General features: G+C 32.2%; 20 protein-coding genes and 2 pseudogenes across 38 annotated transcripts; 14 read left to right on the top strand and 8 right to left on the bottom strand.

Annotated features, from left to right (window-relative positions):
• The first annotated feature begins 12,056 nt into the window (after window positions 1-12,056).
• LOC105636931 (non-specific lipid-transfer protein 2) lies at window positions 12,057-12,674 on the top strand. Its single transcript, XM_012220340.4, has one exon. The coding sequence runs from the start codon at window positions 12,154-12,156 to the stop codon at window positions 12,436-12,438; it is 285 nt and encodes a 94-aa protein (XP_012075730.1). The 5' UTR covers window positions 12,057-12,153; the 3' UTR covers window positions 12,439-12,674.
• A 1,474-nt stretch (window positions 12,675-14,148) lies between these two features.
• Window positions 14,149-16,050, bottom strand: LOC105636932 (aerobic coproporphyrinogen-III oxidase (DUF1218)). Its single transcript, XM_012220341.4, has 3 exons — window positions 15,789-16,050; window positions 15,488-15,696; window positions 14,149-14,694 (listed from the first exon to the last, which is right to left on the bottom strand). Exons 1-3 carry the CDS (start codon window positions 15,879-15,881, stop codon window positions 14,391-14,393), a joined length of 606 nt encoding a protein of 201 aa, XP_012075731.1. The 5' UTR covers window positions 15,882-16,050; the 3' UTR covers window positions 14,149-14,390.
• Window positions 16,051-18,044: 1,994 nt separating this feature from the next.
• LOC105636980 (putative glutamine amidotransferase GAT1_2.1) lies at window positions 18,045-20,510 on the top strand. Of its 2 annotated transcripts, none has more exons than XM_012220386.4 (4): window positions 18,045-18,394; window positions 18,838-19,568; window positions 19,681-19,887; window positions 20,074-20,510. In XM_012220386.4, the coding sequence occupies exons 1-4, from the start codon at window positions 18,295-18,297 to the stop codon at window positions 20,326-20,328; spliced, it is 1,293 nt and encodes a 430-aa protein (XP_012075776.1). In that variant the 5' UTR covers window positions 18,045-18,294; the 3' UTR covers window positions 20,329-20,510. The 2 variants fall into 2 exon arrangements, with proteins under 2 accessions (XP_012075776.1, XP_020536040.1); XM_020680381.3 differs by having other exon boundaries at window positions 18,045-18,390; window positions 20,074-20,509.
• A 304-nt stretch (window positions 20,511-20,814) lies between these two features.
• On the bottom strand, window positions 20,815-27,485 carry LOC105636933 (uncharacterized). 2 transcript variants are annotated; one of them, XM_012220342.4, is made up of 6 exons: window positions 26,718-27,485; window positions 26,127-26,338; window positions 22,521-22,836; window positions 22,348-22,433; window positions 22,175-22,266; window positions 20,815-21,626 (listed from the first exon to the last, which is right to left on the bottom strand). In XM_012220342.4, the coding sequence occupies exons 1-6, from the start codon at window positions 27,054-27,056 to the stop codon at window positions 21,394-21,396; spliced, it is 1,278 nt and encodes a 425-aa protein (XP_012075732.1). In that variant the 5' UTR covers window positions 27,057-27,485; the 3' UTR covers window positions 20,815-21,393. The 2 variants fall into 2 exon arrangements, with proteins under 2 accessions (XP_012075732.1, XP_012075733.1); XM_012220343.4 differs by having other exon boundaries at window positions 22,521-22,809; window positions 26,718-27,481.
• Window positions 27,486-39,873: 12,388 nt separating this feature from the next.
• Window positions 39,874-43,261, top strand: LOC105636982 (LEAF RUST 10 DISEASE-RESISTANCE LOCUS RECEPTOR-LIKE PROTEIN KINASE-like 2.1). Its single transcript, XM_020680379.3, has 3 exons — window positions 39,874-40,732; window positions 41,974-42,021; window positions 42,135-43,261. The coding sequence occupies exons 1-3, from the start codon at window positions 39,940-39,942 to the stop codon at window positions 43,259-43,261; spliced, it is 1,968 nt and encodes a 655-aa protein (XP_020536038.1). The 5' UTR covers window positions 39,874-39,939.
• A 296-nt stretch (window positions 43,262-43,557) lies between these two features.
• Window positions 43,558-44,512, top strand: LOC149493036 (LEAF RUST 10 DISEASE-RESISTANCE LOCUS RECEPTOR-LIKE PROTEIN KINASE-like 2.1 pseudogene; annotated as a pseudogene).
• A 2,329-nt stretch (window positions 44,513-46,841) lies between these two features.
• LOC105636934 (LEAF RUST 10 DISEASE-RESISTANCE LOCUS RECEPTOR-LIKE PROTEIN KINASE-like 1.1) lies at window positions 46,842-55,003 on the top strand. Of its 3 annotated transcripts, none has more exons than XM_012220344.4 (4): window positions 46,842-47,851; window positions 53,238-53,276; window positions 53,379-53,624; window positions 53,799-55,003. In XM_012220344.4, the coding sequence occupies exons 1-4, from the start codon at window positions 47,068-47,070 to the stop codon at window positions 54,767-54,769; spliced, it is 2,040 nt and encodes a 679-aa protein (XP_012075734.1). In that variant the 5' UTR covers window positions 46,842-47,067; the 3' UTR covers window positions 54,770-55,003. The 3 variants fall into 3 exon arrangements, with proteins under 3 accessions (XP_012075734.1, XP_089583070.1, XP_012075735.1); XM_089726944.1 differs by lacking the exon at window positions 46,842-47,851 and adding an exon at window positions 50,025-51,641; XM_012220345.4 differs by lacking the exon at window positions 46,842-47,851 and adding an exon at window positions 51,658-53,006.
• Window positions 55,004-55,822: 819 nt separating this feature from the next.
• On the top strand, window positions 55,823-58,477 carry LOC105636985 (LEAF RUST 10 DISEASE-RESISTANCE LOCUS RECEPTOR-LIKE PROTEIN KINASE-like 1.1). Its single transcript, XM_089726945.1, has 4 exons — window positions 55,823-56,780; window positions 56,951-56,974; window positions 57,116-57,370; window positions 57,473-58,477. Exons 1-4 carry the CDS (start codon window positions 56,054-56,056, stop codon window positions 58,288-58,290), a joined length of 1,824 nt encoding a protein of 607 aa, XP_089583071.1. The 5' UTR covers window positions 55,823-56,053; the 3' UTR covers window positions 58,291-58,477.
• Window positions 58,478-59,167: 690 nt separating this feature from the next.
• Window positions 59,168-61,619, top strand: LOC149493035 (LEAF RUST 10 DISEASE-RESISTANCE LOCUS RECEPTOR-LIKE PROTEIN KINASE-like 1.1). 2 transcript variants are annotated; one of them, XM_037641441.2, is made up of 3 exons: window positions 59,170-59,955; window positions 61,291-61,314; window positions 61,444-61,619. In XM_037641441.2, the coding sequence occupies exons 1-3, from the start codon at window positions 59,220-59,222 to the stop codon at window positions 61,617-61,619; spliced, it is 936 nt and encodes a 311-aa protein (XP_037497369.2). In that variant the 5' UTR covers window positions 59,170-59,219. The 2 variants fall into 2 exon arrangements, with proteins under 2 accessions (XP_089583072.1, XP_037497369.2); XM_089726946.1 differs by lacking the exon at window positions 61,444-61,619 and having other exon boundaries at window positions 59,168-59,955; window positions 60,470-61,396.
• A 229-nt stretch (window positions 61,620-61,848) lies between these two features.
• On the top strand, window positions 61,849-62,683 carry LOC149493034 (PR5-like receptor kinase pseudogene; annotated as a pseudogene).
• Window positions 62,684-68,758: 6,075 nt separating this feature from the next.
• LOC149493033 (uncharacterized) lies at window positions 68,759-69,457 on the bottom strand. Its single transcript, XM_089726842.1, has one exon. The coding sequence runs from the start codon at window positions 69,455-69,457 to the stop codon at window positions 68,759-68,761; it is 699 nt and encodes a 232-aa protein (XP_089582968.1).
• Window positions 69,458-72,001: 2,544 nt separating this feature from the next.
• Window positions 72,002-72,715, bottom strand: LOC149493032 (uncharacterized). Its single transcript, XM_089726841.1, has one exon. It carries the CDS (start codon window positions 72,713-72,715, stop codon window positions 72,002-72,004), a length of 714 nt encoding a protein of 237 aa, XP_089582967.1.
• Window positions 72,716-74,920: 2,205 nt separating this feature from the next.
• On the top strand, window positions 74,921-78,461 carry LOC105642089 (LEAF RUST 10 DISEASE-RESISTANCE LOCUS RECEPTOR-LIKE PROTEIN KINASE-like 1.1). Its single transcript, XM_089726943.1, has 4 exons — window positions 74,921-75,605; window positions 76,999-77,008; window positions 77,131-77,399; window positions 77,502-78,461. Exons 1-4 carry the CDS (start codon window positions 74,972-74,974, stop codon window positions 78,317-78,319), a joined length of 1,731 nt encoding a protein of 576 aa, XP_089583069.1. The 5' UTR covers window positions 74,921-74,971; the 3' UTR covers window positions 78,320-78,461.
• Window positions 78,462-79,268: 807 nt separating this feature from the next.
• LOC105642064 (LEAF RUST 10 DISEASE-RESISTANCE LOCUS RECEPTOR-LIKE PROTEIN KINASE-like 1.1) lies at window positions 79,269-81,918 on the top strand. Of its 3 annotated transcripts, XM_012226756.4 has the most exons (4): window positions 79,282-80,130; window positions 80,411-80,434; window positions 80,533-80,787; window positions 80,869-81,918. In XM_012226756.4, the coding sequence occupies exons 1-4, from the start codon at window positions 79,395-79,397 to the stop codon at window positions 81,843-81,845; spliced, it is 1,992 nt and encodes a 663-aa protein (XP_012082146.1). In that variant the 5' UTR covers window positions 79,282-79,394; the 3' UTR covers window positions 81,846-81,918. The 3 variants fall into 3 exon arrangements, with proteins under 3 accessions (XP_089583067.1, XP_089583066.1, XP_012082146.1); XM_089726940.1 differs by having other exon boundaries at window positions 79,272-80,130; window positions 80,533-81,918; XM_089726941.1 differs by lacking the exon at window positions 80,411-80,434 and having other exon boundaries at window positions 79,269-80,130; window positions 80,533-81,918.
• Window positions 81,919-83,697: 1,779 nt separating this feature from the next.
• On the top strand, window positions 83,698-84,718 carry LOC105642063 (uncharacterized). The gene has a single exon (XM_012226755.4). The coding sequence runs from the start codon at window positions 84,097-84,099 to the stop codon at window positions 84,565-84,567; it is 471 nt and encodes a 156-aa protein (XP_012082145.1). The 5' UTR covers window positions 83,698-84,096; the 3' UTR covers window positions 84,568-84,718.
• A 1,023-nt stretch (window positions 84,719-85,741) lies between these two features.
• On the bottom strand, window positions 85,742-91,474 carry NDT2 (NAD+ transporter 2). The gene is made up of 9 exons (XM_012226754.4): window positions 90,920-91,474; window positions 90,627-90,722; window positions 89,962-90,068; window positions 89,242-89,290; window positions 88,940-89,052; window positions 86,908-87,002; window positions 86,690-86,778; window positions 86,489-86,583; window positions 85,742-86,343 (listed from the first exon to the last, which is right to left on the bottom strand). The coding sequence occupies exons 1-9, from the start codon at window positions 90,996-90,998 to the stop codon at window positions 85,954-85,956; spliced, it is 1,113 nt and encodes a 370-aa protein (XP_012082144.1). The 5' UTR covers window positions 90,999-91,474; the 3' UTR covers window positions 85,742-85,953.
• A 6,893-nt stretch (window positions 91,475-98,367) lies between these two features.
• Window positions 98,368-103,648, top strand: LOC105642061 (Protein phosphatase 2C family protein). 5 transcript variants are annotated; one of them, XM_012226751.4, is made up of 10 exons: window positions 98,368-98,573; window positions 99,003-99,018; window positions 99,288-99,720; window positions 100,187-100,358; window positions 100,496-100,649; window positions 100,725-100,788; window positions 100,916-101,023; window positions 101,163-101,300; window positions 101,459-101,691; window positions 103,268-103,648. In XM_012226751.4, exons 3-10 carry the CDS (start codon window positions 99,511-99,513, stop codon window positions 103,485-103,487), a joined length of 1,299 nt encoding a protein of 432 aa, XP_012082141.1. In that variant the 5' UTR covers window positions 98,368-98,573; window positions 99,003-99,018; window positions 99,288-99,510; the 3' UTR covers window positions 103,488-103,648. The 5 variants fall into 5 exon arrangements, with proteins under 5 accessions (XP_012082141.1, XP_012082136.1, XP_012082139.1 ...); XM_012226746.4 differs by having other exon boundaries at window positions 98,960-99,018; XM_012226749.4 differs by having other exon boundaries at window positions 98,905-99,018.
• Window positions 103,649-105,085: 1,437 nt separating this feature from the next.
• LOC105642060 (Aldolase-type TIM barrel family protein) lies at window positions 105,086-112,470 on the top strand. 6 transcript variants are annotated; one of them, XM_020682436.3, is made up of 10 exons: window positions 105,227-105,245; window positions 105,339-105,444; window positions 106,533-106,619; window positions 107,813-107,951; window positions 108,126-108,234; window positions 108,344-108,480; window positions 109,785-109,921; window positions 110,821-110,927; window positions 111,130-111,257; window positions 112,089-112,470. In XM_020682436.3, exons 3-10 carry the CDS (start codon window positions 106,598-106,600, stop codon window positions 112,180-112,182), a joined length of 873 nt encoding a protein of 290 aa, XP_020538095.1. In that variant the 5' UTR covers window positions 105,227-105,245; window positions 105,339-105,444; window positions 106,533-106,597; the 3' UTR covers window positions 112,183-112,470. The 6 variants fall into 6 exon arrangements, 5 of the variants coding, with proteins under 5 accessions (XP_012082133.1, XP_012082135.1, XP_089582958.1 ...); XM_012226743.4 differs by lacking the exon at window positions 106,533-106,619 and having other exon boundaries at window positions 105,086-105,245; XR_016322930.1 differs by lacking the exons at window positions 106,533-106,619; window positions 111,130-111,257; window positions 112,089-112,470 and adding an exon at window positions 110,048-110,263 and having other exon boundaries at window positions 105,086-105,245.
• A 3,287-nt stretch (window positions 112,471-115,757) lies between these two features.
• LOC105642059 (leucine-rich repeat transmembrane protein kinase family protein) lies at window positions 115,758-119,235 on the top strand. Its single transcript, XM_012226742.4, has 2 exons — window positions 115,758-117,238; window positions 118,445-119,235. The coding sequence occupies exons 1-2, from the start codon at window positions 115,882-115,884 to the stop codon at window positions 119,113-119,115; spliced, it is 2,028 nt and encodes a 675-aa protein (XP_012082132.1). The 5' UTR covers window positions 115,758-115,881; the 3' UTR covers window positions 119,116-119,235.
• Window positions 119,236-120,646: 1,411 nt separating this feature from the next.
• On the bottom strand, window positions 120,647-123,656 carry LOC105642058 (Core-2/I-branching beta-1,6-N-acetylglucosaminyltransferase family protein). The gene is made up of 2 exons (XM_012226741.4): window positions 122,901-123,656; window positions 120,647-121,583 (listed from the first exon to the last, which is right to left on the bottom strand). Exons 1-2 carry the CDS (start codon window positions 123,405-123,407, stop codon window positions 120,939-120,941), a joined length of 1,152 nt encoding a protein of 383 aa, XP_012082131.2. The 5' UTR covers window positions 123,408-123,656; the 3' UTR covers window positions 120,647-120,938.
• Window positions 123,657-126,323: 2,667 nt separating this feature from the next.
• LOC105642088 (glycosyltransferase BC10) lies at window positions 126,324-128,617 on the bottom strand. The gene is made up of 2 exons (XM_012226776.4): window positions 127,589-128,617; window positions 126,324-127,053 (listed from the first exon to the last, which is right to left on the bottom strand). Exons 1-2 carry the CDS (start codon window positions 128,144-128,146, stop codon window positions 126,409-126,411), a joined length of 1,203 nt encoding a protein of 400 aa, XP_012082166.2. The 5' UTR covers window positions 128,147-128,617; the 3' UTR covers window positions 126,324-126,408.
• A 126-nt stretch (window positions 128,618-128,743) lies between these two features.
• On the bottom strand, window positions 128,744-137,510 carry LOC105642057 (Metallo-hydrolase/oxidoreductase superfamily protein). 3 transcript variants are annotated; one of them, XM_089715342.1, is made up of 13 exons: window positions 136,999-137,509; window positions 136,766-136,913; window positions 136,287-136,441; window positions 135,507-135,689; window positions 134,778-134,853; window positions 134,150-134,227; window positions 133,021-133,106; window positions 132,602-132,675; window positions 131,562-131,607; window positions 130,676-130,785; window positions 130,130-130,304; window positions 129,248-129,357; window positions 128,930-129,069 (listed from the first exon to the last, which is right to left on the bottom strand). In XM_089715342.1, the coding sequence occupies exons 1-12, from the start codon at window positions 137,257-137,259 to the stop codon at window positions 129,283-129,285; spliced, it is 1,467 nt and encodes a 488-aa protein (XP_089571468.1). In that variant the 5' UTR covers window positions 137,260-137,509; the 3' UTR covers window positions 128,930-129,069; window positions 129,248-129,282. The 3 variants fall into 3 exon arrangements, with proteins under 3 accessions (XP_089571466.1, XP_089571467.1, XP_089571468.1); XM_089715340.1 differs by lacking the exon at window positions 129,248-129,357 and having other exon boundaries at window positions 128,744-129,069; window positions 136,999-137,510; XM_089715341.1 differs by lacking the exons at window positions 129,248-129,357; window positions 134,150-134,227 and having other exon boundaries at window positions 128,744-129,069; window positions 136,999-137,510.
• Between the last annotated feature and the right edge of the window lie 1,094 nt (window positions 137,511-138,604).

The following is a 138,604-nucleotide window of genomic DNA, read 5'->3' as shown; positions in this document are numbered from 1 at the left end:
TAGATACTTGATTTTTATTTTTTTTTAGAGATTTAACATTGAGAGTATGTAATTAGAGAAACATATTAAAATGTAATATTGATTTCATTATCGCATAAAACAGATTTAAATTATCTTTTATTGCACACACTTTAATCCCTGTAGAAGTAAATAAAACAAAACTAAAATTAACAAAATATAAAATGATAATGAAATTGGAAAAAATAAAACTAAGCAAACAAAACAAACAAAGCAATAAAAAGCTACAGTGTTCTTCTTTTAACTAACCAAATAAATGTCACGACCCGATTCCATGGGTCGGACTGGCACTAGGGCCCAGGTAAGCTTAAGGCCCCCGAGATCCGTAGTAAGCCTAAAACACTAAAAATTTACTATCTCAATATCATTTTAAACATTCAGCCCATATTTATAGGAAAATAACCTCACGATTTTATTAAATCTCGGCCCAAATTTATCAGCTACAACATTCCACAGTTCGGGCCCAATTAACAATACATCACATTTTTTTTTTATTATGGGCTCACATAATTATATCGTCCATGTTAATACACGACTAATTGTACACACATTCTACAACTGCGGAATCACTAACTATTTGATATACATAGCTTTTTATACATATAGTTACATAGCAAAATAATTATGGAACTAGGAAAATTTCTCTATTGCCCTGCATTAAAGAAACGTAACCTAAATCGAATTAAAGAGAAACTTACTTCCTGAAAAATTAAACAAGACATGTGAGTTTTCTAAGGAGTAATAATTATTGCACAACACACGCAGTCATACAAATGTGTAAACATATCAATCTAGTCATCCGACTAGTTATATGCTCACGCAGCCAGTCACACAATGGCACATCACCAGCACTCACAATCATTAACATCTTCATATAATCACATCACGTGAAAATTGGTCAGTGGAGTCACCGAAACCCCGATGAGCCGTCCTCCCACATGGCTCATCCACTCACGTGTGCACCAGGGAGCCGATCCCCCATACTGGCCGACCGGTCTAATCCTCACTTGACCAGCCCTCTCATTGTTTTTCCATTCTCTCTCTTTATATATATATATATACCAACAGGAGGCAACCCGGTGGTCTCCATCCAATTAGATCATCAGGCGCTCACAACAAGAGGCCACCCTACGGGCTGCGATCAAATCTAGACTGTCCGGTGCGCAACGACGAGAAGCCAACCTGTGGTTAACGGTAACGATAACGGTAGGTGCACACGTGGGCGCCGATCTCCCATTTACCCGGCTAACGATAATGGATCCATATAACGGTAACAGTATATAACGGTAACGGTAATCAGGATCCATATAAAGGTAACGGTCTCACAAACCCATGGTCACCCACTTCATCCCAACTCCACACAAACAAAGCATAACATTATCACAACACAATTAATCAAACATTGCAATTAAATACAAACATATTGATCAGTTACATATCGGAATGCAATGCACGATTAGACATTCATACTCAAATGCAAACAAATAAATAAATAATATTAACAATAAACAGCAACGATAGAATAAATAATAATAATAATAATAATAATAAACAATAATAATGAAAATAAATAAGTAATTGATTAATTAAATAAATAATGATGATAATAAAATAATTAGAGCACTTTATTTATTATGTATTAAGTTAAAAAATTAATCTAAATAAACTTATTAATTATGTTATCAATTAAAACTAGTCTAAGTTCTTATTGAAATTTCGGCAGCACCTCCCCTAAAAATTGGACTATCTACCTGCTCAAATATCACAATATTATTATATATTTATCAATCAATGCACACAGCTCATCCGTCGGGCAATCAATCAATTTAAAATCCCATCCTCCTTTCAAAACAACCATATCAACATTCACCAATTAATTTACAAATTATAATAACCTCTAGGCATGTTCCAACAATATTATTAGCTGTTCTCTAACTAATTATCAAATAAATGTACAATCTATAAACAAAACTTGTATCAATAAGTTAAATCCAACCATCCTCATTTGATAGTTACCTAGCCTTTAAATATTATAGAGCTCTTTATCAAACCTTCATTTCTTCATCCTTGCTGAAAGGTAACACTCACATATTTATACCTTCATCAAATTTTTAAATTACCCACTAAGAACAAATGCTTCAATTAAACAAAAATTTAATGAATACCTCTACTACGAAATCCAATTTACAACTTAAAATTTACCAACTGACTAATTCTTAAGAAGAATTAGATCTACTACTTCAAGCATTCCATAACAACTTACATAAGCTTAGTTTAAAAATCTATATAACATCATATTTACTTTATGTAAAAACACAATTGTCAAATCCCAAGTAAATTCTTTGAAACTCATACTAAATCAACTACTCTTTGCATGATTAAGAAGTTTTCATAATTCCTATTGACTTATCATAAGCTTGCTGCCATTTCAAGATAAACATAAACCTTCATCAAGCCTTACAATAGGATAACAATCCCTTCAATAACTCTTAAGGTGCAAGTTTAGAATTCTAGATATTTTTAAATCAAAAAAATTACTATCAATATAAGATAATACATGTAAGAATGAAGATGAATGAGTGAATTTCAATCACTTCTCTCCCAATCACAATCACTTTTCGGCCATTTGAAAGAAAGAATCAAATTTCTTGTAACATCCCTTCCCGGTCCACCCGTAAACCCGAATAAACCGAGTCGAGACGTTACAAACTGGTTGACTTTATGTCTTGTCATGCTAATATCATAATGTATATTGAATATAATAGTATGCTGATGTTGTATACAAAAATAATGTAATTTACTTTTACAAAACATGATACTAGTGTCAAAATGAAATGGGCCCAACTGAGTGCCCTGTACATGCCATAAAAAGGGTAGACAAAAGATACACATCTAAATGAGTAGCTACCCTGAAGACTGAGTCTTCTACAGATGAACTGCAGCAGTTGTAAGCCGACTCTCTATGGTCAAATCTCAAAACCTGCGAGTTCAACAGGTAACTCGCTGAGCAAATAAAGCTCAGTGGATATCTCAACATATAAAGAGACAATTAAGCACATACATAGATAGAAATAAGCATGTAAAGGCATATAGATACGTAAACATATAAGCACATATAGCATGATCCTTTCATTATACCTTGATTATCTTTCGTACTGTTTGTAATAATGTATGATTCATGAAATGTTATGTCAAGATATCTGTATGGCTCCATAAGGTTATAGTGAAACCGAAGTGATAAGAAAAACTGTATGAAACTGGATGAATACTGTATGCTTGGCTGCTATGGCCCATATATAATCACATCCACTCAACGGCCTGTAGCCGGAGTATCAAACTGTATGGGGTGCAGATCTGCTATCCTATGTCGCGACATAGCCTTATCTACATGGTTTCTACCTAACCTCAATGGAGCATAATGTTGGTATGTCAATAATATAACACAACATCATATTAATAGTTCATAACTTCATAATTCATAATGTTTATTTGATTTCACATCATTTGCATGCTTGCATGTTGTTTTGATACATGTTCTCATGTTGTATTTGATGTTAAAATGATTGGAGACATATAAGTGAAGCAAAGGAATAAAATTCCATTGAAAATGAAGTCCAAAAATGCATGAAAACACAAGTCGCGAGCGCGCCTTGCAAAGTCGCGAGCGCGTAAAGTGCAAAACGAGAGACAGTGAGTTATCGGGCACAAGTCGCGAGCGCGTACTTGAAAGTCGCGAGCGCGTAGAGTGCAAGATGAGAGACAATGAGTTCCCAGGCCAAATTCGCGAGCGCGCGATGAAGGTCGCGAGCGCTTACAGGCCAAGGGCCAAGTCGCGAGCCCGTACTTCAAAGTCGCGAGCGCGAGATGTGCCAAATAAGAGTCAGAGAGTTTTAGGTGAAAGTCGCGAGCGCGCATTTGAAAATCGCGAGCGCGAGAAGGCAACGCGAGCTCGTCATGCGATTCGCGCGCGCGCTTCGCGTTTTCCAGCCTGCACAGTCTATACTCTTTTGGTCATATCTCTCAATATACAACTCCGATTTGGATGATTCAAAAACCCATGTAAATCTAACACATAGAGGAACAAATAACGCTTCTATGACACTTCCTAATTCCATCATTAAATGGGGTCAAAATCAAGATGAAGTTACTGGTAAAATTTCCAGCAAAACCTGTTTCAGCATAAACTCACTCTTTACTTCATTTATTCAATACTTCCCCTGTTTTCCCCTGTTTCTCACCATTACCAGTCCTCCCACTCAACATGAAACAATATTGTCTCATTAGCAACACACCACACAATTCTCATACAAAGAAAATGGTAAATGAAAAGAGATATCAAACCTTTACTCCAAAAAGCTTGAGTTCTTCTTTAACTTCTTTTTTCTACACTCTTTGAACTCCCTTCACCTATAAATAAGAATTCTTATGAATTCTAATATAATAGCACCAAATGATTCAATTATGAACTTCAAGAAGGTTTACTTACTTGGATAGAAGAAAAATTGAAGTTAAGGCTTAACTACCATTAAAATTGAAAGGAAGGTGGAAGAGGAAAGGAAGAAAATGAAGAAGATGAAGATAAAGATGAAAAATGGGAAAGTGAAATGATAATCACGGGTAGGCCATCAAAAATCAAGGGATTTATGTAAAACTTCCTAAATGGTACCTCAATTAGCAAAAGGCTATCACTTAATACCCAAGCTTGATCTTTTAATGCAAATAAATCCTCACCCATATGCTTTGATCTTTTTCTCTCACTCAAGTAACTCCACTTATAAACCCATTCTACCCCAACCAGGTTTGGTTCAACTCGACTCAACTCGACTACTCGACTCTATGCTAAGACTCGATTCGGTAGGATGTCACATTTCTATATTAAATTCATAGTCTAGATGTTATATATCCGTTATTCATCAAGAAATAGACATACTACATCCTTTGCCATCTCATTATAGATATTTGTACATTTCCATTCTCTTCATATTATAATGTAACTCGTACAGATAGCCAGGTTGGTTGCTGCCCTATTGAGAAGTCTTTGATTTCCTTACTAAATTTTGTCATAACTAGATAAACCCTTTATTCCTTATATGTAATTTCAGTTCATGTTTTCAATTAGAGGATAATATCAAATTGTCCTATGATAATGCGCATAATCAGTACTTTTAAAAATCTAACCTCTTCACAAAAACATAATACAGGCTTAAATCCTTCAATTTAGTCGAAATAATTCATAAAACATGAAAAATGGGGCAGGAAATTACTTACTCAGCTGGAAAATGTTGGAAACTTACAGGTGAGAACAGATAACGCGACTGTACAGATCGCGAGCCACGATCGCAGCTCCGCCAGCTTGCTGCGTCAGCCGGAACGGAAAGGAGAGAGTGAAGGAGAGAGATCGAAGCTTCTTCGTCGAGAGAGAGAGACTGGAGTCGCCGGTCGAGTGAGATGCGACGCTACTTCCCGATCGAGTCTCCTGTGATAACTGCGTTCGCCAGAAACGAAATGAGGGAGACAAAGAAATGCCGGAACTGCTGCGGCGAGGAGGCGACGACGAGGAGGCGCTGGTCTCAGGCAGTCGGAAAAACGAGAGGAGGAGAAGGGGAGGGTGGGTCGACGCTGGAGAAGAAGGACAAAGAAGAAGAAAAGGAATTTTGGGTTTCTAGACTATTCCGGTTCGATTCGAATCGGTTTGGTCCACTTCAATGATTCGGTTCGATTTGCTTGGTTTTCTAATCCGATTTGATTTATTTTGATTCTTTTAGTTAGGTTCTTGAACATTTCCTCAATTTACTAAATAGTAATAATAATAATTAATAGCAATAATATTAGATTTTTAGAATAATTAATTTATATAGTAATCACACACATATACATATACATTTTTAATAATTTAATAATCAGTGCTCCATATTTACTCTTAAAAATTTCTAAAGATTCTCTACTCGGCAAATATTTAATAATATGCTTTGGGCTTGAGCCCAACTCCGTAAACTTGGGCTCGAATTGAAATTGTTTGATATTTATAGCCCATATAGTTGAAAATCGAGATTTTTAATTTAATAAAAATTCAAAAGTTTCGAAAATAAAAATTCGGGATGTTTCAATAAACCACCAAATTAAATTTTTGAACAAATTAGAAATAAATTTAGAAATTTTGAAAAAAAAAACAGAATATAGAATAAAAAAATCTTAAAATTTTCCTTTATAGTATATACTATATATAAATATCAAAAATTTTAATTTGTTAATATATATATACACACACACACAAAATCATTAATTCAACCTCAACCTAATTTCAAATCAAAATTTTTTAAAAAAAAAATGCATAGCTAGTCTTTCAGTTTAATCTGAATCATGCAACCGCACTAATACAAATCATAAAGTGAATTTAAAGATCCCAAATATTATTGACATGAAAAATTCAATTTATCATGAGAAGAAAAATAAAACTTATTCCTAGATAATTTACTTCAAAATTCAAAATCATAACCTAATAAATTAAAAGAGAAAAAAAGGGGAAAAAGACTACTCACCATCTTATTTTCTTGTTTCTAAATTGTGTGAGACAATTCTTCAAAATTGATATGTTAAGAGATGAAAATTTTACTATCTCTTTAAAATTCTTTTGTAGATTTTTTCGGTCTATGATAGAGTGACAATGTAAAAGAGGAACCTTAATCAATTCATCCTCTAATGAAAAGAGGACTTTAATATCTTAATTTCAATTTATTCAAATAAAAAGAAAGAGAAATTTGGTGAAATTCAATTAGGTAAATAAAAGATTTGAAAACAAAATATAGGTTTATTTTAGTACTTTAATATCAATTTCAAATTGTATTGATGATCACTAAATTTAGAAAATTAAATTTTAAACGTTTAGAGAAGTTAGGAAGGTTAAAAATTGTAATAATAATTATTAAATTTAAAAAATTAAATGTGAAACCTTTAAGGAAGGTGGAATGGTCACTATCAAGTAATTAAAAAATAATAATGAAAGTGCAAGTAAAAATGCTAAAAGGAAATAATTAAATTTCAAAAGTTTAAAAGGAAAAATTTTCTCATGCAAGAAAAAATAAAATAAAATACTAAAAATTTAGAGAATTTGCTTTCCAAATGATGCGTCACGACGTCAACCAAGAAAAGCTCAATAATCCTCCTTTTATATATATATATATAATGATATAATGATGATGATAATGATAAATATTGTGAATAAAAAACTTATAATAATTGTCAATTAAATTGTGTTAAATTGATATTGTTAATCTAATATTTATTGCTGTCTTCATATTAAGATTATGAAAGAAATGGTAATAGAAAATAAAAAAATATGATAACTATATTAAAATTTGCATTAAGTAGCAAAGATGCAAATATGATTCTTAAATTTAGATTACATAAACGTTGTAAATTGGATTATTTTATATCAAACATCAAATGAGTTATAATAATGTAATAATGTTAGTGTATGCATACCTTTAGTTTTTTCTGGCTTTATTAAGGCTACTGAAGCATAGACCAGTCAAAAAAATTGAAACCTATGATGTGCAATAGGAAGAGGTCCAAAATCAGCGGGTCTGTCTGACTATTAATCTAAACTTTTGACTCGTCAAAAACCCAAAAGGATGTTGTGGCCTTTTTTTTTTTTTTTTTTTTTTTACTAAATTATAATAAACTTGAATTTTAGACTTTGATTGTTTGCTTAAAATAACTTTCAGAAAAATATTTTTTATAACTTTTTATTATTTGGGGTGTTCAAGAAAATATATTAATAGAAAATATTATTCTGGTCAAAGAAAAATTAAATCATTTTTTAAGAAAAATAGCTTTTCATTCTCGAGAGAGTAAAACATTTTTCGGACATTGGCAAACTTTATAAATCTATATTTTTTTAATTTATTAATCATCATAGTTACTACCACCAGTCACCATTTACCACCGACCACCACCACGGCGCTTTCATAATTTTTTTTTTTTTGCATTCTTTTCATATTTAACAATAAAATTTTTAAATTATAAAATTTCTATTATTATTAATATTTTTTATAGTCTTATGAGATAAAGACTTTAATATTTTTAATTAATTTTCAATATTACAACCAAACATGGAAAATAAGTCATTTGGGAAATATTTTTCAAGGAAAATGTTTTTCATAAAAATATTTTTCAGTAAATTATTTTCCTGCAAGTTATTTTACGGAAACAAACAGAGCCTCACTAAAAGTTAATTTTACGATAAGTACATTAATTAACCATTACATTTTCCATAAAAAAATCTTGAGGTGCTTAAAATTTACGAGAGATCCATTATAAATCTAAAATTAAGTATTTTAGTAACATTTTACGACTCTCCACCCTGACAACATTTTTAAGATTTTTAGTTCTTGCATGTAAAATATTGATTTTTAATTATCAATTTTCGATTGATAAAAAAAAAAATGTTATATATAGATAAGAGTTGTGATTTTTCTTTGAAGGGCAATCTCACGCCAACATGATGATTCATTATTATTGATGTCCCAAGTCGTAGTCATATTATTATGAGGCACTAGTCAACATAATCGATCTTGTAATCATTAAAACCGCAGTCGCATGTTTAACATTATTTACCTAATTCAATCTAAAACAAATGCAATCATTTGACAAATATTATTATCTCTTCACCCAAAGTTGGGTAAATTTTTTACCCTAATCTTTTACCATTGACCAACAATTTTCCTAGCCTTTAAGAGAGAGAGATTTGCATCTTCATCAAAGATTCACCACCAAAAAAAAAAAAACAAGTTCTATAGTTTATAGAAATATCAATATTTTTCCTACAAATGAACAAGTTCTATAGTTTCAATACAAATGATATTCTTTTAATTAAATTAGTGATCCATAATAAGTTTACGACACAAAGAATTTCATCCACGTTTTAATCTAACTATGACAAATATATACTCTCTTCATATCAAAATATATGGCGATTAATATTATTGCACGAGAATTAAAAAAGCAATTAATTTCTCTAATTATAATAAAATTGAGGGTAATTTGATTAAATTACCTTTTATCTGAAAATCAATGGTAACTTGTGAAGATAGTTACTGCGTTTAATATAAATATAAGAGTAAAATTGAAAAAAAATATATCATTTATTACTTTGTAATATACTCAAAATATCTTACATTTTATAACAAAATAATCATTTAAAACGACTTATATATTTAAATGGAGGAAATATTAAAAAAAAAAAAAAGGTTATCAAGTGAATATGGGGGTGATTGAAAGATTACAAGAGGCTAATGAATCAAAGCATGCAATTGGGGTTTTTTTGGTTCGAATCTAAAATTCTAATGCTATATGATGAGGGAGGCTTTGTGTAATCCCCTGCTTTTAACATCTTCTTATACGTCATCAAACTCAAAAAAGTGCTACAGCATTATATCTTTATTAATTATTTCAAATAAACAATAATCATCATCTACGCCAAAGAGAATAAGAATGTAATTAATTAAGGAAGATCATTAGCTTATGTACAACATAGGAACCTCTCTTTCTCCAATTTTTAAAGATTTAGGTAGGCAGATGGATGGCATGCACAATAGATATGATTTCAACAAATTATTAAGTTGATCATAAATCAACTTTTTTATATATAAATTAAGGGTGTGTAATCGTGCGGTTTGATTCTAAACTATAATCGAACTTCGTTTAGAATAAAACTAGACTAATTGGTTCAGTTAGATCGACTTTGAGAAAAAATAAATTATTTTGCATACATTAATGGGAACACTGTAGATCATGTTGCTTTAATTTTTCGGTTTTAAATTGAAATTTACTCATCACTAGATAAAAGAAAAAAATATAAATTTATAAGCATGTAAGAGTTGAAACAGACTTATAGAAGACCAATTAACTTAAACTAAATAAAAAGTCAAAAATAGTTGTTAAATTAGTAAAAATAGTATTAGCTAGCATTAGAAAAAAAAAATTATTAGTTTCTTTTACTTTGGAATCTAAATTTATAATGCTATGTTATGATGAGGGAGTCGTTGTCTAACCCCGTACTTTAACATTTTCATGTGGAATTAATAATCATCTACACCAAAAAGAATAAGTGTAACCAAGGAATATGACTAGTTTGCACAACACATATGCCAACTTTCTTTCTCAAATTTTCAATGATTTTGGCAGGTAGATGCATGGCATGGCATGCACAATAAATATCATTTCAAAAAATTATTAAGTTCAATCATTAAAATCTAGGATATAAAATATTAAAGTTCATAATTTTCTACGCATTAGCTTATAAATGTGTAAGTATTATAATTTGTATTAAATAGGAAGTCTAAAAGCTTTATTAAAATGGAAGTACTTTTAAAAATTATTAGGATAATAGTTTTAGTTTTAAAAGAAAAAAAAAAATTTGAATTTAGTTCTATTTGGATATCACTTAAAAGTCGAACTAGTCAAACTATATTTACCCCTATTTATAAGTATCAAATATTATTTTCTTCGTAACTTTTTACTTCAAAGAAAATTTATCCAACTAAATTCTCTCTAAATCCAACACCTCATTATAAACCATATAGTTATTTTATATTGTTTCAATAGGGAATCTATTTTTCAACAAGATATATAATTTTTTTTTAGAGATAAATAATTATTTTGATCGAGAATAAAAATATTTGAATATAACTATAAATATTTAAAATAGGATTTTGACACAATCATTGAGACTAGTTTGAATACCGGACTCTCTTTTTTCTGCTGAAAAATGATTTTCAAAAAAGAAATTATGGAAAAGCTCTAAGAAACATGAAAAAGAGCAGCACATCACATCACCGAAAGATGGGTAAAGAATTTCAGACAGCACTTTTCGCATAATTAATTATATAATTACGATAATTGACAATGGTCAATTGTGAATTTATAATTTCTTTCACTTTTTCCTTCAAAAAAATTTAGTCATCAATCATTAAAACAACAAAACTCAACAAAAATCAGACAAAAGGAGGAAGCGCCGGCGCGGAGGAGATTAGAATGAGAACAAGAATAAAATGAAGCAGCATAATGATTCCAAGTCGTTTATCATAGCTAGCCTTGAAGATTAAAGAAAACAATCTTAAAATTTAAAAAAAAAAACAACAAATATATATATATAGGTGCCTAGTCTACTGGTAAGAAATAATTAAAGCCAAGAAAGGAAAAGAAAACAAAGTGATCACGTTTCCATGATAAGGAGCACCCAACTTTACGGTGCTTACGATGTTATCCAACAATTTTATAGTTAGAAAAATGTTATGAATTAGCTTTTTAACCGATAAAAAAAAACTCTATTTCTCTCTTATACTCTATTCGTGATAGCTTTTCATAAAATATTAAATACTCTAAGTTTAGTATTTTATAAGAGATTAATTAAATTTTTTTGATAATTATATTTATTATTTTTCTTTCAAATTCAACTAATTAAATGGTTAATATTTTTTTTTATCATTTTAAATTATACAGCTATTTTTATTAAATATTTTTAATTTAAAACCATTATATAAATAACTATTTGCTAAAAACTAATAGCTAACCATTAATAGTTATTACAATAGCTAACAATTAATAAAACAGCGGCTAATATTGCTGAACAACTCTTAATTTTGCCTCAATTTTGTATGCCAGAAATTTTTTTTTTTTTTTTGAATAATTATTTATGCTAGAAATTGAATGGGAAATAAAGTTGATAATAAAATTAAAATAAAAATAAAGGTGAAACATTGCTTTTTTTTCATACGCGTTTCACATTTAAATTGAAAATGATATTTAGATAAAATCTTTCTACCGATGATTTTTAATTTCGTTTCTTTCTCTTAACTTTATAATTAAAGATACAATATCATTTATCCTTGAATCAACTGCATATTGGTGATGAAACATTGTTTTGGCATAAGGAGAATCATGAATGTTAAAAAAGAATTTCTTATTTCAATTAAAAAATGGGTAAAAGAAAAATCCACATTACAACTTCCAAAACTTCCCTATAAATTGTGAGACGCCTCGTCAAACCCTTCAACTATCCTCACACACAAACAACCAAGTAAACAAACACACACACACTCTTTCCTCTACTCTATTGTAGTTAGAAGGTGAAAAATGAAAATCTCAAGAACTGCAAGTTTGATTGTGTTCCTTTTGTTATTAGGTGAGACCCTACAAGTGGCAATGGCAGTAACTTGTAACCCAGTTGAGTTAACTCCATGTGCGAAAGCAATAACATCTTCAAGCCCACCATCAACCATTTGTTGCAGCAAATTAAAGGAGCAGAAGCCTTGCCTCTGCCAGTACCTGAAGAACCCTTATCTCCAGAAGCTCGTTAACTCTCCTAATGCAAAGAAGGTAGCTACCACTTGTGGCTCTCCATTCCCCAACAACTGCTAGGCTCTGTTCATCTCTTTATATGCAGTGGAATAGTTTGATGGAGTTATGTCGTTTTAGCTGTTTTGTTTCGGTATAATATATATTTAGAGGGTAATTTATATGTTATGTTCGTTTCTATATATAGTTTCTGTTTTCCACGGTTGATGGAGTGCCAAGATTCATGTAATGCTCGAGCTTTTCAGTTGGCTTCTTGTTTTCTCTGTCGTTTTAATAGTGAACTTTGTTGTTCTTTTCAATTTATGGATAATTATTTCTTCTTATATATATCGTTCAAAACAAAAATTAGAGCTAGTAAATTAATGTTATTCGCTTTGGAAAATTAAAAAAAAAAAAGTTATAATATAAATAGATAATTTTTTTTTTTTTTTTTATCAATATCGCAAAGAAAACAATTAAGCTTTTTATTATGTAGGCTTTCTTTGTACATCACAACTGAACTCACCACACTTCATAAACTAGACATAATAACTACAATATAGTGTTAAGTTCACCCTTCTGTGCAATTAAATTTAACACATTTCCTTTAAATGGCACTCTCAAATTTAAGTATTTAACAAAAAAAAAAAAAAAATTGTCAAAGACTGTCAAATTTAATGAACCAAAGGGAGTAAAATCAAAATAATTAATAAAATTAAAAATGTTAAATTTTTTATCAATTGGGAAAATTAAAAGTATAAAATTTGAAATTTAAATGTCTAAAGGAAGTAGAAACCAAATTATGATAAGCATTAATTAGCATGAATTGAGATTGAAAGTTGAGTAGATGTGGATGCTACAAGTGTCAGTTAACCCTTTGCTAGCTAAATTACCCAAAGGATGAGCGCTTATCTAGTGCCTTTAAAAGCGATTGCGACTCCTTAGCCTTTCACATTAGGGTTATAAATTATTCTTGATACAATGGAAATGGAATATGAAATTAATGCTTTGTTTGGATAGAGAGAGGGGATGTATAATGACGGAGTAAAATGTCACTATCTTATTTTACACTCTTTGTTTGGATTGGAGAAAAAAATAAGAAACAGAGTAAAATAAATTTTTATTTTACTTTATTTACATTCTTATTGTTTTATTTTCCTTCCATTTTAGAGAATAAATTGGAGAAAGTAAAATAAAGAATATTTTATATCCACTCATAATTTCACTTTCTTTCCAAACATGGTATTTTGCAAAACTTAAAAAAATTTTCACTTGTTATTTCACACTCCTCCCTATTTTACACCCAACCAACTGTAAGCAACGAATGGAATAGCATAAAATATAGAATAAAATTTTCATTCCTCTTTTAAAATATATATGTATCATAGAATGGGAATTCAGATTGTATCCATGTGTTTCTAGGAATAATAGGAGTAGATTATATAATTAATAAAAAGACCAAAACTTTATTTATTGGTACTTCATCTTTTTTTTCTTTTAATTAATTTATTATATAAATTTTTACCAGCATCAATGCGTGAGTAATGTTCTAAGTTTCTTCTTGAATCCTAGTCTAATCACAGCAATAGAAACACTGCTTTTCTAGTTTTAATCAAACTCATTACTTATTCTCAGAAACAAAAATGAACATAAAAATACAACGCAAATGACAGAAACAGAACACGTACTAATAAGTGTTCTTTGAGTAAATCCATGTATATATCACCTATATTTATAATAACTATTATATATTTAAATCCAGCAATTTTACATCAATGATAATCCAGAAACATATGTTCAAAACCTTGACAATTCCCTCTCCTTTAAAACTTTCCAATATAGCAAAAAAAATGTCAGGTTGGGGATGAAATGCCTCACAAATATGCACATACTTAACATCTGAAATATAATATTACATAATATATCTATGTTCATAACTTGGTAATACCATTTCATTAATTTTTCTTCTCTCCATATATATTCCCTTAATGAAACACCCAAAAATGTAAACACTAAACTAATCAAATCCAAATTAATTAAACTTTATCAAATTCACTGGTCTGCTGTCGTTGTTGTGGTGGATAATTCGAAGCTGTCATGTCAACACCTTCATTGTGGTGCTTCTCCCATCCTCCAGTATCAGCTCTGGAATGAGCCCAATAGTAAAGGATCGAACAGAGCAATGAAACTAATGTTAAAGCTGCTCCGGCAGCAAAGATGCCTTTGCGAAGGGTGGCGCATGATAAGTCATCTCCACCAAAGATTCCTCTGTACTTGGTGTGGTATGCATTTCTTGCTGAACCAGCTATCAAGCATGCCTCAGCTCCCACAAAACTTATCCTAAAATGAAGATTTATTTTTTGTGTTTCAAGATTTTAGTTCATCATCCATGTTAAATATAAGTAACTAGCAAACTGGCTATTGTGTTTGTAGACAAGCCTTTCCCTTAAAAGATACTATTAAATTATTTCGTTTAACCATTGGTTTAAACTTTATTGTTAGATTTTAAATCATATAAATTTGAACCAACAACTCTAACAAAATACTAGATTTCATATTCCCTATCTAAATAATTCAATCTTGCTTGCTTCACATACCAATGCTGAAATGAGACAAGCATAAAACTTTTGCTAATCCTATCTATTCTATCTATATATCGACAAGCGGTCAAGGTTGTTTTAATTATCTTTAGACTAATGAATAGAAGGAACCTAATAATTCAAAACAGAAAGAGCAATCATCTTTCAGATTCTTGCAATGGTTATATCCATTAATGAATGTGTCAACTACTACAATGACAAGCAGAAAGCCCAACGGTAAAAGAGCAATCATCTTTCAGATAGCATTTAGCTGTTGGACAAAACAATTCAGTTATTTAAACTTTCAGATCATTTTGGCATTATTTGTCAGTTGAGAAATATCTTCCCGGGCCCAATTTACAAAAAACATGCCAAATGATCGGAGCTTAATCTTAATCACATGCTAATTTAAACGGTTCGTTTCAGAAATCAGACAATAAAGACAGCCTACAGCTAAGCAGCCACTACTAATTACCCAATTAGGTCTGCATAGTATAATAATAAACTACAAAATGAAATTTCAGCAAGGAAGAGGGAGGAATCGGTAAATTTACCAGGAAAGAATGAAGGAGAAGATAGCCAATTTAGTGGAAGAGCTTCCATTCCAAAGCCCTTTACCAAAGCAGAGACACTTAGTAACGCCGTTAAGCACCGTTTGGCTTATCAACAACAACCCAAACGCCGCTAATCCGTACACCGTCGACGCGTCTGTAGTATAGACACAGAAAGTCCTTTCATCATACTCATCAGGCACCACTTTAGCCTTCACAAACCAAAAAAGATCAATGAATAGCCTTAAAAACGCAAAAATCTCAAAAGAAAATACAGAAAAAGAGAGAAAAAAATGAAAAATACTTGGCTACGGCGGCGCTCGGCGCCGATGGCGAGGACGAAGGCGATGAGATGAAGAGAAATGACGATAGCTAAAATGGAGATGGAGACAGCCATTAGCGGCTTCTTTTGATTTGTGCAGGTGAGACAGTGGAAGAAGCTAAAGGCTGAACCTGTGTTTGGCTCAGTTGCTCTGTATATAGTAAGTTATTTTTCTCTGCTTTTGATGAGAGGAAAATTGGGTAATTGTCGCTTTTCCCCTTTGCGAGTAATGTTTTATAACTTTTAAAATAGGTCTGCTTTGTTTTTTGGATGGTTGTGTAGTAATTGCGTCTTGTGTCTGAATTTGTTTCGTTCTTAGCAGTAAAATGGGTCATAATCATTTGATTATGCTTTTTAATTTCTTGATTCTCTGACCATTGATATCTGATGGTTTTGGGATAGTATGATGATGATTGTTGATTATTGATTGACCGTTGGATTGGAACTTTGTGTCATAGAAGTGGGACCCTTTTTACTGACTCCATTTGAAAAACTCCGAAGTTTCTGTTTTTAATAGCTGGAACGCGGTTGGATTGCCAGCGATCAGTTTTTTATCCTTAATTGAAAGAAGCCCATGGGCCCATATATGGGAATTAAAGTGATGCTTACTCAACACCCGTTGGGTACCCGCCCGAATATAACCCGATTAAGTTTGATATAAATTTTAAATATATATTTTCTTTTTTATTAAAAAACAAAATATTTTAACTCTTGGCCATTGGGCTGTTAAAGAGGGCCTTAAAGGCCCATTTTTGTGCAGAATGAGGACGGCAAATGTGGCTTCGTGCCTTCGTTGGTCAAACTGGCCTAATTTTCAGGGTCTACATTTTCAAAGAAATTATTTTGCAAGAACTATAATTTCAACGTATTTATTTCTGAAAAATAAATTACTACTTGAAATTCTCAAAAGAAAATAATTTTTATAATATAAGTTAATTGTATTTTTATAATTTTTATAATAATTTTCATTGCAGTTAATTAATGAAGTGCAACTTTTCTAACTATTTTCGAGTGTAAAGGATGTTGGATGATTTATTACAAATATGTTATGTATTTTTTTGAAAAATTACCCTTTTTAGTCTATTTATCTTTAATCAAATATCATGTATATGTGGCGATTTTAGAACCGTCAATTTTACACCACTAGTATTTTATTTTCTCCTTTTTTTTTTTTTAAGGAATATACCACTGGTTCCTTAATTAATAAAAAATGCAAGGTAGCAAGAATATTCTGGTAATAATAATTTAGTTGTAGTATAGTATGTAATTAATTTCATAGTACCAAACCTTATCCAATCCACATAATATTATGATATATGAGCACTCCCACCCAGTACAAATACTATTGCCTAATCGGAATGCTCATAAATTGAAAAAAGGACAAAAAAAAAAAAAAAAAACATTCTGATTGTATTAATTTGACTAACCAAATTTCTTTCAAAAAGAAAATATTTGACTTGTGGTGTTTTTCCATTTGCTAAAAGATAACAACTCGCAAGTCACCAATAAAATTAATTTAAAATTATTTTGCGAGTGATTTAAATTGTATACGAATTTATTTTATGGGATCAACGATGAAGATAATATTTAAATAAAATAGTCAATTAGATGTGGTCCGATTGGTCTTTCTATCTCTCGTAGAAAATGTATTAATTATGAATTTACTTTACAAATGAAATTATAAATTTAATGACTAACAAATTCATTCTCATTTAATATTTACTTGAAATAAATTTTAAATTATAGGATTTTTTTTTTTGAGTATAATATAGGAATAATGTTTAATTTGCCTTACAATTTGTATACGACATAAAATTAATTCAAAAATCAATTTTTTTATACAATTATTAGTGCAATTTTGCACCAAATGAGCACATTCACTAATTTGACTAAAAATAAATTTGTAATTCCTATATTCCTAATTGATAAAATTATTTCTATTATTAAAGGTAAAAAGTTCAAAGTAATAATAATAAAATATTTAGATAGTATTTTATTCATGTTGCCTATAAATTGATTCTTTTTAGCCATTTGATATAAAATTGGGGCAATAATTATAAAAAAAAAAATAATTTTTGAATAAATTGTATATTTCAGAACCAAGTTTAAGAAGCAAATCTTAATCCTATCCATACAGAAGACTCCACGTCAGCATCTAATCAAATTTGACTTAATTAACCCAAGATAACGCTTAAAACCTATTATATTGCAGAAACAAAAAAAAAAACAAGTGTCGATACGCGGCGCCTAGTTTGCCGCTTCTTCTTCTTCTCTCCTATTAATCACCCCACCAGAAAAACATCAATACATATGTTCATTTTATGTTAACATCTTTCATCTTATTAAAGTTAAATGAATCCAACTGATATCCCCATAGATATTAACATGATTCTTGCATAGAAACTATCATTAATTCTCAATCCTTTGAAGCTTTCAGAAACTTCCCTCTCTTTTTCTTTGTAAAAAGCCTACAAAACCAGTGGTTGCCATGGCTAATAACAATAATTCAGATCTCTCAATGATCCTTCCTAGGGTTCTCATCGTCTCTAGGCGAACCGTGCGCAAGAACAAGTTTGTAGACTTTGTGGGTTCGTTTCCTTTTCTATTTTCCCTTAATCAATTTCTGTTCTTTGTTGTTCTTTTCGATCAATTGCATGATCAATCAGAACTCCTCAATTTGAGTATTTGTTTGATCCCATTTACATATATTTCTGTTTTGGATTGTTTCATTCCATGCATGCATTTTCTTTTGTGTTTAATTGTTTATAGTTAGAGAGAAATGATCTAGTTTTGGTAATGGTTTGGTTTGGTTGCTTGCCTTGGTATTAATTATAGAATAGGTTGATTCATGGGTATGTACAGAATTGAAATAGACAATATTTGTATAAGCATTTGTTGCTTTCAATAATACTTTGTTTATATGCAGGAATAGAACATAAAATTTAGTTTTTAAGATGTGAAATGAACATTTTCATTTATGCCAAACATGGTGTTAATTACTATTAATATTAGTTTTTCATTGAATGAACAGGAGAATTCCATCTAGATCTTATTGTGAGCTATGGAGCTGTTCCAGTAATAGTGCCTAGAGTAAGTGGAGTCCATATGCTATTGGATAGCTTTGAGCCAATCCATGGCGTTGTCCTGTGTGAAGGTGAAGATATTGATCCATCCCTTTATGATGCAGAACTATCTGGTTTTTCGCTAGAAGAACTTGAAGAGATTAGGAAAGTGCATGCAAGTGACACTACAATTGATAAAGAGAAAGATACAATTGAACTACGACTCGCAAAGCTATGCCTTGAAAGAAACATACCATATTTAGGAATTTGCAGAGGGTCACAAGTCCTTAATGTTGCTTGTGGAGGTACGTTGTATCAAGATGTAGAGAAAGAACTTTCGAAGAAAATCCCGGAAGAAGAAAGAGTGATGCATATAAATTATGAGGATTATGATGGTCACCGGCATCCAGTGAAAGTAGTGGAAAATACTCCTTTACACCAATGGTTTAAAGATTCATTGGAGGAAAACAAAATGAAAATCTTGGTCAATAGTTATCACCATCAGGGTGTCAAGAAATTAGCTCAGCGATTTCAACCGATGGCATTTGCTCCTGATGGTCTTATTGAAGGGTTCTATGATCCTAATGCTTATAATCCTGAAGAAGGCAAGTTCATAATGGGACTTCAGTTTCATCCTGAAAGAATGCGCCATCAAGATTCTGATGATTTTGATTATCCGGGATGTCCTGCAGCATATAAGGTAAAATTGCAGGAAATTATATTTTATCGTCATGTTTTGATTTGATTGGTGTTCTGTAAAGATTGTTTCCCTACTTTTGTGGTCTGATAGGAGAAGGATATTGTTTGTGTAGGAATTTGTGAAAGCTGTGATTGCTTATGAGAAGAGGCTTAATTGCTCAACATGTTTGCCTAAACCTCCTAAACTAAACCAAGAATTGGAAACAAAGAGAAAGACCATTGTCAGAAGTTTCTCAATTGCAAGAAACATGTACAACTCGGGAAGAGGAATTGGTTTCGGTCATGAATCAGAATTGGAAATCGGAGCAGAATTTCTCGAGGTTAGTCTATCAACAAGATTAATGATCTTGTCAGATAGTTGCTCGAAACTGTTTTCCGTCCAATATAGTTGTTGTCTAAACTCGAAGATTCTAATATTGCATTAAAGTTCCTTCTTTTGACAATTACATGAAGCAAAAACAAGCAGTATGTCATATATATCTCATTTTTTCCTTTTACGGGTGCAGGCAAATACTGTGCTGAGTTTGCAGCAAGAGAATAGACTCAAGCAAATGGGCGCAACAGTGAGAAATGCTTCTTCGTACAAGCAAAGACTGAAGATGAATGAAGAAAGGGAGAGAGTAGCAAGGGTTATAACGGGTAAAATGACAATTGGACAATTATCTGATTTAATATCTTTCTATCACATGATGGGAAAAATATGTACTGAGGCTTTGGAGAGGAAGCTTCAAGAACGTGTAGATGAAGAGGGCGACTTATAAACAGTACTGTATGCACTGTAATTGTCTTGCAAGAAACAGCTCTTGTTATTTATAGTCATCTTTCAATTCTCAATGTTACGCGAATTAACTAATTAAAAAAAACTGTCAGTGTCAAAATTCTCGTTTTTCTCTTGAACTGAGCAAAAATTTATGTCACCAACCAATTAAGAAGACAGTGTAAAATCCAGTCATAATCGAACAAGTTCTTGTTCTCAACTTCACTTTGGAAAGAAAAAAATTTTATTTATGAAATGAGAAAACTACCATAAAAAAATCAGGAAACATTTACTCTATTTCCACAACATAATGATGTTACCAAAACAGATTTAGCAGAAGTTTCGAAATAGTAATGGCAGTATAACAATGAGTTGAACCCTTCGAAAAAGAATGAATCTGCATTATTCTTAAATTGGGAACAAATCCATAAAAATAGAATGACTAGAAGCAATCAGAAAAGCACATCGCCTAATCAATAAGATCAGCAACTATAAAAACATTTTTAAACACATTTCTCATCAGATAACCATTAGTTTTAAAATACATACATGGGGCAGGCGCAAACTTGACAATACAACCTTCCTATCAAAATCCCCTTATAAATGTTAAAACAAAATAAATATTACATGCTAAGCACTGATCAGCAGGACAGCAAAAAAAGCGCCTGTTTTATCACGACATGCCAATACTATATAAATATTGAAAAAAACAGACTTGGTTTCACTGACACTTGGCTAAACCACTTCTTCACCTTGGCTCGGTTCAACCTTCATCAGCAGCTCATCCTAACTCTATGTTTCCACTATTCATTTTTTGTTTGAGCCTTATTTCATTGACATTCCTTCCATTCCTAGGGCTTGTGACAATTTTGTATTTTTTTTTTTTTTCTCATTTCTTCCATATAAATTATTTCGGATATAAACCAAGAAAACTGCGCCTGACTCAACTTCTCGTATTGATCTCCAGAAGTTTAAGGGATTTTAACTCGCACATTTCATGCATATACCAAAGGTAATGAGCTTATAGCTTATGGAATGGGTGGAGTGCCATAACTATCATGTCTTTGTATCACCTGTGAAGGAAAAACAGGAAATCTGGATGATTGACCTGAACAAGTCTCAACCAATTGTCAGCAGCCTGCAAGAGAGAATTTGCCAGTTGACGCTCACATCCCCCATTAGGAGTCCACAAAGACCCCTTGAACTTGTATGATGCAAGACCAAAAACAGGCAAGGACATCTTTGGCACACCATCCATCTCACTGGGATATGTCACCACTGGAGCCTGAGCAGTTGGTGCACCTGCCAAGGGAGAGTCAGCTTGATATGTCACGGAAAAGCAATCATAGGATGATCAACTTTATTTAATAGGTAAATTGAACAATTAAATGCATTAATTGTCTAACAAAATTTCAAGTCAACATGGTGGGAAATAAATCACATAACTTGTGTTGAATGTATCATAATTAGACACGTGAATTGACAATTATGTGGACTGATATGATATCATATAACTTAACCATTACCAGCAATTGACCGTAAACAGAAAATAGAAGAAAAAGAAACAATATAGTTAAACCCAAATGGTCTAACCTCAGACCAAGTAGAGTAACAAATTCAAAAACTCTAAACATCCATCTCGAAAAGCAATTAGACATAAATCATTCCTAGCTAGGAAAATCCTTCTACATTCTACAACTAATAGCTAAACCCACTCATAACTTACAACTGAAAATACCTACAAGAACACCACTGTGGAAATTGAGAAACAGGAAAAGTCTCATTAACCCAGTAGAAACTGTAAATAAATGTAGGCAACAATGTGAAATCCATGAAAGGATTATTCATACCTCCCAATGGTGTATGAAGAGAATGGTATGTCAGAAAGCAAGCATCCAGGTCCTTCAATGTTGGCCCAGTTGGAATCCTGTAAATTGGATACCTACAAATTTCCACCAAACCTATATTTCATACAAGATATAAAATAATAGGAGCAAATACAAACACCAAAAACGGAGAATACCATGCCACAGAAATCCAGCTTGATGATAGCAGATCACAACTTCTTAGCGACTTCAACTCAGGGAAACGTAAGGTGAGATCCGCTATCTGTTAACAATGAAAATGTTCAGGAAAAGAAAAAAAAAATATTCCAAAACAACAGCAGACTGTTGAAAACATAGGAAGAACACAGACCTTGTCAGCTAATGGTTCCCGGCTATAAGGGGGGTCACGCTCAAGATACTCAAATAGCAAACAACCTTGAGAATTCATAGATTCACCCTCATCACTAGAAAAGTCCTCTTGACGGGCAATATGGTGGTCTCTCAATGACAATCTATCCATTCTAAGAGGAATTTCATTTGTTAAAAGACAATGATTCCACTGATCCCTGGGGCCCTTCGATCCTCTTTCAGGTTCACAATCACTACTGCCATCACTACTTGAATCCCTGAAGTCACTGTCACTATCCTCGCCTGGTCTCCTGTCACAAACCGAACCATCAGCTCTTCTGCATTAACGCCAGGCTAACAAATTCAAACAGGTAGAGAAAGAGGAAGCATAACGAAGTAACTAATCCAAAACTATAGCAAGTTGGAATGATGTTAAAATGTATAGCATGCATAAGAGAGAGAGAATTGGAAAGCCGCCCTTCCAACACACAAAACTCAACCTACATCTTGGAGTCCAAAAAAATTGCACCAATTCAAATCCCAGTTATTCTGCTCAGCCACAAATGTGATGTTAATTCAGATTGTCATTAATTAGCGCCACATGCATGGTCTTCTCTAGCTTGAATAAAATTCAGTAATAATGCATTTAAGAGCATGATCATTTAAGATTAAGAAATTCAAAACACTTTTCAAAGGCAAAAACCAATGAAATAGGCATTCATGAACAGGAAATTAATATGATATAAAGCCATTTTATTTATTATTTTATTTTGCATATCTCCAGATAGAGTGGAATGGGAAAAGGAAAACTCATGCAGTCATCTTTGTCCTCCTTACTTGTCCTCAAACCTGAATAATTTCTATAAATAACCTGAAAACTACCCTAGCAAGATTAGACTTTGTTTGAGCAAGGAAAAAAGAAAAGAAAAAAAAAAAAATACACTAGTATCTCATGCTGCAAAAACCTAGCCCCAATAAGCATGAGACTTGAACCCAACACTTTGGATTTATCGTTGTATTTGTCTATGATTGTGGTGCCCTTCCACCAAACATTAACAACAGACTCAAGAAGATACAAGCTTTTCTCGAATGTAATTTCAAAGATGGGAATGATATTAGGGAGACGCTATTCCCACAAGCCAAAATGGCTGCTGCCAGGCCTAAACCAATAAATTGCAGAAATTTCCCTTGCCAATTTTTGTCTTCCCTTTTATTTTGCTAGGTTTCCTTCTAATGACACTGTATCCTTGCCTTCTTTTGAGTCTTGTCGAACCAAATCAATGATTGATACTATTCATTTGGGTATGTATCAATTGAAGCACCAATTTATCTTGCCAGTAATTAATAGAAGTCAATGTAACGTCTCGCACCATCTTGCCTAAATCAAGTTACTTTTTCTACTAATGGATCACAAGATTTAAATTTCTGATTCTTTCAGGATTTTTTTCACCCAATTAAAAAGAATAATTCAGTTTCAGTTTCGTAATCTACGATATGGATAGACAAATAGAGAAAGGGCAGATAAAGGAGAAAGGGGAAAAAGACATTTCTCCTCCAGTTAATGTTACAGTCTTCCGTGCATCTGCAAATCTCCACTGACAACAAATTAAACTTCAAGAACCTATTAATCAATTGAATCTTTTCCACAATTTTTTATTTATATATGATGAAAAACAAGCTGATAGTTTTGGCCTTCCCTCATAGTTTTTGAAACAACATTTTTGGATTTCTGAGTCATTACCCACAAAACAAGGCCGTTAGAATCTCATTGGCAATAGGCAAGCAATTTGAGGTATGGTGGCATTTGGCAACAGAAGATAGATAGATAGATAGATAGATAGATAGTAAGAGAGAGAGAGAGACAGAGAGAAAGGGGGAGAGAGAGAACTTTTAGGTATTGAATCATGACTTGGGACAAATAAATTTCAAAATGATAAAGAGGTTAAACAAATAAAACAATTATTGACTGCAACAAAGAAAATTTAATACCTTAGGCTGTGGCCACAGCCATTTTGGCAGCAGCAATAATGGTTCCCCTGATATTAAATGGATATATTTTGTAGAATTCATTTGTCCCAAATAACAAGGCAGAAAAGGTATACACAAAGTAATGATGCATCCACAGCAAACAAGAAGTGCAAAAGGCATGCCATAATTGGCCATTGAATCACTAAATCTAAACCACTTGGTCAAAAAAGAGAAAAAAAAAAAAAAAAAAAAAAAGAACAAGAAAAATAAAGAAAAGTAAAGTAACAAGTGCCTCCCTTTGATAAAGCCTCGTATAACTAACATTTTATCAGTTAAATGTACCATCAATAGTTTTAATCACTGCATCAACTAGAGTCACAAGTATAGTCCATGTTGCGAAATCAAAAATATTACAGAGATTGTGTAACAATTATGCCTATTGGAAATAACTTTTTTAGGAATACCGGATTGCATTAGATGCAATGTATACAACAAAAAACAAGTAACGTGTTCAAATATAGCAATATTTAACTACACTTTGCAAAGAATACCCAATAAAGATAGAATGTAAATTTTTTTGAGCCAGGATATTGCTTTCAACAAAGCATTATGCAAAAGATATTGAATTATTTTAAGGTGAAAAGGAAAACATAATCATCTTATCTTAATAACCATTAACTGCGTAAAATAAAAGAAGAAAATACAAAAAGGCACCAAACTCCATTTATGTAACAGATGGAATTTTTTAAAACCATATTGCTTTGAGTGATTAAATAAATAAATACCATTCAACGTGCATAATATGCATTGAAACAGTCATTATGCAGTTTCAGGTTCAAGTTCGACTATCAAATGCATAAGCAATTTTCTTTGATAAACAACTACTTATGCTTCAAAAGAAATTTACAATTACATAAATGTACACAACTTGAACTCCATTGATAATGTCCTGAGCAGTTTTTTGAACAAGATCCAAACTATATAAGCATCTTGTCTATGCTTTAGAGCATCAACCATCAAGTACTTTCTTGAACACAAATTAAAAACCAAATATAATCTGCTGGACTCGTTAAAAAAAAAAAAAAAAAAAAAATCAAATGTCCTAGTCATATTCTTTTAACATGAAACTTCCAACCAGAATCAGTAGATGCAAGCCAGCCATAACCATAAACATGGACTACATATATAAGAACCAAAACATATACAAACCAAAATTATTGGTCAAAACGAATCGAATCTAGATGTTACAAACACATCAAACACCAAAAGAAAATGTTCACATCAAACAAACCAAGAAAGCATACACTAATAACTAACATGTAACGGACACAAAAGAGCCGACAAAAATGAAAGATGTTAAACCACATATGAACACAATCCAGGGCCGAACTACTCGTGGGTTGCATGGGGAAATGGCCCCACCAAACATATCGAAATTCAATTTTTCTGTTCTAAATTTTATTTTATATTTTAAAAAATATACATATTAGCACTCAATTGTTTAAAATCCAGCTCTATTCTTTTGTCGGTCCCCACAAATGTTTAAAGTCCAGTTCTCCTGAATGCAATCATTTTTAAGCATTAACACAACAATTGAAAAGTTATAGCACATTAAACAAATAGAAACAAACAATTTAGCACCAATGAAATCAATATTTACCTCGATTTGACGCGTGTCTTCATAGAATCGCCATATATTTGAATTCCAGACAAATAAGGGACATAATACTGAATAACAGAATCGCTGTCATTCAAGATTACAGGAACTCCTGCACCATAAGCACTCCATTCCTTAAAAGACTCCCACAGATCCCCAAGTACAAAATATGGTTGAAATTCCACATCACAAGTCCTCCATCCCCGCATTGTAGTCTGCCATCGAACTCATTATAGTTAGTCTTCCACAAGCTTTGGAAATTACAGTTGTCTCATTGGTTAGTTTTATTCTAAATCTAATCAACCAAAAAGGAGCAGATAACTAAGTAGTTAACGTGAATCATATACGTATTTTCCAGTGATTTTTCATAACCATGTTTAGGTCTTCCAAAACCCAAAAATGGCTTCAGTATTCCGTATGTTCTACTAAAAACAATTTACTGGAACTGGTTCAATCAACTACAAAGACATTACCTAAAGAACTTCATGTAAAATGCTATGCCTACTTTGTCAAAGTCATTAATGAAAACTATGGAAAAATTAATCAAATATGTATGTAATTGATACTAAATGAAGTCCTTAAGTTTCCCAGTACCTTAGATAAGTACTGAGCTGGGACGGATGGTGTGATAGACTCCAAAAACCGCTCCAAATTACTCAACGGAGAAACAACCGGTTCAAAGGCAGGAACGGAAACGGTTTTGGGAGATTCATCCAAAGCAATTAGGTTCTCCGGTTCCCTATCGACCACCGAAACAGCAGGTTTTTCAAGTCTTTCTTTAACCAAAGGCGATTGACTCGCTGATACATCGCTCTGAGCTCTACGCAGTTGATCGTTGTGTTGATTCTGGTGAGCCCCACGAGCCTTGGCCGGACGATAAAATCGATCTTCTCCACGACCACGCGTAGTAAACTGCAATCCAGCCCCCAACATCTCCACACCTAATCCCCAAATTTCTAAAATAAACAAAAACAAAAGGAAAACCAACTAAAAATCCTAAAATTAAATTCTCCAACTGCTGTTTAATCCTCTAAACGCCTAGATTTAAAGTCAACGAAAATTACAATGTAAGTGGTTAGTGGATTTGAAATTAGATGGAAAACCGAACTAATGTCAAAAGGTATTAATCGATTTCTGTCTAAAAAGAAAAAACGCCCGGTAGGTGAAGAGGAGAATCGGATCGAGAAGCAATTGTGATATTAAAACCCTAAAATGGAGATGATGGATCTAGTGGTGAAAGAGGGAGGAAGAAGGGCAAAATGGTAACTAAAAAGTCAGAGAGAGAGATTTGAACAAAAACAAAGAAATGACCGGAGAAGGAGGAAAAGAAGAGATGGACAAAAGCAAGGCTTTGTATAAAAATGGATGCTGAGCGTAAGAAATTAAAAAATAAATAATTAAATATTTTGAAAATTTATTATTTTCTTTGGATACTTTAGTAGGATAAGGAAAACAGATTACACATGTACAGCACATTCACTTATCTTTTCGAATAGACTATTTCGCCCCTAATTAGGTAATAATTGTATATCTATCAGGCGAGGTAGTGAGGGGTAGAATTGAAATATGAATAATTAGCATAATCTAAATGAAAAAAAATCTCAAAGATGAGATTTGATTGGGGAAATTTGGGAAGTTTGTGATTACTCTCTGAAGAGTGAGGGAGGATAACTTTGACACGTGTGAAAAGATAAACGTGTGACACGTGTATGGTGGATTTAAGGGAAAAGAAGGGGCTGTCTCTTTCTTATCCCATTCGATTGTCTCGAGAAAATGAAAGGCTTTCTTTAAATTTTTACACCCTGTTTGGGAGAAAAAGGAAAACGAAAAGAAAGTGAGAACAACAGTTATAGGAAAAGGGAAAAGTTTTTTTTTTCCTTGTTGCTGGGAGAAACGGAGAGAAAAAAAAAAAAAAAAAGAGAGGAAAAGGAATTAAGAGGAGAGCACCTCTAATCTAATATAGATTATCGACTAAGAGTATCCCAATGCTAATATGAATTTTAAAAATTTATTTTCAATGCACTAGTTTTAAATATTTTTCCATCCTCTTTTTTATTTTCTATTTTGGGCTCACAATTTAATATATAGCAAATTATTATAGACCAATAAATGTCCACGTTGCAGGAAACCATTTAGAAATAGAAGGAATATGTACTAAATAATGTCTATTTATTTTATTGACACATCAACTTGACATATTAAATAGAAATCAGTATTAAAGAGCATTTTAAAAAAAAATTATTTTTATGATGTGACAATTAAATAAGACTAATCCATATTAACATCAGAGATGTTCTAAATTGGTTAAAACTCCATACTATAAATTATATTTAGCTGAGTCATGATAATAATCATAACACTAATGTATTTAAAATATTTATATAATTAATAACTGTAATGTTTAATTTTTATTTGAAAGCTGTTGGTTGCTTTTGCTTCCTTTGACTAGCGATACAATTATACGTTACATAAAAATTAAGAAAAATATTGAATCACCTCAATTCTGAAAAAAAAAAAAATCTGACTAAAATTGCTTTCTTTTATTAATTCTATAAGAGATTTTACGGATTAAATGTGATTTAACCAATATAATTTAAGATATCTGTCAAATTTTGTCGTTTGATTAATAAAAAAATAGGCTAAATCTGTAAAATTCATAAACTTTATAATAGTCTATTCCTTCATTTTAGAAAAGAGAGAAATCATAGTTTAGAAGTGGGTTAATCTCATAGTTTTTTATGGACGATGAAATTTACTAAAAATTTTTTTTTTTTTCAAATTGATGAATTTTATTTTTCAACCAAATGATAACATTGAAATTAATTTTATAATATATGAATTTTACATTTTATGGATTTTGTGAGATCTACCGTGATATATTTGAGTGATACGAATCACAATTGAGTCATAAACATATTCACAAGAAATGCAAAAAGGTCATGATAATTTTGGAAAAAAAATATTAATATTTCTTTAATAATTTATAAAGTCACAGACAAAAATGGAAAAAAAAAAGTTAAAATTGAGATTGTGTCACTTTTATAGGAAATAGAAGGGAGCACATAGTAATAAAACAGTTACATGAATTTTTTTCTCTCTTTTTACCTAATCTGGACTGAAAAATTATTACGAGGCTCATGTGCTTCTTTTTTATATTTTTGTATATTCTTTTGCTACTTTATGGATTATGATAATTTAGATTCATAATCTAACATTTTTCAATTAATTTTAATGTTATTGAGTGAATTTTCACAGTAATAAATAAATAAAATTTGAACTTTTTATGACTATGAGATAATAATGTGCATAAAATGTATTTTCGTCTCATAACGATTATCCTAATTTAACTTTATTGATACAAATGCATATTAAATAGGGTATTAAATTAGTAATTTAGTAATTTAAAAATTTATTTTCTCTAGAAAAATAAATACGAGAATAATATAAAAGAAAAATAGGACAAAATAATTACGGGATGAAAAAGTATTAAATTATTTTTGAACCCAATTAAAATTTAATCTTTTTAATATAAGAATTAAAGCAATAAAAAATATAGCTAATAATGATTTATTGATAGAAATGTACATTAAGGCCCGGTTAAAAAATACTGGTGCTTTTGTTAACCGTTGGATATTAATAATTACTAGAATAGTTAATTTCCCAAGAGTCTCTTAAACTGTAATCACTGGTATAAACGATATGTTATAGAATTACTATAAATAATAAAAATATTATATAAAAAGTTATTGTCAAATAGGAGCTTAAAATAAAAATATTTAATAAAAATAATTATTTCATTAGCCACTAAATATAAAAAAAAATTAAAAGAAGTACGACAAAAATGATGGAAATAAGGTCTTGTCTGTTTGAACTTATTAAAGTAATATTATTGAGTTCGAGAGTATTATTGTAAGATTTTGAGAGGATATGAACGGCTGAAATCGAAAGAAACAGAATAATATAAATTTTAGGTCCACAAAATTTTGAGCAATTGAAAATGGAATATTAATGTTGTGTTTGCTGCCTCATGAGGTGGAAAAGATAACATGCTTATCATCTTTTGCATCCAACAAGAAAAAACAGATCAACATCCCAACTTACACATCAATCAAAATTATGATAATGATAATATATATTAATTTCGCCATTTAAGAGGAAAGTTACCTTTATTTTATAATTCAATATAATATATTAGTATGGTATAGTCTATTTTAAAATATTAATTGTCCAATTATAATAATATCTGTCATTTTTTAAAAATTTTTTCACAGTAATGTTTAAATTCAAAACTAAATAAGTGAATATTAGACTTTTTTTTGTCACTTTGACATTAATGCCAAGGTTACTATTTTAAGTAATTTTCTCTATAAAAAAGAACATCGCAGAAAAAAATTTTATCTATATAAATAGAATAAAAAAGTATATATTTTATTCATATTTCACTTATTTAATATTGTTCTCTTAAAAAAACTTGAAATTATTATAATAATAAAAATAATTTTATTTTTTAATGTTTTATTTAAATGAATTTATAAAAATTGTTTTAGAATTTTGTGCTTCTGTATTTATATAAATAAAAAAAGTACAAAAAAATTAAAATTTATAAAATATAAGCAAATCAAATATCCTTCATACATAAATTTTTTTTATATTTTAATTTTATTTATAATAACTATACCATATTTGATTATAGTTTATAGCTCTATGGTAATAATTTATAAGAGCTTAAACATCTGCAGGGAAAAACACCATTGACCATCAGCGGCGGAGGGAGGGGGACTAGGGAGGCCGGCTCCTCCAAAAAAAAAAATTCTTCATTTTGTTCTCCCTAACTTCTTAAAATTTTATTTTGGCCTCTTCAAATTTTAAAGTCTAGCTCTATCCCTGCTGACCATGTATGTAATTTATAATAGCTTCTCTAAAATGGTTATTATAATGACCATTTATAAATTTTTTATTTATTAAATGCATTGAACTAATAATCATAATCTTACATGACTCTAAATTTTATTAAATTAAAGAATTATTTTTACAATGTACTCTTTATATTATATTAATTTAAAAATGTTTTTAATATAAAAATGACCAATTATAATACTATTAGGGAAAAAAAAAGGCCAATAGAGAATATTCATCAAAATACATTCGCCGGCGGTCGCTATCTCCACTAAGGCTTCAACCACCAGATTTCAGTTCATTCAATTAATGAATAGGATGATTACGTTTTCAATGCAAACATGAAAATAATTTTATCTTCGCAATTATTTGTGTCCGCTGGCTGAATTATTATTAGTTTAGATCTTTATGCAAAATAATCTCAAATAAAAAAAAATTGCATACACTCGAAGATTTAAAATTATGATGTTTTGTTTGTTAAAAGAATTCTATATTCATGTAAAAATTCAAATTCTAAATAACTCGACACATAAATTCACCCGTATATTTTTCACGAAAATTTTTGTAAAACTTTAATTTTTAGTTTGATCTGTTCAACACTGTATATTATAAATTTAAACCTATTAAATGTTTGAATTGATAAATTGAATACCTCAGCTTATAAAATTATATCAATTAAATACTTATTTAATAGTTAAAAGTATGAAAATTATTGTTTCAAAAATTGTATTAACCACATATTAACTTAATATTTTGCATAAAGCTAAAAATCTTAAAAAAATTATTATTGCTAGTGTGATAAGGTTTGGGATTAATATAAAAAATAAAATTTAATTGTGAAAAAACAAAACTTAGGGATGAAATGATGTATTCGGTGATTCCGAATATTTAGACTTTGTTGCTAGCAATGGATGAAAAAAATTACATTTTTATATAAATAAAATATTTTAAAAGACATAACAATATTAGTACCTTTAACTATGTTATGGAATTTTACTAATCACCACCCCTTAAGTAGCAAAAATTCTTAAAATAAACATTATTTTCAATTTAAGCCTTGACATTTATATTATTTTTTTTTTTGGCAATAACGTTTATAATGTTATATTTATAATTTATACTGCAAGGCATAAACTATTCCAAATATAGAAATCTATTGACTGATTTTACACGATAAAATAGATATAGAGGTCATTAATTGTTTAAAAAAAATATTAATGAATAATAATAATTAAGAGGAAAAACAAGGTAGATTAGATTTTCAAAAGAAAGACTACAACTTGGATAGGTGGTTGTTGACATTCTTTTTATTCTATCTGTATGACTGTATCTCTATCCGTATTATTTATTAAAACCCCTACACTCTATGATTCCATTAACAGCTTTGAACTTTGTTTTTTTTTTTTTTTTTTTTTTTTTTTTTTTTGTGTTGATCTAATCTTAACATTAAAATAATTTGCGTTATAGTATAATGTATTAATCATGACATGTTTGTCACGAAAATGGTCAAATCTTAATTTTGATAGATCCAAAGTAATATTTTACAACTTTTTTTTCCCTAATGTAGATAATTATTCTTAAATATATAGATAGATTGTGTGATTGAGTCTCGTGCCATAGAGTAAAAGTTTTTAGTCCTCTCAATAAAATGCGCTCCCGGAGATTAAACTTGTGTTTTCACTCTTATGAAGATTGAAGTTACTAATCACTTAACCGACACCTTGTTAGTAAATTTGATTAATTAAATTAATTCTTTGATAACGTGCTTATATATTTAATTTGATGATATATATATATATATATATATATATATATATATATATATAATTTGGATTATGGTTGAAGTTAAGCTTCGCTTTCCAATAATCTATCTATACTATATATAAATGTAGGAATAGAGTAGAGGGAATAATAGAATTCAATATCGCTCTTAATTAAATTTAGAATATTCTAAAATAATTTTAGTCATAGTCAATTATTATTGTATTTTATTAATTGATTGTGTATATTTATACAAATTAAATTTTAAATAAATACATATAAATACTTAAGCATTTCAAAATTTTAAGTTTTTTATTTTCTAAATTTATTTTTTAATAAATATATATGATAATTAGATATTTGAACATTTTTATATTATATTTATAAATATTTGATTCTATTTTAATTATAATTTAAATTATTTTATTTAGAAGAGAGATAAAAAAAAGAAAGTATATGTTATATATAAATACTTTTATTAAAAAGAATTTCAGTTGTGAAACCTGAAAAAATTTTTAAAATATTTTATATGTAATTTAGTATGTAACCTTAACAAATATAATATTAATATTATATATTATTAAAAATCTTAATCGGAAAATTTTGTATGCTACTATTTCTATCTTTTCTTTTACGTTTATGCTATTATGTGTATTTATAATATTTTATTTATTTAACTAATAAATAACTATTAAAAATTTGCTATTAAATTTAAGTCCTTTAATGATGTTGAAAAACAAGTCTTAATATTATGTTATTAAATTTTATTCATAAATTATAAAAAAATTTATATGGTCCCAATTAATTTTTTGTTTGAATAATTTTAACAGAATAGAAGGATAAAATAATAATTTTCTCCTATTTTAATGGATATGTTTTAAAAAAAGAACAAAAAATATATAACATGCGACGGTGTTATTCGGCTCATTAGACCTTCAAATGAATGAAAGAATTAATTTTTAAATAAATTATAGATAATTAAGCATTTTAAAATTTTAAGTTTTATCTTTACTAAATTTATTTTTTAATAAATATATATGATACCGAGACATTTAAATTTTTTATATTTTATTTATTAAATATTTAATTCTATTTTAATTATAATTTAAAATATTTTATTTAGGAGATAGATAAAAAAGGAAAATATATTATTTTTATTAATATTTTTTTATGTTTATATAATTTGATTGGCTATATTTTTTAAAAAATAAATTTTCAAACGGAATATATATAAATTTTATTTAGGAGAGAGATAAAAAAATGAGAAAAAAAATATTTTTATTAATATTTTTTCTTTATGTTTGTCAAATTTGATTGGATATATTTTTTAAAAAATAATTTTTCAAATAGAATTTACATAATTAAATATAGAATGATAAACAGTTAAAAATTTTCATTTAAAAAATATATATAATATTTTATTGATATATTTATATATAAAATATATGTACATTGAAACGTTTTTTTTTGTTAGGTGAGTTTTGAAAGAATTTTATTCATAATAATAATTTTTTATTTTCTTTTCCATTATTAAATAATTTATAACTATTGTCATTTTAATTTAGTAAGATATTTATATCTCTTATGTAATATATAAATGACATACCAATGATTAGACATGTTTAACTTTCTTCGTATTTTTTTCCTCTTATATCCAAACTGATACGGATCGGATCAAAGAATGGGATATAAGTTCGCCTCTATGGCACCCCACGTTTATAAGGAAACGGAAACACCAATAATCGAGATTAAACGCTCTATGGCACCCCACGTTTATAATGAAACGGTAACACCAGTAATCGAGCAAAGAACAAGATAAACGCCACAAACAAGTTGATAAGCTTACCTTAATTCTTGATGCAATTAGAGGAAGCAATCTCTCACTATCACTCTATGCAAAGGAGAACAAGCAAAGCTTGAACAGATAAAGTTTTCAATATCTCAAAGTTGTGTTCTTATATGGAATACAAGATATTTATACTAAAACAAGAAACTAGGGTTTAATGAAGCATAAAACACATAAAACACGCTAACTGTAGCACTGTAGCGCGTCTGAGTTCCTGTAGCACGTTACTGTAGAAAAGTCAAATTTACTGTAGTAAAGTGCCTTCAAGTTCCTCACAACACTTGTTGAATGCAACATCATGCAGTTCTTGTGTTATTTGGGCTTGAACAAATAATGATATGGCTGCCCCATATCGCTTGGCACGGCTCCTTGTAATCAGTCCAATAGGAAGCACCAATGGATCTCCTTCGTCGTTCACCATGCCTCCTTGTGATCCAGCGACGAGTGATGATGGATCCGTATCACAAACTCAGTTCGACTTAAAAGAAAATAGTATTTAGAAACCTGAAAAAAAAAATTAGAACTATAGATTTCTATTCAAGTTACTTTTTATGGTTTTAAAAAATAATCTGTATATATGTGCATAAATTTCTTTCTTGATGCAGTGAGTAAGTAATGCTGTCAATGTTGCCAAAATGATTTCCATTATCAATTCAAATCAGTTTCTCATTTCATTTCTTTTACCTAACAGTAAAAAATAATTTATTACTTCTGTCCAAAAAAGATAGTTCATCTTTCCTTTCTGGTTTGTTCTAGAATATAGTTCACTTTCCTTTTTTGCATTATAGTTAATCCTTAAATTGTCTATTATACCCTTATTAATTTTATCTTATTTTACAATAACCTCATTAATTCTTACTTATTATTCCAATATAATAATTGCTCATGTATTATTTAAAATATGTATAATAGAAAAGTTAGATTAAAGGATAAGTTTATTCATATGTGTGAAAAAGGGTTAGGTTTAGAAATTGAGATAAAATTATTCTGAGACCACTTCATTATATAAAAATAAAATTAAGTACATAAAAAATAACATACAAGTAGTTTGTACAATAAAATGTAATATAAATTAACCACATATATTTATTTTAATTTAAATAAAACTTATGCCTTAATATCATATAGATAAAAAATAAATATAAAACGAGTATAGTCAATGTGTAACGAACGTCGTATAAAAGACTAGTATATAAAAAAAAGTAGCAATTTAAAATTTAAAATTATTAAATTAATAATTTCTTTTAATTGGTACATATATTTTTATGCTCATTCTTAAATTAATAATTCTTTCACACACGATCTCATTAGCTTATTTAATTTAATCCAATTTGAGTTCGTGGAAATAAAAAACTATAAGTACTGCCAAAGGACATAAAACTCCTTCCATGTGATAACACTCACGTGCAGATACCAAATTTATGATTAATTCCTAGGATTGTTTTTTGGTCATTGGGGGTGGAATCCAGTCATAGTTGTTGGTTGTTGAATTCTTATAATTAATGAAAAAAAAAGGTTTTTTTTTTTTAATTTAAAGTCTTAAGTCTGATGTTGGATTTAATTAATGAGGAATGACAAAAAAGAAAATCAAGTGATTAAGGAATTGGAGTGTGTTTGAGATTACTTTGATTGGCAGCTAAATATCAATTAAGATATAGATTTTATTTTATAATATGGCAGTAATAAATAAATAATTCTTTTTAATCTTTTCATTCTTTGCTTATGGATGTAGTTAATTCAATTGGATTTATTAGGGACATTACTGATGGGCTTTTCAAACACGTGGAACATTACTTTATCTCACTTGCATGTCTAATCAGAAATCACACCACCAATACGTTTTTTGTCATCATAGAGGACAAAATAAATAAATCAATAAAAAGTTGATTGCGTGTTTTACACAGTTTTGCAATTTTTGTATATATATAATTTGTTGAGTATGAAATCTAATTTTTTCCTTGCTTGTAAATTTTATTATAATAAATATTAAAAACTATCACAACATCTGAATATTATTATCGACATCCAAGCTAATTTAGTGCAGATTGATTAGCTAATTAAATTGCTACTATCTATTCTATTGGGTCTCATATTTTAAATAAGGATTAATTTGTCTAGACTTGGTCCGTAAACTTACTCATGGTCAAACAAAACTAATGAAAAATAATTTTTTTATTGAAATAAAAATATTTCAACTATACACTAAAAAGATAAAGTATGAATAATTTTTAAAAATTTCTATTTTATTTGTTTGGTCCATCGGTGAAACTATAGGTCTAGTCTAGAAAAATTTAGTTCATTTTAGACACCTTTTTCAAGATTAAATTTTTGGAATAAAAATTTCAGAAACTTGGTCTATAGCACCACTCATGGACCAAATAAATTACAATTGAGATTTTTAAAACAATTATTACCACTTCACATTTTTTCACAGTGAATGATCAGAAATGTCTTTATTTTTTAAAAAAAGAATGTTTTTCATTAATTTATTTTATGAATGAGCCCATAAATGAGGTTTAGATAAATCATTCTCAAACTTTTAATTATTGCATGATATTTACAGAATGTTTTATATCACTAATTACTCATCGTAATTTTTTTTTAAGTTTTTTTTGAGTACTGGGAATGAGAGATTCAAATGAATTTATTACTATCAGATTATAAATGCACTTACCACTACACCATGTCTTTTTATGAAATATAAGTTTTTTCTTTTTTTTTAGCTTTGTTTAATGCTTATTTAAAAAAATGAATTTATGTAAAAATGGGATCTCAAAGTGATATGAATACAAGGTGAAGCATAGAAAATGGTGGGAAGCACCGGCCAGACCAGAAGGATTTCATTAAATACACAATAATAATGCAAAGGTGAGCATATGATATATATTTTTATAATAAGTGAACCGGTTTGGCAAAATGTGTGGTGGACAGGAAAGGCAACGTGTGAAGTGTCCCACAGCGACAGAGAGCGAGGGTGAGTGTGTGTTGGTTGTTGAAAAGGATGTTACTTTTTTTTTTTTTCCTCTCTTTTTATTTTTAAGGGTGGAGAAAAGGGAACAACCTTACCACAAACCAACTGAATTGGCTTGGCACATCCCTAAAAGCCAATTCAACAATAATTCCCTACTCTAATCAATAATGCATATGGGTGGAAGATTTGTTATTCCTTATCTATTTACAGCCACTTATCCCATAAATTTGGATTTGAGCTAGGTAAATTTATAAAAAAGGGCAAAATGATCTCTTCTGAATATTTAAAAGAGTTTTATAGGCAAATTTACAGAGGAGGGCAAAACGCTCCCTCCTGAATGTTTAGAAAAAATTCCTACTATTCTATTTTACCATTCGAAGTTGATATTAAATATTTTTGTTTACTAATAGGCTGAAAATCAAAAGGAAATAAACTAAGCGATTAAAATAAATTATGCTGATATAGTAATTTGATTAAAAATGAAGATTTGAGAGTTTGCACTTGGAAAACATCCATAGTGAAAATTGAAATTCAATTTATCAATTAATTTGCACTCAAATTTATTTCTCTACAATCTTTAACAGATTAAACCAAGCTCTTGTTGCAGCATGGAGGAATTTCTCACTTCCCTAGTCAAGATCCAATCGAATCGGTTCGCCTGTTTCGAACCATTTTGTATAATTTAGCCGAAAAATTAAATTTATGTTAGCTATATATAAAAAATCGAACCAGAACAAAATGGGTCAATTCCATTTTTTCGGCTGGAACCGATTATTGCTCAACCCCTACTGCCACCCATTTTTATGGATTAAAATTTAAAAAGCTAAGTGTCCTTAATAAAGTAGTGCATGACACTTTCTATCCAATCGCGTGGATATTATCTGGGGTTGTACATTTTAGACAGGTTGTATTTATTGGATATGGGCCCATATGAGTAAGACATATTGCCTTGGGTTATAACGTGTACTGGGCCTTCAAAGTGGGTACCAAACTCCAGCCTAGATTGGACTTGATATTGGAATCGTTTTTTTTTTTTTTTTTTTTTTTTTTTTTTTTTTTTTTTTTTTTTTTGGGAAAGATGTTGGAATTGTCATTTACAAGGCAAATACCTTCAAAGTGGGTACTAAACTTTTGCTCTGCTCGAGCTCCTCAAAGCTTAATAAATTTGAAAATTTCAAGCTTGATTTCAATTTAACCTAAACTTACTTATTTTTAGCTTGAAGTTTAATGAATTTGAAAATTTTGAGTTCGAATCGGTTTGAGTTCGGTGATTCAACTTAAAATCTATTTATTATGAGTCGTTAAGACTCAACTTGCAATTTGTGTTGTCTCATAACTCATAACTCACAATCACAATTATTGAGAAAAGGAAAGGAGAGACATACTATCAAATCCCTTACTTGAATGGGATTTTCAAATCTCTAGTGGCAAGACATTATAAATCTGGACTCATCAAAACTTATAGCCTCGACCGCTGAAAAGCCCATGGGCCATGCCCAAAAAGTTTGAATTTGGGTCAAGTATGCAACCTAAACTAATCATATACATGGTGTTGACTTCATATGTTAGAGACTAGAGTCAATGAACCGTACTGTTAACCCACAATCAATTATTGTTAAATTGATAAATATTATTTCTATATTTACTAATTCGGTTCCATTTATATGTATAAAATTACTAGATCTTAATATTGCATTTTAAACTCATTTTTGGATTTCAACATGCATATGACTAGATATTAGAATATTTAGGCAATAGGTACTCAAGTGTTAATTTGGCAATAACTTAAGGATCGATTTATTATTTTCCCTTAATCATTTGAAGAAATATTTTGAAAAAAAAATAAAAAAATTGATGAACCACTTCAACATATTTTCTAGCTTGTGTAATTAATATTTCTGAGCACCAAATCCAATTAAGTCGCAGATAGTGGGAGAACATCATCCACTAGCATGCCAATAGCTGAAAGGTTCCAAGTACGTAACTTGCATATGTACAAATGGACATTTTTGAATGGTCAACAATGGCAGCAAGTCAGGTCAATATCACATATGAAAATGAGTAATTTTGTTGAATTTTCAAATGTGCCATTTTAGCTATTTTAGTAAGTAGCTATTAATTATTATAATAATTGTTAATTAGTGCAATAGTTATTAATTGTTTCGGTGTTATTTAGCTTATTGTTAAAGGGTATAAAATTTCTGTTATCCACTCTTTTAACCTCTCTAAACACTGATATAAACACCAGCTATAACAATATAAATAACAAAAATAATATAATTTGCTTCTCCTTCTTCTCCTCTTTCTTTCTGTGTGCGCGTCTTCAATAGCAGGACAACCAAATGAAACTGAACTTCCTGTTAAAACCCTTTTCTCCATTGATAAATCTGTTTATTATTATTTCCTTTCTTCTTGCAAGAAAGGTTTTATGTATAGATCCTTATTTCTTGGCCTGCAACCCTAAAACTTGTGGCGATGGCCAAAACATAACCTTTCCTTTCTTTATTGAAGACCAGCAAGAATCTTTTTGTGGGTATCCTGGATTCAATCTTTCTTGCCAAAATGGGCATCCAATTCTTAATTTACAAGACAATAACTATATTATCCAAGAAATCAACTACAGAAACCAGTCTCTTCGTGTTTCAAACGCTGCCATTTTCAATACAAGCAATACTTGCGATCCTTCTTCTTCTTTCAGTTTCAAGAACATGACACTATCCGATGATAGGTTTAGTTTATCCCCTAACCAAACAGGCCTCTTCTTCCTATACCATTGCAACTCAACACTGATTAGAGACGGTAATAATAGTGATCTTAGAAAATATGAGGTTGATTGCTTTGGCAAGAGTGACAGTGGGTCGACTCTATCAATATTAGAGGACGATCCTTCCTTCAGAAAAGCAGAAGAAGTGTGTGAAGGAGAAGTGGTTGTGCCTGTTGATTTGCAGAAAGGAGAGAGTAGTAATGGGTTTGAAAGGATGATAGAGAAAGGGTTTTCGTTGGACTGGACAGCAAGTAATTGTAGTATTTGTGAAAATAGCGGTGGCAAATGTGGGTTTGATAATAAGACTTACCATTTTACGTGTTTCTGCCCAGACAGGCCTCATGCTTGGAGTTGCCCAGATATTATCTCTGGTGAGTTTCCTTTATTTCTCACCCTCATTATCCATATTTAAATTTCTCAAGATATTCACTTGATAAACATTTCCAAATTTATCTTCCAAAGTTATCTGTTTCATATAAATTGTATATCAATATCAATTTTATTCATCATTTCTTCGTTAGACCATTCAAAATATAATTTTATTTCTTTTATTTTTACTTTAAATTCTTCATCCACTGAATTTAGAAAATTATATTTCATCTGGAAGAATAATTATATACTCTTTAATTATTGGCTAACACTTCTATTTCTCCTAATGAAAAGATTTTTATGAACATAATATTTTTTTCTTACAAGGTCTAAATGCTGTAGCTAATCTCCAATTCAAGTAAAACATATTATTATTCAATTAATTTGAAAATTTTTTATACAATGTCTACATAGTTAACATTGTATTTTGTGTCAACATTTAATTTACAATTAATAACAATTTAATAAAAAAACTGCACAAGTTGACATATTAGTGCCCCACTCGTTCATATGATCTAATCGAGCTGTGAAGACCCTATAAAGTGCCCCATTAGAAAACCTCAAGGCTATATATACATATATCGTTAATATTATTATGTTGAGCTCAACCTTTTTTCTTTTTTTTTTTTTTTTTTTTAAGTGAAAATGATACTAAGACTTCACAACTTAATTAATAAAAATTTAGGTCAACTTGTATAATAATCTCAATTCTCAAATTAATACTCATAATAAGCTCAAATTAGTAAATTTTTACTTAAATATTGTATGAATTTGAAAGCTTTCCGTTAGCATAGTTTGTTTATACATATATTGGGAATTCTTTTGAGAAGACTCGTTATTAGGGGAGGAAAAAATAAAACGTTTCTCCCAATTACACAAATTAAGGATATGAATTAAATATTTATTTAATTAGTAACATCCTGTTCATAGAAATTAGAAATAGTTATAAATTTTGTTGTCTGTCCAGAAATTTCTTAATACTGGTGAATATAAGATTTCACTGTTTTCCCCATTTATTTTCCTTTCTCTCCTTTCCAAACAAAGCATAAAACTTCATGCATTATTGCTAAGCATTGAATTTAAGGTGTTAAGAGGTACGTAGAACACATTGTACTGATATTTCGTAACAATGGTTGTTCTGTTTCAATTTTCATGGCTGGCAACTTGTATTAGGCCTTTAGATGACTTGATGCATTTATTTCTTCCATATATTTTCCTGATTCAGTATTTGACTATTTTGCAGAGAACTCTAGAACTAGAAGAGTGGCGCTTAAAGCTACAATACCAATAGGTATCATAGATTAATATATACCTATAATTTCTTTGTTATTTCACTACTTTCTCTTGTATTTCCGTTGTTGGAATTCTTGCAATGCATAATTTTCTCTTCTTCTTTCTTAACAGCAACTGCTGGAATTGGGGTACTGATAATTATTACAGTCTTCTGCATCAGGAGAAAACGCTTATCCAGTAATTTCAGGTCCTGCTGGAGGATAAGAACACAAGATTTTCAAAGTATTGAGGCCTTTCTAAGAAGCCATGGACCGCTGGCACTAAAAAGATATGAATATTCTGAAGTTAAGAAAATCACAGGGTCTTTTAAATTTAAAATAGGCCAAGGAGGGTATGGAAGTGTGTATAAAGGTGAGTTACCTGATGGATGTCTTGTAGCAGTAAAAGTCTTGAAAGAATCAAAGAGCAGTGGAGAAGAATTTATTAATGAAGTTGCAAGTGTCAGTAGAACTTCCCATGTCAACATTGTTACTCTATTAGGATTTTGCTTTGAGGGTTCCAAACAAGCTCTTATCTATGAGTTCATCTCCAATGGATCTCTTGAAAAGTACATATATAAAGAAAATTCTTTGAAATCCAATCAACAAATAGGATGGGGAACTTTATTTGAAATTGCAGTTGGCATTGCACAAGGATTGGAGTACTTACACCGAGGTTGTAACACAAGGATATTACATTTTGACATAAAGCCTCACAACATTCTTCTGGATGAAAATTTCTGTCCTAAAATATCAGATTTTGGTCTTTCTAAGATATGTACTAAAAGGGAGAGCATCGTGTCAATGATGGGTGCGAGAGGGACAATTGGATATATTGCACCTGAAGTATTTTACAGAAACATTGGTGGGGTTTCTCACAAATCTGATGTTTACAGCTATGGAATGCTGGTGCTAGAAATGGTTGGAGCAAGAAATAAAATTAGTGCAGAAATTGATCATACAAGTGATGTATATTTTCCGGATTGGATATACAAACGTCTTGAACTAGACCAAGAACTTGGACTTTGCGGGATCAACAATGAAGAGGAAAACCAGATTGCAAGAAAACTGGTATTAGTGAGTTTGTGGTGCATACAAACTAACCCTTCAAACCGGCCCTCAATGGATAGAGTAGTGGAATTGCTGAAAGGAAGCCCTGTGTCTCTGGAAGTCCCACCTAGACCTTATATGTCTTCCCCTTCAAGATCCCTTGTACCATCAATGGCTGATTCTTTGACTACAACTACTACGACAGGCTGACTTATTATTATCACTTCTTTTTTTTTTTTTTTGGTTGGTTTGTTGGGGGGGGGGGGGGGGGGGGGAAGGGGAGAGAGGAAAAGACTAAGGAGAAACAAGGCCATGGATTCTGTGAAGTTATGAAGATTCTGTGACAGATTCTCATTTTGATTACTTTTTCATTTTACATGTAACAATTGTAGCAAAGACTATTAGGGGAAGAGGAAGGCAACAATGTAAAAATTGATTTAAGTTTAAAATATCCAAAGTAAAATGATAGAGACAAAAGGCATTTTTAGGGGAAAAGGAAGGCAACAATGAGGTGTGCATACCCTTATAGATAAACAATTCTATCAAAATCAGAAAGAATCCTAATCTGTAAGCAAAACTAAATCAGTAACCTGATCTGAATTCAAACACTCTGTATTTTATGATATCCATACTATATTAACAATAGTAGTACTGTACTCTAATTCATAAAACCTATGTCACTGAAGAAATCTTTTAGGATTTATCAATGAAGTTGCAAGCATCAGTAGAACTTCCCATGTCAACATTGTTACTCTTTCAGGATTTTGTTCGAGGGTTCTAAAAGAGCATTTGTCTCCGAGTTCAGGTTTAATGGATCTCTTGATAATTACATATAACAAGAAAATCCTTCCAATGCTGGTCACTTGCATTGAGGTTGTAACACAAGGATTTTGCATTACGACACAAAACCTCATGACATTCTTCTCGATGAAATTTTGTCCTGAAATCTCAGATTTTGGTTTAGCTAAAATATACCTTATACAAGAGAGTATCGTATCAATGTTGGGTGCCAGAGGAACTACAGGTTATATTGCACCTGAGGTATTCTGTAGAAATTTTGGAAGTGTTTCTCATAAGTCTGCTGTTTATAGTTATGGCATATGTTACTGTTTGAAATGGTTGGAGGAAGAAGGAATCTGTGTGTTGCAGCTGATAATATATAGCAGTGATATATATCTTCCTCATTGGATATTCAAGCGTCTTGAGCTAGGCCAAGAACTTGAAATTCATGCACTTAGTAATGAAGAAGACAACCAAATAGCAAGAAAGATGGTGTTGGTGAGCTTGTGGTGCGTACAATCTGACCCCTCAAATCATCCTCCAGTGAGCATGATGGAGGGAAACATTGAGTCATTGTCAATTCCACCAAAACCATACTTGTCCTCTCCTTCAAGTTCTCCAAGATCAGAAGCAAATTCATCAATTGTAAGTACAACAATATTATTGATCTTGTTAGTGTAAATTGCTCCAAAAGGGTGTACTTTGTTGCATTCTCTTTGCAAATTGGTACTATTAATCGTAGAAATTAGAAAACTAATATGAAATTAGAAAATCAATGTTACTTGGTTTAGTATCTCCATTATTAACTTACTTCATTTGGATTTTAATTCTCTTTTCTTTTCCTTTTTTGGTCTTAAGCATAAGGTATTGAAGATTGTACGCAACCAGACTATTTCTTGCTTGCTCTGAGATAACATCTATTTAACGGTGTATATAGCCTAACTATTCTCTTTCGGTTCCTGAAAGCTAGTAAAGAGTTGAAGGTAGAGATTTTATTTGTGAACTAAGCATTGAAGATGATAGCACATGCGCTTTCAATTCATGTACAAGTGATATACTATCCCGGTATTAAAATACAAGTCATTTAAAGTTTTTGTATAGAAATAAATTCTCTTCAATTATAAAAAAACTAAAGATAATTTAACCAAATTATCTTTTATCTAAAAACTAAAATTAGTTATTATATTTAAGGTAAATAAGGATAACATCCGAAAACTATCACTTATTATTCTTTTTTAATAATAGTTGATCACAACCTTCCTTTTCAAACTTTTCAAAGAAAAGGAATTGATACCATCCTCTACGGTTAGGTAGCAACTCTCTTTGATATCAAAGTACCAATCAATTCACTTATTATTTTTAAAAATATATTTTGGTACAGATTAATGACCGTATGAAAAGAATAGTACAACATTTAAAGTTTTAGCTCTTGTCCTCAAAAAATTACCGAGTCAAAAAGTTAAGATAAATAACCAAAAACGGCAAAGAAAAAAGTTTTTTTTGGGACCTACTTTAAAATTAAAACCCATTTTGCCTCAATTTGCAAACGAAGACTTTCAACCTCCAACTTCACAAAAAGAGACGGATTCTTGAAAGAAATTCAAGAATCATCAATGCAAGCCAACTCATGAATTATAATAATTTAAGTAAAAATGTCCTTAAAACTTGGAAATTCTATTGCGTTTTACTCCAAACATCAATGTAAACTTTTTTTTTTTTTGTTCTTTTATGGAATTTTCTTTGCTAATAGAAATTGTAATGACTTTCCAACCCCCTTTCGCGGTTTTACATTTTTGTAAATAATTTGAAGATACAAAAGAAACAAAGAGAAGAAATTGTCTGAGATGGATTATATACAGTCAGTCTATGGGGTCGGTTTGAATTATGTAATGTTTCTTCTTTTAAAATCACTATCTTTGACATTCCCTTTTTGGTCATGTTTTAAGAAACGGACCTTTTATTTTGTTTAACAAGTCTAAAGCTCGCAGCCCATTTATTGAAATCATGTTCGCTGTACATTTGGAATCATGTTCATTTTCAATTGAAGAAGGTCTGATTTCATCGAGTAACAGCTATTTATTTCATGACCTTAATTAAATAGATTTAATTTTAACAAAAATAATAATTAGAGGACTCATTTTCGACAATAGAAAATTATATTGTGAATCCTTTAATTAGAAATTTAATTTTCATCATTGATTGCAAAATTTCATAAAATTGGTCAACTTTTCATGTTGTACTAAGTTTATCTCTTTAGTCGCATGAAAATAGATTATTTATATTTGAGCTAATAAATTTAAAAAAAAAAAATAAAAATCTCTTCCATGGTGTAGGCCTAAAAAATTTAAGGACTTGTTTATTTTTGGAAAATGGAAATAACTATTTCACTCCCCCAAAATGTTTATTCTTCACCAGCTAAAACAGATATATTTGTATTTTATAAAATTTAAAAATGGCTATTACATTTATTAATAAACTATTATATATTTTGAAAAGTCAATTAAAACTTGAAGTTAATGTTTTTTTTTTTAATTTCATGAAATAATTATTTTACATTTTCAATTTATTTAAAGTTAGAAATAATTATTTTAATTAAAAAATTATTGTTATTATTTCTTCTCTATTATATGTTATTTGCAATTCCACCTATGTGAGCCTAGCAAAGTGTTTGAGATTAAACATATGCAAACTAATTTCACCTTTGTAAAGAACACTCACACTTTTAAGATCTAAAATTATAAATTAAACAACTTAATAGAAAAAGAAAGTTCTCCTTTTTTCATAATCTTTTCTCTTGCTTTCTGACCATTATTAAATATTTAAAGCTAGAATTTCATTATATATTCCTTATTTATACCAAAATAAAATCATCTGGCATTTACATTATGAAACCTCTTCATTGAAGGAAATTAAAGCCCCTCGATTGCAATATTTATTGGTCAACCTACACAAAGGCCCCATTTAGGTCATTATCTTTATATTCAACGGTCTACAATTTAAGGCGATACCAAAATTATATAGACAGCCTCTCCCATGTTACGAACAACTTGTGAGATTCAAAAGTCTCCAGTTATCTACTTTGCCCAGAAGAAAATAAAAAATAAAAAATATCAGGTCAAACTCATCTTCTCAACTCTCCTCTTCTGTAATCCCATCCTCTTTTCAGTCTCTAAAAAACCAAAAAAACAAAAAGAATCATCTTTCTCTCTCTTTCTCTACATTATCAAAATTCTCAAATGAACCAAAATATTTTGCAAATACCCTTTTCTCCATTGATAAATCTCTTTATTATTATTTTCTTTCTTCTTGCAAGAAAGGCTTTATGTATAGATCCTTATTTCTTGGCCTGCAACCCTAAAACCTGCGGCGATGGTCAAAACATAACCTTTCCTTTCTTTATTGAAGGCCAGCAAGAATCTTTTTGTGGGTATCCTGGATTCAATCTTTCTTGCCAAAATGGGCATCCAATTCTTAGATTACAAGATACTAACTATATTATCCAACAAATCAACTACAGAAACCAGACTCTTCGTGTCTCAAGCGCTGCCGTTTTCAATACAAGCAATACTTGTGTTCCTTCATTCAAGAACGTGATATTACCCGATGATAAGTTTAGGTTATCCCAAAACCAAACAGACCTCTTCTTGCTATACCGTTGCAACTCAACACTGGTTAGAGATGGTAATAACAGTGAACTTATAAAATATGAAGTTGATTGCTTTGGTGAGAGTGAAACTGGACCGACTCTGTCAATGTTTAAGGGTGATCCTTTGCTGAGAAAAGCAGAAGAATTGTGTGAAGAAAAAGTGATTGTGCCTGTTGAATTGCAGAAAGGAGAGAGTAGTAATGGGTTTGAAAGGATGATAAAGAAAGGGTTTTCGCTGGACTGGACAGCAAGTAATTGTAGCATTTGTGCAGATAGCGGTGGCAAATGTGGGTTTGATAGTAAGACTTACCATTTTAAGTGTTTCTGCCCTGACAGGCCTCATGCTTGGGACTGTAAACCTCTTCCTATCTCCGGTGAGTTTTCTATTTTCTTCTTTTTTTTATTTTACTATAAAGCACCAATATCTTAATTTTATGCACGTATTTCATGTTTTGTATGGTCATAATATTTTTTAAAAAATAGGAAACATTAAGGTCATCCATATAAAAATATAAATGAACTACATAAAAGAAATGAAAATAAATGTTCCCTTGTTGATAAACATTTTCAATCTGGTTCAGGATTAGAGCATGAGAGACCTCTTAGGGAAGAATTGATTGCAAAATTAATTGTTTTAGTAGTTTTTATCTATTTTAACAGCTAATAATAGCTTTTTATGAAATATTAAAAAATTAAATGTTACTGGGTTAATTTTTTTATAAAAATTTATATTAACCTTTAAATTTAATTCAAAAACTATGTTATTTAAAATAATATTTACTCGAAATACTACTAAATTGTTTAAATAAAGATAAAATATAAACCCAACGTCAAATAAATGTGAAAATACTTTAGAATTTTCAAAATTCTTTATTTGATTTGCGTGAAAATATTAAGGAGGATATAAAATGGATAGTAAAATTTTACTTCCTCTCCCTTTCTAAACATACATAAAAGCCAACTAAAATGTTGTTGAGGAAGACGGTCGAAATCTCTAAGTATAGGTGTGTGGTCTTGGAGACAAAATTAGTTGGAATAATGTAAACTAAGTAAATAGTACTCACTTTGAATAATGTCATTATTGGCATGTGGCGTCCCTTCCTCTCCTCCCCATGGATCTTGCTGTCTCATTCCATTAATAAGCCACTTGAGTGTTGGATGAGGACGTGACTTAATTGAGTTCTTTGATGTCGGCGAGGCCGCCACTTGTTTATTTTGCCGAAAAAGGCTTTGTCTCCACCGATTAGGGTCAAAAGATATTTTTTGTGTCTAGGTGAGTCTCCCCTTGCTAGGTTCAGTAGAGCCTTTTGTGAACACAGTAAGTTACTCGAAATGTGTGGCTATGAAGAACCAGAATAATACAATACAAAGAACATCCTGCCATAAAATTATTTTTAATGTTAATTTTCATACAAATTAAAAAATATATATATAGTTAAATTATAACTTTTACTACATATTTTTCTAACATACTTTTAAATTGTTTTTGATTTTAAGAAAATTGCGTTTCTAATAATTGAAAATTAATAAAAAAATAAAAAAAAGTTTGAATTAGGTAGCTTTGTCTGTGGTCTAAGCTTTTGAAGTCGGCAGTCAAATCTGTTCCTTGAAATTTCAAGGGAATAAAGTGGACGAAAGCCTTAATTATTATAATTATATAATAAAATACTATTAATCATGGCTTAATACTGATCCTTATTCTTTAAAATATTATTTTTCAGCTACACGTACGTATCCAAATCTCATGCCGCTTTAATTAAATAGGAAGATTTTTTATTTTAATTAATAAGTTCTGTCAATTTTTTAGTTTCCACTTGTAAGTTCTATCTTTCTCGGAAAGCTGGAAAAGAAAATATCTAGGAATTGAAGCTGTGTTATGTCATAGCAGATTTCTGGTTAACCATCTTCTCTTTTGTTGACTTGAATCTGAAGCCTTCTGTAATTATTTATTACTAGTAATTTTTAATACATGTTTTCTACTTTGAAAATAGATAAATAATATTTTTTTGGGGTTGAACAATGTTAAAAAAATGCAAGATGTTCTTCTCAAAAAAAAAAAAAAAAAAAACGCAAGGTGAGCTCAGTTTTTTTAATTTTAAAATGGATTAGACAAATTGGTTTTTTTTTTTTTTAAACTAATAATTAAACAAGTTATTACTCTCCATGTTCTATCTATAAGTTAACAAGAAAATGTATTTCTAATACTCTCTGCCTCAAAATATAAGTTATTGAAGGTTTTTGTATAGAAATTAAAGAAGCAATTAATTTTTATAATTTAAATAAAACCAATGATAATTTTACCACTTATATTTTGAATAAAATAATCATAAAAAATGACTTATTTTTTGGTAGGAGGAGTAACATATTAGGTTCAAATCTGAAATATTACAATTGGGCCAAGTGAAAGTCTTATAATGAAATACTATTTTTTTTTTTTTTTTTTTTTTTTTTTTTTAATTTGGGATGAGAGGAAAAGACTGAGCAGAAACAAGGCAATTCCCCTGTAACAACAAAGATAAAATCAAGATATTTGATTTCTTGTTATTTCTCTTTGTTTTGAAATTAATTACTGGAAATGCTTAATCATATAAGTTCTGAATTTTATAGCTTAGATTTATGAAAATTCTATAATATATTCGCATTTGGATACTTTTTTCATTTACATGTAATAATTATAACAAAGACTGTTGAGAAGAAAAACAACAAAGTGATTAGAAAATTAAACTTTAAGAAAGTTTATTAAAGTTATAAAATATCCAAAGTAGAAAATAGAAGAATGAAAGAGAAAAAAAAAAAAAAAAGTCATTCCTAGAGAAAAGAGGAAGAAAACTATGAAGGGTCTCTCACAGCTACAGTTAATAGAGATAAAACGCTAAAAGTCAGCTCAAAAACTGTTTCCAGATAAGCTTCTGTGTAAATATTTCAATTCTATGAAAATCATAAAGAATCCTAATTTCTTAGCAAAACCAAATTTTCTATTACAACTATAATATTAAAGCTTTTGTATGGCATGTGTTAGTGGAACCAATTGATTGGTGATGGCGCAATTTCCTATAACTTGGGTTGAAGTTTCTTCTATAACTAGCACAAACAATAAAAGAATCCTATATAATTAATGAAAAAAAAATTAACAAAGCAAAATATTTTAAGTTGAATTTTGTCCTTTTAGTTTGTTTGATCCAAAAGGACAAGATACAAAACAAGTATTCAAAACCCAAAGTTGAAAATTTTCAATTCCAAATCAAGTTTTCCCACATCAAGAAGAATCAAATGCTATAATAACTCTTGAAGTTGACTGAAAGGCCTTTGTTGGTATCATTTCTGTGAGACTTGCTTGAATGATCTGATGAAACAATTCAAAAGCTTTTCTTTAGGCACGTCTTCTTCTCCAGTTCTTTTTGTCTTCCTCCTGTACACCTTTACCTATGTCTCTGCATATCTTGTTCAATTTTTTCATTATCATCCTTTCAGTAGACTTAGTTCTATCAGCAGAGTCAAAATATGAAGCCTGCAAGCCTAAAAACTGTGGTACTGGTCCAAATATAAGCTATCCATTCTATATCAGAAAAAACCACACAGACTATTGTGGTCATCCTGGATTCAATGTTCTATGTGAGAATCGCAAGCCAATTTATAAGACCTCTCGTGCTCATTACATCATCCAAAACATTAACTATGAAAACCAGTCATTTCGGTTAATTGATACAGAAATACTCGACTCTACTTGCCCCACTCCTAGTAAAAACTATACATTTGATCGATCTTCGGTCGATTTTAGTCCTTACCATGCTGATATCTTCTTTTTCTATAACTGCAATACCTCAATTTCTGCTAACTATAAAGAATCTGGGATTCCCTGCAATGGCAAGTCCAAGAATGAAACATTTATTGCATTAGTACCTAGAGATGAGCCTTTGAATTGGAACCTAAAAGCTTGTGAATCTATAGTTGCTGCACCTGTTCAATTAGAACAAGAGAACATCAATCAAACAATAGTACACGTTGACTACAAGAAGTTGTTAAAAAATGGGTTTACTTTGAAGTGGATTGGATTAGGATATAGTTGCGGTGAATGTCAAAGAAGTGGTGGCCATTGTGGATTTGAAGAGGGAAACAGTGTATGTTATTGTCCTGATGGATCCCATCCTAAACACTGTAATGATGGTAAGGCATTTTTGTGTTAATTTGTGCTCTGTGTTTGATTTTTTGGATGTTAGAAGAAATAGTGTATTTCTATATTGAAGCCTTTAAGATCAGCCTTTAATGTTCTTCTCTAGATTTTGAATTATAAGACATTAATGAAAATGACCTCAACTTACAAATTCTTTCCCAGTGACCCCGTCAAAATATATTGCATTATTTCTTAGGAATCACATGTTGTTTTTCTCCAATTTGCACTAATATCATACCTGTTTTCTCCACTATAGACCATCCAAAGTTTTCATGGACCATGCAAGAAAAAAGGAAAAAAAGGTTTCTGTTCATATTTAGAAAGACGCGTTATAGCACTATCAACAATTATGATTACTCTTCCCTCTTTCTAGGTTTGTCATCATATTTTATGTTAGATGTTAGGAATTCTGAAGAGTCAAAAGGTTAGAAACATTAACAGGTGGTGCTGGTCAATTTGGAGGTGTAAACTCCGCATAATGGCCAAAACTTTGAACTTCTTCTGTAAGTCTATTTCTTCAAGTCTTCTCTGTTAAAAATTTCAAAAGTCTGGCGTGTTTAACTGTTAAAGGGAGAAGATTCATTAATACTTAAGGGAGATACGCACCCTGCTTTTACGAACACAATAAAATCTTTGCTTTGCTATTACTTTTTCTGGGTTTTTATTTGAAATGGCTCGTCTTTTTGTATTAGTACTGTTTTTTGTATGCCACTTAGCACTTCACTCTGCTGAAGAAGAAGAAATGAAGCACCGTCCAGACTGCCCGCCTTTTTTTTGTGGTAAACTTGGTGAGATCAAGTTCCCCTTTAGTAAAACCACAGGTCCTCCCAATTGTGGTTTGCTAAAGATAAATGGTTGTGATAGTTATATCCAAAATATACAGCTGGAAAATGGAGGAAAATGGTTTGAAGTTACAGATATATCACAGGCTGGTGATATTTCTATTCATGATCAAGCGCTTGCAGACCTTTTGCATTCTCACAATTGTGAAACCTTCAAGAATCTGAGTCTTCCTAGATTTCCTTTTGTGTCTTTTGAAATTAAGAACAACCTAAGCTTGTTCAAATGTGAACAGAAGCTTGGTCATCCTTATCAGTTAGAATATACTACAGGCTGCAATAACTCGCATATCTACTACCCTCGACAAAACCAAACACTGCCAAGTGTTCCACCTCAGTGTTCACTTATTCAGCTTCCTGGAAATCAGAATGGAAATCGAAGTAACATATTTACACTACTAACTGCGAACTTCTTTCTTCAAGTGCATGTGCATAAAACTTGTCAGAGATGTTATGCTAGAGGAGAAGTATGCAAGACTAACCGTGAGGAACATTTTTATTGTGCTAAAGTAAAAGAAGGTACAAAAAAATGGAATTAAAAGAAATTGAATCAAGCATACTCATATTTCTTAATTTGCATGCTGAGAATGGAAAAAAACATACATATATTATACACACAACCTCATTCAAGAGAGCCTTTTGGTTTTCACTACTTGTTTAAATGGATCCTCAGGTTTTGACTCTTCTCTGTTAATGCCATGAGTTAAGATTTTATATTTATAATGCAGTTCTTTTTGCATTCTGTTGCAGGAAATAACAAATTGGGATTGAAGCTAGGATTAGGATTAGGTAAGTGAATACCTAAAATTTTCTTTGCTTTTTGTTTCTTCTTAACCTGCGCTATAGATTTTTTTGACAATAATTGATTTTACTCTGCCTTTTCAAGTGCAGGCATTGGAGTCCCAGTGATAATATCATTCCTTTTTATTTTTTGGGTTTACCGCAGAAGAAGACAAGCTTCCTCAAACTTACTGTCAACAAATTCCACTTCTGATCCCTCCTCAAAATCAGATGTAGAACTGGGGGGCATCTACTTGGGTGTCCCCCTCTTTTCCTATAATGAACTTGAAGAAGCCACTTGTAATTTTGATGGTAAAAAAGAGCTCGGGGATGGAGGTTTTGGAACTGTGTATTACGGTAAGAAGATAAAAAGTCTAGTTCTTTTTTAGTTAATTTGGCCCTGAATGGAGTTCAAATTTGAGACATCTTAGTCTGGGAAACGAGTGTAGTACTACTGAGTTAAACTCATTGGTAAAGTCCAGTACTTGATTACTTAGCTAAATGAGCTTACTTTTGATCTGTTTAAACCAGGCAAGCTCCGAGATGGACGAGAGGTTGCAGTAAAACGGCTATACGAGCATAACTACAGAAGGGTAGAGCAGTTCATGAATGAAATAGAAATCCTGACACGCCTTCGCCACAAAAATCTTGTTTCCCTTTATGGATGCACTTCTCATCGCAGTCGTGAGCTTCTTCTTGTATATGAATACATTCCCAACGGTACAGTTGCAGATCATCTCCATGGTGATAGAGCAAAGTCAAGTCCACTGACATGGCCTGTTCGACTGAGCATAGCAATAGAAACAGCTACTGCTTTATCCTACCTTCATGCCTCCGATATCATACACCGAGATGTCAAAACCAACAACATTCTTCTTGACAATAATTTCTGCGTCAAAGTTGCTGATTTTGGACTTTCCAGGTTGTTTCCTAACGATGTTACTCATGTTTCAACTGCTCCTCAAGGGACACCAGGTTATGTCGATCCTGAATATCACCAATGTTATCAGCTTACTGATAAAAGTGATGTTTATAGCTTTGGAGTTGTGTTGATTGAGCTAATATCATCAATGCCTGCTGTTGATATAAGTAGGCATCGACACGAGATTAATCTGGCTAACTTAGCAGTAACCAAGATTCAAAAATGTGCATTTGATGAGTTGATTGACGCATCTTTTGGGTATAATTCAGAAGAAAAAGTTAAAAGAATGACTATTTCGGTAGCGGAGTTGGCATTTCGATGTTTACAACTAGACAAGGAAATGAGACCAACAATGGATGAGGTTTTGGAGGAACTAAGGAGAATTCAAAGCATTGGAGAGGAAGTAAAAGATGATGATGATGATGATGATCAGGCATTGAGGAATACTCTGCTATTATCTTCACCACCAGATAGTGGTGATGAATCTCTGTTGAAGAATATTCGATTGCCTCCTTCACCAGATACTGTAACTGCTAAATGGCCTAGCTGTAATTCGAATACACCTAGTGTTAGTGGTTAAGCTTTTGTGCCTCTTTGGTGCTGCTTAATTTTGAAGGTGGCTATATCAGAGATGATTAACATTTGTATAAGATCGAAATTAGTTTCTCATCTTGCTTTCTATCTTCTGTTGTTTATAGAGAGAAATTTAATTAAGTTAAAGGATTAGTAGGTCATTGTATAAGGGAGTGTATATAGAAAATGGAGGCCATAGCTATATAACAGTGTCCATATAAATACATATATTTTTTCTAAATTTTAAATCATGAAATTGAAATAATAAAGAAATACAATTGAAGTATATAATTAGAATGAATGTTTCTAATCATACACATGGAAAGAAAAGTATAAAATATGAACGATTTTTAAATAATTGTTAATTTTATTAGTTAGTTTATAAGTGGCATTTTAGGTCCGGTCTAGCTAAATTTTTTCATAAATAGTGGTTTATATGATCAACCAGAGAATGACTTCTACAAACAGCTTGGGTTGGGTGGGACCCATTCATTTACCAGTAAAAGCAAAAGTTCCAACTTCGTGTTAAATGCATTGCGAGTTATCAAGAGTACTCCAATGTGTTTTCATCTCGTCATGATGCTTTTCTCAGAAGTGAAAAGCCCACAAGGAAATTGCATAGGAAGCTACATATAGTCTTTCTGATTCTTCTGGTCAAAGAGAAAAACAAAAACAATGAAAAGAAAGGCAGAAATTTTATTTTGGTTGAACCAATCAAAAACATTTTAACGTTAAAATATATTAATTAATTTAGCAATAAAAGATATTTTTTAATGATTTAAAATGTCATTTCGAAATATTTTTATAGATCCTTGAGCAGGGAGAGAATTGAAATTTAAACCGAATAGATTTACGAGGGTATAATATTAATAGTTTTATAAATTTAAAGGGTGATAAAGTCATTTTTTAAAATATAAAAGGTCACGATACGTTTTTTTTCGCAAATTGAGGAGCAATTTATATGTTCCGCCCAAGGAAATTGCACAGGAAGCTACATATAGTCTTTCTGATTCTTCTGGTCAAAGAGAAAAACAAAAACAATGAAAAGAAAGGCAGAAATTTTATTTTGGTTGAACCAATCAAAAACATTTTAATGTTAAAATTTCTTCTTCATAGTCCACTCTTTTCTTTTTCCTGCAAGTCTTCGTTGCCAAATTTCCAAGTCAACTGACGTGTTTAGAAGATGAAGATTTTGATATATATTGTTAAAAAGAAGAAATAACAACGGAAAGGAGAATTACAGACCTTATTGCCGGTGGCGCTGTTTCTTATTTGTAATTGGGTTTTGGGAATGGCCGCTCTTTCTTTTATCGTTCTCTTATTCACAATTTTTCACCCTGTTTTTTCTTTCCGTCACGAAGATTGCCCTGCAATTTCCTGCGGAAGCCTGGGAAAACTTATATTCCCTTTCACCAACAAAACAAGTCCTGATTTTTGCGGTCCATTTATTGTTGATGACTGCGGTACAGAAACTCCGAAGTTTAAATTGTGGAGGGATTCAGAAAAATGGTATGAAATCCAAAGCGTCTCCCAGACTGATTTCATAACTAATATTTCTGTCATTGACGAAGAGCTAAGGCGGAATTTGAATTCCAGTAACTGTGAATCCTTTGATTGGAGTCCTCCCAAGTTTCCTTTTGCTGAAATTCCAGTAACTGCGAATCCTTTCCCTCCTGTTGAAATTATTTCAAATCTAGCAACCTTGTACAAATGCAAGCACTCTGTACCTTCTCCAAGTTCTGATTTTGATCATAAAAATTGCCCCGACAACAGTATCATCTACCCTAAAAATGTTACTGCAAGTTTATTGCCAAGTCATCCTCCTCCTAATTGTTTAATTCGGCGGCTTCCAATGAACACCGAAAATACTGATGATCACAATATATTCACAATGTTCACTGCTAACTTCTCTCTTCAAGTAACCGACCTCGAATGTAAATGGTGTCTATCAACAGGAGGCAAGTGTATACGCAAGGATAATACAGAATTCCAATACTGTCTTAGAAAAAAGCACAATGGTAAAAGCAGGCACATTCCTTTACACACAAAAAGCTATAAATCATTCCCTGCAATTATATCATATGCCCTGTAGTTGATGAGTTTACTTATTTCTATTTGTATTCAATAAAGAAGATCTGTTTGATTTAGTTTTCTAAAACTAATGCAATATTTTTAATTTTTGTTTCAGCGTTGGGAATCAAGCTAGGAGCAGGTATTGTACTCCTTGATCACATCTCAATTTCTCTTTTCTTCTAGATACATGTTTATTTCTCAACATTTACTATATATATAATTTTATATGTTACTTCCATGGATGTATGTTTAAATGACAGTAAAAACTACTTTCTTTTAGGTATTGGATCTGCTACCCTTTTGATATTATCGGCGCTTGTATTGTTATTCTGGTATCGGTACTATAGAAAAGACACTGCCTCAAACTTACTCCCAGAAAACACTTCTTCACATCTCTTCTCAAAATCTGACCTGGAAAGTAGCAATCTCTACTTTAGTGTCTCCATCTTCACCTGCATTGAACTTGAAGAAGCTACCAACAAGTTTGCACCAGAAAATGAACTAGGAGATGGAGGCTTTGGAACTGTATACTATGGTAAGAAACAAATATCTTGACTTCATTTAACCAAAAAATTGCATAGCTATTTATTGAATCAACTAGTAGTAATTTAATTCTTTGATCAATCTCCGCCTGCAGGCAAACTTGTGGATGGGCGTGAAGTTGCGGTGAAACGCCTATATGAGCGTAACTATAAAAAAGTTCAGCAATTTTTGAATGAAATAGAAATCTTGACACGGTTGCGCCATCAAAATCTTGTATCCCTTTACGGGTGCACTTCCCGCCGCAGCCGTGAACTCCTCCTTGTCTATGAGTACATTTCTAATGGCACAGTTGCTGATCATCTTCATGGTGATCAAGCCAACTCTAGTCCTCTCACCTGGCCTATCAGGATGAGAATTGCCATTGAAACAGCAAGTGCATTGGTTTACCTTCATGCTTCTGATGTCATTCATCGAGATGTTAAGACCAACAACATTCTTCTTGACAACAATTTCTGTGTCAAAGTTGCTGATTTTGGGATTTCAAGATTGTTCCCTAACGATGTTACTCATATCTCGACTGCCCCTCAAGGTACTCCTGGCTATGTCGACCCTGAATACTACCTTTGCTACCAGTTAACTGACAAGAGTGATGTCTATAGTTTCGGTGTTGTCCTTGTTGAACTTATATCATCAATGCCTGCTGTCGACATAACTAGGCATCGCCAAGAGATTAATTTAGCAAACTTAGCATTAAACAGAATTCAAAGATGTGCATTTGATGAGTTGATTGACCCCAACCTCGGGTATCAGTCAGACGAGGAAGTCAAGAGAATGACAACTTCTGTTGCAGAATTGGCTTTTTTGTGCTTACAACAAGATAAGGAAATGAGACCTCCTATGGATGAGGTATTGGAGGAACTAAAGAGAATTGAAAGTCGAGAGGAGACAAAGGAGGAGTGTGATGATAACTAAGTATTGAAAAAGCATAGCTATACTAAGTATAGCCAGGTTGTTATTTCAATCTGTTCTCATCTGGCTTGTCCATCTTTTCCTTCTCCATAGAAACATAGATTTATACTTCACAATGTTGGTAGCTTTGAAGTTTTATGGTGAATGTAAATACTAATGTTCAGATTTTGAAAATATTAATTTCACATTATCTCTTTCCTTGTCTTATTTTTCTATAACAGACCGAATCTTGCTCAACATTAAAACTAAAATAAGGAACTTAAAACTTAGATCAAATTGTATACAATTTAAAACCTGGAGTCATAAGACAGAAACAAAAGAACAAGAAAGGAGTTTGTCAACGTATGGAACAATAACTTACTTAGTTTCCTTGGAAAATGGGAGTAAAATTCAAATTAACAGTCTCCTGTTCTACTTTTGATCATGTTATCGCAATGCCTATTGCATTGCCTGGAAAATGTATGTGATCCGCAAAAGAATCATTAATCAATAGATTTTGAAGCATAAGGCAGTCAAGTCTTTCAAGTCTTTCTACTGTGGTAAACAGTAAAAAAGCATCTGTAAATTATATTCACGGTCAATTATTGGAAAAAAAAAAAATGTGACTCTCAGTACCTAAGGAGATAAGCCAACAAGAAAGGCTTAAATTCTCAATAAAAAAGTTTCAGGTTTAAATCTTGCCTTAAAATTCTAATAAGAAAGTTTGAGGCTTTAATCTTACTAAATGGGGTGGGAAGAAATTTGTAGGAAATGGGAGAGCTCTGTAACTTTGCCGAAAATAGTTAAAGTTGCTGCTTTTTCACTCCATATTGACAAAGTCTTCTTGTATGTCAAAATTTCAAGGTCAAAACGTGTTCTGCGGATAAAGTGCTCCATACTCCATATAATTAATCTTACCTCCAGTAATCAGAAGTCACTGAGACCTATTGGGAATGGATGTTACTGTTATCTCTTTCCTTTCTTTCTTCTCTCTCTTTCACTCTGTTGTTTCTTATTCCCCAGAACAAATACAAGACTTCTACAAATTCTGCCCTCCAATTGACTGTGGAAAGCTTGGCCAACTCAGGCTTCCCTTCACCAATAAAACACTCCTTGAAGGCTGCGGTCCCTTTGTACTGGATGGTTGCAGCGAAAAAGTTCAAAAGATCAAACTAGAGAGGGGAAAAGGAAAATGGTATGAAGTTGAAAGTATCTCACAGTCTAATACCATTTCTATAACCGACACAGAGTTACAACGGCAGATTGATAACAGACAGTGTCAGTCCTTCAACAATTTTAGTGTTCCTATTTTAACATATGCCCCTTTTCGAATTAGGCCTAATCTAACCCTCTTCAAATGCAACCATCCTGCCAATTTTACTCATTTTGATTTTAGTTATACAGAGTGCAAGAACTTCACCATCTGCTATAATTACATGAACAGAAGTGCTCTGCCAAGTCCTCCACCTAATTGTTCAATTCTTCAGCTACCCTTCAATGTAAATCAAAATTATGATGACGTTTTTCATCTGTTGACTGCCAATTTCTCTCTAGAAGTGTACTTTTGGCTAGAATGTTATTGGTGCCAACTATATGGAGGTAAATGCCTAGGCAACAGCAAAAAAAAGTTCCAATGCGTAGATGCAAAAGGAAATTTAATAAGAACAACCAAGCGAAGAAAACACAGAGGTATGTTTCAGAAATTTACGAGGGTATAATGTTAATAATTTTATAAATTTAGAGGTCACAAAGTTATTTCTAAAATATAAGAAGTCACAAGACTTTTGTTGAAAGGCACTTTTATATGTTCGGCCAAGGAAATTGTGCAGGAAGCTACATATAGTCTTTCTGATTCTTCTGGTCAAAGAGAAAAACACAAACAATGAAAAGAAAGGCAGAAATTTTATTTTGGTCGAATCAATCAAAAACATTTTAAAGTTAAAATTTCTTCTTTATAGTCCACTCTTTTCTTTTTCCTGCAAGTCTTCTTTGCCAAATTTCCAAGTCAACTGACGTGTTTAGCAGATAAAGATTTTGATAGATATTGTTAAAAAGATGAAATAACAACGGAAAGGAGAATTACAGACCTTATTGCTGGTAGCGCTGTTTCTTATTTGTAATTGGGTTCTGGGGATGGCCGCTCTTTCTTTTATCGTTCTCTTATTCACAATTTTTCACCCTGTTTTTTCTTTACCTGACGAAGATTGCCCTGCAATTTCCTGCGGAAGCTTGGGAAAACTTATATTCCCTTTCACCAACAGAACAAGTCCTGAGTTTTGCGGTCCATTTATCGTTGATGACTGCAGTAAAGAAACTCCGAAGAATCGATTGTGCAGGTATTCAGAAAAATGGTATGAAATCCAAAGAGTCTCCCAGACTGATTTCATAACTAATATTTCTGTCATTGACGAAGAGCTAAGGGGGAATTTGAATTCCAGGAACTGTGAATCCTTTGATTGGAGTCTTCCCGAGATTCATTCAGCTCATTTTCAAATTATTTCAAATCTAGCAACCTTATACAAATGCAAGCACTCTGTACCTTCTCTAAATTCTGATTTTGATCATAAAAATTGCTCCGACTACAGTATCTTCTACCCTAAAAATGTTACTGCAAGTTTATTTCCAAGTCGTCCTCCTCCTTCTCCTCCTCTTCATTGTTCAATTGGGTGGCTTCCATGGAACACCGAAAATACTGATGATCACAATATATTCACAATGTTCACTGCTAACTTCTCTCTGCAAGTAACCGACCTCGAATGTTAATCGTGTCTATTAAACGGAGGCAAGTGTATACGCAAGGATAATGCAGAATTCCAATACTGTCTTAGAAAAAAGCACAGAAAAAAGCAAAATGGTAAAAGCAGGCATATTCCTTCACACACAAAAAGCTATAAATCATTCCCTGCAATTATATCATATACCCTGTGGTTGATGAGTTTACTTATTTCTATTTGTATTCAATAAAGAAGATCTGTTTGATTTAGATTTCTAAAACTAATGCAATATTTTCAATTTTTGTTTCAGCGTTGGGAATCAAGCTAGGAGTAGGTATTGTACTTCCTTGATCACATCTCAATTTCTCTTTTCTTCTAGATATAGGTTTCTTTCTCAACCTTCATCCTATCAGTTTCTTCCATAGATATATTTTAAGTTTAAATTCCATTATCTCTTTTCCAGGCATCGGAATCATTATCGTCCTAATAATTTTGATGCTCGGAAGAAGAATGCTCGGAATTTTCTTCTTATGCGATACCTCCATTTTCTGTTGGAAGAAAAACAAACAAGACCATCAAAGTATTGAGGCCTTCTTAGCGAACATGGATCGATGGCACCAAAAAGATACAAATATATAGAAATCAAGAAAATCACAGGCTCTTTCAAAGATAAACTAGGCCAGGGAGGTTATGGCAGTGTGTTCAAAGGTAAATTAACTGATGGTAATCTTGTGGCTGTAAAAGTCTTAAAGGAATCAAAAGAGTAACGGAGAAGAATTTATCAGTGAAGTTGCAAGCATCAGTAGAACTTCTCACGTCAACATTGTTACCCTTTTAGGATTTTGTTTCGAGGGTTCTAAAAGAGCACTTGTCTACGAGTTCATGTCTAATGGATCACTTGATAAGTACATAGAAAATCCTCCGAATGCTGCTGCTCGCCAATTAGGTTGGGAAACATTACAACAAATTGCAGTTGGTATTGCGCGAGGACTGGAGTACTTGCACCGAGGATGTAAGACAAGGATTTTACATTTCGACTTAAAACCTCATAACATTCTTCTGGATGTAGATTTGTGTCCTAAAATCTCAGATTTTGGTTTAGCTAAAATATGCCTTAGAAAAGAGAGTTTTGTATCAATGTTGGGTGCCAGAGGAACTGCAGGGTACATTGCACCTGAAGTATTTTGTAGAAATTTTGGAGGTGTTTCTCATAAGTCTGATGTTTACAGTTATGGAATGTTACTGTTTGAAATGGTCGGAGGAAGAAGGAATCCGTGTGTTCTAGCTGATAATAGTAGTGATATATATTTTCCTCATTGGATATTCAAGCGTCTCGAACTAGGCCAAGAACTTGGGCTTCATGGAATCGGTAATGAAGAAGACAACCAAATAGCAAGAAAAATGGTGTTGGTGAGCTTGTGGTGCCTACAATCTGATCCCTCAAAACGGCCTCCGATGAGCAGAGTAATAGAAATGTTGCAGGGTAACGCTGAGTCATTGTCAATTCCCCCAAAACCATACTTGTCCTCACCTTCAAGATCCCCTCCGAGATCGGGGGCAAGTTCATCAACAATTGTTAGTCTAAATTGCTCTTTGAAGGCTTGACAAGCACAAATATTCAAGTTTTGCCAATTGTTGTAATTATATTCTAAACTTCTTATCCAATTTTACTTTGAAATGAATTTGTAAAGGGAATTGGTTCAGGTCAGTTTTAACAAATACTCTAATAATTGCGGGACCCTTAACTATGCTTGGTTCAGGTCAACGTTAACCCAAGTCCTCTCTCCTGCTTTATATATAACTCAAAACGACAAAAATCCAACGCAACTCCTCTTACGGACACCAACCGGCGACCGCCACAGCCTGCTCCATTTCGCGGCGCTATTTTTTTCCTTCTTTTTTTCTTGATTACTTGATTACTGGCTTCGAAGAAACTTCTTTTGTTTATACTTTATACTATGACTGTCGATGTTTTGGCTGGGTATAGAGGGAGAGAGCTGGACTTCTGAGAGCGAGAGGACAGCCATACGTTAATCCCATCCTTAATTCCCTTACGCCGAGTTAACTCACTGCTTTCGCTGATTCGCTAAGCAACTGAAAGAAAAAGGAAGAAATGCTAGAATCGGTAAGAGGGGTTCGAAGTTGTTCCTTTCTCGCCTCGCTCATCTTAATTAATCCATAGATATTTAAATGGGCTACAGATTATACACGATATGTTTTTTTTATTAAAGATGGGTAGGGTTTTATGCCCTTTGACACTGTTAGCGGGACCACAGGAGGAGAGATTGCCTTCTTGTTTTTAAAAATTCTTATCAAGGTCAGTTCTTTTTTTCTCTTTTTTTGGATTGATTGCTTCTGTCTTAAATTTGTTATGGGTGTGTGATTTGGTTGATGTAATTGGATACTAGTCCGTGTAGTTTAACAGTGAATCTTATTGGTGATAGTTGGTATTTTAAAAGTATTTTTAATATAGTTTTATTAGGATTTTTGGTATTTTTTAATTATTTTAATTAGTTTTTATTCAGTTTTATTTATATTTTTGTATAAAGTTTCCTTAAATCATATTTCACTCGATCTTTATAGGAAACTTGCTTATTTCCTATCTAGGCACTGATAGAGTCCTAATTGGGAATATATAAAGTCTAAACAGTTTTCTATCCGTAAAAGATTTTTTACTCAATAAAGATTCACTTTCTTAAACGAATACGAAGATATTCTAGAAAGTCTATATAAATAGAAAGACTAGTTATAGTAAAAAAAAAAAAACCATTCATTGTATATTTCATCTCTTGTTCTCTTTTTTTAACATAGTTCTCTCCCTCTCAAAGACTTCAAGCACTCAAGATTTGTGTCAAGATTCAAGGACGTCGTCCACGTATCTGTTGCCTAGTTTTTATTTCTAAACTCTTAATCTTGTTTTACTTTTCATTATTCATATTAATTATGAAATTTTATTCAAGTATTATTGAGTTTTATTTAATTACTATGTCGAACTAAATCCTCATACTAGGGATTTGATATAGCTTAAATTATTTTTCAATTTATAATATTAGATTTGTTTTTTTTTTTGTTCAAAGTATAATTTATTATTGCACTTAATGCTTCCAGGCAGGGTTTCTCCCCTTGATTGATTTATTTCATTAATCACTATCGGGAGAAGGGTTTTTGATATGAATAGGGTAATAAATTACATGAGAATAATAACTTGATGCGGAAGCTGTATGATTTGACTCATGGGGGTTTTCATAAGTTAATAACCTTAGGTTATGAATTCACAAAACAAACCACAAAACTTAATGATTTAATTCATGTTTGATTGCGCTATTGGAAGATAGGTAATTAGACCAGGTTAGAATAGCTAACAATACATCGGGAGAGCTTGTTAGTGATTTTAGGGCTATTTCCCCTACTTGAACAATTAAAATTGATTAACAAACTAATAAAACAAATTGGATAGAGTTAAGTGAAATCAAAATCCATAGTAATTTTAAAATCCTTGATTTCCTTTCATTTGAATATTGTTGCTTGATTTATTTCTGTTTTATTTTAAGAATTTACTTTTCTTACGATAGATCTCTCTTATCGCCGTTTAAATAATAATAGGTTAACACAATTTTGGTACTTGATAAACAATCCCTGAAGAGACGATACTCTACTTACTTTATATTACTTGCTACGATTTCGTATACTTGCGAAAAATAACTGTCAAGTTTTAGGCGACGTTGCCTGGGATTGGCGTTACCAATATCAATACTAATTAACCTATTATAAATTTAGACTTTTTTTTAGGTTAATTGAAATATTTGTTTACATTATTTGTTGTTTTTTTTTTTCATTATTTTCTTGCAAAGTATTTTGAGATGTTTCATAAGCAAGTAGTCGAAAGTTTTATTCAACAACATTCAGAGCCATTTTATGCCGCTTGAGCAAGATTTAATGAATTGTTGAAGAGATTTCCTTATCATAATTTTACAAATAAATATCTCATTTACATATTCTACTGTGGATTAAATGAAGAAACTAGAAATTGGATAGATAATGGATTTTCGGCAACCAGTATTCACTGTACTTTACATGTTAAATGATATGATTGATTTTGAGTACCGTTGGCATTGGGATCCTTCACTGCAAGGTTGGAATCACCAATACTCTCCAAATTTTGAATATGAAGAAGAAGCAAAAGAATTTAGAGGATTTGATTGCTGCCCTTACTAAATCTCACATAGAATTTATGAATAAAACTCGCGAGAGTTTTAAGATCTAACAAGCAGCAATAAAGAATTTAGAGGTACAACCAGCGAAATTGATAACTATGGCAACTAATGGATATCAAGATGATGAGTGCAAGGTAAATTATGAGGAAACTTCATGGGAAATTGCACTTTTAGAAGAAGTAAAACCTACATGTGAAGAATGCAACTCCTTTGAAGATGGATTAAATCTCACTTTCTTATTTCCAGACATGATTATTAATGACCATGAAAAATGTGAGGTACAGCTATAAGGGGTATTGGGTGAGATTTTAAATGAACACAAGCAGCAAGCAATATTGGTGGATGAAGAAATAATTGAGACTATTGATTTAAGCCCATCAATGGTTTTTATACATACACCACTGGAAGATCCTTTCTTTCCATTGATACCATCTTTAATAAATTGTGTTCTCCATGATTTAGTACAATTTTTCCACAAGTTCATCATTCAAAGCGAGATGTTGTTAATAAGACGAGCATAAATTTCCTAAACTAGCCAATCTTGAAGGCATTTTCAATCAAGACCCATGTGTGATATTACATGACACATACTATCGGCGAAAGTAGTTATTTGATAAACTTCTCAAAAGTCGAGTCTAAAGACATTAAATAAAACGCTAATGGGAGGCAACCCATCATTTTCTTTCTTTTCCTTTGCAATTTTATTTTATTTTATTATTATTTATGTTTTTCATTTTGTTTTCTCATCTTTAAACCATTATTTCCTTTTATTTTGGTGTTTTATACTCATATTATAGGTCAAGAAAGGATTAAAGAGGCTTAAAAACTGATTAAAAGTGCCAAAGCCAAGCTCTAGCACAGGCAGGGCGTGCTACCCAGCACTTCCATGCTGTCTCCAAAGAAAAATATACCCATAGTCAGACTCTAGCACCCCCGACCATGCTACACAGCACCTCTTGGCCATGCTGCAGATTTTTTTTTTTTTTGAATTTTTTTTGTCCTTTTATGCCTTAGACCACGTGCCCACATCAATGTTTTATTTTTTATTTTTTTTTATTATTTTTTTTCTTCTCTCTTTTATTTTGACGTAAGTTCTTTTTTTTTTTTTTGTTGTTGTTTTATTTTTTTTTCTTTTTCTTTTTTTTTTCTTTTTTTTCTTCCTTCTCTTTTATTTGACGTAATCAATCTTTTTTTTTTCTTCTTTCTTCTTTTTTTTATTTTTTATTTTTAAATTTTTAAAATTACTTTTAATTGGAATTTTCCTTTCCATTTTTTTTATTATTTTTGTTTCAATGTTTTTTTTTCTAACAATTATGTCTATATTATTATTATTATTGTGTTATGTTATTCTTTTCCACTTTCAGAATTTAGCCATTGGAACCTTGCCCTATATTTCCTTGTCTTTTATTGTATTTTTCAATACAATGGTGATAAGGTGTTCTCGACTTTATTTTATTTTTTATACATTGTTTTGATAATATATGATAAGTTTGGGGCATTAGTCTTATTTTTGCACACATTGGGGACAATGTGCTAGATTAAGTTGGAGGAAGGAAAATTTTAGTTAAAATTTTATTTTTTTTATTTTGTTTGTTTGTTTTTATTAGCTTAATATAGTTGGAATAATTGTGAGCAAGCTTGAAAATTATCATAATTTAGTAACTTGTGATAAATTTAGTTGTTTTTCTAGTCTAGTATGTTTGAGCTTTAATTTTAATTTTTGACTTAACATGATTCTTTGATTTAACTATTTGTTTCTAAGATTATAAACACTAATTTTTGTGAATTTTATGATATAGAGATATGTTTTAATCAAAATTTATTATTCTTAGAACATATTAGAATTCCCTTTGAGACAAAATTTTTAAATGTTTACATTTAGAAAGAGATGATTTAGGCATTCTTTGTTGAACCCCTTATTTAGCCTAGGCCAACTAAGTTAAAATATGACTTTTGCAACCAATTTGAAGCCTATATCCAAATTTTATTGTTCACCCTTATTAAGTCTAGCCATTAAACCAATTTAAATTCCTACCCTAAGTGCAATAATGTATAATTGAAGGATTTGATTTTTATTAAAACATAGCAACAAAAAGGGAGAAATTTCATTAATACTAGCTAGTGGACCAATTAGAAAACTTAAAGAGAAACACCCAATAGAAGAAGCAATCAATCAAAGAATTCAAGTTTGGGGAATTGAAACAGGGAAAAAATTATCAAAGTATTATGAAGAGACCGTGCCAAAGTATCTCTAATTTTGAGCTAGCGAAGAACTTCAAGTTAATCTCCCTTTACAAATAAAAAAAAATTGTTTTGATGTAATAAAAATCTTGAGATTATGCTTTTTTTTTTTTTGTGCTTTTTGTCTACCCTTTTATCCTTTTTCTTTGTTTAGCTAAAAAGTAAATCCCTAATACCTCATTACAACCTAAATAAAGACCTTTTGATCTTTTCAATTGTATGCATTTCAATTGTGGAGAAGGGATGACTAATTTTGCGTATGGGAATGTTGAACTTATATTGTTAAACATCTTATTTAAAGGTTAAATAATTTTTGTGAAAATTCATATTCTATTTGTCATAGGTTGAATAATTATTGGTGTTGAAAATCTTATTAACTTATGTTTAAATTAAGGAATGTGTTTTATTGAGAATTGAATTTTTGCTAGAATATAAATTAGCATAGGAAACACTTGATTTAGACTCATGTTAATAATTTTTGATATTTTTTGAAATTGTGAATAATTATCCCAAATATATTAAGTTAACTTTGTTAGCTTGTATTTTTCTTTAGTTTTTAGTTTTGTTGTTTGAAGACAAGCAATGATTTAAGTTTGGGGAATTTTGATAGTTGGTATTTTTATAGTATTTTTAATATAGTTTTATTAGGTTTTTAGTATTTTTTAATTACTTTAATTAGTTTTTATTTAGTTTTATTTATGTTTTTGTGTAAAGCTTCCTTAAATCATATTTCACTTATCTTGAGGAATTTTGCAGGATTTTTATACAAAACTAGCTTATTTCTTATCTAGGCACTCGGAGAGTCCTAATTGGAAAGAAATACGATACGAAAAAGATAACTGCTGTGTATTTGCTGCTGTATACTACCACATATTGAAATAACTCTCTGCAAATCAAAACATAGTCTAGTGATGAGTATATATATGACCCGACAATAGATCGGTTTGAATCGCTTTCCCGATACTGAAATAATAATAATAATAATAATAATAATAATAATAATAATTGCCTTGCCTTTTCTCCCATGTGAAGCTAACCAACTTTGTCCTAACATGTAACTTAGCTTTGGGCCTTTTATTGGGCCCAATCTTTTATTAACAGGCTTGTATTTATTGAGGCCCGATTCTCTATTTTCTTTGCCTGTCGTTCGATCAGGAACCCTAACATTATTTTCCTTCGACAATCTGGTTCAGTGTTTTTTTTTTTTTTTTTTTTTGACGGTAAATAGGATCACATATTATAAATCATGAGAAATAAGAGTTGCAATACATTGTGGGATCGAGTCCCATAGACGGAAACAAGGATGTAAGCATGCCACATGAGCTAGAGCGTGTGCAGGCTTGTTGGCTTGCCTCCTGGCCCAAACCAATTCACAAGATGATAATTGAGAAATCGTTGTTTAATCTCTTCGAGTACTGGTGCCCAGTCTGAATAAGGTTCAAAACCAGTAGTTACAGCTTGAAACAGTCGCAGGCAATCTGTTTCCACTAGAATCCTATCAATATTTCTCATGAGTAGCCAATACAATACTTCCCTAAGACCGATGGCCTCTGCAATGTGAGGTTGCAGCACTCCTGCAAAATGACCCGTACAAGCTACCAAGAATTGCCCAGCTTCATCTCGGATAAGGCCAGCATAAGATGAGCGACCTTCAGTGGCATGGATTGCTGCATCAAAGTTACATTTCACAGTCCCAGTCGGAGGAGGGACCCATGTCGGGCCTGAGGCTAATGGTACAGAGGAATTGCTTCGATTAAGCTGCGCATTCTTCCATTCTCTAAGAAAGCTAGTGGCTGCCATGACAATGTTGTAGGGATCTACATTAATTTGTTGCCAAACTCGTCGATTTCTGTCAAACCAGATGAAATAGCACAATACACTGAAGAACGAGCACTGCTCAGTACTGCACCGATCGATTAACCCTAACAACATATCACGAAAATCAGTGGTTGATCGATCCAATGGAATCCCTGTTAAAGTCCAACACAGTCGAGCTTTCTCACAGAGAAATAGCATGTGCATTGTTGTCTCGATTTCACCGCAGAAAGGGCAATGGTCATCCTCTATAATCCGCCTGCCAAAGAGTGTAGCTTTCGTTGGTAGGATATTACGACACGCCCGCCACAGCCAGTGTTTAACCTTCGGTGGGGAAGCTAATTGCCATAATTTAGCCCAGATTGGCGAAGTTATGTTTGTTTCAGGCTCCACAAAGTTAGGTAGGACAAGTTTGTAGCCTGATTTAACGAGGTACTGCCCTGAACTTGAGAAATTCCATATTAGTTTATCTGCCTGGGTAGCCCGAGTAAAGGGGATAGATAGAACCTGTTACACCTCCTCTGGAAGGAACAGTCCAGCAATTAAATCCACATTCCAACCATTAGACATCCTTAGATTTCCAACTGACATATTCTCAGAACCAGGAACAATAGGGCTATGTGAGTAAAAATCATTATCATTTGGTAGCCACGGGTCATGCCAAATGCTAACGCTTGAACCGTTACCAATTCTCCATCTATACCCTCTTTTTAGAAGTGACTTAGCCGAGACCATGCTCCTCCATATGAGACTGGGATTATGCCCTAAAGGCGCATCCAAAACATTCCCCCCTGGAAAATATTTTGCCCTGAGAACGGAACATAGAAGAGTATTTGGCTCGGTGATAAGTCGCCAAAGCTGTTTACCAACTAGGGCAATGTTAAAAGAATATAGATGTCTGAAACCAAGGCCGCCCATAATCTTTCCAACACACATTCGATCCCAACATAACCACGGAATTCCTTTACCATTCGAGCCCTGTGTACCCCACCAATAGGAATTCATAATTCTTTGCAATTCTTCACAAAGGGAAGTAGGAAGAAGGAAAGTACTCATGCAGTAAGATGGAATTGCTTGAGCTATAGTTTTAACCATTACTTCCTTTCCCGCCTTAGAAAGGAGTTTGTGGCTCCAGCGAGAAATGGTCTTTCTCAGTCTATCTCGTAGAAAGGAAAAGACTGCCTTCTTATTACGACCAACAAGGGAAGGAAGACCTAGGTATCTGCCATGGTTTAAGGGTTGAGAGACTTGCAAGATATTGATGATCTGCTCTTTAACTGAGACATCCACATTAGAGCTGAAAAAAACCCCTGATTTCTGCAAATTCACACCCTGTCCTGATGCTGCTTCGTACTGTCTTAGGATATGTACAATTGTTGTAGCCTCATCTGTCTGAGCTTTGAAGAAAAACAAACTGTCGTCAGCAAACAAGAGGTGGGACAATCTCGGAGCAGCTCTACAAATTCGACCCCCATGAATTGACCCCGCAGCCTCTGCATACATAAATAATGATGAAAGCCCCTCAGAACATAGCAGAAACAAGTACGGGGATAGTGGGCACCCTTGTCTCAATCCACGAGATGGAGTAATAGGACCAACAGTTTTACCATTAACAAGCACATGATACCTAACCGTTGTAACACACATCATAATCAGCTGAACAAACTCTGCACAGAACCCAAGTCTTGTCATTATAGCTTCTAGATAAGACCAGTCAACACGGTCATATGCCTTACTAATGTCGATCTTTAGAGCTGCTGTTTGTTCTTGACTCCTCCCACGACTTTTCATAGAATGTATTGTTTCAAAGGCAAGAATTACATTGTCCGTAATTAGCCTCCCAGGTACGAAAGCTGACTGGGATGGGGAGACAATTTTCCCCAAGACTTGCTTCATCCGATTAGCTAAGGCCTTAGCCACTATCTTATATAAGACATTACATAAGGAAATTGGCCGCAGATCTGTCGCGAATTCAGGTTTATCAATTTTTGGGATTAGGACAATGTTGGTCTCATTCAATAAGTCAGGAAAAGAGCCTTGCGCAATCCACCACTTACAACTAGCAGTAACATCCGAACCCACAACTGGCCAAAATTTTTGAAAGAAACACGGATTAAACCCATCAGGGCCAGGACTTTTATCCGGATGCATTTGAAATAACGCCAATCGAAACTCCTCATCAAGAAAAGGGGCCATAAGACTATCATTATCAGATTCAAAAACGCTAGAATGAACATGCTCAATAATGGAACTAGACTGAACAGGTGTAGCCGTAAAAAGTTTAGCAAAATATGCTAGAAACACAGTATGCATATCCCTTGGTTCTTCCTTCCAGTCACCATTCGAGTCACGAATACCTGTAAGATAGTTTAATTTTTTCCGTGAAGAAGCGGAGGAGTGGAAATACCTGGTATTTTTGTCCCCATGAGCAAGCCAGAATATTTTGGATCTCTGTTTCCAGTACTGCTCTTCTTTAAGAAGCAAATCACCAAGCTGCTTTTGTAGGAGAAAATATCCTTCTGAACTGTCAGTGCGCTGGTGGACTCGAAAGCCATGAAGTTGGGTTTTTAGCAATTTGATTTCTTTAAGGAACTTGCTACGAAAGTCACGTCCCCAAATTTGCAACCCGTTTCTGCATGCATGCAGTTTACTCATTATATCACCGTGGCCTCCTTGGGCCCAATTATGAATAACGGTCTCATCAAGGTTAGGCTCTCCAATCCATGCATTTTCAAACCTGAAGCTAACTTGTCATTTAGTCCTTCGTTCATTGCCCAAGAAAAGTAATAGTGGAGAATGGTCCGATGTACCACTAATTAAGTTGTGAACCGAAGCATTTGGAAAAAACCAAGACCATGTATTTGAAGCCACCATTCGGTCCAACCTTTCCTCAATTCTGTTACGCCCCCTGCCACACCGCCAGGTAAACGGATACCCTACCATACCAAGATCGGAAACCCGACACGCCTCCAGCGCTTCCCGAAACCCCTCAAGATTACGTAACTCATAAGGATTACCCCCTATCTTCTCATCATCAGCAAGCAGATTATTAAAGTCGCCCATTAGAAGCCAAGGGAGCACAGTGTGCTGACTAGCTAGAGTTTTAAGAAGAGTCCATGTGTCTGCCTTCTTGTGATGTTCAGGGAACCCATATACACACGTCATCCGCCATGTATGCATTCCATAGGTTATTTGCATATCAATATGATTTGAAGAGTAGGAATATAAATCAACATTCAAATTATTATTCCAAAAAACTGCTAAACCACCACTTCGACCAAGACAATCAACAGAAAAAGAGGAGGAAAAACCACACTGCAAGCTTAGCCTTTTAACATATGATGAAGCTACTTTCGTCTCCATAAGAAAGCAAAACATGGGCTTATTAGCACGAATAAGATCCTTTAGAGCGCTCGCTGACCGAGGGTTGCCCATCCCTCGGCAGTTCCAGCATAGAAACGTCATGACTCTCGGTTGCCCTGAGTACCAAGGCTCACATCTGTACCTGAGGTACTAGACAAAGAAACTTCATTGCTTTTTTTTTTTTTTTTTTTTTGAGAGGAATCGCTGCTGCTTACTTGCTCATCAATCTGAATGGCTGAACAGGAGATGACTGAAAGGTTTGCAAGACCATGTGCGGTAGAAGAGAGATGACTGGTTTATATACTGCGCTCATGCAATTGCAAGAATCTCACCATGCATAGCGCAAGAATATTTTAAACAATATATTTATTTGAATTGAGTCAAACAGGGACAAACACAGTGCTCATGGGACAGACACAGTGCGCAAGACAGATGGACACATGGCTCGAGGTCACTCATTGTTGCTCTCCATCATTCCTGTTTCCTTTTTCTTTTTCTGTTTCTTTGTCTTTTTCTTTTTCTTTTTCTTTTTCTTTTTTTTTTTTTTTTAACGGACACAAAGGAAATTCTCAGTTTGGGCCCACAGCAGGGCCCGGTCGTTTCAGCAAAGCCCTCTCCGGCGTCAAACTCGCTTCCGTATCATCTACCCCAACCGTGGCGTCACCTTCCGGGTTGAGCTTCACCTTCCCATGTCTTCTTTTCCTTGAACTGTTAGATCGCATGGAGCAAAGCAGCATGTTGCTAAACATTGTCTTCAACAGATCTCACAAACACAGCCACAGAGAAAGAGCCATTCCTGGTTCAGTGTTTGATTTTTGGATCTTAGATAACTTGGTTCTCCTTTGAATACATTTACTCTTTATTCCAAATAGAAAGAATAAATATAATAAGATTTACAATATAATATGTCAACTAAAAAGAAATTAAATAAGAAGTACGAACAAATTAAGGTATGTTAATTAGAAAGTAGTTTATATTAATTAAATAAACAATGAATTTTTCATGTTCTTATTTTTTTTTTTCTGAAGGAATATTCCTACATTTATTTATTAACGATATTATGCATTATTGCCATTAGAAATGTCAAAAAAAAGTTTTAAAAATTTGAAGGAGTCAAATAGTGGTTTATAAGATCAACCAGAGAGCATTATAGATGATTTTGCCACGATGAATGTCATGTTGGAAAAAGATAACTTCTTTTAATTTTTTTGATCATTTGCACATTCTTTTAGTTTGACACGTTGATTTATGTGCATAATTTAATTAATTAATTAATACTTTTATTAATAATTAATTAATAATTTTGAAACTCATTTATTGTTCTTCCATCAACAACACATGAATCTTTGCCAGGTACAACAATAAAACGCCTTGAACAATCAAAAATTGGTCCTCATTTTGTTCTTTTCCAACTGAAATCCAAACTCAATCGCTGCCCATTCTTGATGGAATCGCTCCTGTTATTGGCCAGCAATCCCTTTTGGATCCAATACCACCGCCATTGTCAAAGAAGCAAGTGGGTTTTTTGCTAAAAAGTCATAAAAAAACCAATAAACTAAGAGACATTAGATGAAACTACCTTAAGTTCTTCAGATCTGAGCCTCGAATAACATCAACCCTCTTTTCTCTCTCCCCTTTCGTTTCTTTAAATTTTTTATTCAAAATTAAACTGAAAAAAGAAAAACAAAGAGACAAAACGGATCTTAAGAAGTAGAGTTACTCAGGAGAAACAAAAAAAAAAAAAAAAAAAGAGGACGCCAAACCCAACTGTTAAAGAAACAAAGAGATACGAGAGAGAGAGCAAGAGGAGATTGTCTTTTGTGAAATATCCAAATCTAATATGAATGTGGAGAGAAAATAGGATGAGAGGGAAAAAATTAATTTTCAATAATATATTAATTAATTTAGCAATAAAAGATATTTTTACTGATTTAAAATGTCATTTCAAAATATTTTTATAAATCCCTTTTTTTAAAGTATGAAAAGTCACAAGATTTTTTTTCGGACGCAAACTGAGGAGCAATTTATATGTTCGGCCCAAGGAAATTGTGCAGGAAGCTACATATAGTCTTTCTGATTCTTCTGGTCAAAGAGAAAAACACAAACAATGAAAAGAAAGGCATAAATTTTATTTTGGTTGAACCAATCAAAAACATTTTAACGTTAAAATTTCTTCTTTATAGTCCACTCTTTTCTTTTTCCTGCAAGTCTTCGTTGCCAAATTTCCAAGTCAACTGACGTGTTTAGCAGATAAAGATTTTGATATATATTGTTAAAAAGATGAAACAACAACGGAAAGGAGAATTACAGACCTTATTGCTGGTAGCTCTGTTTCTTATTTGTAATTGGGTTCTGGAGATGGCCGCTCTTTCTTTTATCGTTCTCTTATTCACAATTTTTCATCCTGTTTTTTCTTTCCTTGACGAAGATTGCCCTCCAATTTCCTGCGGAAGCCTGGCAAAACATTTCCCTTTCACCAACTCAACAATTCCTGGTTCTTGCAGTCCATTTATTGTTGTTGATGACTGCGGTACAGAAACTCTGAAGATTCGATTTTGGAGGGATTCAGAAAAATGGTATGAAATCCAAAACGTCTCCCAGGCTGATTTCATAACTAATATTTCTGTCATTGACAAAGGGCTAAGGTGGAATTTGAATTCCAGTAACTGTGAATCCTTTGATTGGAGTCTTCCCGAGTCTCCTTCAGCTCATTTTCAAATGATTTCAAATCTAGCAACCTTATACAAATGCAAGCACCCTGTACCTTCTCTAAATTCTGATTTTTATCATAAAAATTGCTCCGACTACAGTATCTTCTACCCTAAAAATGTTACTGCAAGTTTATTTCCAAGTCCTCCTGATTGTTCAATTCGGCGGCTTCCAATGAACACCGAAAATACTGATGATCACAATATATTCACAATGTTCACTGCTAACTTCTCTCTTCAAGTAACCGACCTCGAAGACCTCGAATACCTCGAATGTAAATCGTGTCAATTAGACGGAGGCAAGTGTTTACGCAAGGATAATCCAGAATTCCCACACTGTCTTAGAAAAAAGCACAATGGTAAAAGCAGACATATTCCTTTATGATGGTTGCGGGTATAAAGCGGAAACAACCTCATTAAAACCATATGAGGCAAACTAAAAACATTATTGAACAAATCAATAAACTGACCTCTTGAAGTGCAGAATCGCTCACCGGTCTTCTTTTCAGAGATCTTGGAGTCACCCACGATCTTCTGCAGTAATCCCTAACTATCTCTCTGAGTGGCAGAGAATAGAATAACGTGCGTATTGTTTTTATTCTTAGGGTTTTCCAATCTTATATTAAAAAACCTCTCTTCGATAGGAATATATTTTTTTAATATAAAATAAATTAAATAAAAAATTATTTAATTAAAATAATTATCAATTATTTTAAAACTAAATAATTTATCTATTATTTAATACACCCTTAACTTTCCAAATAATTAGGGCACTACAGGGACCGCAGGAATAAAATAAATCAGGCTACTAATTATAATAAGAACCTATGTAGACCAACATATTCTTATTATAATTAATCATGAATTATTCCACTAAAAACTCATGACTGAACTCCTTATTTATTTTACAATTCCACAACATAATAAAATAATGTTCCCCACGTTAAGATTACAGATGCTGTCATTTAAATAACTTACTGACAATTTATTTAAATCACAATATAACTTTAAGATTGTCGCTCAACTTATTTCATGTGTCGGATTCAAAATCCACCTGCAGGGTTTACACAATGAAACCTTATAAGCTTACTTAAAGTGCATCATCAATCTCTAAACCGAGACATGGATTCTATCATTAATTAATATTTCACAAACACAAAAAATCTTTGCCCAATTCACCGAGAATATTATTCCAATAATGAAACTCACCCTTTAATGAATCAAAGCACAAGACAAACAATGTTTGCTCATATTAAAATAAATCAAGATTAAGAACAATAAACATTATTTCTAATGTCCTAGAGAATATGTTTAACAGTCAGTACTAAACATCCATTCTCTACTTGGTCCAATTAAATACATACAAAATGTACTAATCATAATTATTGTTCATATGCTAATAACATTTATTTAATGCAAATTTCCAATGAAATACAAAGAAATAATTGTCAATAGAAAATCATTCATAACTATACTATTACATATGCATGGTTAATAGTATATCTCTATCACTTTACACACAAAAAGCAATAAATCATTCCCTGCAATTATATCGTATACCCTGTAGTTGATGAGTTTACTTATTTCTATTTGTATTCAATAAAGAAGATCTGTTTGATTTAGTTTTCTAAAACTAATGCAATATTTTTAATTTTTGTTTCAGCGTTGGGAATCAAGCTAGGAGTAGGTATTGTACTTCCTTGATCACATCTCAATTTCTCTTTTCTTCTAGATACATGTTTATTTCTCAACATTCACTATATATATAATTTTATATGTTACTTCCATGGATGTATGTTTAAATGACAGTAAAAACTACTTTATTTTAGGTATTGGATCTACCCTTTTGATATTGTCGGCGCTTGTATTGTTATTCTGGTATCGGTATAATAGAAAAGATACTGCCTCAAACTTACTCCCAAACAATTCATCACATCTCTTCTCAAAATCTGACCTGGAAAGTAGCAATCTCTACTTTAGTGTCTCCATCTTCACCTACATTGAACTTGAAGAAGCTACCAACAAGTTTGCACCAGAAAATGTACTAGGAGATGGAGGCTTTGGAACTGTATACTATGGTAAGAAACAAATATCTTGACTTCATTTAACCAAAAAATTGCATAGCTATTTATTGAATCAACTAGTAGTAATTTAATTCTTTGATCAATCTCCACCTGCAGGCAAACTTGTGGATGGGCGTGAAGTTGCAGTGAAACGCCTATATGAGCGTAACTATAAAAAAGTTCAGCAATTTTTGAATGAAATAGAAATCTTGACACGGTTGCGCCATCAAAATCTTGTATCCCTTTACGGGTGCACTTCCCGCCGCAGCCGTGAACTCCTCCTTGTCTATGAGTACATTTCTAATGGCACAGTTGCTGATCATCTTCATGGTGATCAAGCCAACTCTAGTCCTCTCACCTGGCCTATCAGGATGAGAATTGCCATTGAAACAGCAAGTGCACTGGTTTACCTTCATGCTTCTGATGTCATTCATCGAGATGTTAAGACCAACAACATTCTTCTTGACAACAATTTCTGTGTCAAAGTTGCTGATTTTGGGATTTCAAGATTGTTCCCTAACGATGTTACTCATATCTCGACTGCCCCTCAAGGGACTCCTGGCTATGTCGACCCTGAATACTACCATTGCTACCAGTTAACTGACAAGAGTGATGTCTATAGTTTCGGTGTTGTCCTTGTTGAACTTATATCATCAATGCCTGCTGTCGACATAACTAGGCATAGCCAAGAGATTAATTTAGCAAACTTAGCATTAAACAGAATTCAAAGATGTGCATTTGATGAGTTGATGGACCCCAACCTCGGGTATCAGTCAGACGAGGAAGTCAAGAGAATGACAACTTCTGTTGCAGAATTGGCTTTTTTGTGCTTACAACAAGATAAGGAAATGAGACCTCCTATGGATGAGGTATTGGAGGAACTAAAGAGAATTGAAAGTCGAGAGGAGACAAAGGAGGAGTGTGATGATAACTAAGTATTGAAAAAGCATAGCTATAATAAGTATAGCCAGGTTGTTATTTCAATCTGTTCTCATCTGGCTTGTCCATCTTTTCCTTCTCCATAGAAACATAGATTTATACTTCACAATATTGGTAGCTTTGAAGTTTTATGGTGAATGTAAATACTAATGTTCAGATTTTGAAAATATTAATTTCACATTATCTCTTTCCTTGTCTTATTTTTCTATAACAGACGGAATCTTGCTCAACATTAAAACTAAAATAAGGAACTTAAAACTTACATCAAATTGTATACAATTTAAAACCTGGAATCATAAGACAGAAGCAAAAGAACAAGAAAGAAGTCTGTCAACTTATGGAACAATCAAGACCTTGAACTTACTTATTTTCCTTGGAAAATGGGAGTAAAATTCAAAATAACAGTCTCCTGTTGTACTTTTGATCATGTTATGGCAATGCCTATTGCATTTCCTCTTCAATTCTTCACATGCAATTCCATTTTTACCCTATAAGTGGACATCCCAATCTTTAGCAAAGCTTATGGACCACACGCACACTAAAGTTGTGTTCCCACGGCGGCAGCACTTTGTTTCTTTAGTGTTATTGCCTGGAAAATGTATGTGATCCGCAAAAGAAGCAGTAATCAATAGATTTTGAAGCATAAGGCAGTCAAGTCTTTCAAGTCTTTCTACTGCTTGTAAACAGTAAAAAAGCATCTGTAAATTATATTCACGGTCAATTATTGGAAAAAAAAAAATGTGACTTTTAGTACCTAAGGAGATAAGCCAACAAGAAAGGCATAAATTCTCAATAAAAAAGTTTCAGGTTTAAATCTTGCCTTAAAATTCTAATAAGAAAGTTTGAGGCTTTAATCTTACTAAATGGGGTGGGAAGAAATTTGTAGGAAATGGGAGAGCTCTGTAACTTTGCCAAAAATAGCCAAAGCTGCTGCTTTTTCACTCCATATTGACGAAGTCTTCTTTTATGTCAAAATTTCAAGGTCAAGACGTGTTCTGCGGATAAAGTGCTCCATACTCCATATAATTAATCTTACCTCCAGTAATCAGAAGTCACTGAGACCTATTGGGAATGGATGTTACTGTTATCTCTTTCCTTTCTTTCTTCTCTCTCTTTCACTCTGTTGTTTCTTATTCCCCAGAACAAATACAAGACTTCTACAAATTCTGCCCTCCAATTGACTGTGGAAAGCTTGGCCAACTCAGGCTTCCCTTCACCAATAAAACACTCCTTGAAGGCTGCGGTCCCTTTGTACTGGATGGTTGCAGCGAAAAAGTTCAAAAGATCAAACTAGAGAGGGGAAAAGGAAAATGGTATGAAGTTGAAAGTATCTCACAGTCTAATACCATTTCTATAACCGACACAGAGTTACAACGGCAGATTGATAACAGACAGTGTCAGTCCTTCAACAATTTGAGTGTTCCTATTTTAACATATGCCCCTTTTCGAATTAGGCCTAATCTAACCCTCTTCAAATGCAACCATCCTGCCAATTTTACTCATTTTGATTTTAGTTATACAGAGTGCAAGAACTTCACCATCTACTATAATTACATGAACAGAAGTGCTCTGCCAAGTCCTCCACCTAATTGTTCAATTCTTCAGCTACCCTTCAATGTAAATCAAAATTATGATGACATTTTTCATCTGTTGACTGCCAATTTCTCTCTAGAAGTGTTCTTTTGGCTAGAATGTTACTGGTGTCAACTATACGGAGGTAAATGCCTAGGCAACAGCAAAAAAAAGTTCCAATGCCTTGATGCAAAAGGAAATTTAATAAGGAAAACCAAGCGAAGAAAACACAGAGGTATGTTCCGGTAACTCCTTGTGCACTTATGTCTAGAGTATGACATGTAAGAATTACTTGTACTCTTTTCTAGTTGTTATGCCATATCAAAATCCTTTCCTATATACATCTGATGTACTTTTAAGTCTATTTAGCTTGCCTATTTGTGTTAGTGAGACTAGAATTTGACTTGGTTTCAAAAATGTTGTTGTTTTTTTGGTGCCTTACTTTGTTAAAATCTAGGAATATGTTAATTCACTATTCGAACTAAAACTATAGTTAATTTTCACTTGTTATGCAGGGTTAGTATGGAAGCTAATACTAGGTAAATTCTTCCTTGACATTTTATTTCTCCCATATAGCATATGTTAATTTCTTGTGCAAACATTAGACAAAATCATTCTATCCTCTTTCTCTGTATAGTTGTCGGAGGCCTTGCTGCTGTGGCAGTTATGCTGTCCATAATTTTCATTCAGCGCCATCGCCGTAGAAAGCACATTTCCTCTATCATCCTTTCAACAATTTCTTCTTCCAATCCCTCCTCAAGCTCAGGTCTGGAAGCAGACAGTGTCTACTTTGAGGTCCCTATTTTCTCCTTTGTTGAGCTTGAAGAAGCTACTGGTAACTTTCACCCTGAAAAGGAGCTAGGAAATGGAGGTTTTGGAGCGGTATACTATGGTACGCAGGCACATTCTATAATTCTTGAATCCCAAAACATATTTTTTTTAATGTGTTTTTTTTTTTATGATTTTCAACCAGGTATACTACGAGATGGGGGGGAAGTTGCAGTGAAGCGACTGTATGAGCATGACTATAGAAGGGTTCAGCAGTTCATGAATGAAATAGAAATCCTGACACGCCTACGCCACAAAAATCTTGTGTCCCTTTATGGGTGCACTTCACGCCGCAGCCGTGAGCTTCTCCTTGTCTACGAATACATTCCCAAAGGTACAATTGCTGATCATCTCCATGGCAATCAAGCCAACTCTAGCCCACTAACTTGGGCCATTCGCTTGAGGATTGCTACAGAAACAGCTAGTGCTCTAGCTTACCTCCATGCTTCTGATATCATTCATCGCGATGTGAAAACTAATAACATTCTCCTCGACAGCAATTACATTGTCAAAGTTGCAGATTTCGGGCTTTCGAGGTTGTTCCCTAGTGATGCCACTCACATTTCAACCGCTCCACAAGGGACTCCTGGCTACCTTGACCCAGAATATTACCAATGTTATCAGCTAACTAACAAGAGTGATGTCTATAGCTTTGGTGTGGTTCTAATTGAACTTGTATCATCGATGCCTGCTGTTGATATGAGTAGGCATCGGCATGAGATTAATTTGGCCAATTTAGCGATGAACAAGATTCGAAAACGCGAGTTTGATGAGCTGATCGACCCACGTCTTGGACATCATTTAGATAAGGAAGTTAACAGAATGATAACTTCAGTTGCAGAGTTGGCTTTTCAATGCTTGCAACAGGATAAGGAAATGAGACCTTCTATGGAGGAAGTATTACAACAACTACAGACAATTGAAACTGGGGGATACGAGTTGGAGAATCCAACAGAGGGACTTCATGATAACAAAGTTTTAAAGAGCATGAAGCTGCAACCTCCACAACCAGATTGTGATGAGATTGCATTGCTAAAGAATATCAGGCCACCACCCTCACCTAATTCAGTTAATCATAAATGGGTTAGTAGCGGCTGTTCTTCATCTAACTTCAGTTGTTAAAGTGTCTTTTTTTTAGTATCCTGATTTTCAAGATAATTGATGTGAATATATATAATATTTCATTAGGTCCTCATTTGCTTGTTTCTCTTCTGTTCATAGATATATACAAAACTTATAGCAAAACTAAGAGGGTAAAATTGCAGGCAAAATATTTCTCGAGCCCTTGAACGGATCTATTTCTATGGAAAAATAGAACAAATTTTTGGTTCAATCGCCTGGGAATTAAAAAGAACTACTTTTCACCTAATTGAAATGTCACACATAGCTTCTGTCTAACCAAAAACATTTACTCAGCATTATCATAGTTCTTTTCTTTTTTACATTTTTTCTTTTAAGAAAATTCAGATCAGAGCATGGTTTTCAGTTAACACTTTAAACAAATAGAGAGAGAGAAATAAATCTGTCAACGAAAGGAATATCCCATTCTATTTCTGGATACAGAGAAAGTATTCACATTTGCCTCATTATTCTATTACTTTGTTATGTGAGGTTTAAATACTATGTATTGCACCAAAATTTATTCAGAAACATGAACATAGGAAGATTTACCTATTTATTTAGTATTAGAACAGAGTGCACCGAATGCCTTCAATCAAAACCCAAATATGCAAATGGTTATTTAATTAGTCATGTGTACGTTGCGTGAAAATTTGCAATTTTATTATATTATTTTCTCAAAATTTAACTAATATTGTATGAATTTACTATTTGTGTTCTTATTATTACTGCTGCCGTCCCATAATACTTGTTATATTTGAAAAAATAGTTTGCTCTAAAATACTTGTAGTTCCAATGAGTTATAACTCTTTTTTTCCATGTTTACCATCAATAATAATTACTTCAATTTAATATTTTTTTTAGAGAATTAATATTAAATCAAGGGTAATATAGTCAATTTAGTCATAATTTATTATAATTTAGGCAAATTTAATGGTTTTCTCAAGAACATGAAATTATAAATATAACAAGTATTATACAATAAAGATAGTAATAAAAAAGTCTTTCATTTTCAATAATTAGTAACCTCATATAAATTGTAGGTTTCAATTTTTTTTCTGATGGACACTTTTTGTGACATAATATATAATGAGATAATTTATCAATCTTAACTTTGTACAATTAAATAAAATACACATTTATAATGACAAATGAAAAAGGATTTTCGAAATTTTTATTAATAATATTATTATTAAATAATATCATTAATTATTAGAAAAATTTAAAAAGTTTTATCATTGATTTCAACTATGATATAATTTATGGGACCAGAGTTAGTATCATGTGTTTTATGTAATTATTTGTATTAGTCCATTTTCCATGTTTAAGTTTAACCTAATATTAATGGCTCTTTTTTCCTTGTTAACTAGATAAGTTAGCGAATCAAACCAGCTCTAAAGGTTTGATTTGTATTTCTTATGATTTGATTTGGTTTCAAAATTTTCAAATGGCCACTTTAAGTTTGATTTCGTTATTGTTTCAAATCGAACTAAATCATTCCATGTGCAACCCTACTTAATAGGGGAGAGCAAATAGTCAGTTTAATTCAAACCGAATAGAAAAAAGTGAAAAATATAAATCAAGCTTTTTAGCCTCGAATCAAATTGGATTGAATCAAATCAATCAATTCTGTGGATTTTAACCGATTTTTACCATATCAATTTGATTTAAATCTAACTAATTAACTTCTGTAAACCGGACTGAATCAACAATAACTTTGGTTCATATCGATTAACCCTATAATACAGGACTTCTCTTAAACAAACTGATCAAAATGGATCAATTTTCGGTTAGATTCGATAGGTGGTTTTGCACGTCTTAATCCCAAAACCATGAGTTTCTTTTTTTTGATTATTTTTCCCTCTCATTATTTCTCCCACTACTTAAAGCCAAGGCCAAAACAGACTTTTCATTCATTCTCGTGAAGACGGAGATGAGAGAGAGTGTGCTTCTTTTTCACAGGCCATGGATTTGGAATTTACTTTGGGAAACGTATTAGTCTCTGCCTCTGCGTCATTTTCCAAAATTCCATTCAAAGCACGCACTTTAATATTCCAAAAAGAAAAGAAGAGAAAGAGAGATTTCCAAAATAGATCCCAATCTCCCTCTTTCAAGCAACACATTCACTGTATTTATGTCTTTTTATCATTTTTAAATTCAAATTTCTCCTTTCCTCAATTCATGTATGTATATATACATATTTCATGTCGAGTAATCTGAGGAGAACTTGAGAGAAAGAGAGGAACCTTAAAATATGGCGACACTGCAGAAATTCAAGCTGCTCGCTACGCAATGCGGCGTGGCGGAGAGTCCAACACGAAGTCCCAGAACAAGTCCTATCGTCCACCTCCGCAGCCGCAAGAAAACCACTCTCCGCATGCTTCTCACCCGAAGCTCCGGCTCTGGCCGACGGTCACCTCGCCGACATGAGCCATCGCCGATTCCTCACCAGCAACGTCTCCTTCCACCGCTGCCGGAGAAAAAGAGAGACACCTTAAAGGACTTGTTTGTGTCGTCTCCGTCATTTGAAGAAGAAGAAGAAAACAAAGATAAGGTTAGAGAAATGATTGGAGGCAAGTGTGAAGTGTTTCGGATGAGAGTGAACGGTTTAGGAGCTGAACTGGCCGGTTCACCTCGACCGGGATGGATCGGTTTTAGACATAGGTATCTGATTAGAAGAGCTTGGCGACCTATGCTAGTTGGTATTCCAGAAGAAGAAGAGTAAAATTAACTTAACCGAATTATGAAGAAGAAGATTATTTCTTCTGTAGTAAATAATTTTTCCATTTTTCTTGAAATCGAATTTTGTAGTTTTTGGCCTTTTTATTTCCCAATATATAATATTTCTAAATAAATTAAGAACATTTGCTTTTCAATATTCTTAGCATCGATTCCTCGAGTTACTTTTCTTGGCAACCAAACAGTGTTAATAATTGTTTATTATTTTAGGCAAGAAATTGAAATTTGTTGGTGGATATAAACATCAAGAAAAGGCAACTCACAAAAATCAATGAAGGGAAAGAAGAATGGGGTAGTGATTAAAGCAATGCATGCTGCCATGGAAAAACCTTGAAATAGAGATAAATTGAACACTGTACATTCTGTGGAAAGATAAAGTGAGGAAGAGGAGCGGTGGGGCTTATATATATAGTAGGAGACCACTAGATGCCGTTTGATAAAAGTAGAAAGTGCCATTTGTAAATTGTAATCCGAAGAATAAAAGCAAAGGATGGAGCAACATCAAGCAACCAAAAGTTAGTTTCCAGATACTTGTGAGATGTATTCGCATTCTTGGATTATAGCTTAGAAAATGATACACTCATTCCACTCGATTTTATTTTTTTTATTTTTACAATTTTACTATTTTCTATTAAATATAAGTAATTATTTTATTATAATTTAAGTGATGTTTTTTCCAATTTTAACATTAGTTGTTTTGTAATTTGTTTTACTAGTGTTTCAAAGAAAATATCAACGAAAATATTTCATTGTAAATGTTGCGGAACCAAACATTATAAATAAGGCTCTTCATTAATCTTCAAATAAAAACATTAAATGACAGATAAAATGAGCAAAAGAAGAATTTGAGATATTTAAAAATTTTATGTTATTAAAATTTTTGAAATTGTGCATAATTATAGAAGTTATAAAGCTAAATAATATTATTCAAATTCCTTTGTTCCAAAAAAAAAAAAAATCTAAAAGATTGTTTATATATTTGTTTTTTGTACAAATAAAAGTGATTTCATAGAAGCACGTTAAGTTAAATTTATTTATTGTACAAGCAGAGGACAACAGAGTAGAAGGTTCCAGCTTAACATTATTTTCCCTGAATTGAAGACCTTTATGTTCCCTATGAATCTTAAATAAACAGAAATACTACATAAATGCAAGGTCCGTAAATGAACATTCACAGCAATAAATGAGTATAAAATAATCAGCAACTGATACAGAAATTCAACAAATTAGCTACTCTGTAAAATTTAGTAATAATTAATACAAGCAAATTAAGGAACAAAAGAATTTTGCATTTTATTCATCAAAAATTTATTCACTTTCTATGGAGAACCCATACCAGGAATTGGGAAGTTGCAAAAGAAACAACAGTCAATCAGTTAGCTGCAGTTAGCTTCTCCTTATTTCCCAAAGGAATAGAGGGAGTTCTTTCATTTGGTTGGGTTTGTGATTGCCCCAAAACAATGTTGTTACTCATTTCGTTTTCTTTGGTTTCAATCGCAGGTCGCTTATCAGATTTTGGATGAGCCTGCGAATGCTTCTTGTATGGAGGAAGAACTCGATCTAGAAACCTACGCATCGTCTCATAACTGGTAAATGTAATGATAGCAGATGGCGTTGTTCTCAATAAATTAGTTGCACAGCCACGATAAAAACCAGGAAAACCTTCCTTTTGAAACACCTTCTTAACACAATCAACGAGTCCACTGTATCGAACTTCAGAATTTCCGGCTTGCCCTTGCTCTTGAAGCCTTGATCGCACAACCTGGAATATGAAATGCACATATTACAACAATATGAAGTCTGAATCCACGGTACATGTGCATGTGTTAGCAAGAGAAACATTGAGACTTTTGCAGGTGATTGGCCCCCCATTACAATTGCATAAGAGAAAGTAATGCAAAGCACACCTCGTGAGGATACGTTAATACAGAGGCAACAACTTTGGCTGTTGAGGAAGCAATTGCAACATCCCCAGGACTTAGATTATCAACGGTTGTATTATCTGGGAATGTTGAAACCAATAAGAATAAAATATAATAATTCAAAAAAAAAAAAAAAAAAAAAATCTTGGATACACAACCCAGAAAAAATTAAGCAGTAAACATTACTCTTTTCAGCCACATAAGATTTTATCTTTTCATACACAGGAAATTGAATTGCAACATGACTTATCCCAGCCAAAGAAGGTAGAATGCCACTGTTTCATAGCAAGAAAAAGCATTATGACATTGAAGCGTGAAATCCAGGCAAAGTAAGCCAATCATCATAAGTATCTACATCTAAAATCAATTAAAAAGCTGGCTCAAATGTTAGATTTTGCACTGACCTATACAACCCCCGAATGCCTTCCTCATGTACAATCCTTCTCAAACCAGAGATTATGCTTTTGTAAGGAACCACACCCGGCCTCATTCCTTGTGTCTAAAAAAAACAAGATGGAAACAACTGAATGACTAAAAAGAACCATAACTATAGATCAAATATTACATTGCATAACTCATAAGCCACAATGAGAAAGGCGCTTGGTTATGCGGAGCTGTGATGTTGAGTACATCAAGTAATAGACCACAAATAAAATCAGAAAGAACCTTCCCTCAAAATGTATATACTGCATGTGTGAGCACATATCCAATAGTTATGCTGTTTTCAAAGTCTCCAGGATCATAAAGCAAGTATAATAACTAAATAAAAGAAAGGAAAAACAACAGAAATCTTTTAACACATATTTGACCATAAACCATTAAAAGCAAACAACTGCCAGGATCCACCTAAGGCAAATTATTACCCATCTGCCCTCTGCCTCCACCTCTCTGTCTCTCTCTCTCTCTCTCCAAAAAAAAAAAAAAAAACAGTATTAGTGATTACTGTAAATCTAGTTTCTACATGCCATATACCAACCAATTATAGGAATTTCGCTAGGTAGAAATGTCTATTGCTATCTTGAGAAAAGAAGTTGAAGAAAATTGCACAGAATATTGACCAGCATAGAATTGATTAAAAATCATCAACCTAAATTTTCTCAACGACCAATTCAAGTAGCTTTGTGCATATCAGATGGACAATTTAAATAATACATTCTGAAGAAATAGCACATATAGTTTTGTAAATAGGACGGATGCTAATTCATATCATTTGCATTTAAGTCCATGACTTGCAGGAGAAATTTGAATTCAAGTCTTCTACTTTTTGCTAGTTTGAGACAGTTCAAAGTGTTAGAAAATCTATAACAAAGACTTTCTAGATTGTGAATTTGAACCACCAACGTAAAGATGTAACCTCATGTGCCAACTCCCAGGTATTTTATTTAAGACCAGGATTTCCTATTTTGTCTCTCTTCCATTCTTTCCCCTTTCTAGAATGAAAATTTTCAACTCTTAAGATTTTCATTCAACAATTAAACTAAAATGCCAAAATCAAATCCACCTGTTCATTTCTAAATCTAGAAATTGCAATGAGTTTAGTTTGTAATTATGCACTGAGCTTGAAATCTCATTCCCCTTCTCAAGGATATTATGTTTTTCCTTTAGCAGCTAATGCCAAACACATATTAGCTCAGCAAACTTTCCATTCAAACTTGCAATTTCAAGAGCAAAAAATAGTGATGTGCACATTGAAGATAAAATATAAACTACATATCCTTTTGACAGCTAACCACAAAAAGAAACAAAAAGTTCACATCTAAGGCAAAAGCACGTACATATGTTTTTGCACTACAATATCATACTCGATGTGCTTGGCATTTTGCTTACTACTAAGGAGAAAAATGGGGCAGGATAGTGGATCTCATGCTTGCAGTTTAACTATTTTAATTATCTTAATGCCTAACTTTAGTTCTTACTTCATGAGAATGCTTCGATGCTAAATGCCTTTTAGAAAAGGAGAAAGCAAAGACGTTGTTAGAATCTCAAAACCGAATGATATTGACTAACTTTCTTTACATCTGCTATCCGGGAGGTTTATCTTTATGGTCCAAAACATATGAATGCTTGGCTCATGCATAACTCTAGCACTGTTAAGGAGTTTCATCCTCGGAATTCCAACCCATTTCCAGTTATGACCTGGTTTAAATACTTCTGCAAGACTGCAACATGGAGAAACATATTTGTTGCTACACAACAATGAACTCAATGCTCAAACTAAGTACAGGTAGACAGCACTCTAAAATCATAAACACACACAGAGAGACAAGCATATGTGCAAGTAAGTTAATTTGAAAGTTGCTGTGATGTTTTAAAAACGACTGTCAGTGAAGGAGGAAGCAAGCATAGTATAAAAACAGTTCTAGAATATAGCATGTTCAAAAGGAATGGTATTGTATTTTATATATATATATATATATATAACCATGCTAGACTTACCTGAAGTCTGGTTTTCACAACCCACAATGGATTTGTAGTAATGGCTGTGGCAGCTCCAGCACCTGCAGCAGCTACCATGTTTGTACCAATTGTGAGTTCGTTATTAGCATCCCCTACAATACAACAAAATGAAGTATTTAAAAAATAATAATAATAATAATAATGAAGCAAACCAACAAAATCCAGAATCCTTTGTAGCCTAGAAAAACGAAGTTTAATAGAACAAGGTTTGTAAAAGAACTCAAGAGAAGGCCACAGCAAAAAGAAAAGAAAAAAAAAAGGCAACACTGCAAAATACCAACCATGTGAAAGTAGTAGGCCCTTGAGTAGTTCATATGTTGTGAAATACACCTAAAAATAAAATGAGCACGGTTGTTATTGAAATATATTGAGTACATAAGATGGTTTTTTACATGTGTTTGCTAAGAGAGAAATGAAGCATGACTTTGAGAAAGTTGCTTTAATCAATTTAAGAGAAAAGACATCTGAATTTGGAATTGATTTTCCAAGGACCTCAGTAATCAATGCATGTCAGTGGAAGTCTAGTTGAATAGATTCCTACAAGAAAATAAGGGAGCAATTACGATTATGACACTTCTTTCTCTCTGCTGGAAGCAGTGCCGGTGTTTCCTCATAAAATTTTATAGATATGAGAAGTCAAAGTTTGACAGTTTCTTTCATTACGATCCTTTTTTATCCTCAATAACATCACAAAGAAATTGAACTGGAGGAAATATTCAATCTTCACAAGTTACATCGCAAACAAGATGGACAAGGCTTAGCTTCATATTATGCTCTTCTTTTTTGGCAGGAATCTTAAAGATTCTTGATCCATCAATTATATTTAGTTGAAACACAGAGGTAAATGTTACCTAAGGTGGATTAGCCAACAAAAAACAGCACTTTTTTTTATCATGTATCAGAGAGTGCCTCATATATTTAGTCCTAGCAATCATATCATAAGCACTTAAATGCATTTCAAGCAATGGCCTCGTGTAATCAAAAAACAGGGTAATACTCACAGCCCAGTTTGGAAGTAGTGCTATTATTGTCGGAGAAAGACCGCGATACAGTCCCTTAAAACCTTCAGTCCTGATTATATTTTGGAGACTTGTAATAATGACGCTACCTGATTACAGATGAAAGAGAAGAGAACAAAGAATTATCATTTATTGATAAGCAAAAAAATGGCCTATAGTTAGGAGTAGAATCACTTTTAAAGCCATCTTCAGATTGTTCTAGTCCAATATAGTTCAAGTATCATATTTACACTCTTTTGAAATTAAGAATAGCTGCATAGAGAAAATATAGAAGATAGCATATATTCTTTTGTTAGTGTGAAAAAGCTCAAGCAGCTAGAAACTTAAGTCTTCATTAAAACAGAAGAAATTAACCATGAAAGTATGTGAACTAATCCCTAGTGTGTGAAAACCACATGCGCATTAAAATGACAGGCACACACCTTTATTGAATAAACCAATAAAAACGGTTTAACCATAAAAAAGAAATCAGGATTCTATGTTCCTATAATGATCACTGGCATTGGCAAATGATTTGTCCTTTAAAAGGTAAATTCAATGCCAAGGCACCTCCATAGAACGTCCACCACAATGCACCCAAATAAACCAATATATAGATCCAAAAACCACCATAAACATGATATTCAAGTGCTCAAAATCAACAATACCTGCACGGCCTGAATTGGGGGTCACAGGCAAGCCATGGACTTGTAACCTTGTCTTGATAACATCCAATGGGCAAACAAAAGTAGCTGCAATAGCACCTGCAAGTATCAACATCATCAACAACGCATCAAATTTACTCAAATGACTTATCAAGCAGTAAACATCAATTAACAAACAGAACCCACTTGACACTACTTAATTTCTAGCTCTTGCTTGAACTAGATACAAAGAAAAAATCCTTAAAACAAAGATTCAACAAATATAAAACTAAAAAAATAAAATTTATTAATCTAACCTGCAGCAGCACCAGCACCAGCGTGACAGATTAACTCTCTAGGGGTTCGATTATGCGATGATTCGCCACTTCTACTCATCCTTCAAAACCTCTTTAGAATTCCAAAAACTATATAATGTAAAAGCAAGCCCCCATAGGAGATCTATATATAGCTATGGGTAGATGTACATATGCCCTTTCTCCATTTACATTGACCGGAAAGGATGAGTTAACTTCTTTGAAGGTTTTTCAAGAAGGTGAATTTCTTGGAACCGTGACTCTGAGTGAAACGTGAAAGACACTTTCTTTTGAAGAGGTCTAATTGGAATTTAGCAAAAGCCTTTGGACGGTAAAAAGATCCCAGGAAGAGGAAGTTATTATTCTTGTTTAAGCAGAGAGAGAGAGAGAGAGAGAGAGAGAGAGGGTGAGAGAAAAAGATTGGGTCTGTGCAACAATTTCTTGGGATTTAAATAGAAAAGCAAGAAGAAGTAGATAGTGATTAGTCAGGCTGAGGGGCCTCTGCAGCTTTACTTGAGAAGATGATGATGTCAAAATCAAAGCTTATTAACAGAGTCTGTTACCAGACTAGTCAACAGCAAAACAACGCAATCTGATGATTTATTTGTGCTATGCGCAAATAATTTAATAAATATTACTTTTTTTAATATTTAATTTAATTTTATATTTTAACATCTATATAATTAATTTATAAATAATTTAGATTAGCTATATCCAAATTTAGTTTAATAAATACAATTAATATATTGTAAATTATAATTATAATGTTAAATTATTTTTAAAATATATATATAGTAATATTATAAAATAAAATACTCTATTTAATTCTATTTATTATATAGTCAAATAAAAATTTATAATTTGAAATGTTCATTTTATTTAGTGGAGAAATTTTTATTGTGTTAATTATTTTTTGAATTATTATTTATTCAAATGATTATTATTTCAATTAATAAAAAATTAAAAACAAAACAATTAGTATACTATGATTACAAATTATTTCTTATACTATACAAATGCCGGAATTTTTTTTTCACTATACATTATAATTATAATTTATCTATTATTTTATAGTCAACATAGCATCTTCCAAAATTTAGAAAGTTAATATTTCAAAATAGACTTAGATAAATATAAGTGATTCGAAGAAAAAAAATTCAAAAATTCAAATATATGCATGTTTATATATATATATATATATATATATATATATATATATATTAAATTGACATAGAGAAAGAATTTCATTTTTTCCTCATTAAACTCTTATGAAGAGATAAGCTTAAATATATTCGTGCTTAAATTTTTCTTGAACTTTTTTTTTTCATTTTAAGCCTATGTTCTACAATAATTTTTGAGCTAATTTTTAGCATTTTGATAAATTAAAATTATATCTATATTAATTATAGCATTCGATAACATGACTTTTATAATAATTTTTGAGTTCGTTTTATTTTTTGATAATACTAAAATTTTTATTATTTTTCTCAATTTTAACTAGTAAAGAATAATTGTACTTAAATCTCTAAATTGGACTTAATTAGTATACTAGTATTTAAACTATCCTAAAAATTATATTATTATTATTATTATTATTATTATTATTTGTTATAAATTTCTCCATCAATATATTTTTTCATTTTATGAATAATTATATAAAATAAAAAATAGTTATTTCTTTATTTCTAAAGTGGCATGAATTGTGAATGAAACTCCAAGCCAACATACTATTTTTATATTCCATAAATTATACTTAATTTTTGACAAATAATTATAAATTCAAAAGTAAAAAAATCATATTCAAAAATCAAACATCCGGTTGAACTGAATCGACTCGATCCAACCAGGATGACACCGATTTTTAATGTCGAATCCAATTTTAAAAACATTGGCATTTTTGCTTAATCCTATCAAGAATAAAAGTTTGTGTTCCTGTGGGAAACATAAAGCCTCAGTAGTCAGTACAGATGATGTAAAATAATATAAACGTAATTCTGCAAAATATAGCTATCAGTTTCTTTAATTTGCCCAAACAGAAAGGAAGGAAACTATAAATTCGGGTGTACAGTGTAATTATGTAGCATTTGATTTTAATTTGTGCATGAACTTGTAATCAGTTGTTGATAGTTCCTTTTATGCGGAACAAACGGGCAACCCTTGTAGGCGCAAGAAAGGCCCAACTTAACAGCCTGTTCAGCAGAAAAATTAATAAATTTCTGCCCCTTTCTGTTATATTATTATTTAAAAACTATGAAAGAATTTGTAGGGAACAAAATATGATGATTAATCAATTTTAAAAAAATAAAATAATTAATTAAATTAATTTTATACTAACTCTCTAAATAATTAATATTTACATTAATAACAAGTAAAATAAAAAATATTAAATTTAAAACAGGAAGAACATTCTTCAATTTGTAGCACAAATCTTCACTGTATTTCCTACTTTATTTATAACAAACCGATATGGTACATAGTAATTTTGTTCTTTTAAGTTGAAATTTGAAAGTAAAAAATGTTTAATTTTAGAGTGATTATTTTATTTCATTAAATAAGATTAATAAGCCGAACTCAAACTCAAACTTGCCTAATGATAAATAAATATGACGGGTGATATTTATAAAAACAATATTCAAACACCACCTATGTAAATTTGAAAGTAGATCTTTTTCTGTTTTTTTGGTCATCGTTAACTCTTAACAATAAAATTTTATTAATCAATTGAAGTATTAATTCATTGACAAATTAATAATTTATTAATTTATAAAGTCTATATACAATTCTTATAAAGACTATAACGTCTTAAAAGCTTTTATGCAACAGATGATCTTGCTCATCTGGGCATTCTGCTACATCTTCTTTATACGTGTGAAATCTCTTTTTTTTATTTTTATTTTTTCATCCACCACTATATAAAATGAATATTATACATTTTGTGCCGTTGATAATAGTTCTAACAATTTTAAAACCGATTAAGAGAGACAGTACAATCCACAATAGGTAAAAATACATGTCGCAATTAAATGTTTACATATATAGGAATTGAATATGAGATCTTAGAGTTTCAGGTCATCATCTGTGTGAAATCTTATTTAGAGTCTTTTCACCAATTTCTCTCGTATTGATGTTTGTAAATGCTATGGTATTTTCTGAGGGCAATGGAAAAATTATTAATTATTAATTTACTGACTTTTTTGAAAAGAATTATTAATTTTACTGATTATTAAATTATGAACATTATGTTGTATTTTCTTTGTATATACAAGTAGCTCGATCACATCATGCCTGTGACTGTAAGACAAATAGCATAGGGTATAATTTATGCAGCTATTTGGGTCCACTCCCGGCGTGATCGATCACTTGGCTCAAGAAACATATGTTGGATGTTGGTTTGTTTCGGCCCAAGTGGTTGGCATATTAAGACATGTGAGTAAAAAAAAATATAGGAAAACATATCTAATAAGAGTACATGGCATTATCTGTACACCAAATCAATGAAATTTATGATTTTTATCGAAATGAGAGTATTATTTATTATATATTTGGAAAAAAAAATAAAATCAAAATATTTTTTAAAAAATTCTAAATTTCATTAATTTGATCAATATGTGAAAATATGGATACGGTGTAGGCAAGTGTTTTTTGAAAAATACAACTCAAAATTGAAAGTTCTTGTAACCAAAAATGTTGTAACTCCTTACCATGTGCTGTTAGGGTAACTTTTATTTCTACTTATTAGAAATTTAGAATGTCTTTCGTGGTTTAGGCTATAACTTATACGCCATATTTAGTAGCTAAATAGGAACAATGATAGGGCTTATTTTTATAGTATTTTTAATATAGTTTTTATTAGAATTTTTAGTATTTTCAATTACTTTAATTAGTTTTTGTTTAAATTTATTTATGTTTTTAATTAAGTTTCCTTAATTCTTGATAAATTTGATTTGAATGGTTTTTAGCAGGAAAATAACTAATTGTATCAAAAAAAGTTGGAGCTGAAATTTAGAAATAAAAGCTCAACATGACCAAGATAGTGAAGTACACGGCCAAACGCGACGCGTCTCCAAGAAAACTGAAAATTCAATTAGGCCGAATTAATTATTTAGCCCATGTAGATTTAAAGTCTGGGCGTGTCTTGTGCATGAAGCTGTATGAGAATAATATAAGACTTATCTTGTTTGACTTTCAATTTTATTTGGTCAAAGAAGACTCATAATTGAAAGAAAGACGGTACATAAATCAGTTTCCTACTCAAATAATATTTATTCCTAATTAGACCAATTGGTTTATACTCGGATTTAAAGACACCCAATGAAGTCTATATAAAGAGAAATCGCTACAGTATAGGGAGATTCACATCACATTTATTATTTCATATTCTTTTCTTTACATTGTTTCTCTTTACAATACTTCAAGCAATCAAGTTGAAAATTAAGATTCAAAGAAGCCTTATAAGCCAGTTGTCGACTAGTTTTTATTTCTAAATTTATTTATTATGTCGAACTAAATTCATATACTAGGGATCTGATGTAACTTAATTTCGATTCCAATTTATAATATTAGATTTATTTTTCATTGTTCATGATATAATTTATTATTTAACTTAATGCTTGCAAGCAAAGTTTCTCCTCTAGATTGATTTATTTTATTAATTACTGTCGAAAGAAGTGTTTTGGATATGAAAAAGGTAAGTACATGAGAATAATAACTTGATGGAGAAGCTATATGTTTTGGCTCATGGGGATTTTCATAAGTTAATGACCTTAGATTATGAATTCACAAACAAACCATAAAACTTAATGATTTAATTCATATTTGATTGTGCTATTGGAAGATAGGTAATTAGACGGATTAAAATAGCTAACAATACATCGGGAAAGCTTGTTAGTGATTTTATAGTTGTTTCCCTTATTTGAACAATTAAAATTGATTATCAAACTAATAAAATAAATCTGATAAAATTAAGTGAAGTCAAAATCCATAGTAAAAGGTATTATAATAAATCATGACAATTTTTAGATTCCCCTTTGAATTGTTGTTACAGAGCTTAAATTTTTATAAAATACGTTTTCACTCTTATGCTATGTATCTTTTTTGGTCGATTATATTTAAAGGTAAACATTTAGTTTGATAAATTCCATTTGGTGAATAAATGTTCTGTTGCCGAAAATCAGATTTTCAGTAACGACAGATTACACATGTTAGGGGTGAAAAATTGAAAATTACAATAAAAAGTCAAAACTATAAAGAGTAGAAAATACGAATTATAGAAATAAGGAGCAGTGGTATTCGAATCTTTTATAGTAGAAAATACAAATTATAGAAGTAAGGAGCAGTGGTATTCGAATCTCAAAGCGTTAGTCATAAATTAAATTATAAAACGAATATATTAATTAGTAATTTAATAACATAAATTTGTGTCAAGTACCAAAAATCTTGAAGCATGACATAAATATTAAATTAATAAAAATATAATTTTTTTTCAATTACGTATTTATTTTCATATTATTATATTTTAAGGATGAAAAATCATAATTATTTTAATTTTTTAAATTGATAATAATAAATAGTCAAATTATTATTTACTTAATAAAAAAATACATAAATAACTCATTGATTATTTTTATTGCATACTAAATCTATAAATGTGTCCCATTTAGATGTCAATATAATTTAATATTTAAAGGATATTTAATTAATTTTTAAAAAAATGATTTTATTATTTGCATTTCCATCCTTAATTACAATTGAAGATATTAAAACAACAAAATGTAAAAATTGATGTAAACTGACAAAACTATTAAAATAGAACGAATCGTAAGAGTCGGCAAAATTTAAATTTATGGTATTTTGATGTGTTAAGATTACATTTCTTAATTACCACATTTATGTACAAGGCTATCATATGCACTTGGAGGTTACTATATGATTATATATATATATATATATTTGAATAAATTTTTGATATCTGAATTAATAAATTCGGTATTACATTGTGGAACTTCCATTTATTTTAACAAGGGAAAAAAAGAAAAAAAAAAAAATTCCGTGTCGAATAAAGCTAATGAATATGTCTAACATTTCCTTTTCAATAATCAATTTTCCTTTTTAATTATCATTTTTTAAGAAGTTGGTCCACATTTTAATCATACAAAAAAAGGAAGTGGCAAAATTCAGAGTGGTTATGCTAAAATAGGTGCCATTAGTGTGATGTTATGCTAAAATGAGTTTCAGACCGCGGTATTTTGAAACTTTCTTTTTTTAGCGGCCGGTTGATTTGTATTTATTATTATATTTGGACTATATTATTTTATAACAATAATTATTAATAATTCTTTAAATTTATTTATATTATTATTTAATTATTTAATATTTAAAAATAATAATTAAATATTAAATATTATTATACAAATTAATTTTCATCATAAATTAAAATAAAAATAATATATTCACTTTTAAAATTATGAAAATAAATTATATTCTTAATAATACTTTACTTTTTAATAAGAACCGCTATATTAAACTTTTGCTAAATAACCAACATTCATAAGCTCATAACTATGAGCCACTAGCCAACATAAAATTACCAATTACCGCTATCACAAATAATTAAAATGAAATAGGTCATAGAAGATGTGATTATAAATTTAATAATTATAATAATCTGTTACATTAAAAATTAAATTATTATTTTTAATTATTTTTAATCTCTTACTAGACTTATATAATATTATTGTATTGAGTAATACAACTTTTTATTTATTATTGGAAGGCCCACTAGTTATATAAATATGACTTTTATTATAAATTATCTTTTCAAATTTTATTAAATTTTGAAAATGAAAAATTGATAAATATGAAGAAAAATTTTTATTTTTCAATTTTCTTAAAAAATATTTTTCTAGAAGATTGTTTTAATTTTCCACAAACAAATAGCCCTATTTGAAAAAGGAGGCAAAAAGGGGAAACCTTGGTGTGGCAATACAAGCATGCTTTGCTGGCTGCCATTAAATGCAATATACTGACCTAATTACCCCTATTAATCTAAAGAGCGACCTCTTAACATAACCCAACCACACACACAAAAAAAAAAAAAAAAAAAAAAAAAAAAGAAAAAGAAAAATATTTATTAAACATTTTCCTCTATTTATCAAGTGGTCCCTCTATCAAAACCTGACCTAGTATTATTAAGGACCACCAAACTATACAGATCCTATACATACACCTTGCTTTATATGTATGTCCAATATAAATAATCCACATCATTGCCATCACAGAAACACATGCACCGTCTTCCACACGTGTCAGCTTTTTCACTCAATTTTCTGGAAAAAAATTTATTTAAATAATTATTTTAAAATAAATTAAAAAACTGTCTCTCTCTACCTGCATTTTCAACTCTGAATTGCATGTGGTCCCCACACTCTGATTTACTGTAATCCACCACCAGCAGGCAGCGGTACAATACAATACAGTACACCATCCTTTCTCTTTTCTGATCTAAGCAGGACCGGAAAAGAATCTAATAAACGCTCTCTCAATGAGTAATCTCTCTGCCGAAGGCTGAAGCTGCTGATTTTGTAAATAGGCTTGCTATGGCTGGTTTTTTCTTGCTTTTAACTCTAGTTCTGTAACTTTTTTCTGGAGAATTAGAAAGGTAAAGCATTTTTTCTTGGAGAATAAAAAGATGAGATTTTTAACAGAAAGGGGAATGTGGGTATGTGGAGAGGTTGCTTTATAGAGTCAGCAAAAACCACTTTCTGGCTCCTTTCCTTCACCAATTGAGAAAAAAAATGTCTTTCTAAGTAACCCTTCCATTTGATCTTTTCACTATTTTAAAATAATTCTCTGTTTGGTGGAGGAAAATGTACAGAAGCTGACCTGGGTAGATTCTTAAAAATTGAATCACATTTATTTTTATGGGTTTTATTTATTTCTTTATTTTTTTTTAAATTGAGATATTTAGATTTAGATTAATTGGTTGACAGTTCATTAACGCGTTTCCTATACGTGTTGTTGCTGTCGTTGTGGTGTTTTGCTTAGTGTTAATCGGATCTGCATCTTTGTTTCTGCTCAAAACACACAGCCAGACATTCTTGCTGGTATTCTACATTCCTTTTTTTATTTTTTTTCATTTGCTCTCTTTCTGTCTTCCAGGATTTTGTTCTCTGTATAATCAGTAATAAAATTTGTACTTGTTCCCTTTCTACAGAGTTTTGAATCTCATGCTAAACAGTGAACCATTCATGGCTGAGAACATAAAATTATGTTATGAATTATAGTAATTGTTGTTAGTTTCAACGGCATCCTTTGGTTTATTTGCTTGATCTAAGTTTAATATTTGCCTCTATTTAACAAATGATGACTGCAGATCAAGTTAGAAATTTTGGTGGTTAATTGAGAGAGAACTGAATTCCAGTGGTCAGATAAAGAATAGTTATGTTTGTGAAGTGAAATTAGGATTACTGGTTTGTTATATATTCTGGGAGATCCTTGGTTTCAAGGAAGTTGAATTTAGAATATGCTTTTGCGGCAAATCATTTGGTAATTTGGAGGTCTTGGACCCAGAAGCTAAGACATTGGAGTCCTAGATAATGGCTTCTGGAGAAGGGAGGCGTCGCCGTGATAATCTTGTGCCTCTCGCTGCTTTGATCAGCAGAGAAATGAGGAATGAGAAGATGGAGAAGCCAACTCTGAGATATGGTTATGCGGCTCAGTCTAGGAAAGGAGAAGATTATTTTTTGATGAAGACAGACTGTCAGCGAGTACCAGGGAATCCTTCATCGACGTTTTCTGTGTTTGCGGTAATTCTTGCATTCTCTGGCTTCTATATTTCTTTTAGTCCTGAAAAACTGCAATAGTTTGTAAGATGGTTATGTGAGCAAATGATGTAGGAAATCTTAAGTTGGTTAAAAGGCAGCTGTTTTAATGCATTAGACAAGAATCTGTTTAAATATTTTAGAGTTGGGTTTTCCAATAGCTAAACAATTTTTCAGATCGGTGGTCTCGGTCAATAAAGAGTTCTATTCTCGCAAAATGACTAACGGGAATTGTAGCTTCAAATACATGAAATCTTTCTTTCTCCCCCTTTGTTGCAGTAGATTATGTAAAATTATATGGTTTTGATTCTTTTTAGAGTACCAGAAGGAAAAAAGAGAGATACCTGTAATTTTGAAAATAGGTTGGATCAAATTTAAATGATTTTAGTGATTGTATATTTTTCATCTATATATTCTATGAGATAGTCAATGAATCTCTTTTAATTTTCAGATCTTTGACGGGCATAATGGAAATGCGGCCGCAATTTTTACTAGGGAGAATTTATTGAATCATGTTTTGGGTGCACTTCCTCGAGGACTTGGGCGGGAGGAGTGGCTTCAAGCTTTACCTCGAGCCTTGGTGGCTGGGTTTGTGAAAACCGACAAAGAGTTCCAAAGCAGAGGCATGAAATTTAGCGCCGCCCCCCCCCCCCCCCCACAATAATCTTCACTGTTTGATTTATTGTAGTTTGAAATTTTCACCGTGTTGACGTGCCTTTAGATGAAACTAACTATTTTGTTTTTATATAACTTACTTCAGGAGAGACGTCAGGTACTACAGCAACATTTGTGATAGTTGATGGATGGACAGTCACTGTTGCATCTGTTGGAGACTCACGCTGTATTTTAGATGCTCAAGGTGGTGCCGTTTCCTCCTTAACCGTGGATCATAGACTCGAAGAGAATGTGGAAGAGTATGTGTTTATCTTGATTGCATATCATGTATCACACTATAGATAGGAACTTATTTTGTTGCGCTTTATCTGCAGGAGGGAACGTGTAACTGCAAGTGGTGGGGAAGTTGGAAGGCTCAGCATTGTTGGTGGTGCTGAGGTGAGTGCTTTAAGATCTCACATATTTCTCATAATAAGCATTGAAGTCTTTCTGATTGTCGCTAACTAAGCAAATATCTTTCTTCAACTATGTCAGCTTTGCTTAATCTTTTGCATAATTTTTTCAGATTGGCCCCCTCCGGTGTTGGCCAGGAGGATTATGCCTTTCTAGATCAATTGGAGACATGGATGTTGGAGAGTTTATAGTTCCAATTCCATATGTCAAGCAAGTGAAGGTAAGCATCCGTTTTGTTCCATGGATTCATCACCTATTGACTATATTTGCTCTGTTGTTTCCTCTCTTGTGTGCAATATCCATGCAATTATGTTGGATATTACTGGGCCTTTTACAAGACTATCTCTAACTTTTTTCAGTTCATAAAAAAGCTATCAAATGCAGGTGGCAGGCTTATAATTGCTTCTGATGGAATCTGGGATGCTCTTTCCTCAGAAATGGCAGCAAAATCTTGCCGCGGGTTGCCAGCTGAACTTGCTGCCCGACAAGTTGTGAAGGTGTTTAAATTTCTGTTTGTTCTTTTCTGGCACTAACTACGTAAAAGCCTGTGTGCGGATATATATTGGCATAGCATGCCATGAAAATATTTTGGTTGGTGATATGTGTGTTCCAATTATGCTCATAAATTATTTCTTGCTGGATTTGATTGTTGTAGGAAGCATTAAGGACAAGAGGACTCAAGGATGATACAACCTGCATAATTGTTGACATAATTCCTCCTGATAATTCAGTACAGCCATCAACTCCTCCCAAGAAGCAGAACAAACTTACAGCCTTATTATTCAGGAAGAAATCACATGATTCTACTAATAAGCTATCAAAAAAGCTTTCTGCCGTAGGTATAGTGGAAGAATTGTTTGAAGAAGGCTCAGCAATGCTTGCTGAAAGGTTAGTGCTGCCATTTGTGCTCTGTCTTATTGTTGTATTATATATTACTTCTACTTTAGGTATCGTTGATTATCTTAGACTTCTGGAGTTTATTTGGTTGCTTCTGCCTTTCTTTCTCTTTTTATGGTAGGCTGACTGTTTCTACTTCAAAGTATGAGATTTATCCAGAAAACATTGATGCTACTGCAACGCAATATATTAGTGCTTAATATTTTAGATAATTTATGATTATCTTATAGCTCTAGTTTTGAAATGCTAATTCACAAATCTGTTGAAAATTTCTCTATGCATTCTGTTATGATATGAAATAATAAAATTAGTCTCTTGTATTAATCATTGATGACGACTGCATGAAGGTTAAATTATTTCCTAGTTCTAAAGTATCATAGTGAGGAATCTGAGTCAACATAAAATATTCTCTATATGCATCATATGCTACTATTGTCCTTGAGAGGAAAAAATCATATAAAATTTTTAACTGCCTCAAATGACCAAACACAGTGTTGACCAAACTGCATGGTTGTTTGCATTGGCTGCAATTTCTACGGGTCGGTTGGTCTTGAGTTGAAATTATCAGGTTTGGCCTGCTGTTATGTTCGATCTGGATTGAGGATGACCTGAAAAAATCTAAACTGAGTCGCTTAATTTGTTTTTTTTTTTTTGACTTTTTACAAGCAATGAGGATGGTTAGGGCAAGGAGGATGGTTAGGTATTCTCAACTACTACAATGAGCACTGGCCCAGAAATGAAATTGACGAGTCACTGATATTGACATCGAACCAGATAATGTTTAATAAGTAGATAACTCCTTGTCCTTGCATGAGTGCAAATGAGGCTAAGCTTTAATTTCACTGCAAGCATTACTGCCTTGGTACCCTTGGGTTCCATGGTAATGGGATATGATTTTGGTAGATCTAGTCCCAAGTCTTTGCGAAGAAGGGGAAAGCAAATTGCTGAACCATGCTTTTGAGTTGAATTTTATACTTTGGCCTGTGATAATATTTCATGAACTAAAAATAGCAAAATAGTGAGCCTTCAAGCCCCTTAGTTTTTCTTTAAATAATCTGGTGGTAAAATGGCTTATAAAACTAGGTCTTTCCATTTTGTTTGTTCATTCATTTATTATTTGGGTTTTTGGAGAGTGGTATGTTCTTTGCCTTTGATTCCTCAGCAGTAGAAGGGTGCACATGCAATGCTACTGAAGATAATTTCCACAAGAACTCCAATTAAAGTTGTGTGTCATCAATTGCCTCCTAAAACAGCCTGCATGTTCAGCATGTGAAAAGTCTTGATGCAGTTTTGCCTGCAAGGGTTTCAGACTACGCAATGATGAATTTTTCCATGATTTCAATGGCCAATATATTTGAGTTCAATGACTTTCGGATGACTTTGGAATGTAGAGAATTTTCGTTCTTTTTACTCTATTAATTTTAGTTACTTCTATAAAATTGGAATTTAGTTGTTTTGTTCATACTCATACTTCCATTCCTTGTAATGTGTGTACACAATCTGTGAGAATTTTTCTCTTTTAACTATGGTTACAACTTAATTCAATTGCTATTCCTTTATCTTGCAGACTGGGGAACGATGACACCGCAACACAATCAACATCTGGTCTTTTCACATGTGCTGTATGTCAAGTTGACCTTGCACCAAGCGAGGGCATCTCTGTTCATGCTGGTTCAATCTTCTCCACCAGCTCAAAACCATGGCAAGGGCCTTTCCTATGTGCTGATTGCCGCAATAAGAAGGACGCCATGGAAGGAAAACGCCCAAGTGGAGTTAAAGTGGCATAAGTTAATTGTTTCCTTTATTCTTTATCCCATTAATTTTTTTCCCCTTAATGTAAACTGCATTTTCCTAGGCCAGGCAATTGTTTGAATATGACTACCGTGGTGCCCCAAATGTATATGTAATTTTCAAATAATGGGAAATGAGTTCTAGCATTCAACACAAAGTTGGAGTAACTAATTTGAGCAATCTGGTTTATTTGGAAACAATGAAGATTCAGAGAAGTGAAATGATATGTCAGCTCAGGTTTCCTACAATTATGTGAAGCTACTACAAATATTGAACTAAAAGTAGCATTCAAAAAGTTAAATATGTCAGAAATGATATCATTTCTCTAGTGTAGGGAACAGAGAAAGCTATTATATTATGATCCATTTTTAAGCTTCAATGGTGAAACTAAAGACCGAAAGAATGAGCAGAGAGTAGGGATGGAAGCGTTGCGACGTTAAACCTAAACTTCTTGAAAAAACATTTTTTATTAATAAATGGGTAGGGTACCCATGGATATGTATGAACTAATACTCGTAATCTATCTATATTTATCGTGGATAATAATTTCACTATTTATATGCAATAATTTCATTATTTATATGCGTTTAAAATCAAATCAATTTATAACTATTCGTATCCTAATTAAACACATCAGAGCAGTTACTCTAAAATATCCTGTCTCACCTCGATTTATTGGCAGAGCTAGTTACAAGACAGATAGTTGTTTTTTTGTCATGTGAGTTGTTAATGAACGGACGACGCAATAAACGAAATCTAGTTAACCTTTTTACGGCTATATAATACTTTGGGGCGGGGAGTATATGGCTCCCAACCCCAAAGTCAAAATTCCTTTTTACACTTTTCAATATATGGTTAATTGTTATGCATTGGAAATGGATTACTTAAAATTATTAATTCAGCATTTATTGTAACTCGCATTGGAGACACGAAATTAAAGTCCATGTAACTATGTGCATTTTTTTCTCTTATTTTGATTAGCATTTACGTGTCAATGATAATTAAAAACTTTATTTAAAATAAATTAAGAATTTCACTTGGAGTATTTTTTGAAAGGAAACGACTTGGATTATTTTTATTCTGCCCCATGAAAAATGCTTTTATATATTGTTATCATAGGAATTTAGAATCATAAGTGTTTGGCTTAGCTAATTTAAAGTATAAGAATTGAGAATGGTAAGTGTTTGGTTTAAGTCATTCGTGTTGTTGATAGTTAATTTACATCGTTCACGAGCTAATATTAATTAGTAAGAATAATTAATTCAAATTGACGTTTGATATATAACATCCAAAGATTAATCGCTCAGTAAACTTATCTTTCACATAAAAATATATTGAATTCTTGAAAGGACAAATTATTTTGTAGGAAACATATTGTTTTTCATAATATTTTATAATTTATTATAGTAAAATATTTCTAAAGCCAATTCAAAAACATTAATGGAGTTCTAGTTCTAGTGTAATTTTGAATTTTTTTTTCATTCATAATTTTCTTAACACAGCCCAATAGGAAAAGTAATTCAGTGAGTAATTGGGCCAGGCCCAACTGAACCCAACCCATCGTCATTGATACCCATCTTCTTCAGCAGTTAGATCTTTTCTTCTCCCCAACAGTAGTAACGGGGAAAAAAAAAAACAGAAAAGAAAAAGAAGCAACCACCAGGCGCCAGCCATCGCGCAACTGTTCTCATCTCCCTCTATCGACAAAGATGGAGTACGAGAATAAGCTGGTGCTGGCTCCCATGGTTCGAGTTGTGAGTACTAATAACAAAATCGACAAGTAATTCTTATTTTATGAAGCCCTTGGATAGTTACTAATTTGAATTATTGGTGTCGTTTTCTCGCAGGGGACGTTGCCGTTTAGGTTATTAGCTGCTGAATATGGTGCTGATATTACATATGGGGAGGAGATTATTGACCATAAGATGCTCAAATGTGAGCGGAAAGTTAATGGTACTGTTTTCGCCTTAATTTCTTTTATGGCTTTTACAATCAAACTGTTTTATTATAACCGCTACTAGAAATTTTGTTATGTTCAATGCTGTTTTTGGTCTAATTTTTAGAGCTAATTTTAGCCGAGTAAAATTTGTAGCATTGTTAAGGTTGATTTGCAAATTCTACGAAATTTGATTGGATTTAAGTATAAGTGTACAACCAATTCCACAGAATTGTAAATGAATTTTCATTTAGTTACAAATACATTGATATGTATGGATTTGCAAATGAATTTCAGAAAATTGCATGGAGTTCATTTATAACAAACAAGCTCTTAATGAATCAAGACATTTTGGGGTGTTTTGTGTATAATGGAGTTCGAGATTTGTCCTTTGGAAGTATAGATTTTTCATGTTATAATTGTAGCAGTTTGAAAACAACTAGCTGGTGGCTGCATTTGTTGTGAGGAATGCCTGCAGCTGCAATGGAATTAGTTGGGTTGCAGGCCTTCATACTTAGCTCAGGTTTGTATTATGTAATTCAAGTCTGTGATGCTTCGTAAGACAACCTAAGGAATCATATTCTGATATATAGGCACCAGTTTAACCTTTTGTATAGCTGCTCACTACATGGAAAAAGTGAATTAGTAGGCGGTTGTTAGGTATGGACTGTGGTGAACTATGATTTAGTGAAATTAACAGACTGACTGCTTTTGGTGCAAAATTATTTGATAATGCCATGGATATGTTTGTTTACCCAAATGCCCCATATTCATAAGGGAGCCAGAGTCTTTGATACCATTTTTCTGATCTGTGAAGATCTTTTCCTGTTCACTTGTCTCACTCGTCCTCTTCTTTGAGAAACTGATCCTATGTTATGGTGCTAAGTCCTGTTTGGAATGTTTGTATATTAAGCTGATAGCTGTAGATTGGTGATCCGATTGTGAAAAATGGGGCACTCCTATTGAAGTTTATACAAATAATTTATCATCAAAAGATTTTTGTTTGTAAATTGTCATAAAATTACACTTTGAAGTAGCTTAGTGTTGGCTCTTGCATATTGATTGAATTTAGTTGTACCATTTTCTCGGGAATATTGATGTTTAGGTCACCAGCTACATATGGTGCAAATATTACATTCAGGGAGGGGATCATTGATCTTGAACCATTGAATGCAAGCACACAGCTTAAATGGTAATTTCTGTTTCATGCTTAAGCTAAATGACAATTTTTTTGTGTTCTGTGCTTCTCACGTTCTGCAAATAGTATTTAGATTTAGCTTGAAATGAAAACCCTTTGCATGGTATTCACACTTGTATGGAATTTTAGAATATAAATATCTAAGTGCCATTACTAGGAAATTTGGCTGTGTGTACAAGTAACGGTGTTACCATAAAGAAAAAAAATAACTTACCTGAAAAAAGAAGTCAAAATTAGTGCCAAAGAGCATCTAATAGAGCTTGGAAAACTTGGATTCAACAAAAATATTTTAAAATTGTAATGGAATCTGAAAGGTAATTATCTGAAGTTAATTTGTTATACTCTTTACAAAAGGTCTTGGCAATGAAGATAAAGATCCATCTGACTTCGCTGTGATAAGGGAGTCGAATATTGAGAACTCAGTTCATGTGGTCTTTTTTAAAGTGATGATGAAAGACTTTCAGTGAAGGAGCATGAGATTAGAAATTAAAGAATGTTGTTATAAACTTTTCAGTAAAGGACCCATTGAAGTAGAGCAGATTTGCCAATGAACAGATCTGTGGGCATTAGTGTTTAGATATCAGGAATTTTGGGTAGAGAGTGAAATAAGAAAGGTTATGCAGTATGTGAATTGAGATATTATAGTGTGTATTGAGGTCCATGGACAAGAAGGTGCTGTTTTTGTTGGCTGGAAATGAGCAAGTTGCCTGCAGGAATTGCTGATGCCTTCAAAATTGAGGTTTTGAATTTATGCTTTGATTGATCAATCTGAAGACAAAAAGGTTGGAAATATAAAAACAGAATTACCAGTATCTTCCTTGTAAATATAAAAATACAAACAAAACTAGATCAGTTAGATCCAAATGACTACAAAGGAAATTTTCTTTTTAACTAAAAATGCCTTTTATTTGTTTGTTTAGGGTTCCTAATTTTAAATCTGGGTATCCGATTTGGATTCTTATTAACCAAGAAAGAAATGTAATTACTCTTTGTTTCTCTTGTCAAGTCTTTTTCATTAAAAGAAAAGAAAAAGAATTGAGATAGTTTTCTTTTCTGTATTGTGTCTTGCCTTCTTCTGTTGATGGAACTGGAAACAAACAATGCCTCTTACTTCATTGGGTTGTCTCCATATTGGTCCATTGCTTTTCTATGTGTCAATTCAGGGATACTCGTTTACTTTAATGCAGAATATATTGGGTGCACTGATTTTGTGGAGAAAGGAACAGAAAATGTGGTCTTTAGAACCTGCAATCAAGAAAGAAACCGGGTTGTATTCCAGATGGGCACTTCTGATGCTGTGAGGGCTCTAACTGCTGCTCAAATGGTGTAAGTTGCATGCTTAATTTCTAGTTCACTTTGGGTTCAGAGGGGAGTGGTAGTCAATTCTTTTGTTTATGATATGCGGATCTGAGTTAGTTTCATGATTAAATCCAAAAATTTTGTGCAAGGTTTTGGCTTGAATATAGAGTAAACGTTATTGACAATGTTTTCTTCGTTTAGATGTAAGGATGTTGCTGCAATAGATGTCAATATGGGTTGCCCCAAGTCATTTTCTATAAGTGGGGGCATGGGTGCTGCACTATTGAACAAACCGGAGCTCATTCACGATGTATGCAAAAAACATATTCTCAGAAAACTGCTGTCTTTTTTTTTTTTTTTTCCCTTACAGAATGTTCTCAGTTTATTCATTATTACTTTTGTACAATTCTTTTGCTTAGATTTTAACAACACTAAAGAGGAACTTGAACTCTCCAGTAACATGTAAAATTCGACTTCTGAAGTCTTCCCAAGATACAGTGGAACTGGCTAGGCGAATTGAAAAAACTGGTGTTTCTGCTCTTGCAGTTCATGGAAGGTCATATACAATTCACACCTTTTCTGTTTCGAATCTCAAATTTTGTTTATTTAACTGCATATTTTTTAGTTTGTGAGGATTCTTAATTGTGCTAGTCTATTATAAATCAGGCAATTTATGTAGTTTTTGTAGTAAGGACTTTGTGCTGATAATTATATGTTCATTGAAATATGAGATCCTAAATTAGTTTCATATCCTCTGACAAATGCATTTTTTTCCTTTAAAAAAAAATTAAGAGGAAGGTGGCGGTGGGGCACAGTTGTCAATGTCGAATTAAAAGGGGAAAAAGATCTTTTAGCCGAAAATTGGGGCTTCCAATGTTCGTGATGTGGTTAATAAAGAGCTTAAAGTGCTGGTATAGTTATGAGATAAACTGAACTAAATGCACTCAGAGCAATAGTTTCCAATCATAATAACTGTCAGAACCACTGTTGTAGTTGAAGAATTTGACTTAAGTCTAATAGATGCAACTAGCATATGAATATAAAATACGCAACTCAACTAAGCTTTACTTCCCAAACTGGTTATATGCTTCTGTCTTTTACTAGTCCACCTAATTTAGGGCTACATATTCAGAATCTGATCCATCCTTGTATTTCCAAACGTTCCAATTTAGCATCCTTATTTTCACTTAATTGATTCTGTATACACATTGTTTCTTCGCCATCACCAGCTGCCATAAATCATAGTCAAATCTCAATCCTGTATATTGCTATCATGTAACAGCCATAGTAGCCTTTAGCTATGCATGTACTCTTCTGTTAATTAACAGTAGTAAGGATAATACCACAGAAAATTCTTTACATGACAATTGTGTAACGCCTATTGTCTAAAACTCTGTCAGACTTGCAAGGATAGACTGATACATTAGGGAATTTGGTAAAAGTAGTACCCATAATGAGTTTTCACAGTGGATGAGGAAGCAAAACTTTCATCTTGGAATCATGGATGCTGAAGAAGAAGGGATAATGGAGGAGATGCTTGTAACTTGAAATTGTTTAAGTTTATCTAAGAACTTAATGGAGCAGGAAAGAATATAACATGGGATCATAATTTTAAACCTTATGACAAGGATATCTACGAAGCCTCCTGCAAAAGACTTGTAGTAGACATCTGCTGGAATCAATGAAACACTATAAAAAGGTGGTTATCTAAAAGCAGGAAAAGTGGGTGATTGATTGATGAGATTTAATGTTCTAAAGCATGAGAATGATAAACATACCATATTATATAGACTTTGATACATTGTTTCTCTTGAATTATCTGATAAGTAGTTGCTTCTTTTGTTGTTGTCTAATGTGTAGAAAAGTTGCAGATAGACCAAGGGATCCAGCTAAGTGGAGTGAGATTGCTGATGTTGTTTCAGCATTATCTATTCCAGTCATTGCAAATGGAGATGTCTTTGATTACAGTGATTTTGAGCGAATTAAAACAGCAACAGGTACCTAAATTTCCCCTGCAATTTGCTCCAATTTGTTCTCCTATTTTGTTAGTTTATGCTGTGACTACTAGTTTCCCTATTGGAACCTGTGCAATTGAGGGAAGGATTGTCTTCTGTTCCTCACAGGGTTGGGTGGATCGGGAGTATACTTTATTGGGATTCATCAATCCAGCTCCACGGGACCCAGATATATATGTTTATTTTTTGTATAATAATGTAACTCATGTTTATATTTATTGAGTAATGCATTAGTATTGTTGTATAATTAAAAAAGATTGCAACAAAAGCTCCTGCCTTTCTTCTGGGTTTCGGTGATCAAATCTGGTTTTGATAGTTGCCAATGTAAGTCACTTTTTTTCTTTATTTTTTGGGTCAAGGCAATTGGAAAATGACCAATTAAAAATGGAAAAAAACAGGTAGTGCTGGGTATTTTTATTGCCATTATGAGGGGACAGTGACTGGGACAGGGATTCACTTTTGAGGCAGGGATGAAGAATAACTCATTGCTCTATTGCCATGCCTGCATATAGTCACCAATATGCTTGCAATATCCAAATTGCTGTACAATTTAAAAAAGAAAATACAAAGAAAGACCATTAAGAGAATAACTTAAAAAGAAAAAAGTGGGCATCGAGAGACAGAAAAACAGGAAAAAAATTTGGATTCAAAAGATAATGATTTATTTTGGAATTTGAAATAAGCCAGACCCGTTCTACACTTTAACACTTGAGCTACAATATGATACGTTTTTTTCTTGTCAATTGGGCTTGAAAGTTGTTTCCTTACCTTTTCTGCATGCTTAATGATGCTTTCCAGTATTTGATGCAAATTTCATGTGCTACATGTACTTCAGTTTCAATTGATATTGATTTCTGGCAATTTTATTGGTTTTCTTCAAGGTGCCTCATCAGTGATGGTTGCAAGAGGTGCTCTTTGGAATGCCTCTATTTTCTCTCCTGAAGGCAAAGTGCATTATGAAGATGTGAAAAGAGAGTATGTTAGAAAGGTAGGTCGGTGCTTGTGACTTTCAAATGAACTGAGAATATTTATTTCTATTATTTCCTTTCTAAAACAAGTTGAGATTTCTTGCTTTGCATTCTTCGCATTTTTGTTGATATTGCTGTACTTTATGACACAATGGTTAAGTTTGGAATGAATGGGGAATTCTGTTCAGGTTAGCCTATAATTTTTTGCATCCTTGATTGCAGAGTATCTTATGGGACAATAATATTAAAAGTACTAAGCACACGTTGAAAGAAATGATTATGCATTATTCATGCCTTGAACTCCCAGAGGGGAAGGGTGTAATCAAGTCAGAAACTTTGGCAGATATAGCGTAAGTTTAATTTAGATTGTCGTCTTCTTCTAGTTTAAAAGATTTGATGAATTCAAGTACTAATAGTTGGCCACTGGGTGCTAAAAGTTCACATCTCATTAAATAGTAGTGCATGACAATTGCCAAATAATTTCTTTTCAGAAAACTGTGCAGAGGTTTGCAAGGCCTAATGATATAGGAGAAGCTTGTCCATTATTTTAGCATTTGCTTTCCTTGAAAATGCGTCAGATGTAGATTTGATATCTTTTTCTTCAAAATATGTATTTGCTGTCTTACCAGTTATGACTGTTGATTTTCCCCTCATATATGGATCAGTAGCTTCTCCTTTTTTTTCCATTTATCATATAGTAAGGAATATGCGTCAATTTTTCTTCTTGGTCTATTTTGAGACCCTTATTTTTTATTCAAATGAGAGTGACTATCAATGTTTGAATTCTTGACGTCCAGCACCACAAGGCAAGATACTTGACCAGTGGGCTAATAGGCCAATGGCATAACCTGCTTCTCTCGCTAAGTCCCATCTCCACACCTCTTTTTCATAAACGAGTTTCCTCTCAGAAATGACCATCGTTTTAAATACGGTTGATTAGAATTATCAATTACACGTCCTATTATTGGATGTGTTGTTCTTGTGCTTTAGTTCTGCCTTATAGCTAATTCTCTACTTCTTCATGTTCTACTTGATTGCCAATTTTTTTTTTTCTTTGGACTAATTAAGTGCTTGATTGAGCTTGTTGCATTGCTTTTAGCTGTATTGACAAAGAGTTTTGTCTTTTTTGTTTTTTCTACATGGCTCTTTCTTGAACTTATATTATCTACATTAACTTCCAGGAAACTTTATGGAGAGGAAAATTATTATCAGTTTGTCAATGACAATCGGTTTAGAGTCAAAGAAGCACAGAAGAAAAATTCTAGCACTAGATGAGTTTTACGTGAAAGGAAGATTGCCTACTGGTTCCTTGTACTTGTACACCCAATGCAGCCACTGGAATCTTGGAGTTGTATACTTTATACTGTTCAGTCTGTCACAAATGTGAAATGTTGACAGACCTGGACTATTATTGAGTTAGAAATTAGAAATTGACGTTACGACTATTTTGCGAAACCGAAAGTATTAGCATCTACTACCTTATTCAATTTTAGGAAATTACCTCTTGTATGCAAATGCAACATTGTATTAGGAGTTTATACAAATATGAAATTGATTTGTGCTCTTGCTGTGTGTTTTAGGGTTTCTGTCTGGTGTTTTATTTATTTTTCTTTTATCCTCAGTTTGCAATTTTCCAATTAGAAGGTTTAGAATTCAATTTTATCAATGTTATAAAGGAGGAGCAATACCTTGTAGTGAATTGACGATAGGTGTAGAAATTTTAAATAGAGATTTTGGAATCAAATAACTGTCGGGTACCAGACGCAAACAGACAGATTTTCAACTAGCTCCCAACTCCTAAATTAATCCCCACTATTTCGAGCAGCCAAACGTTAGCCTTTTAAGACAATGGAAATATTTTTCCTTCTCATTATTTTTTTTTATGTAAATCGCTGGTATCCGGACTCATTACGAGGGATTGCTTAATTCAGTTTATGGTTTAATCACAGTTAAACTTTCTTGTTGCCCCTTCCTATAGGTCCGTTTAGTAGGGATCAGATTTTGAATAAAATTAGTCTAGTTGGTAAAAATAATAATTTTTTTCTGAATAAATTAAGGACAATATTTCTGTATGTACTATGTTTATGTGAGAATATAATTTTAAGATTATAATAAAATTTAATTTCGATGCACTTAAGTTGGCATGAGAATATCCTCATTTCTAAAAAGAAAAATCATCAATAATTCAAAATAAATGATGTATGATCAAAAGAGAACTGAGTTTAATGGAACCAGAATTAAAATTAAGCTTTAATTTCTTTCAAAAAAAAATTGAGGGCATCATATATATATATATATATACATTGCAAATATTTTTTTAATGGGCAGATTGCAAATATTTTTAACTTTTGATAATTAAAAATTTTCTCCTACAAATTAAAATATGGCATTGAGTCTTCTGCAGTTTCTTATATTGCAAGTCAAATTACTTAAAACCGAATCAATTTAATTCAACTTTTTCAATTCGGTAATTTAGTTAATCAGTTCTGCATTTATAATTTTAAATAATCAAAGCAAAATCGCAAATCCCTAAATCAAATCTTACATTATTTGTATTTAAAATTTAGTCCTTTCGAATTCAAGATTCTAATTCGTCCTACTTTGATTTTCATTTATTCGTTATGGTTCTTTTCAGTTTCAGACATATACAATTTATAGTACAGAGTAAAAGTATATAGGGTCTGAAAACCCTAGTCCAAACCCCCACAGTCACAAGCGGAGAGAAGTGACAAGTTAGCTTATGTTCAAAGTTCAAACGACGAAAAAGCGTAAAGTAAAAAAGCTACTACAGCCTACAGGTAAGAACTTCGAGGAAGCAAAGACCAAAGACAAACCCTTTATTCCGGCACCCATTGAAGCACTTTTGCCTCCTAATCTCCATTATTACCCTTTCTTCTATTATTCATGCCTAAAAAATCATGGATTAGCTGCCAATCAAATTTGAACTAAGTGTTGCCTTTGTGCAATTACCAAAAACCCATGTTTTATTATATTATACACTCTTTTTTAATATATAATAAAATTAAAATGAGAGGCTAATAAACTATATATCACACCAAGAAAAAGCTATTTATATTTATTTTAAAGTTATTTTTTTTATAAACATTTTGAAATGAGTTGGATATGTGTTATAAGGGAACTTACCCCTAAAATCTAGGGATTATTTTTTTATGAGGCTTGCAAATACCCAACAACTATTATTATTATTATTATTATTATTATTATTATTATTATTATCCTCACATCTATAAGATATAAGACTAATTTTCTCTCTCAAAAAAAGTATAAGATTAATTTCATTTTAACCCTTTTTTATGATTTTTTTTTCTCTCTCAAAAAATTAAAAAGAGAAGTATAAGACTAATACGAGTTGAATCAAGCTAACTCTAATAAATGTTGGTATTTATATTTATTTTTGACACTAAAAGAAAAAGAACAAAATGAGTTGCTTTAATAAATAATTTTTTGTATAAGAAAAATTCCGACATGCGATATAAAAAAAGAATTTTGTAACTTTATAAGTGCAGTTTTGGTCTATTCATAATGTAAAAGAAAAAAAAAAAAGGGAAATAAAGGTATTGTTTGGTCATTTTCTATTTTTCTAAAAAAGGAAAAATTAAAATTAAAAATAAAATATTAAGATAGGTGAGGGGATAAATGGTAAAAAAGAAGTGAAAGGCATGCGTGTCAGAAAATCATACAAGTACGGAGTTTTATTCCTATTATAGACAAAATCAATGCTCTTTATTACCATTGCTTTTGCTTAACATACCATAACACGATACTGCACTCCCCTTTTCTACAAACATAATGTAATACAACTTCCTACATAGCATATTTTGTCTAAACCGATGGAATCAAATCGGTTTGATTCAATTTGATTTGCTTTTTAAAATATATGGTTTAATATAATTTTTATATAAAAAATTACAATTTATTTTCGGTTGAGTTTAATTTCATAAAAATCTAAATAATAAATCAAAAATATAAAAAATAGCTAAAAATAAATTAAATTGATTTGAATGGTGTAATTTTTATAGCTTATTCAATGTTGTTTAATTTTGATTTAGAAATTTTTTTTGGGAATCAAATTACAAATTAAAAAGTTTGGTGATTGAATCAAATTCAATAAATGCTTTGTGTTGGATTCTTTAAAAGCAGAAATACCCATGAAAAGTGGTAGAAAAATTTTGAAAAATTTGATTGAACATCTCTCATTAAGTGATATTGAATTCAGGCATGTTAATAAAAATACCAATCATTTTGCAAATTACCTAGTAAAAAAAGGTGTTGAAGTTGAAATATCTTTTTTTGGCTTGGATATAATAAGTAAAAAGAGAAAAGTCTCAAGTTCGAGTCCTATCCACTACATTTATTTTCACCAATTTGACTAATCAAGAAGAGAATTACTGTCACGATTTAAAATCATAGATCAAATCGATACTAAAATCTAAGTAAGTCTATATTAAGTCTAACTCACGTAAATTCAGTCCTTTAAATTTTTTACTTTTATCTGTGTTTTTAGACAAAAGGACTATTCAACGAAATAAAATCAAATCTGGAAAACAAAGTAGACAAAAATATAGGAACAATTTGAATAATTTTATAAAACCTCACGACGAAATAAATATTTTCCCTAATTTTGTACCAAAAACAAAAAAGGTTACACCATGGAATGTGTAGTCTATTCAGTTAAAATTAAAAAATAAATTCACAGTACATAAGTTGACGTTACATGCTTTTCACTTCACCCAGTTTGTTCTATCCACCTCAATCACAATTATTCATCATTTATTACCACAAAGCCCCTTCATTTTCTCATTAATTACGCCCTTTTTATCCTTCCTTCATTTCCTCCTACGAGTTACAACCCCACTAGTACCACCGCTCTCTATTCTTTAAGCTCACTCACAAGCTTAGCGCTCCTCCAACCCCTTCACCTTCTTCTTCTCTCTCTACCATTACAGATCAACAATGGGGAAACCCACTTGTCTAACCCTACATTTCACTTTTTTCTTCTTTTTTCTTTGTTTCTATCTTACCAGAGCTTCTACAACCCCAGATTTAGAACATCTAATGAAGTTCAAGGCCGAATCCGACATAGCCAACAAGCTTACCGATTGGAATAAGACTACTGACCCATGCACCTGGAATGGTGTTTTCTGCATCAAAAACAGAGTTTCGCGTCTTGTTCTTGAAAATCTTGATCTCCATGGCTCTTTTCAACCTCTAACATCTCTTACTCAGCTTCGAGTACTTAGTCTTAAAGGAAACGGCTTTTCAGGTCAGCTACCGGACCTATCTAACCTCACAGCTTTGAAACTTCTATTTCTATCTCACAATAACTTCTCCGGTAATTTCCCACTGTCTGTGGTATCTCTCTTTCGACTTTACCGTTTGGATCTATCTTACAATAACTTTTCTGGTAATATTCCGGACACACTCAACCGTTTGACCCACTTGTTGACTCTTCGACTTGAAGAGAACCGGTTTACCGGCTCCATTACCGGTTTAAATGTCCCTACTTTGCAGGATTTTAATGTTTCCGGTAACCAACTTTCGGGTCAAATACCCAGATCATTATCGGGTTTCCCTGCATCCTCTTTTGTTCAAAACTCTGGTCTTTGCGGATCCCCAATGCAGACCTGTAAAGATATTTTATCGGACCCGACAAAACCGGGATCCACCGGAGCTATTGCCTCTCCAGTTCTACCAGGAAGTAACCCAACGACCGTAGTATCATCATCTCCAAGCTCAATACCGCCGAACAAAGCAGCAGCCGCTGCAACCACCACCACCACCCACAACAAAACAGCCAAAATAAGCCCATTAGCACTAATCGCCATTATACTAGGCGACGTCTTAGTATTATCCATTGTCTCTCTTCTCCTCTACTGTTATTTCTGGAGAAACTACGCAGCCAAAATGCGAGACGGGAAGGGGTCGAAGCTTTTAGAAACGGAGAAAATCGTTTACTCTTCAAGCCCTTATCCAAACCAACCGGGTTTCGAGAGGGGTAAAATGGTCTTTTTCGAAGGGGTAAAGAGGTTCGAATTAGAAGATTTGCTAAGAGCGTCGGCAGAGATGTTAGGAAAAGGTGGGTTTGGAACGGCGTACAAAGCGGTTCTGGACGACGGAAATGTGGTGGCGGTAAAAAGACTAAAAGATGCAAATATAGGAGGGAAAAGAGAGTTTGAGCAGCAGATGGAAGTTCTTGGAAGATTGAGACATCCTAATTTGGTTAGCTTGAAAGCTTATTATTTTGCAAGAGAAGAAAAGCTTTTGGTCTATGATTACATGCCTAATTGTAGCTTGTTTTGGCTGCTCCACGGTACGTTTTTAAATTTAATTTATTTACTTCTAATTTTCTGTCTAGTTAGTAAAAAAACAAAAAAGAGATTTTCTTGCATTTTCTTAACAGCCAAACACATGCACAGTATAATAGTAATTGATTTATGTTCTTTTTAGCATCATTGATTATTTAGTTAAAGAACTTGCTTTAAAGATTCTAGACTAGAAAAAAGGGTGTAAATAATTTTGGGATCATGGCCTAGTGGGCGGGAGTGGTTTGCCGCCGGCGGGGTGCACATGTGGGACATGTATACACATCAGTAGGTAAGATTGGTGGGTCCGGCGAGAATTTTCTGAACTATTTTTGACTGAATTAGTATCATAGTTTTATTTTTTTTAGTAACATTATTGATTTGTCAATGAAATGTAGCTCCATTAAATTATTTTAATTAATTTTTCAGTTTAAATATATCATTTTTTTTTACATGAAAATATATCATTTTTAATTTGATAATAGTTGAGGGATTAAATAGTAATACTACTTAAGAGTAATTTTGATGAATAATAAGTAGAAAAAGTAATCGAAAGAGTTGCTGAGCTGGCTTACACCTGAGGCCTGGGGGAGAGAGGATGTGTTTGGCTCCAGGCTACTGTATATTGGAGATTGTAAGGGTCCACAGTTTTTGGTTTTGTCCATTTTGAACCAATTACAGAAAAAGGGACAGTTATGCTAGGTGACAGTAATCTGCAACTCAGTTACAATATTTGGGAATTGGGACACACTTCTTTAGATACACAAACATCCAACAGCTAATCCTGTTTTTATCGCCTTTTTCTTTTTGTTCTTTACCGTATTTTGGTCTCAACTCTTTTCCACCCAAAATATGCCACCAAAAAATTAAAGTGAGTTCCCCATGTCTTATTTATTAGGAAACTACTTTATAAAACTATGATAAAAAAATTAAAAAATATATATATTTTTGATATATATATATATATATATATATATATATATAATTAAATAAACTTTTTGAAAAATGAAAAGAAAAGAAAAAAAAAAGGCTACGGGCTCTTGGCTGGATGCGGCTCAGATTATATGGGCCGCACCATTATGGCTAAAGATGAGTCCAATTTTCAGATACACTGATGTTGATTTTTTGTCTTTCTGGAGTCCGCTGTCCAGTGTCAAACTAGTAATATTTCTGAAAATAGATGGCTTAATTTAGTTGTCCTAAAATTCCGACAGGTAACAGAGGACCAGGAAGAACTCCACTAGATTGGACCACAAGGCTGAAGATAGCAGCAGGAGCAGCCCGGGGGCTAGCTTTTATCCACAATTCATGCAAGTCACTTAAACTCACCCATGGTAACATCAAATCTACAAACATCCTCCTTGACAAATCCGGCAATGCACGTGTCTCCGACTTTGGCCTCTCTCTCTTTGCATCTCCAACCGCCTCCGCCCCAAGATCTAACGGCTACCGAGCTCCTGAATTATCACCCGACGGTCGGAAACCAACCCAGAAGTCCGACGTGTACTCTTTTGGAGTCCTGTTGTTGGAGTTGTTAACGGGGAAATGCCCTTCTATAGTTGACTGTGGTGGGACCGGAAGTGGATATGGTGGGGTCGTGGACTTGCCTAGGTGGGTCCAGTCTGTGGTGAGGGAAGAATGGACGGCCGAGGTGTTTGATTTGGAGCTAATGAGGTATAAGGACATTGAAGAGGAGATGGTGGCGTTGCTGCAAATTGCAATGACTTGTACATCTCCTCCGCCTGATCAACGGCCAAGGATGAACCACGTAGTGAAGATGATTGAGGACATACGTGGGGTCGAAGTGTCGCCGTGTCATGAGACCTTTGACTCGGTGTCGGATTCGCCTTGTATGTCGGAAGACACGTGTGGAGCTAGCCAGTGAAGACGTGGAGTTTATTTAATTATAAACTGTTGAGATTTGGTGTAAATGAAGGTGGGATTTACTGTTTCCTGCTTTATTATTTGATGAGATCTTTAACTTTAACCACAGTTTCTTTATTTATTTTCTCTCTTTTTTCTTTTTTTTTCTCTCTCTTTTTTTTTTTTTTTTGTTCTTAATGAGCAATTTTAGGTTTAAATGAAATGAAATGATATAGCCGTTGCTTGTAATTCCTTTTATCGCTGAATTAAAATATTGGCAGAGAATTTCTAAAGCTGGCGAATGACATCTGTTTCATAGTTGATGTTTTGCTTAAACATCACATCCACGGAATGGAATATTATGAAGTTTTACACTAAACCATTATGTCAAATTCAAATGAGTAGTATTTATAACAATTTATGTATAGAAATTGCAATGAATAAAATGATGAGAAAGAATTTAATTAAGAAGAGAAAGCTTGTCATGCTAATAATTCTTGCATGTAGTAAAATAACAGTACTAGTTCACTGACCAAAGAAGAAATTGATGGAGAAATTAACATTTTTTATGTTTATATTGAACCCAAAAAAAAAAAACATTGAACCATTCTAACTATCATGGAGTTGATTTTTATTTTTTTTTTTAAATACATAATTTTATCCTTATATTTTACACTATTATATTCAATTCTTTTTATCTTTTTCCGTTAAAAAATCACTATTTTATATTCCTGTATTCGACGGAAAAGTTAAAAAATTAATAAAATGATAGAACAGCGTTATCGATAGAGATAAAAAATAAAGATAACACTATGTATTTTGAAAATAAAATGGTAAAGTCTTATATTTTAACAAAATATAAGGATAAAATAGTAAATTTTCCATTAAAGAACAAAGTTCACATTTTTATTTTCCCACTCCTCAATCTTGTATAATGAAATGCATGATTTGAGTTCCAAACCTCAACAACTTATACAAAGCATTAGGCAAGAATTTTGTTGCAAACAAGAAACAAATTAATATGAGAATAAAAGAAACTTGACTTTTCTTATTCTGTGATTTAATATTATACAGAATCATATAGAAGTTTACAAGAAAAAGTAGGAAATTGAATTAGTCATACCCTTAAAAAAATGAAACAGCAGATACGGTGGAGAAGTTAAAGAAGAGGAATGCATGTCTCTGAAGAAGAACGGAACTTCGGTTTGATATATCAAGAAGTGCATTAGCTAATAGACGTCTCTCTGCTTCTATCATCTTCACATTTCCCCATTGGAGAGAATTCAGTTTGCCAAGAAATTAAAGTGAAAAACTTGAAGGATGAGATTGCACTTTAGGGTTTTCGTGAAATGAAAGGATATATTTCTTGCTTTTAGTTCTTTTTCTCTCAATTAAAATATTGACAGAGAATTATGAAGCTTTTGATTCATAATTTATGTATATATATAATATAATAACGTATTTAATTTCATAATTGACGTTCCAACGTCTACATTAAATCACATATAATAATTAAAATGAGTAGTTTAACAATTAATTATATATATATAAGCTCTCCTGTATATTGTGTACTATAACATACTAAACTATAAATTCTCATATACAAAAGTGAGAGAGAGCTAGAGCTCCTTCTGAGTTCACTTGCCAAAGAAGAAATGAAAGGACAAATTAATATTTTTCATGATTATATTAAACCAAAAATAAATTAACATCGCAAAACCCTTATAGCTTTTAGGGCAATTGATTCTTTACCTCTGCACTTTTTTTTTTTTTTTTTTTTTTTACAATTTAAAGAATAAAGAATTCACTATCTTCCCCCGTCTCCCTCTTTCTCTCTTCCAATCTTTATTTATTGAAATGCATGGCTTTAGGTGCAAATCTCAACAGCCTATCCAAAGCAGTAGGCAAGAATTTCCTCGCAAACAAGAAACAAATGCTGCTGCTTTTTCCATTATACAAACATTTGCTCCCACTCCTCAGTTTCTCCAAGAACTCAACTGTCACCTCTGTTCTTATAAACCGAGTTGGATGGGGACCGCCTCGCGACCAGTCAACCCAAGTTAAACTCCTATTTGAATTCCTCTGCCAATGTTTCATGCTCACAAATGTTGGTAAATAATGTTCATCTGCATAACAATTTCCTTTGCAGTACTTTTGGAAAATAGGAAAATATTTTTGGTCTGATACAACTTCGATGGCGAGTTGTCGGTCCATTTCGAACCATTGCGAGCCTTTACGCCATTGATCAATGGTGATTTGAGGGCTCATTTGGTGATTATATCGGCCGCGGCCAACCGGACCTTCTAAGTCATACGCCTCAACAAAATTTTTGGTGGAGTTTATTAAGTAGGAGTAGATAGTGGAGAAGTTAAACAGAGGAATGCATGCCTCAGAAAGAAGAACAAAACGTTGGTTTGATATATCAAGAAGTGCATTAGCTAATAGACGTCTCTCTGCTTCTATCATATTCACGTTTCCCCATTTAACATCCTGCATTATGCATAATCATATCAATATTAACTTCAAAGAATAAGAAATAAAAGATTGGTGAAAATTGATTTTGAACACATTTACATTCTGGACAGTAGCGAGAAAACATAAATCTGAAATAAGATATAAAAGGCCACTGGGGTTATGCAAAATCACCGACCGAACTGAAAACAAGGCCACTGGGTTATGCTGCCGTGAATGATAAGTCGTACCGTGGTTTGGGTCCTCATAAAACTACCACCATTAATGCCTTGACATTTCCTTTTAGAAAATAAGATATAACACATGGGTTTTTCTTGCTTACTTTTCATCAATCAGAATGACTTGCATAGAACCAGTCACATGTATATATCACATGATGATTTTTTTTTTTTCTTTCTTTAAAATGAGGATATTCTTGGCTAAAGAAAAAATGGATAAAATAGAAATAATATTTAAAAAATCTCTATTTTGGGTAGACATGTAGAGACGGTTATAGGATGAGCAAGCAGTTCAAATTGAAACAAAACAAATCAACTTGGAATTGGCATCTGCACTAAATTGACTCAAATCAAATCAATCAGTTTTTGCATGTCGGTTTGATTTTAAGCCCAAATAATAAATTCAGTTCAAACCATATAAACCAACAAACCAAACTTCCTTCAAATAGGTGACATAACCGAATCGAAATGAGTCAGTCTCGGCCAGTGATTTTGCACAACCATAGAAAGTTTCTAGATAAGTTTCATTCATCATCAAAATCCTCTTGAATCAAAGTACACATGACTTCTACCTAACATATATTAAGTCTTTTCATTATGCAAATGCTAATTAACTAATTTACCAATTGGATTCATTTTCTAAAAAAAATATTAATTCCATATTACATTAATTCTCAATTCTTATTTAATTAATCAAATTGAATAATTGGTCCTTTTTCTTTGTGACTTACATTTTAACATATTAATGTGATGATTGTGATGAAAAGCTAATTTCCAGGACTGATTGGGAGATTGACACATGCAGCAATATATATTTATAATATTTATCACAGACAGATTATATTCTTTTAAGAAATTATTTAAATTGCTATAATTAATTAATTATCTCAAAACGCAAAATTTTCTACCTAAGTTATATAATACTATCACATGAGCTTCACTAACTACGATAAATTATAGATGAGTTTTGATAATCCAATTGCCTCTGCCTGCGACAATAAGATGTCAAGTTCAACCCCCATCATCGGACCGAGTCTAATTAACTGAAATTGGATAATAATTACAATTAAATTAACCTTAATTACGGCTAACACAAAAATGAGATTGATAAACTAACCTTACTGGGAATTCTTCTGCCATGAAAAACTGGACTTTCAGGAAATGATTCATTGTACGAAGGATTTGAATGCACATAAATTGTATACAACCCTTCATGTCCTTTAAAGAATTTCTCCCACAAAGGAGCCATTAAAACTGGACCTTTCGTCAAGAACAAGAAAGCAACTTTAGGAACTCTATCAAATGGATATTGACTAATTCTTGGACTCAATGAAGCTCTCCACAGTAATTCCTCATCTTCCATATCATGCATAGCATTTTCAGAAACCTTCAAATACTCCTTCAACCCTACACGTGGCTTTGCAGCCGTGTCCAGCGGAGGTGTTTGTGGTGTTTCTGGAGCAGTAGTAGCAGAAAGAGAGAACTGAGTTATGAGTAAATTGAATGATATGTTTTTGAGATATGAACTGAGGATTATGCCTGTGGCCAGACCACAACAGAATAAGAAGAAAAAAGAAATAAGATTTATGAGTTGCATTTGGGTATTCTTTTTTTGAGTCTTCATGTCTTTTGGATTTTGATGTTTCAAGAAAAGTTTTTTTAAAGAATGAAAAGGGTTTTTGGCTTTCTTGTTCTTTTCTTTAAGCTGAAGAGATGTCAGTTATAAAAAAAGAATGTGAGGAACCGCTAAAGGTTAGGTGTATATTAGTTAATAAAGGAAAGTATTTACTAAAGAGTAATAAAATTTATGACATTAGAAGTAATTTTGAGAATACAGAGAATCATATGAATGAAATCTCGCAAAATAATCATGATTGAGAAAAAGAAGGAAATGATGATCAAGAAAGAATTGATGGTGATGAGGTGAGATCAAAGAAGAAAGAAATTTAATTATGTACTTGACAGAAAGAGAGAAAGGAGAGAGATATGGAAATACTTGTGTGTATAATAATAAGATTGGAGAAGATAAAAAAAAAAAAAAAGCATGTGTTGATAGCTTTTTAGAACCAGAGACTTTTCTTCTTTTCTGCAACATTTTCAAAGACTTCAAAAACATACAAACAAACAAACAATTATCGATTTCCTAGTTGCACCCTTACTTTAAGCCATTAACCAAAAATTTTTCATATACATTAATTAGTTTGAATTGGTAGTTTTCTAGATAAGACTTATATTAATTATTATGCATAATATTATTTCTTTTAAATTAAATTTTTTCAAGAAAAAATTTCACATATATAATTTATGAGTTCTATATAATGAATCGCAATGAAATATAATATAATATAATCAAATTTATTTTCTTAGTATAATATTTAAATTGAAAATACATCTACACCCTATTTGACAACATCTCTTGAGGTAATGTGTTGTATTTTGACAAAGGTTAAAACACAATTTTTATTATTATATAGGAGTATTTAAAATTCAGAGAAGTGGATTATGAATCGCTATTATCTTAACTGACAGTTATTAAAATAAATAATTTTGATTAATAGACTCTTGATTATATTTTCTTATATTTCTTCAATGGCTCACCAAACAGAACTTTGGTGTAGTTTTTTCCACTTTAAATATGTCAAAAAAAAAATATTAACAAAAATAAATAATAAACTGGAAGTAGCAATTCTGTGGACAAAAGCAGCCATATGTATTCAGCTGTGGGCTGACTAAATGGACTTTGAATAAAAATGGTAAGAAGTGGTAATAAAGAAAGAAATGAAGCCGCCAGTTAATACTAGCTTTGCATGAAAGAAAGGAATTCTAAAATGGGAAAAAGACATGAGTGGACCAATGCTTTACGTGTCGACTTGCTCCATTCCTTTTCTGGATGAAACGAAACAGAAGAATCCTCATTGGCACACACGGTTTAAAGCCAAGAAAATATATATATATTTTTTATATTTCTTTCTTCGTTTTCATAGTTCTCCCCAGCCCCGGGATAGGGGTACTCACTTAATCCAACGAATCAAATTGAAAAATCTAAATTTTAATTTAATTGAAAGTATTTTTATAGTAATAGAGTTCAAAAGAATAATATAAAGAAGGAATTAAAATAGTCCGAATCAAATAAGCTGTTTGGGACATAAAAATAAATTCAATTAGTGATATATGGTAACTGAACCCAAAATCGAAAATCAAACGAATTTTTAAAATATCTTTATGGGATCTAACTGAAATAAATCAATTTGATTTGATTTTTAGTTTGAAATCGATGATTGCTTACACCTAGTCGATCTAGTCGAGGGTGATTCAATTCATTTCTATTTACTTAACTGGAAGAGTGGACTGAAAAAATAAAATTTTTTAAATTTTTAAGAGGAAAACATAATTTTTATTATATTAATGGTTACAAATAATTTTTATAAATTTCTAAGACTGACCCTTTCCGAGGCTAAGTCTGGTACCCAACCAGAAAAAAAAAAAAAAAAAAAAAAAGGCCACACTGTAAAAAATATGAATAATTAAGAAATGATTATGGAAAATTGAGAAATTAAGAAATTTCCATGAAAGTAAACGTAATTGTGGTTTCCAGAAATGTCGGAGTAACTGTCGGAATTTGAAAAATCGGATTTTTCTAGAAATTACTCCAATTAATTTGTCCCAAAAGATGGGGCAAACTTCTAACTCTTTGCTTCTTTGTCCACTATCTAATCAAAGGCCAGTTATGTTCTCTTCTCTTTTCTTTTCTTTTTTTTTTTTTCCCCCTAACTAATTGCTTGGTAGACGTAACTGCATCTAACGTAAAATGGGATTTATTTTCCATATTTTTTTCAAAAGATATTTTCCATATATTCAAATGAACATTATGTTTAATTAAAACAGTTTCACTTATAATATCTTTTCAGCTTCTTTTAAAGGAAGAAAAGAGGATTTGGGATAGCTGGAATTTGGTCCTTCGCTCCCCTCTTTTTTCTCCTCTCATTTTCACCGTTCCTTTTGGTTATTTGTCTACGTTAAAGCTCTATTCGGTAAAATACTATCTTAACCTCTAAAAGATTAATTCAAATGTAATATTATCGAACACTATAAAAAATAATATTTAGCATTTTGAACTGGTTAAAACGCTAAAAACTACTTAAAAAGTTATTGCCGAACACGATCCAAATATGAATTGTAGCTAGTTTATTGTTTGTATTTTTACTTACTTGAAATTGAGAGAGCCTAATTATTAATTATGTTATGATAGCTGATATAATTAGAAATTAGTGGATCAATCTCTTGAACTAGTTAAAGAGTATAAAAAAAATTAATTTCTTTAATTGTTCAACTCCACTTATTTTTTTAAAGAAATTATTATCATGCATTGAATCTAAAATCTAAATCAATAAAAAAAGGCAGTTTTGTGAAAAATTGAACCTTAATCCATCTGTAAAATAAGATTAATTTCCAAATATAGTGTAATCCTACAATATGAAAATTCTGAAATTTTCTCTCCACTAAAATTGTATTTATTGATTTTAGGAGTTGATTTCCTTGATTAATATAAAATTATACACTAGCTACGATATTATTAGAACAAATATTATAATGTTATTGTAATAATAAAACCAATAAAAAATGCCCTAAGAGCTGAAACCAAGCAATGCTGGAGCTATCCTTAGCAAGGGCTGAAGAGCACTAGAGTGAAATTTTCTTGCAAAAAGGAAGCAAACTGTGGTCATGGCCCCATTATAGCTACAGTTAAACCCATTCCTAATCCAATTCAAAAATGCTTCAGACACATCCTTTTTCACATAATTTCTAGGGTGAGGCCCCCCTAAAGACCAATCAACCCAAGTAATGCTCCTATTTGAGTTCAATTCAGGACAAATTTTGGTCACAAGAGTTGGGAAGTAATGTTCATCCATATAACATGGAGGCTTGCAATAGTCTCTAAAAATAGGATAGTATTTCACATCGGACACTATCTTTCCAGTGAGCTTCCGGTGAATTTCAAACCATTGGGAACCTTTACGCCAATCGGACAATGTCACGGTTGGCCACAGCCGCTTGTTGTAGCGGCCACGGCCAGCACGACTTGGATCATCATATGAGGCTAGGAAGCTTTGGTTGGAGTTGATTAGGTAATTGTAGATTGTGGTAAAATTGAAGATAGGAATACATGTCTCAGATAGTAGTACAAATCTTTCATTTGAGAAGTCTAACAGAGCATTGGCTAATAATCGTCTTTCAGCATCTACCATTGTTGCTTTTCCCCATTCAACTTGCTGCAATAAACTCAATATCCATATATGAAAAGTTCATATGGTTAAAAATATTAAATCGATGAAATAATGCAGTGTATTTTAGTTGTTCTATTAACTGGTAACTGTTTAATTATGGGTTTAAATTAGAAATTTTTGGTAAAAATAATTGTTTAATTGGTTGTTTAATCTAAAATGACAAAAAATGGGATTAGTTGTTTAATTAACTGAATTCAGAAGACAAAAAAATGTATAGCCGTTCAAAAAATTTTTAATTAAAAGTTGAATGCTTCTTATTTTTATATGATCAAGAATTATATTAGAGAATTAGAGAAAATAATCTGTTTCTTTATATGATCAAGAATTATTTTATATGACATTTCTTTATATGTTTCTTTTTTTACAATTATATTTTAGAATTATAAAAATAATCTGTTTAAACAATCAGAATTTGCCTAAATAATCTCTTTGACCTAATTATAGAAAATAGGTTTGTCTATATGCAAGAGCTTACTAACTCTTTAGGAAAAATAAAAGAAAGAAGAAGCAAATTTCTGACCTGGCTTGGTATCCTGCGGTTATGGAAAACCGATGACTGTGATGGTTCAAAAGTGAATTCTGGTGATGTATGAACATAAATTGAGTAGAGACCTTCTTGTCCTTTGAAGAACCTCTCCCAGAGTGGTGCTAGAGGCAAACTTCCCTTTGTCAAAAACATAAATGCAACCTTTGATGTACGATTATAAGGGTATTCATCAATTCTTGGCACCATTGATGCACGCCAAAGCAGCTCTTTATCTTTCATTGAATGCCATATCTCCATAGGAGCAATCCAGTCTCTTAAACTTCCACTTTTTACTGGAAATTGGATTGATGGAGATAAAGATGAGTTGCAGATAGAATATGAGAATGGTGACCAAGATGCTAGAGGAGCAAATGTGTCCAGTTGAGGAAGATATGAATCTTCTGTAACCATATATTTCTTGAAATGAATATTAACAAACATTCCAAGAATTGCCACAAATGATGCCATTGATAAACATAGTACTAATGTAATTGTGACACGAAGACTACATTTGGCATCTTTTACGAACGCGACAATCTTGCACTGTTTCATCTTCCTTCACTACCTTGTAATATTTTACAAGCGAGAAAAAAAGTGCTGTTTCATTCAGACAAACTGGGGATTTTAAAGCCAAGAACCCAAAGAGTAATTATGGTAAAGAAAAGGGTAAGCACATGAGAAGTGCCAGGATGAGGAGGATTAATAGTGTGATTATCAGCTGTGATTAGGTTTTGTTAGAAATAATTAATCACAAGTTACATATATTACTGCTATTTGCATGGAACGTTACCCAGTAAAAGAAAAGCTAGTAAAAGTCATGAGTTTCTTGCTCCGGACACCACACCAGTGAGTAAATAAAGTACAGGGTAAATAATTTTATAGTTTAGTTACAAAATCCTTTCTATTATGTAATTGGCATCCTTGCCATAAAAACTAGTATCCATCTTGAATTTACTGTTTATTTAAACATTAATAAATAATTTTGCAAGCATAGTAAAACTTTTTATAATTGTTGTGTTTAATGTGAAAATTCAGTCAAATTTGGTAATAATCCTCCTCTAATTTCTTATGGGCGTTCTCTGCATTTTCTGGGTAAGTTTACCACTCTAGTTGGATCAAAGGCAAACTATCCACGATGAGACTATAAAATTCGTGAATGACCAAAGTCCTTATTTATATTCTGTAAAGAAAATATTGACAACCATTTACTATTGTAGAATGCTTACATGAATGTTATATTGCATTTAGGATTGCAATAAACCTGACCAATTGGCCTCTACCTGTCTCAATCCTAATTAGGTTTTGTATTTAACCGAGTACAGCACAGCAAAGCTAGCCACTGATCCAGCAATAAGTAATTTAAGTGTGCTTAACTTCTTAAACCTTGACAGAAACCTGCTAGTTAGGTATGCCCACGCCCATCTGGCCAAAAAATGCAGACCACAAGTTCTTTGGAATTTCTGAACTGAAAAGTCCTGCAGAATACATTGCACTAGTCATAAATCCCACAGTCAGAGTGTATATATATACTCTACAATTCATATCAATATTTTGCTTGCAGGAAGTGAAATTAGTATAGGTGTGAAAATAATTGCATGGAAATTTATGGTCTATATGGTTGATAAGTAAGGAAAATTAGGGAAGTAATCCAACCTAGGAAACGTGCTGAACAGGAACAGCAGTTTTCCTTACTTGGGCTGAAATTTACCCAAGTCATCAACAAATGAAACCACGCTGCAGTTGTAAGTATCTAATGAAAAGCCCTGCGCTCTCTCAGAAGAATTGTTGCAGAAAAAGAGGAATATGTCATTGGCATATGAATGCTTGAAACATGTACTCATTTAAGTTAGTAACTTTGGAAATTGAAACAGCCTCAACATCATTATTCTATACAGTAATTGTTTCACCAAATTGTCCAACACAAGAAATTGCTGTGATTATATGGTCCAGGAGCATTTCACGCAAAATATTTATATTATACTCTACATACATGATAATAGTAGGAAACTGAGGTAATAAATGTACGCTAAGGTGGCCCCATGTAATGTTGAATTTAGAAGCTGAAGGGACAAAACATAAAGAGACATGTTTCATTGAATAACATTTGCCCCATGCACGTAAAATCCAGTGATAAAGCAGGAAAAGGGACAAATACTTTTCTCTAGGGTTATAATTGTATCAGAATATTATAGGCCTAATTATTGCTTAAATTATGTTCGATATAGTAATCCAAGGTCACAGCTCATGACCTTCTTTTTTAACCACAGAAACACCCCCCAGCCCCAACTCCCCAAAACCAACAGTGTGTCTTTCTCCCTGACATTGAGTGGGACAGGTTGCAAAAATCATTTGGATATTTCCTATGCAAACCCACCTCTACTTTTCCTACATAAGTGACTTCTTTTGAAAGAGCTGGTACTAGTAACCAATAAATAAATTAACCAGTCAAAAGCATTGAACAAGCTGTATGCTTTCAGACAAAACTTGTTATTTGCTAGAAGAAAAACTGTAACATAAAAAAATACCAGATACTACCTTTGGTAACTTATTTTGCTGCACCAAATGATCCATATGAAGCCGCACATTTGATGCAGCAGCAATCCAAGCCCTGCGATCAACCTCAAAATAAACACTGGCAACTATGTCAATTAAGGTCTTTGCTCCATTTTCTATAGCTTTCAGGATAGCTGCTTCTCTACTTCTGCGGTTCCTGTGATAGATAAAATTCCAGTATCAGCATCAAGTAATTGATAATCATGTTAATACATGCAGTGTGATTCAGTGAGTTAGAGACACAGTTAGTAAAATAATAAGACTATTAGCCCAGTCACACAGCAGTGAACCACAAATGATTGCACAGATTCACGTCCATCTCTTGTATAAGCTTGCACGACTAGCCCAAACTTGATAAATGTATTATTTTTTGGAAAAAAAGGTCCAGCCAGAAAATTTATTGGCAAAAAAAAAATGCTTGACAAAGACTAAGTTCCAAAATCTTATGATTGGTGAATCTCAATACATGTCCAGCCAAAAGCAGGATCCATTTAGTTTCATAGAAGAAAGAAAGCAATTTTTCCTTACTTGAGATATGCACAAAGCATGTTCTTGGGCCACAGATTGACTCTCCCATGCATTGGGATCAAAACATGCGGTGCAACCTCAATAAATTTGTATGTTGACTGGAAGTAATCCTGCATAAACAATAAAACTTTCACAAACTTCTGAGATGGTGGAGGATAAATTGAATATAAATACAAATGAATTCAAATGATATTAATTCTTTGATAATTTTTTTATTTAGTTTTATTTTTCATTATGCAATCCTATATGATTTCTAGAGCAACTACTGCAGTTCTTATGAAATGAAGGGGTTTACAATTACAATTACAACTGCAGCCAAGCTAAAATAGACATTCATAGACCCGACTTATCTACAGACATGAAGTTAAGACTTTCCTTTTCCCCCAACTTCAGTAGGTGTACTAACACACTGGATGAACTTAGAGGTACTGCGGGATATTTCTACTTGGTGCTATGAGATTCTAAATCCACAACATAACCCTTGCTGACAGCAATATGATAAACTTTCAGAAAAATGATTTCTAATGTCTTCTTTTCAAAAGGTAGTGCCACCCCAACTACCCTCCTGCTCTAGAAGGCCTAGAATTCCATTCCTATTCTGACCTCCACCCGACACAGAATGTAATTATTCTCTATGTCAAATCACATCCACAATTCCTCATCCTTTCCAACTAAATTTAATAATGTAATCTGCTTCTGTCTTCAGAAAATATAAAAAAGTCTAAATCTAATAGTCATTCTTTTGTCAAATGCCATTTTATAAGAAAGAAAATTTGCAACCTATAATAATACAAAAGATAGCATAGGAAATGATTCTTGCTAGCATTTTGCATACAAAAGAATAACATAATAACATAATATCATTAGGCCTTTTTTATCTACTTACAGCCATATTCCCACCAGAAGTAACATCCAGGACAGCACTTCCTTGACTGCAACAAACCAATAAATACATTAGGAATGCAATCCCTGGATTATAAGAGGAAAGGACTGATAACAAAAACTAAAAAGTTAGCCAATTTTTCAAAGGGATTGGGAGAGAAGGTAAGAAAAGTTTGGTTAAACCCATTCCAAATATGACATCATCTCAACTATTTGTCACATATATTTTTGCAATTTAATTCATTAGCAAATAAAGCATGCTTTATATTTCACATCAGAATCGAATCATAGGACTTCTAATTGCATTAATAAATAAATCATGATGTGTATGCCATATCAGGATCAAATTATAAGCCATGTAACACAAAAAGATGTGATGTTGACATAGGACACATTCCCTTCTGCATAACCTGAATTTTATGCTTTGCTTATGTACACAAACAATAAATGGGACTTGAAACCTGAAACAAAAAAGGAGAAGCGTACTCTGACACTTGAGGTACCCAAATCCTTTCAAGTCTTGTGAATAAATATCATCACAAATTTGGGTTTCACAAGTCTTCAAAGGAATTGTTCATGGCTGTTTGCTTATTTATCATGTAAATCAAAGATCAGTAAAACACACTTTTTTCTCACACATAATTATAGACTATACTGGCTAGACACATGCTAAGAATCCTGGTTTGCATTAATTTGCTTTACACATATACAAACACAAAACAAAAACGATGCATGATAACATAAAGTGTGCCAGCATGAGCCATCCTGCATTGTGGGCTCTAAAGAGGGTCAAATGTACATCACATTTCCCATGCATTGCTAGGAGGCTGTTTTGTGGTTCGAACCCTGTGGCCTCTAGGTCATAACAGAACAACTCTACCACACCAGGGATCACCCCTCATACATAAATATTAAAATCTGGTCTCTTTGACCCCACATAATTATTGTTTCCTACAATAGAAATATAACTAATTCTTGCATCATTGATTTTCTTGATCAAATGATTTAGTCTGCCCGCGCAGTGAGTTTTCTAAATAATCTTACCCCACGCAATGATCCCCCACAATCAATGAGTGAGTACTGACATGCAGCAGTCCCACATGGCCATCTGTATGCCCCTGGGTAAAAGACAAGACTATATTTAGAGCCATAGTTAAAATTTTTTTTTTTTTTCAAGGGATAAGTAGCAAAATCATATATAAAATTATGTATGAAAAACACCGAACGTGACTAATCAAATTAAATTTAATAGGCCATAAGTCTTTTTTATTTCATCAGTACATAGACAATAGGATTTTCAACCATATTATGCTCACAGCTCGCATAATATTTTCTCAAATTTCCCAAAGAAGAAATATAATTTTTCCCAACCAAATAATCTCTTACGGTATCCATAATACAAAAAAAAAAAAAAAAAAAAAAAAAAAAAAAAAAAAAAAGACAACAAAAAATGCAAGACTCACTGGAGCAAAAATGACTTTCAGCCTTTGACCACCAATGCAAATGTCTTCCCCGCCAGAAACTGATGTATAGCCAAGAGACCAATCATCTGCCATCAAATGAAATCCATCCACAAAATGAATGAAATTAGGACATTATATTTAACAAACTGAGCTGAAGTAAATTCAAGAATTTCTATGCTCAGACAACAAAATTAACTATTTAATTATTTTTTATAGGCCTGATGACCAAAAAAATTCAAAACATTTGCGTGTATATTTTCAATTTTAGAAAATTCTTTCAAGTTTAGCCTAATTTGAAGCATTCTTAACAATTTCAACCAGTTGATTCAAAATGCCAATAAAAAAAATAAAGAAAATTCTGTGCTGGTTCAAATAAAAAAATATTTTTAATTCCTTTCCACCATTCCCCCCCCCCCCCTTCTCTCTCTCTCTCTCTATTCCAACCCTGAATTCCATCTCTCTCCCCTTCTACCCCTACCCGTACCCCTTCCCTATTCTCACAAACAACCTGAGCCCTCTCTCTCACTTATAAATTTTTGGGAAAAAAAAAATGCACTAGTGAGGTAGAAAAAAGAGAAAGAAAGGGAAACAAGACAAGTCAAGCTTTTCAGACAGTTGCCAATTCCAATTACTGGCATAGCAAAGTGAAACTTTCGTGATACTGGAAGACGTCCAATAGGACATTTTGGCCAGTAGTTCTATTGGAAAATCAAAAGAGAGTAAGATCAGGAAAAACAGAGGTAAATCTTTAAAGCTTCAATCTGGGGATGGAGCTGGATTTTAGCTTGTGAATGGTAAGGGGGGATAGTTTCCATTGCTTCCAACTAACAATGCTAGTAGTGGGCATATTACTTATTCATTTTATTTGTCACAGTCAACTGGCGAAAATTGTTATCAATATCTCAAGTCCAGCTAAAATTAAAAAGGCATGCATGCAAGCAGATTTTTAGATATATTTTTTTTTGTCGTCTGCCTTCTTGTAAGATAAAACATCTACAATTAGAATTGGTTCCAAAACATATTCAAAAAAGAGTACCCTTACAGACATGACACTTCAACGTTGTCACAAAATGGTTCGTCACTATTATCAGAGGCCAAAGGTAAAGTCAAAGTTGATAATAATTAAAACCTTTCCCAATGCGCCACATGGTATTTTCATGTGCTAATAAAGTAGCATCAGGATTGCATTTTTGAATGATAGAAAGACCTGAAACAAACATGAACTAGTAAATTATAATGAGTACGATAATGCATGGCTTACAAAATTTGGATCTTGATAAAGATATGTAACCTGGAATCAAACAATTATATAAGTAAATATCTTAAAGGAAGTCAATTTTCCTGCATTTGATATCACCACTTCATGGACTTGTACTGTTCATCAATCACACTTGCGCCGTGGACAATATTTTTCTAATCATGTAGCAGATAAGTTTTAAGAATTATATTATAGAGGAGAACAGAAACTCCAGACCCATTACAAGTAGAAGCAGACTAAGAAACCTAAAAATGCTTGCGAACTAAGCCTTCTCTTACTTGTACAAAAGAAATCTTGTATTATTTGGTTGTGACCTTGAAGCTTAGTGGAATAGGCCTCATTAGAAAATGAAAGGAGGTAACTTAAGCTCCAGATCCAAAATGGGGCAAGCAACAGACAGACATTTATTGAATTGTAGCGCTAACTATTGTCATGTACCTTAGCTGGGAAAAATACAGCTAAGTCTTATCATGAGTTAAAATAATTACAATAGTCTTACCATCAACATGATCATGATGGTGATGGGTAATAAAGATGACCAACTTTCTGGGCAGAGCAGTGACAATTTTCAAGAGCTGACCAAATAAAAAAAAACACATTGATAAAGTTTAAAAATTAAATAATAAGAGTAGCAAGAATAAATTATTAAGCCACTGCAAGAAATTTGAGTGATTAATAAACACCTTGTGTAAGAAGATAAACAAAATGAAAACAGAGATCCACACAATGACCGCCTCGTCATGGTAATTAAGCTGGCTTGGAATACTATGCGAAGTTCTCATTTTATCCCTTTCTAAGTTGGGTAGTGTAGAATAAGTTTGGAATAACTATGAGCTGAAAAACTAGTTTCCAGACATCACACTATAGCCTGCAAAATATTTTGATTTTATGATATGCCTATTACAAAATTAAAAAAAGATGTATTTTCTTATTAGGTCCTTTGCAAAAATGAGATCATGAAAATCTACAGTAAATGGTTTGGTCAAGGGTACATAATTTCAGAATAGGATCTAGCAAAATTTTGGTCTAACAATTACAGTCTTACAGTTCCATTGAGCTTATATCCTAGATACAATCACCATAATATGTCAAGAAAAAGGTGTTATCTAAAGATATATTAGTATCTAAATTTTCAGAGAAATCAGTCGGTAACATGTCTGAGAAAAATGTGACTTGAACAGAAATCATTTATTCATTGGAGAGGTGCTCTAGGAACGAACCGACATACCTCTCCATGAAAATCAGCAAGACATCCTGGGTCCACTATCAATGCATTGCCACAAGCTACAGGACTATAATCTCCACTTTCATTTGAGACATTTTGAGGTGCAAATACAACCAAGTTTGTCGTATGGAATGGTTTTGCTGTCCTACTTCCCATAGGCACGAGGATAACACCAGGAGGGTATTCCTGAAAATGAGAGTTAACGTCATTTCTGCAAAGAGCAGTTGACATTTAAAACATGAATGTATCAACAGCAAATATGAGATGAGATTTTCTTCAGAAGGACAGATCTTCATAACAAAGCTCAGAAATAAAGATATCTAAAAGTCAAATCATTAGTTAAATGTCAAGGTGCATCCGATTAAATTCTGTTTCCTAAACAATATCTGCCCAGTTCAAAGAGGAAAATATCAGAATAAGGCACACCAAAGGCAGGTTTACAGATCAAGCATTGCTATAGAATAGACTGGTCAACATTGTTTAGCAAACCACTTTATTTTCAATACGACAAGATCAAACAAATTAAAAGTATGTTTTTCTCCTGCAGTTTAAGGTTGCTGTTAAATACTTACTTGGAAATAGCTGAATTCTAAAAATGTGGAAGAAATCAACTGAATGAAATTGAAAAATGTCCAAATGAAACTATTGTTTTTTCTTCTTCTACTTTCCTTTTTTTTTCCATTTACTATTAAAATCAAAAAAATTAAAACAATAAATAAGCAATATAAAATCAATCCAATCTCAGAAATTATGCCTCTGCTTCCATAAATACATCAAGCAAACCTGGTGCTTCAAGATGGTAAGAAGTTTTGGCTGTGGAGATTGTGTCGAGTCATTTATAACACCAAGCACCACCGAAGGTCCCACACGATCGCTACTTGGCTTCACATCCAGAAGCCCATTTAGACAGCTCTGGACAGACATCCACTTACATATTTCTGCATATATAATTATGTTTGTTTCCAAATTAGTTGCATGTTCCTTCTGAAGGAGAATTAAACCAACAGCTAAAATAACAAATTCAAATATTTTTAAAGTGATTGCAATAATATATTGAAAAATAAGGACAAGATTCCTCCTGTCTATATTGTGATGACAATCACAATATTGAAATAGCCTCCTTTCAAAAGGAAGACATGGCATGGTTCCAATATATCGTTTGGTGATACCATCATCATAAATAGGACCTTTATTGGTTTCCAATGTGAAATAAGATAAACATTTATAACAAATTCACTAGCATTTTTTTGCTATAAACAGACCTGGTAAACTTTCATTCCCAATTGCCAACTTTCCCGTAACATAAATCGTATGAACAGGCAATCCTGGTCCAAACTCAGCTTCCTCTACAAACTTGAAAAGTCTCCAGTCTACTCCATCAACTGCCTTAATCCCCACTTGCTCTAATACCTTCGTATAACCAATGACAAAATTAAAAACAATAATAATGATAATAACACGCACAGCAAGTACAGAGTTAAACTCTTTAAAATACCCTACTAATAGCCGAATCAGTGTCGTATTTTTTCAAATTGATCTTCTCCAAAAGAGATTCGACACCTTCAATTACAATTCCAGGCACCAGTTCTTCCTCTAGAAGGTTCAATTTGGTTGATGGCAAGTCCCAGAGATCAGAATCAACGAATGAGTCATATTCTTCATGGCCGAATTTAGGAGGAGGGGTTTGTTTGACAAGGAGAAATTCGGTTTCATTCAAGTTGTTTTTGATTACTAAAGCAAGATTGTAAGCGGCCATGTTTGCTTTGGGAGTATCAAAGTGAGATAGTCTTCAGGATTTTAAAGAAATGGAGCATTTAGGGATTGCACTGAAACAACGGCGAATTAGGTGGGAATTTATGGGACTGTCAGTGCCAATATCAGATTAGTGTGAAGGTCTCTGCAAATGTAATGGTGAGCTGAAGAAGGGAATTAAGTGAAAGTGGACAAATGGCGGGTTCCGTACTTCGGTTAGCAGTGCCGTTATTTTCAATTTCCGGCTAGAAAATGTTAATGCCAAAACGTGATTTTGTATTAATATTTATGTTAGAATTATCCATTTATCTTTTTTTAAAAAGGAATTATTCATTTATCTTATTATATAGAAACAAATAATTCATTTCAAATTTTTACTTTCTTCATAAATATTTTCAACACATTTAGCATGATATGTCGCACATTGAAATCAAATTACTATCCCAATATCAAATTCAGATTACAGAAAATATATTACATTAAAAATTGTGTTTTCATAGAGATAAATTTTAATGCAGATTGACTTACTGATTTACTTCTTCTTTTGATTTCACTTTTCATATTCATGATCATTCTCCTAACTTCTTAAATTGCTCATGATGTAGCTAAGTTTTTTACTCTAGATTGTGTAATTTTTAGGTTTATTTTATCTTATTATCTATAAAAAAAATAATAAATCTTTTTTTTTTCCTAATAAAAAATATTTCTTTTTTCTTTTTTCTAATAGAAGTTAAGGGGAAGAGGAATAACATCACAAAATTTTACGAACCTATTATATGTAACGTAACGGTAATGGTCTCGAAGTAAGGTGGATCCTACGAATCTACTATATCTAGTAGTATCAGAAATGTAGCACAATAATTTAATATTTATATTATTTGGTGTTTCATGAAATATTATTAATCGTAATGTTTGATATTTAATAACAATTAATTAAATATTTTTAAATTATTTTATATTCAACAGCTAATCAAATAATTATTTTGTCTGAACACATTTACTTTAAATTACTATATAAACGATTACTCGTTAATTATTAATATCTTAGTGCTACTATTGCCAAAAAAAACTTTATTAGATCAGAAATTTTTAAATCTTTTATGCATTGTCAATAATAAAACTGAAACACCCCGTAATTTTATTTTCAAAAATTTAGAATTTTTATTAAATCAAAAATCCGAATGTTGACGGTATGGGCTGTAAATACCAAACAATTTTAATTTGAGCCCAAATTTGCCAATTGGGCCCAAGCCCAAACATATTCTATTGGAAATTCCGATTCGAGAACCTTTAAATTTCCCGAGAAATAATATAAAACTCTATCAATATGATTAATATTAATTAAATGG

Source organism: Jatropha curcas, chromosome 10 (assembly GCF_041381405.1).
Source record: "Jatropha curcas cultivar XTBG-Jc1 chromosome 10, XTBG_Jcur_1.0, whole genome shotgun sequence".
Taxonomy (NCBI): domain Eukaryota; kingdom Viridiplantae; phylum Streptophyta; class Magnoliopsida; order Malpighiales; family Euphorbiaceae; genus Jatropha; species Jatropha curcas.
This window is presented reverse-complemented; position numbering and strand designations above follow the sequence as displayed.

Bases quoted from the DNA above. Each gene is read 5' to 3' on its own strand.
- LOC105642058 (XM_012226741.4), bottom strand. From the start codon at position 123,407: ATGAAGACTCAAAAAAAGAATACCCAAATGCAACTCATAAATCTTATT. The intron at 121,584-122,900 runs GTTAGTTTATCA...TGCATAATGCAG, and splicing joins GCAGAAGAATTCCCAGTAAG to GATGTTAAATGGGGAAACGT.
- LOC105636933 (XM_012220342.4), bottom strand. From the start codon at position 27,056: ATGTTGGGGGCTGGATTGCAGTTTACTACGCGTGGTCGTGGAGAAGAT. The intron at 26,339-26,717 runs GTACTGGGAAAC...GTTCGATGGCAG, and splicing joins CAGCTCAGTACTTATCTAAG to ACTACAATGCGGGGATGGAG. The intron at 22,434-22,520 runs GTCTGTGTTCTT...CATTGTTAACAG, and splicing joins GGGAACCATTAGCTGACAAG to ATAGCGGATCTCACCTTACG.
- LOC105642063 (XM_012226755.4), top strand. From the start codon at position 84,097: ATGGCGACACTGCAGAAATTCAAGCTGCTCGCTACGCAATGCGGCGTG.
- LOC105642057 (XM_089715340.1), bottom strand. From the start codon at position 137,259: ATGGCCGCTTACAATCTTGCTTTAGTAATCAAAAACAACTTGAATGAA. The intron at 135,690-136,286 runs GTTTGCTTGATG...TCTCATTTTCAG, and splicing joins TTACCATCTTGAAGCACCAG to GAATACCCTCCTGGTGTTAT. The intron at 130,786-131,561 runs GTAAGTAGATAA...TTGTTTATGCAG, and splicing joins CTTCTGGTGGGAATATGGCT to GATTACTTCCAGTCAACATA.
- LOC105636982 (XM_020680379.3), top strand. From the start codon at position 39,940: ATGAAACTGAACTTCCTGTTAAAACCCTTTTCTCCATTGATAAATCTG. The intron at 40,733-41,973 runs GTGAGTTTCCTT...ACTATTTTGCAG, and splicing joins TTGCCCAGATATTATCTCTG to AGAACTCTAGAACTAGAAGA. The intron at 42,022-42,134 runs GTATCATAGATT...CTTTCTTAACAG, and splicing joins TAAAGCTACAATACCAATAG to CAACTGCTGGAATTGGGGTA.
- LOC149493035 (XM_089726946.1), top strand. From the start codon at position 59,220: ATGGATGTTACTGTTATCTCTTTCCTTTCTTTCTTCTCTCTCTTTCAC. The intron at 59,956-60,469 runs GTATGTTTCAGA...TACCTGACGAAG, and splicing joins CAAGCGAAGAAAACACAGAG to ATTGCCCTGCAATTTCCTGC.
- LOC105642061 (XM_012226750.4), top strand. From the start codon at position 99,511: ATGGCTTCTGGAGAAGGGAGGCGTCGCCGTGATAATCTTGTGCCTCTC. The intron at 99,721-100,186 runs GTAATTCTTGCA...TTTAATTTTCAG, and splicing joins CGACGTTTTCTGTGTTTGCG to ATCTTTGACGGGCATAATGG. The intron at 100,789-100,915 runs GTGAGTGCTTTA...TAATTTTTTCAG, and splicing joins GCATTGTTGGTGGTGCTGAG to ATTGGCCCCCTCCGGTGTTG.
- LOC105636934 (XM_012220344.4), top strand. From the start codon at position 47,068: ATGAACCAAAATATTTTGCAAATACCCTTTTCTCCATTGATAAATCTC. The intron at 47,852-53,237 runs GTGAGTTTTCTA...ATTCTGTTGCAG, and splicing joins TAAACCTCTTCCTATCTCCG to GAAATAACAAATTGGGATTG. The intron at 53,277-53,378 runs GTAAGTGAATAC...TTTCAAGTGCAG, and splicing joins GAAGCTAGGATTAGGATTAG to GCATTGGAGTCCCAGTGATA.
- LOC149493033 (XM_089726842.1), bottom strand. From the start codon at position 69,457: ATGCACATGCTATTTCTCTGTGAGAAAGCTCGACTGTGTTGGACTTTA.
- LOC105636985 (XM_089726945.1), top strand. From the start codon at position 56,054: ATGGCCGCTCTTTCTTTTATCGTTCTCTTATTCACAATTTTTCACCCT. The intron at 56,781-56,950 runs GTAAAAGCAGGC...TTTTTGTTTCAG, and splicing joins TCTTAGAAAAAAGCACAATG to CGTTGGGAATCAAGCTAGGA. The intron at 56,975-57,115 runs GTATTGTACTCC...ACTTTCTTTTAG, and splicing joins GGGAATCAAGCTAGGAGCAG to GTATTGGATCTGCTACCCTT.
- LOC105642088 (XM_012226776.4), bottom strand. From the start codon at position 128,146: ATGAAACAGTGCAAGATTGTCGCGTTCGTAAAAGATGCCAAATGTAGT. The intron at 127,054-127,588 runs GTCAGAAATTTG...AGTTTATTGCAG, and splicing joins ACCGCAGGATACCAAGCCAG to CAAGTTGAATGGGGAAAAGC.
- LOC105636932 (XM_012220341.4), bottom strand. From the start codon at position 15,881: ATGGCTGTCTCCATCTCCATTTTAGCTATCGTCATTTCTCTTCATCTC. The intron at 15,697-15,788 runs GTATTTTTCATT...TGGTTTGTGAAG, and splicing joins CCGAGCGCCGCCGTAGCCAA to GCTAAAGTGGTGCCTGATGA. The intron at 14,695-15,487 runs GTAAATTTACCG...TCTTCATTTTAG, and splicing joins TTCTCCTTCATTCTTTCCTG to GATAAGTTTTGTGGGAGCTG.
- LOC105642059 (XM_012226742.4), top strand. From the start codon at position 115,882: ATGGGGAAACCCACTTGTCTAACCCTACATTTCACTTTTTTCTTCTTT. The intron at 117,239-118,444 runs GTACGTTTTTAA...AAATTCCGACAG, and splicing joins CTTGTTTTGGCTGCTCCACG to GTAACAGAGGACCAGGAAGA.
- LOC105636931 (XM_012220340.4), top strand. From the start codon at position 12,154: ATGAAAATCTCAAGAACTGCAAGTTTGATTGTGTTCCTTTTGTTATTA.
- NDT2 (XM_012226754.4), bottom strand. From the start codon at position 90,998: ATGAGTAGAAGTGGCGAATCATCGCATAATCGAACCCCTAGAGAGTTA. The intron at 87,003-88,939 runs GTAAGTCTAGCA...TGTTTTTTTTAG, and splicing joins TTGTGAAAACCAGACTTCAG to ACACAAGGAATGAGGCCGGG. The intron at 86,344-86,488 runs GTGTGCTTTGCA...TTCATATTCCAG, and splicing joins TATTAACGTATCCTCACGAG to GTTGTGCGATCAAGGCTTCA.
- LOC105642089 (XM_089726943.1), top strand. From the start codon at position 74,972: ATGGCCGCTCTTTCTTTTATCGTTCTCTTATTCACAATTTTTCATCCT. The intron at 77,400-77,501 runs GTAAGAAACAAA...CTCCACCTGCAG, and splicing joins CTTTGGAACTGTATACTATG to GCAAACTTGTGGATGGGCGT.
- LOC149493032 (XM_089726841.1), bottom strand. From the start codon at position 72,715: ATGACGTTTCTATGCTGGAACTGCCGAGGGATGGGCAACCCTCGGTCA.
- LOC105642064 (XM_089726940.1), top strand. From the start codon at position 79,395: ATGGATGTTACTGTTATCTCTTTCCTTTCTTTCTTCTCTCTCTTTCAC. The intron at 80,131-80,410 runs GTATGTTCCGGT...CTTGTTATGCAG, and splicing joins CAAGCGAAGAAAACACAGAG to GGTTAGTATGGAAGCTAATA. The intron at 80,435-80,532 runs GTAAATTCTTCC...TTCTCTGTATAG, and splicing joins AGTATGGAAGCTAATACTAG to TTGTCGGAGGCCTTGCTGCT.
- LOC105642060 (XM_012226743.4), top strand. From the start codon at position 105,201: ATGGAGTACGAGAATAAGCTGGTGCTGGCTCCCATGGTTCGAGTT. The intron at 105,445-107,812 runs GTACTGTTTTCG...ACTTTAATGCAG, and splicing joins ATGTGAGCGGAAAGTTAATG to AATATATTGGGTGCACTGAT. The intron at 108,481-109,784 runs GTCATATACAAT...TCTAATGTGTAG, and splicing joins GCTCTTGCAGTTCATGGAAG to AAAAGTTGCAGATAGACCAA.
- LOC105636980 (XM_012220386.4), top strand. From the start codon at position 18,295: ATGGCTAATAACAATAATTCAGATCTCTCAATGATCCTTCCTAGGGTT. The intron at 18,395-18,837 runs GTTCGTTTCCTT...TTGAATGAACAG, and splicing joins CAAGTTTGTAGACTTTGTGG to GAGAATTCCATCTAGATCTT. The intron at 19,888-20,073 runs GTTAGTCTATCA...TTACGGGTGCAG, and splicing joins TCGGAGCAGAATTTCTCGAG to GCAAATACTGTGCTGAGTTT.